The sequence below is a fragment of the Leucoraja erinacea genome, chromosome 24 (genome assembly GCF_028641065.1).
Source record: "Leucoraja erinacea ecotype New England chromosome 24, Leri_hhj_1, whole genome shotgun sequence".
Lineage (NCBI taxonomy): Eukaryota > Metazoa > Chordata > Chondrichthyes > Rajiformes > Rajidae > Leucoraja > Leucoraja erinaceus.
The window spans coordinates 24,383,050-24,526,352 of record NC_073400.1 but is presented as its reverse complement, the minus strand read 5'-3'; the positions used below and the strand labels follow the sequence as shown (position 1 = coordinate 24,526,352).

The 143,303-nt window shown below is 46.4% G+C and overlaps 2 protein-coding genes across 5 annotated transcripts; both read left to right on the top strand.

Moving 5' to 3' along the window:
• The first annotated feature begins 7,858 nt into the window (after positions 1-7,858).
• Positions 7,859-18,535, top strand: LOC129708823 (achaete-scute homolog 5-like). Of its 2 annotated transcripts, none has more exons than XM_055654830.1 (2): positions 7,859-8,000; positions 17,456-18,535. In XM_055654830.1, exon 2 carries the CDS (start codon positions 17,819-17,821, stop codon positions 18,419-18,421), a length of 603 nt encoding a protein of 200 aa, XP_055510805.1. In that variant the 5' UTR covers positions 7,859-8,000; positions 17,456-17,818; the 3' UTR covers positions 18,422-18,535. The 2 variants fall into 2 exon arrangements, with proteins under 2 accessions (XP_055510805.1, XP_055510804.1); XM_055654829.1 differs by lacking the exon at positions 7,859-8,000 and adding an exon at positions 8,057-8,263.
• A 14,442-nt stretch (positions 18,536-32,977) lies between these two features.
• On the top strand, positions 32,978-133,649 carry LOC129708822 (DENN domain-containing protein 2C-like). 3 transcript variants are annotated; one of them, XM_055654828.1, is made up of 21 exons: positions 33,524-33,967; positions 42,088-42,246; positions 75,558-75,650; positions 78,135-79,196; positions 89,527-89,675; positions 93,641-93,750; positions 96,840-97,031; positions 98,952-99,048; positions 101,438-101,482; positions 104,009-104,196; positions 107,036-107,145; positions 107,847-107,916; positions 108,811-108,888; positions 116,211-116,351; positions 117,978-118,126; positions 119,510-119,687; positions 121,559-121,600; positions 125,215-125,320; positions 127,279-127,518; positions 131,166-131,252; positions 132,265-133,649. In XM_055654828.1, the coding sequence occupies exons 3-21, from the start codon at positions 75,589-75,591 to the stop codon at positions 132,294-132,296; spliced, it is 3,138 nt and encodes a 1,045-aa protein (XP_055510803.1). In that variant the 5' UTR covers positions 33,524-33,967; positions 42,088-42,246; positions 75,558-75,588; the 3' UTR covers positions 132,297-133,649. The 3 variants fall into 3 exon arrangements, with proteins under 3 accessions (XP_055510800.1, XP_055510803.1, XP_055510801.1); XM_055654825.1 differs by lacking the exons at positions 33,524-33,967; positions 42,088-42,246 and adding an exon at positions 32,978-33,513; XM_055654826.1 differs by lacking the exon at positions 42,088-42,246.
• Positions 133,650-143,303: the final 9,654 nt, after the last annotated feature.

Sequence of the window (143,303 nt, the reverse complement as noted above, 5' to 3'; positions counted from 1 at the left end):
ATGGCAAGAATTGCTCCAACGTGTTCGTGTTGTATATATATTGAAGTATTGATCTACACATTGGTTTTTGCAGTGTTTGCTGAGAATAGGATCACTTGAAGTCGGAAACCTAGTTCACGTAGTTTGAAATGTCACTGGAGGATTACTGAATTCACCAATTTTAGTTAACCTCCAACAACCCCCCCCCCCCCCCAAACCTTCCCTCTCCCCTTTCTTCCCCTTCCCACTCCCCTGTGTCCCACCTGCACTAGCACCCATTTCTCCCCTCCACCACCTATATTCCTTCCTCTGGCTTCACAATTTGCAACTCGTCAATCTTGTTGTCCTTTTGTCAGACTTCTTTTATTTCATCTCCAGCCTTTGTCCAACCATCTCCCCATCAACTCCACCCCCCACCTCCCCCTCCCCCCCCCCATTACCTGCCCTGCATTGTCCTGTCCCTCCCAGCTTGGATAGTCCCTCTTCTTTCTCCCCCAGCCCCTCTTTGTTCTCGACGTCTCCCCCACCGACCGCCAGAACTCACGTGTGCAACAGCTCTCCGACAGCCCTCCCTTCACTCTCACCCACGGCCCTCCTGCTTCCAGTACCTCGAGCGCGTGAGGGCAGGTACAGGGAGATAGGGGATCTGAATGGATGGCTGAGGGGCTGGTGGCAGGGAGCAGGGATTTAGATTTATACACCACTGAGATCTCTTCTGTGGTGGGGGTGATCTGTACAAAAGGGATGGGTTGCACCTTAACTGGAGGGGGACCAACGTTCTGGCAGTCAGGTTTACTAGTGCGACACGGGTGGGTTTAAACTAAATAGTGGGGGGGAGGGGTCGACAAATTGGAAGTATAAAGATTGAGTTAAAGGGAAAGGGAGTACAGGAAAAGTTACGAAAGACACCCCAATTAATGGGACGGAAAGATCAAGAAGGGATAAGAGATCAGGTGAAATAGGAACCGGTGTGAGAGGGGAGGTGAGTATCGAATTAAAAGTGTTATATATGAATGCACAAAGAAATAAAGTGGATGAGCTTGGGGCTCAGTTATAGATTGGGATGTATGATGTTGTGGGAATTACAGAGACATGGCTGTAGGAAGATCGGAGCTGGGAACGGAATATTCAGGGGTATACTGTACGTCCAATCGAAACGACAAACTGGTGGGCACTGGGGTGGGGTAGCTCTGTCGCTAAGGAATGAAATTCAGTTCTTTGTGAAGGGTGACATAGAGGCAGAATTCATTGTAGATAGAACTGAGAAATTGTAAGGGTAAAAATAATCTAATGAGAGTTATCTACAGGCCGCCAAATAGTAGCCCGGATATAGGGTACAAGTTGCATAAGGAGTGAAAATTGGCATGTAATGAAGGTAATGCTATGGTGGTTATGGGAGATTTCAACATTGGTAGACTGGGGAAAACAGGTTGGCACTGGACCCCAAGAAAGAGAGTTTGTAGAATGCCTCCGAGGTGGATTATTAGAGCAGCTTGTACTGGAGCCTTCCTGGGAGAAGGCAATTCTGGATTTAGTGTTGTGTAATGAACTGGATTTGATAAGGGAACTTGAGGTAAAGGAACCATTAGGAGGTGGTGACCATAATATGATAAGTTTTAATCTGCAATTTGAGGGAGAATGTGGAGTATGGAGGCATTAGGGACTGGAAAGGGACCCAAGCAGGGATGACAGTGGAACAGCACTGGCAGGAATTTCTGGGAATGATCCAGAAGATGCAGGATCATTTCATTCCAAAGAGGAGGAAAGATGCTAAGGGGAGTAAGAGGCAACCGTGGCTGACAAGGACAGTATAAAACTAAAAGAGAAGACGCACAACATAGCAAAGATGAGCGGGAAGCCAGAGGATTAGGAAACTTATAAAGAACAACAGAATGTAACTAAAAAGGCAATACAGGGAGAAAGGATGAAGTATGAAGGTATGCTAGCCAAGAATATAAAGGAGGATAGTAAAAGATTCTTTAGTTATGTGAAAAGGAAAAGATTAGTTAAGACAAATGTGGGTCCCTTGAAAACAGAAACAGGTGAATTTATTATGGGGAACAAGGAAATGGCAGGCATGTTGAACAGGTACTTTGGTTCTGTCTTCACTAGGGAAGACACAAACAATCTCCCAGATGTACTAGGGGACAGAGGACCTAGGATGACGAAGGAACGGAAGGAAATTCACATTGGGCAGGAAATGGTGTTGGGTAGACGGATGGGACTGAAGGCTGATAAATCCCCAGGGTCCGGTGGTCTGCATCCTAGGGTACTCAAGGAGGTGGCTCTAGAAATCGTGGACGCATCGGTGATCATTTTCCAATGTTCTATAGATTCTGGATCAGTTCCTGCGGATTGGAGGGTATCCCACTTTTTAAGAAATGAGGGAGAGAGAAAGCAGGGAATTATAGACCAATTAGCCTGACATCGGTGGTGAGGGAGATGCAGGAGTCAATTATTAAAGATGTAATAGCGGCACATTTGGATAGCAGTAAAAGGAGTCAGCATGGATTTATGAAGAGGAAATCATGCTTGACTAATCTTCCGGAATTTTTTGAGGATGTAACAAGTAAAATGGATAATGGAGAGCCAGTGGATTTAGTGTATCTGGACTTTCGGAAAGCCTTTGATAAGGTCCCACACAGGAGTTTAGTGGATAACATTAGAGCACATGGTATTGGGGGTAGGGTCGGTGCTGGGACTGTAGCTTTCTACAACATATATTAATGATTTAGATGAAGGAATTAAAAGTAACATTTGCAAATGTGCAGATCGCACAAAGCTGGGTGGCAATGTGAACTGTGAAGAGGATGCTATGAGGCTGCAGGGTGACTTGGCTAGGTTGGGTAAGTGGGCAGATGCATGGCAGATGCAGTATAATGTTGATAAATGTAAGGTTACCCACTTTGGTGGCAAGAACAAGAAGACAGATTATTATCTGAATGGTGTTAGATTAGGAAAAGGGGTAGTGCAATGAGACCTGAATGTCCTTGTACATCAGTCACTGAAAGTAGGCATGCAGGTACAGCAGGCGGTGAGGAAAGCTAACTGGCTTTCTTAACAAGAGGATTTGAGTATAGGAACAAAGAGGACCTGCAGTTGTACAAGGCCCTGGAGAGACCACACCTGGAGTATTGTGTGGAGTTTTGGTCTCCTATTTTGAGGAAGGATATACTTGCTCTTGAGGGAGTGCAGCGTAGGTTCACGAGGTTAATTCCCGGGATGGCGGGACAGTCAGATGATGAAAGAATGGAACAACTAGGCTTGTATTCACTAGAATTCGGAAGGATGAGAGGAGGATCTTATAGAAACACGTACAATTATTAAGTGATTGGACACGTTAGATGCAGGAAACATGTTCCCGATGTTGGGGGAGTCCAGAATGAGGGGCCACAGTTTAAGAATAAGGGGTAAGCCATTTAGAACTGAGATGAGGAAAAGCTTTTTCACCCAGAGAGTTGTGAATTTGTGGAATTCTCTGCCTCAGAAGCCAGTGGAGGCCAATTCACTGGATGCATTCAAAAATGAGTTGGATAGAGTTCTTAGGGCTAGCGGAATCAAGGGATATGAGAAGGCAGGAACGAATACTGATTGTGGATGATCAGCCATGATCACATTGAATGGTGGTGCTGGCTCAAAGGGCCGAATGGCCTACTGCACCTATTTTCTCTGTATCTATGTATGTATCTACTCTCACCGACGCCCCTCCCCTCTCTCCGGCGTCCCCCCACTCTCTCCGACCGCCTTCTCGCTCGCCGACAGCCCTGCTTCCTCATTGGCATCTCTGGGGCAACCGGGGCATAGTGCAATGTACATACTGGGGTAAGAATCGGATACTCCAGACTCTCCGACTTACTATAGATCCGGCCTTTCCCATCTCCAGAAAAAATATTTTTATTCCCAGGACAATGGCAAAAATATCTCCAAAGTCTGCATTCAAAAATGTTTTGGTGTGTTATGGTCACACTAGTACTTCCTAACTTAACATCTCATTCTTTCCATGTGGTGAAATACTACTTTGGAATGGAAACTCTTGTGCTCCATTCAATGTTTCACTTCCTCTTCTACATTGTTTTCTTAACCATGTCAATACCTGCATAGCAAGGGAAGTCTAACACCAAAGTAAAAAGTACATCGATGCAGCAAGGGTTGAACAGATTTTTCAACCAAAAGTTGACAAGTTCCTGTTATCACCCCCCCCCCCCCCCCCCCCCCCCCCCCCCCCCCTTCACAGCCCTTCAGCAGTACTGCACAACAACTCCATTTAAAAAAAGTAAAATCCCTCTTCCAGCTTCTTCCAGCCTTCCCCCCCGCCTCACCCCCCTTCTCCAGCCCCCCCCCCCACCCCCCCCCCCCCTTCTCCAAACACCCCCCCCCCCCCCGCCCACAGCCTCCCTCCACAACACCTCCATTTAAAAAAAAGTAGAATCCCACCTCCTTCCAGCCTTCTCCCAGCCTTCTTTCCAACCCCCCCCCCCCCCCTGCTCCCCCCCCCCCGTTCTTTCTATATCCAACTGTTGGTGATCTGTGCAGAATTAGATAAATGGAACTGCAGATGCTGATTAACACACAAAAGGACACAAAAGTAACTCAGCAGGTCAGGCAGCATTTGTGGAGAACATGGATAGGGGGGCCTGAGGCGTCACCTATCCACGTTCTCCAGAGATGCTGCCTGACGCACTGTGTTACTCCAGCACTTGCCGTCTTTTTTTTAAATAAACCAACATCTGCACTTTGCCTACCTCTAACTATTAGTGATCCGTGCAGAAGTAGACACAAGGGACTGCAGATGCTGGTTAATACATAAAAGGATACAGAGTACTGGAGTAATGTCACCTGTCCATGTTCTCCAGAGATGCTGCATGACCTGTTGAGTTACTCCAGCACTTTGTGTTCGTTTGTGCAGAATTTGATGATGTTTCTCAGCGATGCATTTAGTTTAGTTTAATTTAGAGGTACAGCGAGGAAACAGACCATTCGGCCCACCGACTCCGTGCCGACCAGCGACCTCCGTACACTAACACTTAGTGACAATTTACAATGATAATAGCCAATTAACCTCCATACCTGTTCGACTTTGGAGTGTGAGGGGAAACCGGAGCACCCGGGAGAAAACCCATGCAGGTCACGGGGAGAACATGCAAACTCCGCACAGACAGCACCTGTAGTCAGGATTGAACCCTGATCGCTGGCATTGTGAGGCAGCGCTTTTACCTATGCGCCACCGTGCCGCCCTGTTTCTTAAGTGTTATTCTTCTTTTATGTAGTGTTTTTTGGCGGTTGGCAAACAACTTTTTTGGTGCATTACCGCCACCAACTGGCATGGAGTGTGGATCAAACAACACCATTACATATACTAATATCCTATATCCTTCCGAACAAATTGGTTACCCTAAGAAAAAGCAACAGGATTTGATAGCACTTATTTGAACTCCCTTGCAAAATATCTACCAAATCAAATTGTACTCCTTCTTTTCTGAACTGCTCACTCATCCGTTCTCTCTCCTCCTCATACCTCTCACAATGTACAATGACATGCTCTATTGTCTCTTCTTGCCCACAGTATTCACATCTGTCTGTATTATGCTTGCCTATTATAAAAAGTGTACTGTTCAGACCAGTGTGTCCAAATCTAATTCTTGAAATTAGTGTCTCCTCTTTTCTGTTTTTTCCTGCACATCTCATTTCTCCCTCTGTAGAACCACCGTCCTTTCCGCTCTTCCTCCCATTGCTTTTGCCATCTTTCCTTCAGACTTTGCTTAATAATGTCTTTGATTTCAGTTTTATCTATGTTAATACTTAAATCAATCTTACTTCTTTTTGTTACCTCTTTTGCTACCTTATCTGCCATTTCGTTTCCTCTAATGCCAATGTGTGCTGGTACCCATAAAAATATGACTGTAAGCCCCATCATTTGAATTCTGAATAGTGTTTGTTGTATTTCTATCAAAATGTCTGGTCTACTGTCTGAATGGCTGTGCTGTAAACTCTTTATTGCTAAACTTGAATCTGAACAAATAACTGTCCTTAAAGGCATGGTATCCTCAACACACTGTACCGCTAACAATATTGCAATCATTTCCCCTGTGTATACTGAGACCTCATTATTGATGTGAAAATTCTGGTACAATAAATGCTACTCCTACTTTATCTACTGAATCTTTTGATGCATCTGTATAATTAAGTGTTATTCATCAGCAAGAGGTACAGATAGTGAATGATACATGTAAATAGGGAGTACCCTGGTCGGGTCAGTATGTGAAGTGAGGAAGGAAGGGGCAACCTGGTTGCCAACCCAGTTTGTGAACTAAATCCTCATTTAACGGACTCGAAACGACACTTTCTTACGGTCTCTGGACTCAGACAATTGTAAGCAATGAATTATTGTCACACAGGTAAAATATAATTAACACGAACTAGTAATTATGACGTTTGTTATTATATCGCATTCATATAATTAACTTAATTGAAAAAAGAAAATTATTCTATAGGTAACCGCCCTGTGATGCTGAATTCAAGGCAAGCTTGGTAACACCTGATCTAACATCCTTAATATTAAAGCCTCGGAACTCAAATCAATGACAGCTCTGTGTGGGGACACAATGTGGTGTGTTTATGCTGCACCAATTTCCTGCCCTGATAAAATCAGTTATTATTTCTCTCACAGGAGAAATTTAAAACAATTCAGCACTAGAACAGGTCCTTCGGCCCACAATGTCTGTGCCGAACAGGACGACGCCAAGACCAGTTGTTATCTGCCTGCACAGAATCTGCTGCCCTCCATCCTCGCCATAACCAAATGCCCAATCAAAAGTTTCTGAAATGTCACTACTATACCTGAATCCACCACCACCACCACCCTGTAGATCTGTTGCTACCCTGCCCTGCGGTCTTGCGGTGTTATACAAAAGCCAGATAGTACCGTGAGATGAGAAAATAAGGGGAAAACGGCAGAAATAACAGCTTTGGCCTCTTGAGTCAAGTTTGTCATTAGGACAATAACATGTCCAACCCTGTCTGATCACCCACTTTCATTTTTCCCCCACAGTGCCCAAATATCTATTGGTGAACATCCCCAATCTTCTAAGGGCAAGAAATGCCTCCATCTCAAAGCCTCTGAGTAAAACAAACTTTGGATAAAGGGTTGACAAAAATGCTGGAGAAACTCAGCGGGTGAGGCAGCATCTATGGAGAAAAGGCGACGTTTCGGGTCGAGACCATTCTTCAGACTGATGATAAAGGGTTGGTCATTTAGTACAATAGTTTCTTTCGGGCCGAGACCCTTCTTCAGACACTTTGAGTCACCTGACAGTAATGTTCATTCCTTTGTTTTTCCGAACATGTTCATCCACCAATGGAGAAACAAAGAACTGCAGATGCTGGTTTATGCCGAAGAAAGACACAGAGTGCTGGAGTAACTCGGCGTGCCAGGCAGCTTCTCTGGAGGAAAAGGGCATGAAGAAGGGTCCCGACCCGAAACGTCACCTATTATTTTCCTCCAGAGATGCTGCCTGACCCGCTGAGTTACTCCAGCATTTTGCATCTATCTCCATCTCGCACCTTCCAACCCAACGATATAAACATAGATTTATCTAACTTCAAGTAACCCTTGCATCCCCTCTTTCTCCGTCCCGTCTCCCCACCCTAGTCACCATACTAGTTTAATTGTCTGTATAACTCGTTATCACCTAGCCCACAACCAACTATGGACCATTGTGGGCTCCACCTTTCCCTGGTCCTCGTTACCTTTTGCATATCTTTCATTCATTTTGTTCTCTATCTCTCGTTATCACCGCCTGTATCTCCCGTTTCCCTTGTCCCTGGCTCTCAGTCTGAACTGAAGAAGGGTCTCGACCCGAGACGTCACCCATTTATTTTACCCAGAGTTGCTGCCTGACCCGCTGAGTTACTCCAGCGCTTTGTGTCTCTCTCCAAGTTTGTGTTCTTCCTCCCCTCCTGTCTGACTCAGACGCGACCAAGCGAGTGCCCTGGGGCTGTGCGAATGTTTGAAGTGAGATCAGGTATGTGTGTGTTGGCCCCAAGTAACAGGATGTTAATGAGAATCACGGGTTAGACTTCTGCCAAAGTGCACTCTCTCTTTAACACACTCACACCCACACTTACAACTTGCGAAGCGGGATGTATATCGGCACCACCCGGGTCTGCTCGCTTTCGAACCGGTCCTTTGTCCGACCGCGACTGGGATTATAGAATTAACTGTGTTCACTGAAAACACAAGAGAATAACATAGATCTTTCACACTGGAAGAAAAAAAATCTTCGAGGTAAGTTAATGGCTTTTAAATAGAGAGAATAAGCTTGAAAATTAGAGCCTTATCTTCATCTGCAAAAGTCGAAAGAATATTTATTATTAGTCTTAATTTATTATTAGCCTTATTTGGACCAATTTGGGAGAGGGTCATTTGAAGAATGTCAAGGTGTGGAGATGTCGTTTTACTGGTGTAGGTGTATTATTGTCACGTGTAGCAACGTGCAATGGAAAAACGTTGTTTTGCGCGCTATCCGAGCAGATTCAATGAGGGAGCATCGGCCACAAAGTGCTGGAGTAATTGAGCGGGTCAGGCAGCATCCTTGGAGAACACGGGAGATGTTTCGCGTCGGGAGCCTTCTTCAAGAGTCACAACTCTGCGAGCGCATCGGGTTGGCCAAACGAGAATAAAACGGGAATAAATCAGAGTGTTACGATTACAGAAAAATACAGACAAAGGTCGCAACGAGTTAGACAGGGAGATCGGGGACAAAATCATTCTTAGTATTAGACTTTAGAGGTGCAGCGTGGAAACAGGCCCTTCGGCCCACCGAGTCCGTGCCGACCAGCGGTGCCCGTACACTAACACTATCCTATACACTAGGGATAATTTACCATGTTAGTTAATTAATTATCCAATTAACCTCTCAACCTGCACGCCTTTTGAATGTGGGGGGGAAACCGGAGCACCCGGAGAAAACCCACGCGGTCACCGGGAGAATGCACAAACTCCGTATAGACGAGCACCCGTAGTCGGGATCAAACCCGGGTTTCTGGCGCTGTGAGGCAGCAACTCTACCGCCGTGTGGACAAAAGTGCTGGAGAAACTCAGCGGGCGAGGCAGCATCTATGGAGCGAAGGAAATAGGCAACGTTTCGGGCCGAAACCCTTCTTCAGACTCTACCGCTGCGCCACTTAGTATACGAGAGCATTGTGCAGGGAGTCTGGTAACACCCGGGAAGACGCTGTTCCTGAATCTGGAGGACAAGGATAGGGGGTGAGCTCTGAGGCTTTTGTGTCTTCTGCACGACGGTTGAGAGGGGGAAACAGAGAATGGATTTTACTATCAATCTCCTTTATTGTGAATCTGGGCCCAGGATATGCACTTTGATGTCAACCCAGTGAATAAACACGAACTATTTGCAGGGATAGAGATCGGCGTATAAACATTTTACACTGGACTGAAGATAGACACAAAAAGCTGGAGTAACTGAGCGGGACAGGCAGCAACTCTGAAGAGATGCTGCCTGTCCCGCTGAGTTACTCCAGCTTTTTGTGTCTACGGTTTAAACCAGCAGTGCAATTTATTCAAAAATACGGCCAGGAATACCTCTGTTTATTTCTTATTCATTCCCATTATTTTTCACTTTCGTTAATAAAGATTGGGGTTTAAAGAGTAGCTAAAATGTTGCAGGTGAATTGAGCTAAAGAGCTAACTGAGCCGCGCAATCTAAGACAACACTCAATCTCAAATCAAGTATATTCTCTAAAATCAGGGACTTGTCAACCTGTGTACAGTGTGATGAGTCTGACTCCAACTCTTAGTTGGTCAGTTTAATCGTTTCTTCCATGTGGTCGGTTGTGTTGACTCGATGTGTTCAACCGCTCTGGACACTTCCAGTTTAGGAAGGAACTGCAGATGCTGGTTTACACCCGAAACGCCGCCTCTCCTTGTTCTCCAGAGATCGGGAGATGCTGCCTGATCCGCTGAGTACTCCAGCACTTTGTATCTTTTTTATTTAAATTTCTCATCTAATAGGCAGTTGATTAATCGTCTCGCTGGGCCATCTAAACCAAGACACCGTCTAGGTCTATTCTTGTGTTGGAAGGAACTGCAGATGCTGGTCTGTTCTTGCATCCATACCGGGATGTTCGCCGGCTGGAGCGGACGCAGCGAGTGGCCTCTGGAGAAGGAGGATGGGTGTCCAGGATTCACAGTGAAGTATTGTGCCGAGGAAGAACAGCCCTGTCACAGCTGCCTCCTCTAAAGCAGCAACTCAAATCCCCGAATATCGACGAAGAGTCTCGACCTGAAACGTCACCCCCATCCTTGTTCTCCAGAGATGCGGCGGTAGAGGTGTTGCTACAAAGGCTCGGGTTGGACCCTGACCACGGGTGCTGTCTGTACTGAGGTTATACGTTCTCCAAGTGGCCAGCGTGGGGTTTCCCCGGGATCTCCGGTTTCCTCCCACACTACAAAGACGTACAGATTTGTACGTTAAATAGCTTGGTATAATTGTAAATTGTCCCTAGTGTGTGTAGGATAGTGTTAGTGTGCGGGGATCGCTGGTCGGCGCGGACTCGCTGGGCCGAAGGGCCTGTTTCCGCGCTATATCTTTATACTAAAGTAAGTGAATATGCTGCCTAATCGGCTGAGTTGATCCAGTGGTTTGTGTCTATCTTCGCTATATACCAGCGTCTGTAGTTCCTTTCTACACAACTCAAGGTCCCGTCTGTTCTCGCAAGTGGGCATAGAGATCAAGGCACAAAAAAATGCAGGTACTAAAATCAGAAGCAAACCAAAAAGTGCCGGAGGATCTCAATCACACAGTGGCTCAGCTGGTAGAGCGCTGAATGTGTGCAGATTGCACGGTCTCCCAGTGACTATGGGTTTCCTTCGTGTGCTCCGGTTTCCGCCCACATCCCAATGACATGCGGGTGTGTAGGTTAATTGGCCTTGTAAATATTGTCCCCAATGCGTCGGGTGTGTATGAGAAATGTGCGATAATATAGAACTCGTGTGAACGGGTGGTCCATGGTCGGTATAGGCTTGGTGAGCCGAAGGGCCTGTTTCTATGCCGTATCTCGGATCTAAATTCAACTGGTCAAACGGCATCTGTGGACGGAAATACACCGACGGTGTTTCGGGTCGGGACCCTTCTTCAGACTGATTTCATACTAATTTCAATATTAATAGTTGTATCAATGTTATATAGGATATTATAATATATTATATAAGTATTGATCTTCAGTATTAATAATAATATTTCAGATTTGAAGAAGGATGCAGGCCATGACGTCGCCTGATCATTCCCGCCTGGCTCATTGGTCACATGAAACTCACAGAGTAAACGGCAGACACACTGTAATGTTAATATTGCAACAATCAGTGCAAAAAGGCAAATGGTCCGATGTAATACGATTTGAAGTAGTGCCAATGATGTATTAGTACAATAACGGAATAACCTGCTAGGTAAACAACCTACTGTGGTTATTAGGTTTGTAGACTTGGTAAAACATTATAAATTGCCCCTTAGTGTGTAGGATAGTGCTAGTGTGCGGTGATCGCTGAGGCGGCGCGGACTCCGTGGGCCGAAGGGCCTGTTTCCGCGCTGTATATCTAAACCATACTAATCCAAAGTCAAAGAGTATGCGAGGCAGCACCTCGGGCAAGAGGTGATTGTTTCAGGAGATTGATCGCAGTGGGGAATAAGCTGTTACATGTGGGCTTTAAGCTCCGGTTTCTTCTCCCGTGAGATAGAAGAGAGAAACGTGAATGGCCTGCGCTAGTGGTTCAGGAGTTGGGTGGCCGTGAGCAAGAAGATGTTCTGGGATCTGGACGTCCAAGCTTTCAAGTTTCTGTAACTTCTCCCGGGAGGTAAAGGAGAGAGGAGGGGAATGGCCAGGGTGGAAGGTATCCTTGGTGAAACCTCCAGCCTTCCTGATGTAAAGCACCGTGAAGATAGACTGGGTGGAAGGAAGTGCCGACCGAGGCGGTGATGGACCGGGTTGTGTTCACCGCTCTCTGCAGGTTCAGGCGGTCAGGAGCAGAGCAGTTGGCCTACCAGGCTGAGAATACCTTCCCTCGCCCATCTGCAGAAGGTCGACATGCCGTAAGCTCTCTGGTGCCCATTCTCTGATACATACATGTATGTACACTAGAGCGCTTTCCTGACATCCGCATCAATGTGTAGGAACCCAATTCAGTTGCCAGTGAAGATAGACACAAAGTGTTGGAGCAACTCCGCGGGTCAGGCAACATCTCTGGAGAAAAGGGTAGGTGACAATAGAGGGTAGGGGGAGGGAGTGTGTGTGTGTGAGAGAGAGAGAGAGAGATGGGGGTGGGGGGGGGGGGGGGGGGGGAGAAACAGAGAGAGACAGAGAGAGAGATGCCGGGGAGGTCTCCTGCCTGCAGAATAACTGGGTTGCTCTTCGAAACATCTTGTTCCGTGAGTCGGGAATGCGGAACTATAATTGATAGTGGTTATCATTTAGTTTAATTTAAAGATACGACGGAAACGGGCACTTCGGCCCACCGAGCGCATACCGACCATCGATCACTCGCCCCCACGGGTTCCCTGTTATCCCACATTCAGATCCACTTCCAAATACATTAGGGACAGTTTCACAGCGGTCATTTAACCTGCATTCGAAAATTAGAGATGGCGTCTGACCCGCTGGGTTACTGCAGCGTTTTGTGTCTATCTTCGCTTTAAACCGGCATCTGCAGTTCCTTCCTAAAACTAAGTTGCTGTGGATCTCACCTATTCTTGACATCCCTGGGTAGAGGAGCGGAATAGGGTTCTTCTGATCTCACAGATTCCACCAGCTGATACAACTATTGCCTCTATACAGCGCTGCCACAGGCCATTCGGCCCAACTCGTCCGTACAGACCAAGACGTTTATCTCAGCATTTCCCTGCGTTTGCCCCAATATTCCTCTAAACCGTTGCTATCCATGTACCTCTCTCAATGCATTTTAAACATTGCAACTCCACCCGCCTCTACAACTTCATTTGGCAGCTCGTCCCATGTTCCCATCACACCCTGTGTATTAAAAAAAAAACCCCTACCTCTCTTCCGCCTCTCTCCTTAAATCTGTGCACTCTAGTTTTAGACTCCTAAACCCTAGGGGAATAAATATGACCATTAATGTTATATTTTACGCGCACCCTCTGTAAGCTCGCCCCTCAGTCTCGTTGGCTCCAGGTAGGGAGTCTGAAGGGTCGCGACCCGAAACGTCGCCTGTCCAGTTCCTCCACAGATGTTTAAGAAGGAACTGCAGATGCTGGAAAATCGAAGGTAGACAAAAGTGCTGGAGAAACTCAGCAGGTGCAGCAGCATCTATGGAGCGAAGGAAATATTTCCTTCGCTCCATAGAGTTTCTCCAGCACTTTTGTCTACCTCCACAGATGTTGCTTGATCCGCTTTTGGATGCGTTGGTGATTCGACCAGAGTAAATTCTCTCGGTGTGTCGGTGAACGATAGACTTTGATGGGAATGACTCAGCGGGACAGGCAGCATCTCTGGATAAAAATAATACGTGACGTTTCTGGTCGACACCCTTCAGATGTGTCTTGATCCGAAACGTCACCTATTCGTTTTATCCAGAGATGCTGCCTGTCCCGCTGAGTTACTCCAGCAGTTTGTGTCTGTCTGTGTCTATTTGTGTTTAAATTATTATGTTCAATAATTTTTTTTTTTCAACGCAGAAATTTTCTAAAATATGTGAACAATATTCTTTCCATCAAATAGGAAACATGGAAACATGGAAAAATAGGTGCAGGAGTAGGCCATTCGGCCCTTCAAGCCTGCACCGCCATTCAATATGATCATGGCTGATCATCCAACTCGATGTCCCATACCTGCCTTCTCTCCATACCCCCTGATCCCTTTAGCCACAAGGGCCACATCTAACTCCCTCTTAAATATAGCAAATGAACTGGCCTCAACTACCTTCTGTGGCAGAGAGATTCACCACTCTCTGTGTGAAAAATGCTTTTCTCGTCTTGGTCCCAAAGGATTTTCCCTCTATCCTTAAACTGTGACCCCTTGTCCTGGACTTCCCCAACATCGGGAACAATCTTCCTGCGTCTAGCCTGTCCAACCCCTTAAGAATTTTGTAAGTTTCTATAGGAAACCATATATCAAAATGTAGAAAGCCATTCGATCCTTCTTGATTGAAAGATACAACATGGAATCGGGCCCTTCGGCCCAGCGAGTCCACGCCGACCACCGCTCACACGTTCATACTAGTTCAGTGTTATCTCACTTTTCTCATCCAGTCACTGCACGCGAAGGGGGAATTTTACTGAGGCCAATTTACCTCGAAACCCGCACGCCTTTGGGATGTGGGCAGTAACCCACTCATACATCGGGTGAACGTACAAACTCCGCAGTGTACAAACTCCGCACCTAAGGTCGAGATCGAACCCGGGTCTCTGGAGCAGTGAGGCAGCAACTCTACCAGCTCAGTCAGTCAAAGTATAAGAACTAGGCAATCTAATGTCACCCCCCAGTCCAGCCCGTGGCTGCAAGGTATTTATTTTACAAAGCATGATCTTACACAATCACGGGTTATCACAGGAGGACATTCAGCCCTTCCAGCCCATGCAAGCCCATCGGACTTTACCAACACTCAATATAAGGAAAGGCGCTGTGTCATCCTGTGCCAATATATCAAAGGTCTGCCACGGGCTTAGGGAGTATTCCTCCTCGGCAACTTTAGCGCAAGAGTTGACGTAGGAAGGTGCAACTCAAGGTGCAACATTGTGGCATCCCAAGGCGAGTGACAATGGCCGATACGTCTCGAATCTTGCACCCAACCCGCTGTGCGATACTAATCGTGTGCTTTTCGTTTTGCGTCTGGAAAGGGGTCTCGACCCGAAACGTAATTCCTTTTTCTCCGGAGATGCCGTCTGACCCGCTGAGATACCCCAGCTTTTTGTGTCTATCTCCGCGTTGTTTGGTTCTCCAGCCCTAGCGAGATCTGTCATCGGAGCGCCGATGCAGAGTTGCCTTCGCTACTGCAGGCCGTCCCCAGATCCGTTTCGGTAATTAAACTGTTCGTAACCGGAACAGTTCGCAAATCCGAATTGCGATCACCCCCCTCCCATTCCCACAACAACCTTTCTGTCCTGGGCCTCCTCCATTGTCAGAGTGAGACCCAGCGCAAATTGGAGGAACAGCGCCTCATATTTCACTTGGGCAGCTTACACCCCAGCCGTATCAACATTGACTTCTCTAACTTCAAACAATCCTTGCTTTCCCTCGCTCTCCATCCCTCCTCCTTCCCAGTTCTCCAACCAATCTTACTGTCTCTGACTACATTTTATCTGTTTGCGTTACCTTCTCCCAGCTAACAATGATATATTCTACATTTTGCTTGATCTCCATTCCCTTTGTCCTATTTTCACGCCTTACACTTCCTCTCCTCTGACATCAGTCTGAAGAAGGGTCTCGACCCGAAACGTCACCCATTTCTTCTCTTCAGAGATGCTGCCTGTCCCGCTGAGTTACTCCAGCATTTTGTGTCTATCTTCGGACGTTCTTAAGACGGCCGCGACCTGTATCCAGAACAATAGACATATTTTCAGTGCAGAAGACTGGTGCGTTCACGTCGGCCAGTGTGAAAGTGAAAGGCCACTGAAGATGACACTGAAGGGGCTACACAGCGAGATCCATAGGCAAGCCGAAAACCAACCTCGCAGGCAACCAGAGCTGGAAGAGACGCAAAGCACAGCGCCAGAGACGCGGGCTCCATTCTGAAATGGGAAGGAGTGAACATCAGGTTTAAAACGTTTCACTTGCGCTTGGAATTAGAAGAATGGCAAAGCAGGGTTGAAGCCAAACCAACAATGCTCCCTGCTCTTTCACACATTTGTCACTTTCCCAGAAGGAAATCCATACCTTCACTCTGGTATTTGTTTCCCAGTTTCAACTGTGGCTTAGTTGGATTATACTGATGCCTCTGGTCTTAAGGTTGTTAGTTCAAGTCTGCATTAAAGCACAAACATCCAAGCTCTCATTCCAGTGATGTCGAGAGGGTTAGCGATGTCGTTCAGTTGTAGGTTCATATTAGAGACCCTGGCTTGTCACATTGGTGTGTTAATGAATAATCCTTCTAACCCAGTCTGACCCAGTGTTTGAATATCAATTACAATCTTAATGATCCTTCAATATAGTATTAATATCCAATCTAGGCAGTTTTAGACAAAGAAACGTCGTTGTGGGAAATAACAATGATTGTTTCCGTTCTTCTTTTAATAGTTTTGCTTCTTATATTTAGTATATTTTTAATGGAACAATTGTTGGAAATGGTCATCAGATTCACACCCCAGCGGTATGAACTTTCTCTCCATTTCTCCACCTTTACCAGTTCTCCGACCAGTCGTACCGTCTCCGTTTTATCCATGTTTACTTTGTTGTCACCTTCTCTCAACTAACAATGATATTTTCATAGTTTTCCTTGAGCTTCATCCCCTTTTGTTCTCTTTTCACGCCTTGCATTTCCTTATCTATATATCTCACTCTCCCCTTACATCAGCCAGAAGAAGGGTCACAACCCGAAACGTCACCTCTCCAGAGATGCTGCTTGACCCGCTGAGTTACTCCAGCATTCTGTGTCTATCTTCAGGTTAAACCAGCACCTGCAGTTCATTCCTACATATCCCTTAATGTTTTGGGCGGTGATGTCTCATCAGACACAATGTTTTTTTAGATTAGCCCTGGATTTTCTATTTTTTTTATCTTGACTTGAAACACTTTCTAGTTAGTTATATCAGTTGTGGAATATTGGAAGTTGAGGTCGAGGAATTAGACGTTATGGAACTCTAAAATATTGGGACCGATATATGGATAGGGTGTGCAAGGATTAAATGCAGATGCTGCTTTAAACTGAAGACAGACACAAAAAAAGCTGGAGTAACTCAGCGGGTCAGACCACATCTCTGGAGAAAAGGAAGGGGATTGTTTTGAGAGATATGGGCCAAATGCAGACAAATGGGACTGGCCCAATTTACCAACTTGTTTAACAAGGACAATGTGGGCCAAAGTGCATGTTTTGTGCTGTATGGCTGTGTAACTCTGTAAGTAAAAGGGGTAAAGCGGGAAAGATGGGGGAATTGTGGGGGGGGGGGGGGGAGGGAGAGGTGGGGGAGGGGATTGGGGTAGGGGTGGAAGGGGGAAGGGGAGAGGATGGGAAGGGGGTGGGAAGAGGGTGGGACAAAAGGGGAAGTGGAGGGGGGAGGGAAAGGTGAAGAGGAGAGGGGAGGGGGAGAGGGGGGGAGGGAAAGAGAGAGAGAAAGAGGGGGAGGGGGAAGGTAGGAGGAAAGGGGGGGAAGTGCGGTGAAAGGGGATGGGAAAAGGGGAAGGGCGGAGCGGTAGAGCATCTTGTTTCTATGCTATGTATCCCTGTGAATTTATAAATGCGACTGACAGAAACTGTATAAATATCGAAGAGTTCCTAAATCGTTTCTTTTCATTCTAGGGCGCTGTAGTTCGACGCATCTGTGCCGTGGTACAGGTGATGTGGACGGGGTGAACATCCTCAATACTATCCCTCGGCGGCCGCTCCGTTCGGATAAATGCCCCTGGGTCCGGCACACACGCACCTTGCCTCCACTACTTCACAACCCACCCGACTCAGAGCCCAGTTAGACAGCAGCTCCCAGTCCGGGCTGCTCTAAAGGAGTCACTAAAGGGTGACTTCGGGCTGATGTTTCAGGAGCGGGAGGCGAATGAAGCCTCTCCGGTCTTCAGCCAGCGTTACCCGTCATTTCAGAAGTCACTTTAATGCTTCCATCACCAGTCGAGTCGCCTCTTCCTCTCCCAATTCTATTGAAGGCTCAGGATGAACAGTAATTACTCCAGGGCTCTGATAGACAGCAGGGCAGTGGGTGCTGCTAACTATATGCAGCTGGGCGTTCCCCTAGCGCCCGACCCGTCCACACACCTCAGTCAGCATCTCCCTCACGGCGACAGTTTGGGACACGTCCCGTTCCTGGTCTACCCGGCCAACTTGGAGGCCACCTACTATGACACTTACGGCGGCGTGTTCCCCTACGTGCCCTTCCACGGACACTTCGGTGTTTACGACTGCCCCTTCGAGCCAGCCTTCATCCAGAAGAGGAACGAGAGGGAGAGGCAGAGAGTGAAGTGCGTGAACGAGGGCTACGCCAGGCTCCGCGACCACCTGCCGGGCCCGTTGTCCGAGAAGCGACTCAGTAAAGTGGAGACGCTGCGAGCCGCCGTCAGATACATCAAGTACCTGCAGGACTTACTCAACCGCGACCAGGCCAGCCCCCCGCACCTCACACAGGACTCACAGAGGGACAGGAAGGCTCAGAGGTCTCCCGTCTCCAGCCACGACCCCCACAGCGATGGGGAATCCAAACACTCTCATCCCTACCGCGAGCCAGACGCCAGGGGCACTGACAGAGCAGATCACAGCTGATGTACAATCTACCACTGGACAAAGAACCTACGGCCAGAGCAATATCCCTGATCACAGCCCAGTGTTTTATTACGAAGGATCACCATTTTAATAAATAAAACGCATTCATATGGTGGTGGTGTTTAATTGTGCAACATTTGGGATTTTTTAATAACGTTTTCTACAGATAATGGCAAGTCCCTTAACAGCATTGATTGATGTGCAGAGATATCTTGGAGTCCAAGTTCACAGTTCACTGTGAAGGTGGCAGCACAAGTAGATAGCGTGGCAAAGAAGGCCTGTGGTTTATGTGTAGGAAGGAACTGCAGGAGCTGGCTAACACCGAAGATAGACACAAAGTGCTGGAGTTATTCAGCGGGTCGGGCAGCATCCCTGGAGAAAAATGAATGGATGATGTTTTGGGTTGGGGCCCTACTTCATTTCGGACCCGAAACATCACCAACTTTTTTCTCCAGAGATGCTGCCTGATCCGGTGAGTTGCTCCAGCATTTTGTGTCTATCTTCTGTATGGGATTTGCTTGCCTTCATTGCCAGGGGCATTGAATATTAGAGTCAGCAAGTCACGATAGGCAGCACTATAGGACTTTTTAGGCGGCATTTTGAGTCCTGCCTACAATTCTGGCCGCCCCATTCATTCATAAAGGTGTGGACGTTTTGGAGGTGGCGCGGAGGAGATTTACTAGAATGCTGCCTGGGTTGGAGGGTTTCAGCTACAGGGAGAGGGTTGGATAGTTTTCTCTGGAAATTCAGAGGTTGAGGGAGACTTGATGGCAGAATGTAAAATGATGAGAGGCACAGATAGGGTAGACAATCGGGACCTTTTCCCCAGGGTGAACATATCCAGCACTAGAGGGCAGAGCTACAAGGTGAAAGGGGAGAAAATATAACAGAGGTGTGCAAGGCAAGTTTTTGTTTACATACAGGCTGGAACGCATTGCTAGGGGTGGTGGTGGAGTTAGATACAATAATGGCGTTGAAGAAGCTTTTAGATAGGCACATGGATTTGCAGGGAATGGAGAGATATGGATCACTCGCAGGCAGACGTGATTAGTTCAGCCAGGCATCACGGTCGGCATAGGCATTGTGGGCCGAATGGCTTGTTCCTGTGCTGTAGTGTTCCATACGTTCTACGTTCATGCGCCACAGGGTGAACAGAATACAGACTGGGAAACAGGGATAAATGAGATACAAAGAACGGCGGGACAGTTACAATTCAGAACATGTACCAAGGTGCAGCGAATTGGGTTTTTTTTTTGCATCCTATCCAATACAATCAGATAATATTATACATAATCCAGCCAAATTCATTGCCACAATCGGCTGTGGATGCCAAGGCACAGGGTATTTTTAAGGTGGAGGTTGATGAGTTCATGATGGAAGGTTACAGGGAGAAGGCAGGAGCGTGGGGTTGAGAGGGAAAGGTAGATCTGCCATGGATCTTTGGATCTCCCTCTCTCTATCAGTGGTCAATTCTGTTCGCTACTCCTGATGAACATTGCACAAAATAAAGGGGGAGAGACCAAGCCAGTTTAAACGCAGTCTCACAAATAACATCAGCTTCAACCTGCTCAGTAAATGATACACTGGGGTCCACTAAGCCGCGCAAATGCTGGCTCCACTGCCCTCTGATGGGAGAGGTTAGTACTACAACTCTCCCTCACCTAACAAACTGTCCTTGAACTGAGCAAACTTGGAATTAGATGGAGTCGTAGATATAGAGTCATAGAGTATGGAAACACGCCCTTCAGCCCAACTTGCCCACACCGAGCAACATGTCCTGTCCACACTAGTCCCAAGAGACCCTGTGCGTCTACCTGATTTTTTTCCTCTCATTAATTTATACACCTCTATAAGATCACCTCTCATTCTCCTGTGTTCCAAGGAATAGACTCACAGCCTGCTCAATCTCTCCCTATATCTCAAGCCCTCGAGTCCTGGCAACATTCTCGTAAATCTTCTTTGTACCCTTTCGAACTTGACACCATTTTACCAGTAGCATGTTGCCCAGAACTGAGCTCAATACTCTAAATGTGGCCTCACCAAATTCTTATGTAACTGCAACATGGCCTCCCAACTTCTATACTCTATACTTTGACTGATGAAGGTCCTGGTGCCAAAAGTTTTTTAGAACACCTGTGATGCCACCTTCAAGGAGATATGTACCTGCACTCTTAGATCAGTCCACTCTACAACACTTCCAAGAGCCCGACCATTCACTGTGTAAACTGTCTGAAGAAAAGGGGCCTGACTCAAAACATCGCCTATCCATGTTCTCCAGAGATGTTGCCTGCGTTACTGCAGCACTTTGTCTCTCTGAGGCCAGTTCATTGGCTATATTTAAGAGGGAGTTAGATGTGGCCCTTGGGGCTAAAGGGATCAGGGGGTATGGAGAGAAGGCAGGAACAGGATACTGTTGGATGATCAGCCATGATCCTATTGAATGGCGGTGCAAGCTCGAAGGGCCGAATGGCCTACTCCTGCACCTATTTTCTATGTTTCTATGTTTTAGTAGACCAGCATCTGCAGTTCCTTGTGTCTCTGTTTCTGAGTTACTCCAGCACTTTACGTCCTTTTGGATTCATCCAGCACACTTCAGTTCATCAGGACTTTCCAAAGTTATTCATTCAACTATTTTTTTTTGTAGTCAAAAATATTTATTCAAATATAAAAATAATATATACAGAACAGTACAAAACAGAACCCAATCACAGTCAATTTGGTAGTTTTGGAGTGCAGAATATTTAACAAGCGGACACAGAGCAGTGTAACGGAACAGGGCAAGACCGCAAATAATAGCAATGAAATGCTGGAGTGATGTTTTAGGAAAAATGGTGAACTTTGCTCTCCTTTGAAATAGTGCTCATGGGATCATTTGTATCCAAGATTATGCCTCCGCTTATGGCTTGGTTTGAATTGGGTTGAAAAAGTCTGTAAATTAGTGCACCAGTATGTGTTTCAGATATTCTCTCCTTATAAAGAGCCCTGGTGCCAATGTACTTTGTTATTATAACAGCGTTGCAAGGTTTCCCTTACATATACTGAGAACATGTGAAGAAAATCCAAAGACATACTGGTTTGTAGGTTAATTGGCTTGGTATAACTCTCAATTGTCCCTAGTGTGTGTAGGGAAGTGTACGTGTGCTCAACAAAACTAAACTAAACTACAGCAGGGGGCTGCGTGCTTAGCCCCCTGCTGTACTAACTCCATACTCATGACTGCGTAGCCGGTCATAGTGTGAACTCCATCATCAAGTTTGCTGACTATACCACTGTTGTGGGACATATCACTGATGGGGATGAGTCAGAGTACAGAAGTGAGATCGACCCACTGACCAAATGGTGCCAGCTCAATAACCTGGCCCTCAACACCAGCAAAACCAAGGAACTGATTGTGGACTTTGGAAGGGATAGGATGGGGACCCACAGTCCCGTTTATATCAACGGGTCGGTGGTGGAAAGGGTCAAGAGCTTCAAATTCCTGGGTGTGCATATCTCTGGAGATCTTTCCTGTCCGAGAATACTGATGCAATCATAAAGAAAGCACATCAGCGCTTCTACTTCCTGAGAAGATTACGGAGAGTCGGTATGTCAAGGAGGACTCTCTCTAACTTCTACAGGTGCACAGTAGAGAGCATGCTGACCGGTTACATTGTGGCTTGGTTTGGAAACTTGAGCCTCCAGGAGCGGAAAAGATTACAAAAATTAGTAAACACTGCCCAGTCCATCATCGGCTCTGACCTCCCATCCATCGAGGGGATCTATCACAGTCGCTGCCTCAAAAAGTCTGGCAGTAACATCAAGGACCCACACCATCCGGGCCATACACTCATCTCCCCACTACCTTCAGGTAGAAGGTACAGGAGCCTGAAGACTGCAACGACCAGGTTCAGGAATAGATACATCCCCACAACCATCAGGCTATTAAACTCGGCTCAGACAAAACAGTGAACATTTATAGCCCATTATCTGTTTATTTGCACTTTATCAGTTTATTTAATCATGTGTGTATATATTTATACAATGGTATATGGACACACTGATCTGTTCTGTAGTCATGCCTTCTATATTCTGTTGTGCTGAAACAAAGCAAGAATTTCATTGTTCTATCAGGGTCACATGACAATAAACTCTCTTGAACCCTTAAACTAAACCAAAACTCTTCACCCCTGAAGCAAGACTGGATCAAGGATGAGACTGTTTTAGGCTTCAGACTTTAGAGATACATTGCGTTCACACCAACCAGCAATCACCCGTACACACTAGTACTATTCTACACATTAGGGACAATTTACAATTTTTATTGAAGCCCATTAACCGATAAACTTGCATGTCTTTGGAGTGTGGGAGGAAACCGGCTCACCCGGAGAAAACCAGTGCGGTCATCGGGAGAACGTACAAACTCCGTACAGAGAGCACCCATAGTCAGAATCGAACCTGGGTCTCTGGTGCTGTAAGGCAGCAACTCTTAGTAGTGTTCCTTAGTACTGTTATAGTGCGGGGATTGCTGGTCATAGAGGACTCGGTGGGCCGAAGGGTCTGTTTCCACCCTGTATCTTTAAACTAAACTAAAGTCATTTGATATACATTTACGATCGAAGTATCAAGATATTTGCAAGTGCCATTTATGCAAGGAAGTGCCCTGGAATTTGCATATAAATATTATCATGTTTCGTTCTGGGGAAAATCCATTTAATGCTGAGATTAACAGCAATTCGCAGTTGCATTCCCATGTCCGTATGTCATCTCGAAGGATACACTTCCTCTGCAAGACCTTAAACACCAGACCAGATTATGTACAGAAGATAGACACAAAATGCTGGAGTAACTCAGCGGGACAGGCAGCATCTCTGGAGACAAAGGATAAGTGACGTTTTGGTTCTGGACCCTTCTTCAGATGCTACTGACCCGCCTCGAAATGTCACCAATCCTTTTTCTCCAGAGATTTTGCCGGACCGGCTCCCTTCTGTGGAGCCCCCTGACCATGGAGCATCCTGGACAATACACCTCACCCCCTGGTCAACTCGAGGAGCACAGAACGCCACAGGAGATCCTTCTTCCCTGTGGCTATCACAATGTACAACCCTTTCCCCTTCTGTCATGGGGATGACTGACTGACCCCCTCCCAGGCCCCCCCCCTCTCCCCCCCCCCCCCCCCCCCCCCCCCCCCCCAATCTTTGCACATCCCCAATCCTTTCCACTCGTCACTTTGATTTCATGTCTCATGTATATTTGGGTTTTACGGCTGGGATTAATAAAGTTCTATTGTATTGTATCGTAAATCAGCCATGATTGAATGGTGGGGTAGACTTGATGGGCCGAATGGCCTAATTCTGCTCTTATAACGTATGAATGTATGAACAGCCCAGATGCTGTGGTGGGAATGGATGTCACAACCTGCTGACTCAACAAAAACATCACCAATGAGCCACAAATGAAAGGATCGCAAAACCATCTGCAGAACAATGGGAACAGTCGCTCACTTCCAGCCAGACCTGTTTATCAGCTCATTTATCTGAGTCTCCACTGCTATGACTCACAGGGTATTCCGAACATGTGATGCCTAGATATTTCCCGGGGTGTCTGACGTAAAATCACTTTCCACCAGTTCATACACACAAGTCTGATCCTATTAAAGTGAAGCAGTGGTGCAGCTGGTAGAACTGCTAACTCACAGCAGCGGAGAACCCGGGTTCGATCCTGACCTCGGGGACGTGGAGTTTGCACGTTCCCCCTGTGACCGCGCGGTCCTACTCCGAGTCCAGTTTCCTCTCACATCCCAAGCTCGTGCGGGTTTATAGGTTAAGTACCCTCTGTAAATCGCCCCCAGTGGATGAGAAAGTGGGATATATAGAACTGGTGTGAACGGGTGATTAATGGTCAGCGTTGGCTCGGTGGGCCGAAGGGCCTGTTTCCATGCTGTATCTCTGAACTAAACACCTCACAAAAAAGTGAACCAGTGATTTGAATTAAATTACTCAATAAATATGCAAAATATGGACATTTCCAGAAACATCCAGCAGATTACACACCTGAAAGTACGAATATCATTGTTCCGTTTGTAATACAGGTACATGTAACAATTAAACGATCTCCACATTTGTGGAATGTGTGACTGAACATTTCAGGTTGAAGATCCTTCATCCAGGAATGTTAATGCTTCACTTTCCACAGATACTGTCTAACCCACTGAGTGTTTCTGGCATTTTCTGTTTTGTTTTTTTAGATTTCAGACTTCCAGCATCTGCAGTTTCTTTTAATTTTCATGAACAAACTGCTAGAAAATCATGCGAACGATTAAACTGAGTGAAATCAAGTAACTTTGAAACGTAATATTGAAAATGAGAGGGAGAGAACATTTGATTTAAAGCGTTTCACTTGTGCTTGGAATTAGAAGAATGGTAAAACAGTTTCGAAGCCAAACCAATGATACTCCCTGCTCTTTCACACATTTAGTCACTTCCCCAGATGGAAGTATTTGGTTCCCAGGTTCAACTGTGGCTTAGTTGGATTATACTGATGCATCTGTGCTGAAGGTTGATAGTTCCAGTCTGGTTCCAGGCATTAAAGCACATAAAATCCGAGCTGTCATTCCAGTGGTATAGAGACGGGCAGCGGTAGAGTTGCTGCCTTTACAGCACCAGATACCCTGCTGACACTGGGAGCTGTCCATACGGAGTTTGTACATTCACCCTGTAACCCCATGGGTTTTCTCCGGATGCTCCGGTTTCCTCCCACACTCCAAAGACGCACAGGTTTGTAGGCTAATTGTAAAGTGTGTGTCGGATAGTGTCAGCGTGCGGGGATCGTTGGTCAGCGCAGTCTCGATGGGCTGAAGGGCCTGTTTTCACGCTGTATCTCTAAACTAAACAACACGGCACTAAACCAACAGAAAAATCTGTCTGAAAAAGATCCCGATCTGAAACATCACCTATCCAGAGATGCCTGCAAACCTACTCCAGCCCTTTGTTTCCCTTTGCTGGTTAAATATCTTATATACTGAAGACGGAGCAATGAAATTCTTATTTGCATCAGCATAACAAGTTTGTAATCCAGCATGTTTTACCTTTAATATATTTCTTGTGTTAATTAATATTGGATGCAACGAGGAGTTAATAATTATTTTGTATTAAGGATCAAGGAAACACAAAGCATAAACTTTGGCATGTCCTCTCTAATGTTGCTAAAGAAATGTAAGCCTTTTAAGGTTGTACTTGTGCAAGGTAACATCTTATCTGTGCAAGTGAAGTACTGATTCAATCATTCTGCAACATGAGGGGAACAAGTTAAAGGACTCGGTGTACTCAGGCAGTGGAAACCAACTGTAATATTCAGATAAGCAGGGAATAGCTACTTCCCCACAGCCATCAGGCTATTAAACCTGGCTCGGACAAAACTCTGAACATTAATAACCCATTATCTATTATTTGCACGTTATCAGTTTATTTATTCATGTGTGTATATATTTATATAATGGTTTATGGACACACTAGTCTGTTTTTTAGCCAATGCCTACTATGTTCTGTTGTGCTGAAGCAAAGCAAGAATGTCAGTGTCCTATCAGCGACACATGACAATAAACTCACTTGAACTTGAACTTGAATATAATTGGATGAGATCATAATACAGTTTCTGTTCTGGGTCCTCTATCATCCTTCTTATGTAATATTTCAGTTTAGTTTGGAGCTACAGCACGGAAACAGGCCCTTCGGCCCACCAAGTCCGTGCCGACCCTCGATCACCCACACACTAGTTCTATCCTACGCATTAGGGGCAATTTACGGAAGTCAATTCACCTACAAACCTGCACATCTTTGGAGTGTGGGAGGAAACCGGAGCACCGGGAAAAAACCCCACATGGTCACAGGGAGAAGATACACACTCCGTGCAGACAGGATTCGGCGCGGGATTTCTCTGATTTCATGCATCACAGGCTAAATCACAGGCCCCGACCACGGGTGAACATCGGAGGAAGATGACTGACTTTGGTGCCTTCCCTCACAGTGGGAAACTTTTGATTCTGCTGTGTGAGGATGTTTTATGTTGGACTCTATCGTGTGTTGTGTTCTTTATTTTATTGTATGGCTGTATGGTGATCACGTTTCAACTGTGCCAACTGGCATATGTGACAAATAAATGTATCTTGTATCTTGTAAATCTTTATGTCGGGACTTTGCCTCTCACTGCTCAACTAAATGAGCTCTCCCCTATCTGCACCCAATGATTTTTATTGTATGATATTGGTTATGATTAAAAATAAGACATGCATTGTAATAAAAACATAGACGCATAGAAAATAGGTGAAGGAGTAGGCCATTCGGCCCTCCGAGCCAGCACCACCATTCAATATGATCATGGCTGATCATCCATAATCAACATTCCATAACCTGGTTCCTGCTTTCTCCCCATATCCCTTGATTTTGTTAGTCCTAAGAGCTGTATCTAACTCTCTCTTGAAAACATCCAGTGAATTGGCCTCCACTGCCTACTGTGGCAGAGAATTTCACAGATTCACAACTTTCTGGGTGAAAAAGCTTTTCCTCATCTCAGTCCTAAATGACCTTATTCCTAAACTGTGACCCCTGGTTCTGGACTCCCCCAACATGGGGAACATTTATCCTGCATCGCGCCTCTCCAATCCCTTAGGAATTTTGTATGTTTCTATAAGATCCCCTCTCCTCCTTCTAAATGTCAGTGATTATAAGTCCAGTCGATCCATTCTTTCATCATATGTCAGTCCAGCCATCCCGGGAATTAACCTGACGAACCTACGTTGCACTCCCTCAATGGCAAGAATGTCCTTCCTCAAACAAGGAAACCAAAACTGCACACAATTATCCAGGTGTGGTCTCACCAGGGCCCTGTAGAACTGCAGTAGGAACACCTTACTCCTATACTCAACTCCTCTCGTTATGAAGGCCAGCATGCCATTTGCTTTCTTCACTGCCTGCTGTACCTGCATGCTTACTTTCAGTAATCAAGGCGTGGATTACATTGTTCCTTCGGGGTTCTCACAGTGTGTGGCCAAAACAGAAACAGGCACATTGTCCCACCGAATCCACACCGACCAGCGATCCATGTACACTACACTATCCTACACACACTAGGGACAATTTACAATGTTTACCGAAGCCAAATTAACCGACAAACCTGTACGTCTCTGGAGTGTGGGAGGAACCCGGAGCACCTGAGGAGAAAACGGTCATGGGAAGAACGTGCAAACGTCGTACAGACAGCACCCGTAGTCAGGATTGAACCCAGGTCCCTGGCTCTGTAAGGCAGCAACTTTACTGCAGCGCCCTCGTGCCGCCCTTGAGAACATTTTTATGACATAAATTCTAGTGTAGGAGCTGATCTCAGCCTAGAACAGTAGATGGCACACTTGCCATTCCCTGGGCAAACGTTCCATTCCTGTGGGATCAGATACAGCTGAAGGCGACTGAGATAACTTGCTGTGTCTCCGTGCTGCCTCGTCTCCTTGCTCTTCCCATCAGAATGTAACACTTGATTATTTTCTGCGTTAAATTACAATTGCCACTGGGACATTCATTCCATTAGAGTGTTCCAGGTGTTCCTGAAAATCTTTCTTTCAATGAGCGTGTACATGTGCTTGAATGTGTGTTACCTGCACCTTTTGAAATTGTCCCTGTAAATTATAGCCAACCATATCCAGGAAATGATAGTAAAGTATTTGCCCCAACACCGACCCCTGAGGCACGCTACTGTTCAAATACCATTCATCACTCTGTTTCTCATCATCAACATACAAGTTGTGATTTTTCCTTTATTCCATAGTATCAATCTTGCTAATAAGCCCGTTACATGGCACAGTCTCAAAAACCTTTCTGGAGTCTGTAGATACCACAAGTTTATTTTATGTGTAAGTGTGTATATATATATATTTAGTATATAAATAGTGATAAAAATAGAGAATATTTAGTCTGCAGAAGGGTCTTGACCCAAAACATCACCTAATTATTTTCTCCAGAGATGCTGACTGACCCGCTGAGTTACTCCAGTTTCTCATTTATGTTAGGTACACAAAAATGCTGGAGAAACTCAGCGGGTGCAGCAACATCTATGGGGCGAAGGAAAGGTTGCCTATTTCCTTCGCTCCATAGATGCCGCTGCACCCGCTGAGTTTCTCCAGCATTTTTGTGTACCTTCGATTTTCCAGCATCTGCAGTTCCTTCTTAAACATCTCATTCATGTTATATTGTTTGCAGAGTACTATGTTCTGTTGTGTTGCTTCAAGTAAGAATTTAATTGTTCTGTCTGGGACTATCACAATACACCACTCTTGTCTCTTGTCTCTTGACTGTACCATGTTCTTGTGTCTTCCGTGAATTCATTCAACATTCAATCAGATTTGCCAACCAAGACTTGCCTTTTACAAGTAAGAACTGTTTTTTTATAACAGTATCCATAAGAGTCCAACTGATTGCAATGTTAATTCTGGATTATTGTTTTTAAAAACTTCCACACGTCTGAGGTAAACTGACCAGCCTCTGAGATTTCATTTCCTTCATTTTTAGTAAGTAACATTTACAACTGGCTTCTATTCTGGCTCGTACCTTGTATCTAAGGCTAATTGGAAAGTTCTGGGCAATGCCGCTGCAATCTCAAGCCTTGCTCCTCTCAGCAACTTTGAATGCTTCCCATGTGGACTTGGTGAATTATCTACAATAAGGACAGTCGTACGAGTGCCTTGTCAGAGATTTTCAATCTGTGCACCATCTCAGCTACTTCTTTGTCCATGATTACGGCCATGAAAGATTTTCCTTTAGTACTTGTGAGACCACATCTGGAATATTGTGTACAGTTTTGGTCTCCTAATTTGAGGAAGGACATCCTTGTGATTGAGGCAGCGCAGCGTCGGTTCATGAGATTGATCCCTGGGATGGCGGGGCTGTCATTTGAGGAAAGATTGAAAATACTAGGCTTGTATTCACTGGAGTTTAGAAAGATGAGGTGATATCTTATAGAAACATATAAAATTATAAAAGGACTGGACAGGCTAGATGCAGGAAAAATGTTCCCAATGTTGGGCGAGTCCAGAACCAGGGGCCATAGAATAAAGGGGAGGTGAGAAAAAATGTTTTCACCCAGAGAGTTGTGAATTTATGGAATTCCCTGTCACAAAGGGCAGTGGAGGCCAAGATATGGGGAGAAGGCAGGCATGGGCTATTGATAGAGGACGATCAGCCATGATTACAATGAATGGCGGTGCTGGCTCAAAGGGCCGAATGGCCTCCTCCTGCACCTATTTTCTATGTTTCTATGTTTCTACCAAACCACGGGAGTTAATCTCTTTTGGTCCCATGTCTGTCTTGCACTTTCCCTTTTTATATTTTTTCCATTTAAAAATCTATCAAAGATTTCAGACTTTATTTGTGTTGGCTGTCATATCCTTTCTTTATTCACGGTTAGAAAGGAACTGCAGATGCTGGTTTATACAGAAGGTAGACACAAAATGTTGGAGTAACTCAGCGGGTCAGGCAGCATCTCTGGAGAAAGGGATGGGTGATATTTCAGGTCGGAACCCTTCTTCAGACTGTTCTTTTGAATATTCTTTCTTTCTCACTTTCTCCCTGTACTTTCTACATTCCGTCTGGTTCTCAGTTGATCACTCTAACATCAGCTATACCCTCCATTTCTCTGCACCATATTATTTTCCATCTCGCTTGCCTTTCCGAGGAGCTCTGGTTTTCATCACCTTACATTTCTGCCGGACCATCCGATCAATCGGAAAACCAGATGTTTTGGCATCTGGATCACTCGTTAAAGTGGGAGCCCGGAATCCGGACTGTGTGGTCAGAGACAGAGTTCCAGAGAGCAGCCAGGACTGGGAATCAGGTCTGGAGCCAGGTGGGTGGCCAGACCAGGAGTGAGATTAACCACCAAGGGTTAATTGAAACCTTCAAGCTGAAACTTGCAAGCTGAAATTCAACCGGTTCTGGTTCCCTTTCCCTTTAAATTCACAAGGTTCAATGGATATTTTTCTCTACCACTATGTATAGGCGGTTCTGCCGAACACCTGCTTCGAAAACATGAATTAGATATAAAGTGAGTGATGAATTAGGAAACACAACTTGTGTTATGTTGACCGAATTGGTTATAACATGTTTTTGATCAGGAACTAGAGAACTACTTAAAAATTACTATGGAAATTGGAACGCGGGAAAAAAAGCTGTCTTGGATTTAAACAGCACAGGGGATAAAACTTGCATCAGTGTAACTTCCCTACAGTAATCAGCCTTCATTGTCTCTTGAGAACACAGCTGCAACTTTAAAGATGAATTGACAAGCAATTGTGTCTATTGTACAAGAATACTCTATTAAACCATGCAACGTACAGCCTTTAGTACTTTTAGGTTGCAATGATAAAAACAAGCTTACTGCTTTTATATTTGAAAATTCTGCAGGAAAAATAACATTGTTATTGCGAGTCTGAAACTGTCTAACTTTTTTCCCCCATTGACATAATAGTTTTTATAACGTGTTTTTCTATAACACCTGATTTTGTACCGAGGCAACTATCGCGATTATTGTTATCATTACTGTACGTGCTTCTTTTGCAAACAGCTAACAATGGCCTGTTTCCTTTATCATTGTTACTTTTTTGCATATCTTTCATTCATTTGTTCAATATCTCTCCACATCACTGTCCATGCATCTCGTTTCCGTTTCCCCTGACTCTAGTCTAAAGAAGGATCTTGAACCAAAACATCATCCATCCCTTCTCTACTGAGATGCTGCATGCTTCTCTCCGGAGTTACCCCAGCATTTCGTTGTGTCTGCTCCATTTCTGCATTTAGAGCACCCACTGTCAAGTGCTGTTTGCCTATCCTTCTTTGATTCTAATCTACCCCAGACACATCTGTTCTAAACCCGACACAGCTGGACTTCCACTTTAGTCAAGTACCTTTATATTGTTCCGTCTCCTTATCTATTGCTAAAGTGTGAAAACACATACATCCAGATTCAGGCGAAAAGTGTAGGAAGGAACTGTAGATGTTAGTTTAAACCGAAAATAGATACAAAATGTTGGAGTAACTCAGTGGGACAGGCAGCATCTCTGGAGAGAAGGAATGGGTGACGTTTCAGGTCAAGACCCTTCTTCAGGGTCTCGACCCGAAATCTTCATCCAGATTCAGGGACAGTATCTTCACGGCTGTTATCAGGCAACTGAACCATCCTACCAACAACTAAAGAGCAGTCCATAGCTACTATCTACCTCATTGTGACCCTCAGACTATCTTTGATTGGATTTTACTGGTCTTTATCATGCACTAAATGTTATTCATGTTATTCACTTTATCATGTATTTGTACCTTGGTACCGGTGACAATAAACGAAACAAAACGAAACTCAACTGGAGGTGCCCCCTTATAAGAAGAGACTGGATAGACTGGGACTTTTTTTTTACCATTGAGTGCACAAGACTGAAGAGTAAGCTTATAGAAGTAGATAAAATCTTAAGGGGTAGAGGTAAGGTGGATGGTCATAGCCTTTTTCCGATGGTAGATGAGTCTAAAGCTAGAGGGCATAGATTTAAGGTGAGAGGGGAAAGATTTAAAAGAAACCCAAGGGAAAACAATTGGCACACAGAATGTGGTGGGAATGTGGAATGAGCTACGATAGAAGGGGGGATAGGCTGGTACAATTACAATGTTTCCATGCTGTGTAGTTCTCTGATTCTATGCTGAATGCTGCTCACTGCCCCTTGCTCCACCCAGCCAACCTCTACTAGAATCAAATCCCTGCTGTCCTTGAGCCTGGCCTGAGGGAGATAACTACATTTCAAGCTGCCATCTACACACTTCATGCTTCCATCTACACTTCACGCTGCCTCGGCAAGGCCACCAGCACAATCAAGGACGTCTCACCCTGGTCATTCCTTCTTCTCCCCATCTCCCATCAGGCAAAAGGTACAGAAGTGTGAAAACACACACCTCCGGATTCAGAGACAGTGTCAGGCAAGCTGTTATCAGGCAACTGAAACATCCTACCACCAGCTAGAGAGAGGCCCTTACCTCCCATCTACCTCATTGGAGACCCTCGGACTGTCTATAATCAGACCTTACTGGACTTTTATCTTGCACTAAATGTTATACTCTTTATCCTGTATCTGTACACTTGATTGTAATCATGTATAGTCTATTTCACTGATTGAACAACTAAAACGTATTTAGTTTAGTTTTACTATAGTTTAATAAATCTAAGTGTTGGTGAGGCTGCATTTGGAGCATTGTGTTCAGTTTAGGTCGCCCTACTATAGGAAAGATGTCATTGAGTTGGAAAGAGTGCAGAGATTTATGAGGACGTGGCTGGAACTTGAGGGCCTGAGCTACAGGGAGAGGTTTGGCAAACGGGGACCTTATTCCTTGGGGTGCAGGAGGCTGAGTGGTCTATATATAGAGAGAGGGGGGTGGATAAAATCGCCAGGGAAATAGAGCGAATGCATTGACTTTTTTTACGCAGAATAGGGGAATAGAGACAAGAATAGAAGAAGCCTGAAATGAAGTAAGAAGAAGGAATATAGGGGGTGACGGAAGGGAGAAATGGGTGCGCAACCAAGTAAAGCACAGGGGAGAGAGTGGGTTGTAGGTTAGTCACGTTAATGGGAAAATTCAATGTTCGTTAAGTCATCCTACATCCCTGTTCTCCAGATGCTGCCTGACCCGCTGAGTCACTCCAGCACTTTGTGTGTGTAAGCCGGCATCTGCAGTTCCTTGCGCCTGCACCCCGGCGGGTAACGTGACCGGGTGTTTGCGTTGGAGCGTTGGGCTGGAGTTCTCTCGCTCCTCTGTGTGGTGGCGACCAAATATCTTTGTTGGCGACTCTGCTGTCATTCACTGGAGTGCAGGGAGGGCAGGCACGCTACTTCCGCTTGCGAAATCCATCCACTCAGGATCTTACTCGACACACAGTCACAGCGAAAGTGGATAAGTTTGCAAACTGCACTTGAGTTCCGTGTAGACTCTGGGGGCGCCCGCCCGGTGTAACAATCCCAGTCCAATTGGATACATTGAGCAGCGCCCTGAAATTAACCGGCCGGCAGCATGGAAATTGACAGCAGCCGGGACGGGCTGGTAAGGGCACGCGTTGTCATGTTTTGTGTTATTAAGTTATGTTTTTTAATTAAAAAAAAAACTTATATCGTGACCCGGTCCTCTGCCTTCGTCCGCGGAGTAGGATTTTACGTAAATGTGTGAAAAAAAGTTGGCCCTTTGCACGGGAGAGGCGGCTACTTAGCCGGTCTTCCAATAAGGAACTCAGCAATCTTACACAAACTCCTCCTCGTCAAAAACCGGCCCGAAACCATTTCTTTGCGTTGCCCTGTGAAAAAAAGATTTAAACCACGCCACAATAGTGGCTGGATTTGTGTGTATGAAAAAGAAAGGGAGAAGCGGAAAATAAAGCGGCTGGTGGTCCCTCAATCTTTCTCATACTCGTGCGGGGAGTTTTTTCTCACTTGTTATTGGCAACGTGTTTGGTGAGACTGTGCAAGATTGGGAAGTGGACTGGAAGACTGTGGAATAGAAGGTGAGTGAATGAGTCCAGATCATCTCTCCGGCTCCGGACTGCAGTGTGTCAAAAAAAACCCCACAAATGTGTCGAGTTCTGGTTTGTCGCGAGGGCGGGGTCCCTCTTTTAGAGAGACTTTTGTTTCGTCCTTGTGATTAGACCCCCCCACTCTCCCACTCCCCGAGTTGTGTCTACTGTTAGCGGCGAGGAGTCCAGTGGTCTTTGGAGGGGAGGGGAGAGGGAAGGGAATTGGGGCAGGCAGACTGGGTATTGTTCCCTAAACCTCCCCGTAGCTCGGCCTGCCGATCGTTGGACTAACGCCGCCGAGCACAGTATGTCATGAAGATTTAGTGAAGATCAGTGTGAGCGTGTGCAGTATCGCCTCTGTATGAATCCCCGCTCTCCGGAGGGAATGTTTTGAGCGCAGGCCAGCGTCCTTGTGTGGGTGGGGGAGAGAAGCCGAGTAGGGGGAGAGGAATAAACACTGTCGTCGAGTCTCTATTAACCTGAAGGTTCATCTTTAGGTTGATATGCGTGAAGCATACCCGTACTTTCTGCTTTCCCTCAAAAACTTTTTTTCTGGTTATAATTAGAAAAATATTGAAGTGGGAGGAAACATTAATTTTCTGGCATGTGTGGATGCGAGATAATTTTGTGGCCGGGGCATCAGCGAAGGAGCAGATTGTGGGTTGAAATAACGCCCTGCTAGATAGAGCAGGCTGGACGATGCTTCCCTTAAATAAGCTGGACACAGCCAGCCTCTACAGACTTGCACCTTATATAATGCCATTCTTGACCACGGTTTGCCTCAAGATGACTTGAAGATGACATAAACTTTTATGAGGGTGAAGAAGGGTCTCGACCTGAAACGTCATAATTCCTTCTCTCCAGAGATGCTGCCTGTCCCACTGAGTTACTCCAGCATTTTGTGTCTATCTTCTGTGTAAACCAGCATCTGCAGTTCCTTCCTACACATGGCACTCTTATAACCTTGTAATCGTTGATGTAAACTGGGAATTGTGACATTGTTGAATCCTGAAAGCAATACCTAGAGTCGTGCAGCGTGGAAACGTGTCCTTTGGCCCATATCCCTCTAAACTTGTCCTGTCCATGTACCTGTTTAAGAAGGAACTTTTCCTTCGCTCCATAGATGATACCTCACCCGCTGAGTTTTTCCAGCATTTTTGTCTACTGTCCATGTACCATGCTGTTCATTAGTCGTTGTGATATTATCTGTTCATTAATCATTGTGATATTATCTGGCTGCTCGTTCCAGATACCTAGCACCCTTTGTGAATTAAAAGAAGTCGCCCCTCGGGTTCCTATTAAATCTTTTCTCCCTCACCTTAAACCCATGTCTTCTGGTTCTTGATTTCCCTACTCTGGGGGAAAAAGACTGCTTTTTACCTGATCTATTCCTTTCATATTCTTACACCTCTGTTGCCAGGAATGGAACATTTCAGTTATAAGGTGAGACTGGAGAGGCTAGGACTGTTTTCCCTGGAAGTAACGTTTAAGAGACATTTGGACGGGTACATGGATAGGATAGGTTTAGAGGGATATGGGCCAAGCGCAGACAGGTTGGACTAGTGTAGATAAGGCATGTTTGATCGGTGTGGGCAAGTTGGGCTGAAGGACCTGTTTCCACGCTCCATGATTCCAGGAAATTGAGGGGATCTAATTGAGACCTAAAATGATGAGTGAAGTAGAACGGGAACATTATAGGAATCTTTACCCCTTATCAGATGGAATAAGACTAGAGGATGTGGTTAGACCAAGGCACAGCTCTATAAAGTAAGAGGGAATTTGACCCAGGGAGTGGTGAGTATCTGGACTGCACTGCTGGAGATTCTGGTGGCAGCAGAGTCACTGACAACAGTAAAGTGTCTGGAAGAATGCTTGAATTGCCCTGGCATTGAAGTCAGGGGCCGAGTGGGTGGCGCAGCGGTAGAGTTGCTGTCTTACAGCGCCAGAGACCCAGGTTCGATCGTGACTATGGATGCTGTCTGTAAGAAGTTTGTACTTTCTCATGGTGATCGTGTGGGTTTTCTCAAGCTGCTCCCACAAATCTCCTTCAGTTTTGCCCCCGACTCCAAAGATGTACGGGTTTATAGGCTCATTGACTTTTGTAAAATTGTAAATTGTCCCTAGTGTGTAGGATAGTGCTAGCATACTGGTTAGTGTGGACTCGGTTGGCCGAAGGGCCTGTTTCCACATTGTATCTCTGAAGTACTAAAAAAAAGTGCTGGAAGAGAGGATTCCTGTGGAGGGTATCTTTGCTATTGAGGGAGTGCAGCGTAGGTTCATGAGGTTAATTCCCCGGATGGCAGGACTGTCATATGATGATAGAATGGAGTGGCTGGGATTGTATACTCTGGAGTTCAGAAGGATGAGAGGAATCAAATTCAAATTCAATTCAATTCAAATTCAAATTCAAAAAATTCAAATTCATTCAAATTCAAAATTCAATTCAAAATTCAAACTCACTTGGCAGCTTGATCAAATTCAAATTCAATTCAAATTCAAATTCAAAAAATTCAAATTCATTCAAATTCAAAATTCAATTCAAAATTCAAACTTACTTGGCAGCTTGATGTGAGTGTGCTTCCCAATGATGATCTCGGGTCATTCATTGAAAATAATGTGCTGATTCTCAAAATTCAAAAAAAAATTCAATTCGACGGACCTGGTGGTCTACTCTCGCACCTACTTTCTATGTTTCTATGTTTCTATGTTTCAAATTCAAATTCAAATTCAATTCAATTCAAATTCAAATTCAATTCAAAACTTATTGAAACATAGAAGTTTATTAAGGGTTTGGACGCGCTAGAGGCAGGAAACGTGTTCCCGATGTTGCGAGTCCAGAACCAGGTGCCACACTTTAAGAATAAGGGGTAAGCCATTTAGAACGGAGATGCGGAAAAACATTTTCACACAAAGGGTTGTGAATCTGTAGAATTATCTGCCTCAGAAGGCAGTGGAGGCCAATTCTCTGGATGCTTTCAAGAGAGAGTTAGATAGAGCTCTTAAAGATAGTGATGTGGGGAGAAGGCAGGAACAGGGTACTGATTGTGGATGATCAGCCATGATCACAGTGAACGGCGGTGATGGCTCGAAGGGCCGAATGGCCTTCTCGTGCATCTTTTGTCTATTGTCTATTGAATGGTGCCCACTGGTTGATGTGGACAAGATGGGTAAAATGGCCTAATTCTATGCAGTATGACACCATGACATGTAATTTGTGGGAGAGGTAATGAGAATGTGGGATAAGTGTACGTAGGTGCAGGGAATCAGTGGGCTGAATACATGATCTGTAATCTTGTCAGTTTGGAGACTTGTGCACGGTAACTCGTGAATTGGAGGGGAGAGTCCTGTAACTGAGCCACACAATGGCCATGGGACGGGATGGAGAGTGGTGGAATTAACAGACAAAGTTTGCTGCGTGAGATCATAAGATCATTAGTGATCTGAGCAGAATTAGGCCATTCGTCCCCATCAAATCTACTCTGCCATTCAATCGTGGCTGATCTATCTTTCCCTCCAGTTTTTCTCCTGCCTTCTCCCCATACACTCTCGCCAGAGACACGGATGCCAGAGGTATGGGGAGAAAGCCGACAATAGACAATAGGTGCAGGAGTAGGTCATTTGGCCCTTCGAGCCAGCACCGCCATTCAATGTGATCATGGCTGATCATCCCCAATCAGTATCCCGTTCCTGCCTTCTCCCCGTATCCCCTGACTCCGCTATTTTTAAGAGCCCTATCTAGCTCTCTCTTGAAAGCATCCCGAGAACCTGCCTCCACCACCCTCTGAGGCAGAGAATTCCACAGACTCTCCATTCTAAATGGCTTATTCTTAAACTGTGGCCCCTGGTTCTCGACTCCCGCAACATCGGGAACATGTTTCCTGCCTCTAGTGTGTCCAAACCCTTAACAAGCTTACATGTTTCAATGAGATTCTTCTAAACTCCAGAGTGTACAAGTCCAGCTGCTCCATTCTCTCAGCATATGACAGTCCCGCCATCCCGTGAATTAACCTTGTAAACCTACGCTGCACTCCCTCAATAGCAAGAATGTCCTTCCTCAAATTAGGGGTCCAAAACTGCACAGTATACTCCAGGTGTGGAGTATACTACTCGGAACAATATCAATATGTAAGAAGTTGTGATACCAACTGGAGTGAGTGAATGTCTCTTGGTTTCGTAGTACTTGATCTTTCTCTTTGATTGCCCAAAAACTAGTGACTTGTATACAGTTTCGATGCACTATTCCTGTACATTTGTATTAATCTAAGATTGTGCCTAAATATAGCCGATTTTCCAGCACCCTTGGTTCCGGAGCCATGCATTATTATCCATTTTGCCGGAACAACAGGGGTCATGAAATAATGGTACAGCAATACACCACTGACCCACTAATTACACCCTTCCCGTGTCTCGAAAGGACCATGGATTGCTAGAATCTTAAGTAAAAGAATTGTTAAAAGTAAATTAAATTGACAGCGAGACTTGCATTTCTCAGGCACTTGTTAACGAGTTGCCCTCGAACGTAGAAACTAGGTGCAGGAGTAGGCCATTCAGCCCTACGAGCCAGCACCGTCATTCAATATGATCCTGGCTGATCATCCAGAATCGGGTCCCTGTTCCTGCTTTTTCCCCTTGATTCTGTTAGCCCCAAGAGCTAAATGTAACTCTCTCTTGAATGCATCCAGTGAATTGGGCTCCACTGCCTTCAGTGGCAGAGAATTCCACAGATGAGTGTCGGAAGCGTGGCTGCCCGTGGGACCGAGGAGCAGTTTTCCGGGCAGGACTACCGACCAGGCCGACCCGAGATTTGCCAAATTGGCCAAAAATTGGCAAATCCGTCCCGCAGACGTCCCGACGAGGTCGAGATCGGCCTAGGCGCCACATTTTCAGGGGGACATCCAGGGGTAATTGTGTCGTAATTGTGTCCAGATTAAAGGAGGTGCAGGACCATCAGTTGCCAGAATATCGGTGGTGGACCTGTAATACTTTTACTGAACTGTATGCAAAGTAGAATTTCACTGTATCTTGGTACATGTGACAATAAAGTGCAATTGAGCCAGTTGACTGAATCACAGGAATACTAAATGTAGCGGAATGATATAGAGGCGCTCTAAATGGTATGAATTAATTATAAAGATGGTGTCAAAACAGGACGTGTTGGAAACGTTCAGTTGGTCAGGCAGCACTATTGGCGAGTGAAGCCGTTGAACCTTCAGGTCACAAAGTGCTGGAGTAACTCAGTGGGTCAGGTCGCATCTCTGGGGAAGATGGATCTGCGGCACATCAGACTGAAGAAGGGTCCTGACCCGAAACCTCACCTGTGCATGTTCTCCAGTGTTGCTGCCTGATCTGCTGAGTTACTCCGGCACCGTGTGTTCTTCTGTGTAAACTAGCATCTGCAGTTCCTTGTTTCAAAACTCTCAGAATCGGATGATGGGGGCTCGACCCAAAATGTCACCTATTACTTTTCTTCAGAGATGCTGTCTGACCCGCTGAGTTACTCCAGCATTTTGTGTCTATCTTTGTTGTAAACCAGCGTTTGCAGTTCCTTCTTGCACACTGAACAATCTCTGTGTTGTTTTGTCGCATTATAGCACTTCGGTTAATATGCTTTTGGAGTATTGATGGTGGCTGAAAGGATGTTTGACTTGTAGCCACTTCATTATCTAATTGGATGTCTTGTGTTCCAGCTGGTAAAAATAAAACTGACGCATTTTATTCCCTAAAATAACATTGATAAAAGAAACAATTGTAAAGAGGAAGAATTAAGGACATTGTTTCTCAAGGAGAAGGGTCTCTACCCGAAACGTTACCCATTCCTTCTCCCCAGAGATGCTGCTTGTCCCGCTGAGCTATTCCGGCATTTTGTGTGCATCTTCGGTTTAAACCAGCATCTGCAGTTCATTGGGTTGGGTTTTGCTATATTTGGCCTCCGCTGTGACTGATGGACATGTTGCATAGACAGCGAGGGGTTTAATTGGAGACTGTTTTGTTCCATTTAGCTGTAATGGGTTTGTCAGTCCAATGTGAAGAATGTCAAAGAATGTCTCATCTGGCCTTCAAGTGCCCAAATGAGGCCAGTTTACTCTGGGTGAATGGCTGGTATATTATTTTACATGCTCGCACTCTTGCACACTTGGTACCGACTGGATAAAGACTTCTCCTATTAACATCCCATCATCCAAGAATGCCAGAAATTGCTGAGAGTTGTGGACGTAGTCCTGACCACCGCGCAAACCAACCCAACGGTCATTGAATTCACCAACGTTGCCTTGACAAGGCCAGCAGCATAATCAAGGATGTGTCTTGCCTCAGTCGCTCCCTCTTCTCCACTCTCCCATAGAAACATAGAAAATAGGTGCAGGAGTAGGCCGTTCGGCCCTTTGAGCCTGCACCGCCATTCAATATGATCATGGCTGATCATCCAACTCAGTATCCTGTACCTGCCTTCTCTCCATACCCCCTGATCCCTTTAACCACAAGGGCCACATCTAACTCCCTCTTAAATATAGCCAATGAACTGGCCTCAACTACCTTCTGTGGCAGAGAATTCCAGAGATTCACCACTCTCTGTGTGAAAAATGTTTTTCTCATCTCGGTCCTAAAAGATTTCCCCCCTTATCCTTAAACTGTGCCCCTTGTTCTGGACTTCCCCAACATCGGGAACCATCTTCCTGCATCTAGCCCGTCCAACCCCTTAAGAATTTTGTAAGTTTCTATAAGATCCCCCCTCAATCTTCTAAATTCTAGCCAGTACAAACCGAGTCTATCCAGCCTTTCTTCATATGAAAGTCCTGACATTCCAGGAATCAGTCTGGTGAACCTTCTCTGTACTCCCTCTACGGCAAGAATGTCTTCCCTCGGATTAGGAGACCAAAACTGTACGTGATACTCCAGGTGTGGTCTCACCAAGACCCTGTTCAACAGGCATCAGGCAAGATGTACAGAAGTTTGAAAACGGATACCTCCATTCCATTCAGCCGTTGTCATTGACTGCACTGTCCTCTCATCAGCTAGAGAGTGGTCGTGATCTCACATCTATCTCATTGGAGACCACTAAACTATCTTTAATCTGACATTCCCGTACTAAATGTTGTATCCTTTATCTGTACATTGTGGATGGCTTGATTGTACAGTCGTTGCATTGCCTGGCTAGCACGCACGGGCGACACGGTGGCGCAGCAGTAGAGTTGCTGCCTTACGCCGCCCAGACCCGGGGTTTGATCCTGACCAAACCCCATGCAGTGGCTACTGAATCATTGAGAATGGGTGTGACCCACACACTGCTCAGTGTTGTCGTGTTTGCTGCTGTTTGTAGGGAGCTGAGAGAAGTCTTACAGCCATCATGCCTCCTTGAAAGAATTGGGTTAAATCGGGAGAAGGGTCTCGACCCGAAACGTGACCCGTTCCTTCTCTCCAGAGATGCTGCCTGTCCCGCTGAATTACTCCAGCCTTTTGTGTTTGTCTTTGGGTTAAATCTGAAATTAGGCTTGCTTCCTTGTTTCTTCCCAAACACTTGCAGCAGGTTTAAGAAGGAACTGCAGATGCAGGAAAATCGAAGGAACACAAAAATGCTGGTGAAACTCAGCGGGTGCAGCAGCATCTATGGAGCGAAGGAGATAGGCAACGTTTCGTCCCGAAACGTTGCCTATCTCCTTCGCTCCATAGATGCTGCTGCACCCGCTGAGTTTCTCCATCATATAGAAACATATAAATTAGGTGCAGGAGTAGGCCATTCGGCCCTTCGAGCCTGCACCGCCATTCAATATGATCATGGCTGATCATCCAACTCAGTATCCTGTACCTGCCTTCTCTCCATACCCTCTGATCCCTTTAGCCACAAGGGCCACATCTAACTCCCTCTTAAATATAGCCAATGAACTGGCCTCGACTACCCTCTGCGGCAGAGAGTTCCAGAGATTCACCACTCTCTGTGTGAAAAAAAGTTCTTCTCATCTCGATTTTAAAGGATTTCCCCCTTATCCTTAAGCTGTGACCCCTTGTCCTGGACTTCCCCAACATCGGGAGCAATCTTCCTGCATCTAGCCTGTCCAACCCCTTAAGAATTTTGTGAGTACTTGCGTACTTTTTGCGTACTTTTTGTGTACTTGCAGGAGGTTTATTTTCAAGTCCTTATTCAACTTTTGAAGATGACTACTGAATTTACCTGGAGCCCCTTCTCAGGCAGAATATTACCATGACTGATCCTCTCCCCTCCATCTCGTTTGCCGATGGTCTTTGACCTGTGCCCTCCAGCTATTGACACTGCCGGGGTAAGGGCTTCTTCTGATTGCACTGCGTAATTTTGTGTAACTGTTACATTCCTCCTGAAACATCCCGGGTGCACTTCAAAGGATCTGGCAGATTTGAGTCGTAGAAGAGAGTTTAAATTCATGGCATAGAAAAAGCCCATCGGCACACCAACACCAACCATCGAACACCCCTTCACACTAGTTCTATGAGTTGCGTTTAGGGTCGGGACCATTCTTCATACTCTTGAAGAAAGGTCCTGACACGAAACATCACCCATCCTTTTTCTCCAGAGATGCTGCCTGACCCGGTGAGTTACTCCAGCACTCTGTAGCTATCATTGGTATAAACCAGCATCCGTAATTCCTTGTTTCTACACGCCAATTCTTATTTCACTTTCTCAGCCACTCCCTACAGACGAAATGGCAATTTCTAAAGTTTATAAAATTATGAACAGATATGAGGTGAATAGCCACAGTAATTTCCCCCAGATTGTCGGGGAGACTAAAACTACAGGACATCGATTTAAGGTGTGGGGGGAAATATTTAAATGGGATGTGAGGGGCAATATTTGCCACACAGAAGGTGATGCGTATATGGGATGAGCTGCAGGAGAACTGGTATAGTTGGGCACAATTATAATATTTTAAAGGCATGCAGACAGCTAAACATAGAAAATAGGTGCAGCAGTAGGCCATTCGGCCCTTCGAGCCTGCACAGCCATTTAATATGATCATGGCTGATCATCCAACTCGGTATCCTGCACCTGCCTTCTCTCCATACCCCCTGACCCCTTTAGCCACAAGGGCCACATCTAACTCCCTCTTAAATAAAGCCAATGAACTGGCCTCAACTACCTTCTGTGGCAGAGAATTCCAGAGATTCACCACTCTCTATGGGGGAAAAATGTTTTTCTCATCTCGGTCCTAAAAGATTTCCCCCTTATCCTTAAACTATGACCCCTTGTTCTGGACTTCCCCAACATCGGGAACAATCTTCCTGCATCTAGCCTGTCCAAACCCTTAAGAATTTTGTAAGTTTCTATAAGATTCCCCCTCAATCTTCTAAATTCTAGCGAGTACAAGCCAAGTCTATCTTGGATAGGAAAGGTTTGGAGGTTATAGGCCAGGCTTGGGCAAGTGGGACTAGCTCGGTTAGGTATCTTTGTTGGCATGGGTGAGTTGGGCCAAAGGGCTTATTCCAGCGCTGTATTACTCTGTGTCCTCGACCTGGAGTTACACAATGGGTGGATGGTATAGAGTGGGTTAGACTAGAAGCACGCCCATTCACCGCGCTTTATGATGCAGGAGGAGGCTATTTGGCCCATCAAGTCTCTGCCCGCTCTCACAGCAACCCCATTCTTCCATTCCCTTTCCCTGTAACCTTTACTCTGCATATTCCCATCACCACTCGCCTACACACACACACACACACTGGGGACAATCTACAATGGCCTGTTAACCAACCAGTACAATGTGGGAGGAAACTGGAGCACCCAAAGGAAGTGGACACGATCGCAGGAAGAACAGGCAGACACCGCACAGATCAAGAGTCGAGAATTATTTATTGTCCTATGTCCCAGACAGAACAATGAAATTCTTACTTGCAGCAGCACAACAGAATAAGTAAGCACGCATACACACACACGCATGCGCGCACGCACACACACACGCGCACACATGCATGCACGCACACACACACATGCATGCACACACGCACACACACACACGCACACATGCATGCACACATGCGCGCGCGCGCACACACATATTTTTTCTTGTGTTTGTTTAGTTCAGTTTAATTTATTGTCATGTGTACCGAGGTCCAGGGAAGAACTTTTGTTGGGTGCTAACCTGTCAGTGGAAAGATAATGCATGATTACAATTGAGTCATTCACTGTGCACAGATACATGATAAGGGAATATCGTTTAATGCAAGGAAAAGCCAGCAAAGTCCGTTTAAAGGTGGTCCCAGGGTTTCCAATGAGGTAGGTAGTAGTTCAGGACTGCTCTCTAGTTGTGGTAGGATGGTTCAGTTGCCTGATAACAGCTGGGAAGAAACTGTCCCTGAATCTGGAGGTGTGCGTTTTCACACTTCTATACCATTTGCCCGATGGGAGAGGGGAGAAAAAGGAGTGGCTAGGGTGCGACTCGTCCTTGATTGTGCTGCTGGCCTTGCTGCGGCAGCACGAGGTGTAAATGGAGTCAATGGAAGTCAGGTTGGTTTGTGTGATGTTCTGCCATATGTATCTATGCTTGCATACAAATACATAAAAAGCACGCACAGTCAATAATAGATGGCACCCAATGGTCAGGATTGAACCTGGCGCAGTGAGAAATCTGTTTGAGCTGCTCCACCACTGTGCTCCCGTCCTCCTTTTAATGGCAAAAGTGAATGTTCTCTAGGCTAATGCACAGTGGGCACCAGTATCCTGACTATTGCTGAATCTCCTGGGCACACCTTGCCTCGGAATGAAGGTTGTATGGAACATGTCCCGGCCCTCCTTTCTCCAACCTGTCACAACTTGAGGATTGCAGGAATTAAGTATTCACCCTGCCACCACCCTTTCGCATATGAGCTTTTACATTGAATGTAATGAAATTGAACCAGTTTGCTTGGTTGTTGAAAGGAATTTTCCTTTCCCTTTCTTCCCCCCCCCCGCCCCCCCCCCCGCACTGTTATCGACGCAACTGCAATACAGGTTGGTTCAAAGCTGATGGAGGTCTGTTGTGTACCATCTGTGCAAGGATCTCAGATCTTTGTAGGAGTGCAGTGCTTCACTGGACAATTAGGGCGGTCACGGTGGCGCAGTGGTAGAGTTGCTGCCTTCCAGCGAATGCAGCGCCGGAGACCCGGGTTCGATCCCTACTACGGGTGCTGTCTGCACGGAGTTCTCCCCGTGACCTGCGAAGATTTCTCCGAGATCTTCGATTTCCTCCCACACTCCAAAGACGTACAGGTTTGTAGGTTAATTGACTTCTGTAAAATTGCCCCTGGGGCAAAACCTGGCAGGTCAGAGCTGGATATCGGTGAGGAGGGTTATTTAATAGGCAGATGGTTGGACAAAAGCCAGGAAAGTACCATGTGTAATGACACTAGTTTGCTGAGGTGGATGGAAAATTGCAAAGGACAACTTAGTATTAGGTTTGTTATCCTGTACAGCAATCAAAATCACCATAGAGTCTCACTGCATGGAAACAGGCCCTTCGGCCCAACGTGCCCACACCGGGCAACATGTCTCATCTACACTGGTCACACCTGCCTGCATTTGGCCCATATCCCTCTAAACCTGTCCTATCCATGTATCCAGCTTGAGATATAATCGTAGTTTAGGAATTTGATCGGCTTCATGTAGGAACATTCCCAACAGAATGGTTGGCTTGCAACCTTTGCGTAGTGTAATGCAGGTAAAGGGCCTGTCCCACTTGGCTGTCATTTACGTGACAGGCCGGTCGTGACTGATGCGCGACTTCGCGTGTCTTCATGCGTCAGCACAGCCGTCTTGAGCGCGTGACGTCATTTGAATACCCAGTTTATGATATTTACCCAGTTTATGATATTTATGGTGATTTTCTAAAATGTTCCAGTTTCTTTGAGTGGTGCTAGCAATTGGGAAAACTGCAGATGTAATGCCCCTATTCAATAAAAGAGGTGAATGAAAAGTAGCAAGCTGCAGACCAAATTCATCTGTAGGAAGGAACTGCAGATGCTGGTTTAAATTGAAGATAGACACAAAATGCAGGAGTAACTCGGCGGGACAGGCAGCATCTCTGGAGAGAAGGAATGGATGATGTTTCGGGTCGAGACTCTTCTTCAGACTTCTTCATGTCATTCGTTCATCCAGCTGTAGGAAATACAACATTTCTCTATTTAACCTCTTCCTCACCCACAATCCAGGGACCCAGGCAGTCATTGCAAGTGAAGCATAAATTCACTTTTACACTTTCCGGTTTAGTATATTTTGGTGTTCACCACGTAGTTTTCTCTACGAAACTGTGCAATTTTTAAAATCGCGCGCGCCTATATCCATGATGCGTAAAACGACTGCGTATGTGCGTGTGCAGCGGCGCATGGTTACGCACGGTGATGTAATGGTGCGTCGCCACGCACTAAATGCACGAGGTCAGGGCGCCTGCGTGCGACCGCAATACGCCCACGTGCGTAAGCGATGCGTCACGTTGGAGGCGTGGGAAGATTTTGTGCCCTACAAAATCCTGGAGAGCCGCACGATACCGCGCGCAACTCCACACTTCCTCCGCGCTTCTCCATGCGCCCGTCCCGCGCGGCCCACACGCTACCCGTGCGTCTCAACACGACGACGAGGTCGCGTAAATGGCGCGCAAATGACGGCCAAGTGGGACAGGCATTTAACTCTCTCCAACAGTGACTTTTGTTTGGTTCAGCTGAACAGGAGGTGAGTGAGTCATAAACTTGTGTACACATCCTGGCAACAAAATAAATACTTCTATGGAGTAGGTACGGTTAACTACATGTATTATGAGGCTGGTGTGCAGTGTTTCCACCTCTGGGATCTGGGTGCAAGTGCTGCTCAAGGCTGGTGACACACCAAGTTACTCTGCACCTAGAGTTTGAGGAAGGATCCCGACCCGAAACGTCACCCATCCATTTCCCCCAGAGATGTTGCCTGACCTGCTGAGTTGCTCCAGCACTTGGTGTCTATCTGCAGTGTAAACCAGCATCTGCAGTCCCTTCCTTCCTACACTGGTTCCTCTGCTTGCTGGCTGCAAGGGTGTGAAAAGAAATTAATCTGAGGAGACTTGAAACTGTTTGTTTTCAGGTAATTGGCTGCAGAGAAACTCCATCACAAATTGACTCACAAAGTCAGCAGCTGCCAAGAATGTCAGTGTTGGGACGATGGTGTAACAGTGAAACGCCAGGTTTGCTGGAGCTGAACGCTCGGGGGCAGAGAGGGAGCTTTGCTCAGACTTGGTGGTTTCAGTGAGTTTGCTGCTGGCCTTATCCAGAGATTGCAATTGCAACTTAATGTGCCACATGAATTAAAACTATTTAATAGGCAGATGGTTGGACAAAGGCCAGAAAATGACTATGTGTCAAGGCTCTAGTTTGCTGAGGTGTATGGAGAATTGCAAAGGACAACTTAGAATTAGGTTTGTTATCCTGTACAGCCATCAAAATCGCCATAGTCTTACGGAGTGGAAACAGGCCCTTCAGCCTAATGCCCACACTGGCCAACATATTCCATCAACACTAGTATCACCTGCCTGCATTTGGTCCATATCCCTCTAAACCTGCCCTACCCATGTACCTATCTAATTGTTTCTTAAACGTTGCGATAGTCCCTGCCTCATCTACATCCTCTGGCAGCTCGTTCCATATACGCACCACTCTTTGTGTGGAAAAAATTGCCCCTTAGATTCCTACTAAATAATTCCCCCTTCACCTTAAACCTATAATCCTCTGGTCCTCGACCCCCACTACTCTGGGCAAGAGACTCTGCCTCTACACAATTTATTTCTCTCCTGATTTTAAATACCTCGACAAGATGAATCAATAAGCTGAATCAATTCAGTAATGTCCTTTAATGAGAATTACATTGAAGTAACAACCAAAGAAAGGTACCACAAAGCCATGATTTCTTCAGGAGACCAAAAACTTGAGCTCGTCTCCAAGGACTCTTACAAATACCTACAGAAAGGGTTAGCAGCTTGATGTGGCACTGTGTAGAAATGAACTGCAGTTGGTGGTTTACACCGAAGATAGACACAAAGTGCTGGAGTAACTCAGCGGGTCAGGCAGTTTCTCTGGAAAAATAGGATGGGTGACGTTTTGGGTCGGGACCGTTCTTTAGACGCCATACAGACAGCACCCATAGTCAGGATCCCGAAGAAGTTCCCGAATCGAAACATCCCCCGTCCTTTTTCTCCAGAGATGTTGTCTGACCCACTGTGTTACTCTTTGTGTCTGTCTTTGGTTCAGAACTGATCTGACCAAGTCTGCAAGAAATTGCACGGAGTTCTGGATGAAATCCAGTCCAACCTACCGACCATACCCCACACCATTCACTCCATCTACACTTAACGTTGGCTTGGGAAAGCATCCAACATTATCAAAGACCGTTTCCCACCCCAGTCATTCTTCCTTCTTTTCCCCCTCCCCACCTCCCGTTGGGCAGAAGACGCGGAGGCTTGTAGCTTCATGCCTTCTGTGATCAGGCTTCCGAATAACCCTTCTCTAAGTGAGGGTACTGTCCGAATCATCTTAATTTAGTGTAGCAATGCAGCGTTGAAGTGGGCCCTTCGGCCCACCGTGTCGCTCACCTAATCCTTTTATCTGGAGATGCTGGCTGGCCCGCTGAGTTACTCCAGCATTTGAGTCTATCCCTCAGTAGAAGTATTGGTTTCTAGTGGAGAAATAACTAAAGATCCCGAAGCTGAGACAAAGGGCTGCTGAATTGGGTATCCAAAGTAATTCTTTTCCGATGCGAATAATTCTGATAAACTATTTCACTTGAGATTTTACAAGTCAGTTACGTATCCTCTTTGTGACTGACTGCCTGTAGCTACACACAGCTTTTCAGATGGCAGTCTCTGAAAGACTGGGTGGCACAGTAGCGCAGTGGTTGAGTTGCTATCTTACAGCGCCAGAGATCTGGGTTTGATCCTGACTTTGGGTGCCGTCTGTACGGAGTTTGTACCATCTCCATGTGACAGCATGGGTTTTCTCCGGGTGCTCGGGTTACCTCCCACATTCCAAAGACATACAGATTTGTAGGTTAATTCGATTTGGCAAATTGTCCCCAGTGTGTAGGATAGTGCGGGTGTGCAGGTGATCGTTGATCAGCATGGAGCGATGTGCCTGTTCCAACTCTGTATCTCTAAACTAAATCCAGTCTCAATTCGTTACACAGGCTTGCACGACATTCCGTTTCAAACTTGCTTTTATTTTTAATGTAACCTGAAGAAGTCCCATAGCTTATGGGTAAACATCTGAGTTAAAGGCGCAGGAAAGGACAAATGTACAGCAGACCTTTTATAAGTATTTTGTTGTTGCCGCTGTGTAAGGGAGGATTGTTGGTCTGGACTCCTGTAGAATTCACTGAGCAATTCCACTGAGTACAGTCATTGTTCTCTTCCCACATTAAACTATTTTATTCACAAAATGCTGGGGTAACTCAGCTGGACAGGCAGCATCTCTGGATAGAAGGAATGGGGGACGTTTTGGGTCGAGACCCTTTTTCAGACTCGACCCGAAATGTCTCACATTCCTTCGCTCCAGAGGTGCTGGATGGATTTAAGAGAGAGTTAGATAGAGCTCTAGGGGATAGTGGAGTCGAGGGATATGGGGAGAAGGCAGGCACGGGTTATTGATAGGGGACGATCAGCCATGATCACAATGAATGGCGGTGCTGGGTCGAAGGGCCAAATGGCCTCCTCCTGCACCAATTTTCTATGTATCTATGTATCTATGCTGCCTGTCCTGCTGAGTTGCTCCAGCATTTTGTGTCTATCTTCGGTGTAAACCAGCATCTGCAGTTCCTTCCTACACTGTTTTACTCACAAATCATTTTCTCCAATGTATCTGGGTGGATTCCTCCTGATCACTGTGCAAAACTGCAAGGTGTATTCATCTGGTGTTTGTGTGATACCAACTGTTGGCCTCCTAGCAACTAGTTAATCCGGGAGTATTGTGTTTATAGGCCTGTGATGCTGCTTTTGTGACATATTACAATTCAACACATTGACTCTTGATCAAACCGGAGGTAGTTTTGCCATTGTGACCATCAATTATAGTCAGGCATTGCGTTAAGTAGAATTATCCTAAACCCCAACCTACAGACCATGTAATATCTAACCCAGGCTGTCCTTGTATTCGCAGTGCAGCCATTGTGTGCTTGGTGTCCAGCAGAGCTATGGGTTATAATAAGAAGGAACTGCAGATGTGGGTTTATACCAAAGATAGACAAAAAAAGTGCTGGAGTAACTCAGCGAGTCAGGCAGCATCATGGAGGAAAAAGGTTAGGTGATGTTTCGGGTCAGGACCATTTCACAGGCTTGACCCGAGATGTTGCCCATCCTTTATCTCCAGAGATGCTGCCTGCCCCGCTGAGTTACTCCAGCATTTGTGTCTATATTAGCTACAGATTGTGTTCTTTAGGTACTTGTCCCTCGCTGAGCTATGCAACATCAGAGAGAGGTTGCCAGAGCAGCAACCAGTTTATATCTGTGTGCAAGGGTGTGAGTTAATATTGGGCAGCAATGTGTGGTGGGCTGATATGTGATGCATGGCAGCCAAGTGCAATGACGAGAGGCAGCGTGGAGCAAAACTCCACAATCTCTTGCAGCAAAACAGGAAATGCAGTCGGTTCCTGAGAAGGGCAAAAACTGGGTTTAAAGTTTTCAGTTTCCTCACCAGGAATGTTTGGACAGTAGGCGTTGAATGCGCCCCTCTTTCTCTGCCCCCCCCCCCCCTCTCTGGGCGCCCTCCCCCCCCCCCCTCTCTGGGCGCCCCCCCCCCCCTTCTCTGGGCGCCCCCCCCCTCTCTCTGGGCGCCCCCCCCCCCCCCCTCTCTGGGGCGCCCCCCCCTCTCTGGGCGCCCCCCCCCCCCCCTCCCCCCCCCCCTGGGCGGGCCCCCCCCCCCCTCTGGGCCCCCCCCCCCCCCCCTCTCTCTGGGCGCCCCCCCCCCCCCCCTCTCTCCCTGCCCCCCCCCCTCTCTCTCCCTGCGCCCCCCTCTCTGGGCGCCCCCCCCCCCCTCTCTCTCTGCGCCCTCTCTCTCTAGAAGCAGCTGGAATAGAGTATGAGTATCTTTTTATTCCACATTCCAAATGGAATGATGAGCAGCCAACTCTAAACCCAGGTACAGGCATGTGGGTCAAAGGTAACGTGACCTAGTGAAGTCAGTTCCTCTGTCCTGTTTACCATGAAGGATATGACCTTTGGTTAAAAAGACAAAAAACTGGACTTTCTTTGTATTTCTCTTACTTTGGCAAATCAGTCATGATAATTGCATTGTAGACTCTCTGGCCTGATTCCAATTAAAATAAATGTCCTGATGCTGAGTGCAACAAAATAGAGTCTGAAGAAGGGTTCAGACCCGAAACGTCACCTATTCCTTCCCTCCAGAGATGCTGCCGTAAGGGCCTGTCCCATTTGGCGATTTTCTCCACGACTGTCGGCATCATTGATAGACGCATCAGGTCACCAAAAGAAGTCGTGCCGGAGACGCGGCGTGACCACGTATTGACGCGCGGTGTCTCCTCGAGTGTCGCAACTTTTTTTGATGAGTTGAGTTAATCTACCCTATGATGGAAGGTGGAAGGGTTGTACAGTTTGATAGCCACAGGGACAAAGGATCTCCTGTGGCGTTCTGTGTTGTATCTTGATCTTAGTGGAACCAGTCTGCTGCTGCAGCTACTCCTGGGGTTGGCCAGTGTGTGATGGAGAGGGTGAGCTGCATTGTCCAGGTATTGCCCTGCAAGACTTGCACCATTGAGAGCAGCTGCTTTTTTTTTAAAGAATAAAATATGTTGACTATGATTCACGGGGGTGTGCCAAAAACTATGAAGATATTCCTTGATTGATGTTTTTAAGTTATAAAACGCTTGATTTGTTTAGAAGAGTGAAGGAGTTTTCACATCTGGGGAGTTCAAGCAGATAAAAGACCTCACAAATAAAACCAACACATCAGTTCAAGATTTTTTGAATAAAACGAGTTTTGTGCAGAATGGTTACAGTGTTCTGTTAGCCAGGACAGTTTCTACCCAGCTGTTATCAGGCAACGACACCATTCTACCACAACTAGAGAGCAGTCCTGAACTACGATCTACCTCATTGGTGACCCTCGGATTTTACTGGCTTTATCTTGCAGTAAACATTATTCCCTTATGTATCCATACACTGTAAATGACTCTATTATAAATCATGTATTGTCTTTCCGCTAGCTGGTTAGCACACAACAAAAGCTTTTCTGAAGCTTTAAACTGAACTGAGGGGTAACCATAGCGAATGGTGCAGTGTGTTTTGGGGGAATCTGCAAGAATGTAGCACCTCATATTTCTCTTTGGGTATAAATATTAATTTCTCTATCATCCTTGCATCACCTCTCTCACTGTCCCCCTCGCCCGCCCTAGTATTCCTTCCAGTGTCCTTGCTGTTGTGCTAAGTTTCACTGTTTGTATCACTCATTATAACCTTCCCCACAGCCAGCAATGGACCATTGTGGGCTCCACTTTTCCTTGATCATCTTGCCAGCTTTGATCTGTCTTTCTTTCATTCGCATCTTTCATTCATTTGTTTCCTGTGCCTTTCCCCATACCTCTCGGTTCCCTCTCCCCGACTCGCAGCCTGAAGAATGATCACAACCCGAAATGTCACCTATTCCTTTTCTCCAGGCCCACCGAGTCTGTACCGACCAGCGATCCCTGCACATTAACACTATCCCACACACACACACACACACACACACACACACACACACACACACACACACCTACACACACACACACACACACACACACACACACACACACACACACGGGACAATTTACACTTATACCAAGCCAATTAACCAACAAACCTGTACGCCTTTGGAGTGAGGGAGGAAACTGAAGATCTTGGAGAAAACCCCCACAGGTCACGGGGAAAATGTACAAACTCTGTACAGACAGCACCCGTATTCAGGATCGAACCTGGGTCTCTGGCACTGTAAGGCAGTGGCTCCCCTCCTGCACCAACGTTTTGTTTGATTGCTTTTTTCCTTTCCCATTTAGTTTGGTTTATTGAGTTTATTTTATTGTCACGTGTATCGAGGTACAGTGAAAAGCCTGGGCCTCAACATAGTCGTAACTAAACTGAACCAGAAGGTCGTGATCAGAAGAATAAGTTCCCGATTATTTTTGCACCACAATGGTACTGAGCTGGACAGAGCCCGAAGGTTTGCAAGTTCAGTTGTTGCCTCGTGCTGAATAAGCTCACTGCCCGCTAATCATTTCTAAGTCACAGCATCCGGGAGGTGTTAGAAGATGAACTATGAATGACACTGACCTGTGATCTTTGCTGATGAGATCTTCCTCAAATTTCTATTGTTCCTGGCATTGTGTGTGGCAAACCATTCTGTAACCGTTCCCATTATAGACCGTAGCACAAAAACAAGGAAGGTTTAAACTGGCGTTGACTTTGGAGGTACTGAGTGGAAACGGGCCCTTTGGCCCACTGAGTCCTTGCCGACGAGCGATCACCTGTACACTAGCACTACCCTACACACCGGGGGCAATTTACTATTTTACAGAAGCCAATGAACCTACAAACCTCTGTGTGGGAGGCACCCGGAGAAAACCCACTCTGTCCCAGGGAGAACGTACAAACTCCGTACATACATCAGTCAAAGTCAGGATCAAACCCGGATCTCTGGCACTGTAAGGCAGCAGCTCTATTACTGTGCCACTGTCCTGTCCCAAGACATAAGAACGTGGAGTGCCTGCTTTGTAGGCTGTGTTTCAGTGTTCTGCTGTTTGCTGCCATTGTTAATGGAGCCAGCAGTGATAGCTGTTTGTGTGAATGACTATTGATGCCTTGTGAAGTGGGGGTTAGAAGGATTGGCTGTGAACTGCCACAACCAGAGAGTAGTGCTGAACTACTATCTACCTCCTTGGTGACCATTGGACTATCCTTGATCTGACTTTGCTGGCTTTACCTTGCACTAAACATTATTCCCTTATGTATCTATACACTGTATATGGCTCTATTTTAATCAATGTATTATCTCTCTGTTGACTGGATAGCATGCAACAAGCTTTTCACTGTACCTCGGTACTCGTGACAATAAACTAAACTGATGTACAAAGTGAACTGATATTACTGCATGAAGAGCAAATATCCTGAAGAAGAGTCCCAACCCCAAACATCACCTATCCATGTTCTCCAGAGATACTGCTTGACCTGCTGCGTTACTCCAGCACTTTGTGTCTTTTCTTTGTAAACCAGCATCTGTTGTTCCTCGTTTCTACTCCATTCTGAGATTGTTAGATTTTTTTTCCCCAGTAAATATGTGCAGTAGGGGAAGGTATAATGCTCTTAATATATTGCTGTTAATTAAAGAGACATGAAGCTGGAGTAACTCAGCGGGTCAGGCAGCATCACTGCAGAAAACAAATGTGATGTATGGGGTCGAGACCCGTCTTTAGACTGAGAGTAAGGGGAAAAGGAAAGGAGAGATAGAGGCGGTGAGATGGAACAAATGAATGAAAGATGCAAAAAAAAAAACAATGATAAAGGAAATGGGCCATTTTTAGCTGTGGACTAAGTGAAAACGAGTTACAGCCAATGAAACTAGTACAACAACTAGGGTGAGGGGGGGAGGGGGGGGGGGGGGGAGAGAGAGAGGGGGGGGAGGAGAGGGGGGGGGAGAGAGATGGGGAGAGGAGGGGGGGGGAGGAGAGGGAGGGGGGGGGGGGAGGAGAGATGGGGAGGGGGGGGGGGGAGAGGGAGAGAGGGGGGGGGGGGGGGGGGGGGGGGGGGGGGAAGGGAGAGAGGGGAAGGGAGGGGGCTTACTTGGAGTTGGAGAAATCAAGATTCGCACCACTCTGTTGCAAGCAGAATATGAGGTGCTGTTCCTCCAATTTGCTTTGGGCCTCACTCTGAGAAATGGAGGAGGCCCAGGACGGAAAGGTCATTATGGGAATAGGAAGGGGAATTAAAGTGTTTAACAATTAATTAACTTCTCCGGAAACTGATGAAATATCAGCTGCTCTAGGTTATTTGGAAAGAAGAAGTTAGACTGGCATTTTAAAGGTCGTGTTGGTTCCTCCATTTCCCAGCTTCACTCGGCCTTTTGCTCGGTCTTCAGAAAGAGAAGTAGATTCTGTGAGGAAAATAAGAAAAGGTTTTGAAGTTTGCTGCAGTAAATATCAGCAGGAAGTTTAGACAAATCAAATGAGGGGCACTCTGCACATCTGCAGACTCAACCCATCGGTTGAGGTTTAGCGATAAGCAGTATTGTAGAGAAGACAGATGAACATAGACGCTGGATTGATGCTTGGGACATTGATGTTGTGGCCATTGTGGAAATGTGGTTGCACCTCAGTGTGGCACCTCAGTGCTGCTGGTTTCATTGTTTCGGAAACAAAAAGAGGTAGAGGGATTGTGTTCTGTGGCTCAGATCGACAGCTAACTCTATTGAACCATGCAATGGACAGCCTTTAGTAATTTATTTGCTTGCAGAAACAAAAATATATTTTTTGCTGCATAAAATGAACTTTGTACACTTTGTACAAAGTCTTTGGAAGGAGAAACAGAGTTAATGTTTAGGGTTTGTAAGAAAGAACTGCAGATGCTGGTTTCTTTCGAAGAGAGGCACAAAATGCTGGAGTAACTCGGCGGGTCAGGCAGCATCTCTGGAGAGAAGGAATGAGTGATGCTTCGGGTCGAGACCCTTCTTCAGACAAAGGTTGATGTCCTTTCACCCTGTGGTCCGGGCGGGAGACGGGGTTTCCTTACCCCGCTACAACAACGGCCCAGGCCTCCCGTTTTGCACTCAAACACTGAGTGCGGTAAACAGCAGCAGGGGCAGTGGTTATTGCCATTCCCTGGGTGCGCTGGACAAAGTGATGCCGTGGGGGCCCTTCTTGGGCCACAGCGCATGGTGAGGGCGGTCCCACTGGGCTCGCAGTCACGGGGCTCTAGCATTCTGACCCGGTGCCCGGGGGAAGAAAACCCCTTACTCTGTTATAGTGGACAATCTGCAATAACGGATACAATCTCCCCCCCAGCCTCTATAGGGTCCGTTATTATGAGTTATCAGTAGTTGTAAAATCATCCGTGGCACTAATTTGAAACCATGTTGTCGAGGGATACTGTATGTCGCAGTAGATGAGAAAATGTTCACCTGAATGAAATTTGCCATTGCATAAACTTAATTGAGATGGTAGCAAACCTACAAACAACAACCGTTTTTCTCATAGCTTCCCTGTGCCCCATCAGAATTTGTACCCACTTTTCCCCACCTTGCCCCGTTTCCTTCCCGCTGAGGTACTCCAGCACTTTTTGTCTTTTTTTTTTTGGAGTAAATCAGCCTCTGCATTCCTTGTTTCCCCATCCATATTCCCTCCTCTGGCTTCACAATTCACTCTATCCTGTCTCGTACTTATTGGTTCTTTCCCATCTGTGGCCTTTGTCCAACCATAGGCCCATCAACCCCCTCCACATACCCATCTATCATTTGCCAGGCTTTGTCCTTTGTCCTGCCCCAAATTCTCTTCCAGTTTTCTTCCCCATCTGCACTCCTTCCACACTACAATCAGTCTGAAACATTGCCCATCAAACGGGTGTCGGAGGTTATGGGGAGAAGGCAGGAGAATGGGGTTAGGAGGGAGAGATAGATCTGCCATGATTGAATGGCAGAGTAGACTTGATGGGCCGAATAGCCTAATTCTACTCCTATTCCTTATGACCTATCCATGCTCTACAGCGATGCTACCAAACCTACTGAGTTTCTCCAGCACTGTCTTTTTTTTTTTTTGCAACTGAGACAATCTCGACTTCCTTAGAGCCGAGCTGTAAACCGGGTCACAAATTTGCATTTTCAAGATAGACGATAGGTGCAGGAGTGGGCCATTCGGCCCTTCGAGCCAGCACCGCCATTCACTGTGATCATGGCTGATTATCCACAATCAGTACGCCGTTCCTGCCTTCTCCCCATATCCCCTATTAATATTAATACTTTTCTGAAAGTGCAGCTAACTATCGTCAGTTTTCATCCACCTCTACAATGCCCAGCCTGAGCAGTGAATTCATTCGTGATGTTTCCACTCTGAGGCGAAGCATTGATTGAAGTGTATATGTAGCTATTCTTTGTCCCACTGCAATGTTGAATCACCAGCAGGAATAAAGCGTCCAGACTTTGCCAAGAAAGCTTCCTTTTAACTTGCAAATTATGGTTGAGTGCAGCGTTATCCTGAAAGCAAGACTGTAAAGGGACCGTAAATGCTTCACTGTGTGATATGTAGAGGAGTCGGGGCCAAAAGAGGCCTCGTGATGTAAGCTTTTAACTTTTATTCTGTGGTAACCCTTTCATGGTACACTGCTCGTGGAGATTTCCCTTCATACACGCTTCACTTTTTATCATCTTTGTTAATTGGCCCGTGCTTTCTCGGTACATGAGGTTATGAAAAACAAACATTAAAGGGGCTGTCCCACTTGGGCGACCTAATTGGCGAGTTTAGAAGAGTGAGAAAAAATGACATGTTGAAGACCTCGTTCGACTATGTTGAAGACTAGCTACGACTATCTTTGGGAAAATCTGACTCTGAATAGTGGAGAGTGAAGATTACCTCCTTGACCTCCCTTCGACTGTGATGAAGACTATCTACGACTACCTACGACTAACATGACAACCTACTACGACTAAACCTATCAATTTTTTTTTTTTTTCCTAATTTTTTTTATCCCCCATGGCGACCTTTTTTTACCCTCGGGCATTTTTTAACATATTGAAAAAAACGGCGCGACCAAGCTGAGACCTCGAGTACGCGGAGACCACTCTCGAGCATGAAGGAGAGTTACGAAGACCTCCTACGACTTTGTGTCGACCATGCTGCGAGTGCGAGTCGAGGGCAAACTCGCCAGAACTCATGGATTAGGTCGCCCAAGTGGGACAGGCCCTTAAGCTGACTAGCAGCAACCTTAAACCACCTGGATTTCTCCGTCCCTCCCCCACCCTAGTTGTGTTGAGTTTCACTGTCTGCATCATTCGTTATCTACTAGCCTACACCCAACAATGGACCATTGTGGCCTCTACCTTTCCTTAATCATCCTTACTTTTTTACATTCCTTTCATTCATTTGTTCTATATCTCTCTATATCCCTCCTTTCCCTCTCCCCGCTGAAGAAGGGTCTCGACCCCAAAACGTTTTCTCCAGAGATGTTGCCTGACCAGCTGAGTTACTCCAGCTTTGTGTGTGTGTTGGTTAAAGCCGCTTCAAATTTATTTCTGCTGGTAAATCGTGTATGTGTGATGTGAAGAAATCTACACGTTGTGCTAAAAGGGACGAGAGGTAAATATTAGACCAAGATCTGTAGCAATTCCTGTAGAAGTGATACTGAAATTCTTTCATCGCAAACATTCTCAAATTCTCTTACCGGATAGGAGGCTGTTCAGCCCTTCAACTTTATGCCAGTTCTCAGAACAGTCCCGTCAATCCCATTTCCCCACTTATTTGTCTGTAATCTCTTCACAGAACTAACAGCCATTTGCAACAGCTATTTAACTCATCGCCCTGCACGTCTATGGAATGGGAAAGGGAACCAAAGGACTTGGGTTGGAAATCATATGGCGGGGCGGGGGCGGGGGGGGGGGGGGGCATGTATCCTTTGAAGGAAGCATAATTGGACTTTACTGGCCTTTGTCTTGCACTATATGTTATTCCCTTTAACCTGTGTCTCTGTACACTATGGACGGCTCTATTGTAATCATTTATAGTCTTGACGCTGACTGGATAGCACTCAAGCTTTTCGCTGTAACACGGTACATGTGGCAATAAACCTAAACTAAATAAGCATGATCAACACATCCATTGAAGGGAAATAGTGTTTGAGGTAGGACTACCCCAGGAGTCAATAGTTGAGTTTAGTCTATTGTCACATGTACCGAGGTACAGTGAAAAGCGTTTGTTGTGTGCTAACCAGTCAGTGGAAAGACAATGCATGATTACAATTGAGCCATACACTGTGTACAGATACGTGATGAAGGGAATAACGTTTAGTGCAGTGAATTCTGATCAAAGACAGTCCGAGAATCTCCTATGAGATTGGATTGTGACGCCAATAATGGAAGCAAGCCGTTGCATAACGACATTTAAAATAATTTGGACAGGCACATGGATAGGAAAGGTTTAGATGGATATGGGTCAAACGTGGGCAGGCGGGACTTGCGTAGATGGACCATCTTGGACTTCATGGGCAAGTTGGGCTGAAGGGCCTGTTTCATCGGCTGCATGAAATCTCATATGACTGCAGCACCAGGAGGCAAAACTATAACTTGCTGGAGATCTGGGTCAACTGCATAAAATTCCATGGAAATGTTCAAAGAAAGGACGTACCGGTTTCCCGGCCATATTTCAACCTGTCTCTCACGGTGTAGTTGGTTTTTACAGCAGTTTTCATTGCAAACCATCAAAGTCGAAAAATGTTTAAAGCGTGCCGGCATTTCACTCCAGGCTGTCAGATTACAGAGATTACAGCATCTGCAGTCTCTGGTGTTCCTGGGGGCTGAGAGATTTGTCGGTAGAGTTAAAATGGAAAGAGTAAATGATGTCACCAGCCCAGCAGAAGCATTTGGCAAAGCAGTCACTTTAGTTTAGAGATACAGCACGGAAACAGGCCCTTCGGCCCGCCGAGTCCATGCCGACCAGCGATCCCCGCACATTAACACTACCCTTCACACACTAGGGACAATTTTTACACTTACCGAGCCAATTTACCAACAAACCTGCATATCTTTGGAGTGGGGGAGGAAACCGAAGATCTCGGAGAAAACCCACATGGTCACGGGGAGAATGTACAAACTCTGTACAGACAGCACCCGTAGTCGGGATCAAACCCGGGTCTGTGGTGCTGCAAGCGCAGTAAGGCAGCATCTCTACCGCTGCACTGCATTGCTGCCACTTGATACGGGTCCCCTCACTCCTCCCTCCTCCCACCCATCCCCAAAACAGACCAGGGGCCGTGCAATAAACACGGCATTCAAAGCTCTGTATGTGTCACATAGTCATTCAGCATGGAAACAGGCCCTTCAGCCCAACTTGGCCCTGCCAACCATCTACACTAGTCCCACTGACCTGCATTTGGACCATATCCCTCTAAACCTCTGAAGTGCAGGGAATGTAATGTAAATTGCATTTGAGATAAAATGTAAATTGCTGCCCCGCTTGCAAACGTGTTGTGACCCTGGGGTCTAGAGGCAACAAACAGGTACGGAAGAGAGACAAATTGCTGGAGTAACTCAGCGGGGCAGGCAGCATCTCGGGAAAGGGTGACATTTCAGGTCAAGACCCTTGCTGATCTTTGGCAGTGGGTTAAGTTCATGTTTAGCAGAGAGACAGAGAATCGCTCACTCAGATCGGAACAGGAGCCTGGGCAGAGAATGGGAAGTTAGTCTGAGCACGTCTTGCCGTCTGCCTGCCTCGTTGCCGGATGTTGTCTCTGTCTGTCATTGTCGTGAGCGTTTGAGTTGCTTCCTTCCACGCTCGACAGGACAATGTGCTGTTATTTACTATTGTGTTGAAGAGCTCTGCATAGCCAATGCTCCAGAGTGGCCTGGCTTCCATCCAACCCCGCACTATGCATGTCACTGTACTTTCCACTGTAATTGGACACTGCTCAGAAAGAAGCTTGGAATCTGCCTGTTTGTGATTTTATGTCGAGCTCGGCAGTTATCCGATTCATTACTGATGCTGCCCAGGCATTCCATAGATTTAAAACCTAATTTTCTTGCTACATTTCATACTAATTTTCTTTCTACATTTCTTGCTAATTTTACAAACTGCACATCATGTTGTGTATGAAGGAACTGCAAATACTGGTTTACACTGAGGGTAGATGCAAAAAACATTGCAGTAGATGGCAAACGTACACATACTGAAGGTAGACAAATGCTGGAGAATCGCAGCGGGTGCGGCAGCATCTATGGGGCGTAGGAAATAGGCAATGTTTCGAGTCGAAACCCTTCTTCAGACTCCCGGTGATCTCCCGGTGGCTCAGCACTTCAACTCCCCCTCCCATTCCAAATCTGACCTTTCTGTCATGGGTCTCCTTCATGGCCAGAGTGAGGACCACCTTAAATTGGAGGAGCAGCACCTCATATTTCACTTGGGCAGTTTGCACCCCAGGGGTATGAACATTGACTTCACTAATTTCAGGTAGTCCTTATTTTCTCCTCCCCCTCTCAGCTCTCCCTCAGTCCTCTGGCCCCATCTCTTCCTTTCTTCCTCCCACCACTCCGCCCCACCCTCACATCAGTCTGAAGAAGGGTTTTGACCCGAAACGTTGCCTATTTCCTTCGCTCCATAGATGCTGCCTCACCCGCTGAGTTTCTCCAGCATTTTTGTCTACCTTCGATTTTCCAGCATCTGCAGTTCCTGGTTAAACATATAATTCCTCACTTGTTTGCCAGTAAGATCCACTCCCGACACCAGGGGTTCCGAACCTTTTTCGTCCTGTTCACCCCTGGCAACTTTAATAGCACATGACAATGTTATTTCACTTATTTATGAACAACTAATGATGAACAGATACCGGTGTACCAGAACCAAACACAGTCAGTCAATGAGAAACAATATGTACAAATCCAGAATCGGCAGATTTACCCCCTGGGTTGGCAAAATTGACCCCAGGTTGGGTAACCTTGCCCGACGCAATCTGGGCAGACGGACAGCCAACCTGAAGTTTAGAAATCAAGGCTTCACCTCTGTTGGGTTGCCAGTTAAAATAACCAGGGCAGTTTTCATCCTATCAACAACTGGTGTGCTGTCCCGAGCCATTATCTACCTCAATTTGGAGAACCTCGCACTATCTTTAAATCGGACTTGACTGGACTTTATCTTGCTCTGGTCTGAAGAGGGCCACTACCCGAAATGTCACCATTCCTTCTCTCCAGAGATGCCGCTTGTCCCGCTGAGTTACTCCAGCTTTTTGTGTGTATGCTCGATTGCATCATTTACTCTTTCCATGTGCTGTCCTTTCACTGACTAATTAGCAAGCAACAAAAGCTTTTCATTGTACCTCGGTACACGTGACAATAAACTAGATGGTTAAAATAAACAGTCAAGCTAATCTAACTCGATTCTGCTGATACAAGTCATCTTTGTATTGAATGTTAGACGTCCATCGAGTGATAGAATACCGTGAATGTACCTTAATTAAAACCCAGGAAATGGAAAGGAGAAAGGCCAATTCCCTTCCTGAAAACACATCTCCAGAGTTGGGCTGTTTCCAATTCCCCTTGCATCTATTTTCTTAGCTGTCAGCAGAAATGAAGAGCAAACCATTAGTGCGTTGCAGCTACTTGCCTGTTGTGAATGAATGGTGGCCGACAAAGGGTTTCTGTCCATATACTTGGTACCGGTTTCAGCAGGTTGTGAGGCAGGCAGTGGCTGCCCTACAGCTGATGCGGTGAGAGGAATGTTGGCACCAGTTGAATTGACTGGGATTGCAATGCAATTGTTACACTGGGAAGCCTTGATGCTCTCATCCCTATTCATGAACCAACAATCAGACTGGGCGTCTGACCAAAGTCACAAGTCACGTTGGTTTGGATTCAAAGCTGATGCTTGAATTTTTTTTAAACCCAGCACAGTTTTGTTCTGACCATAATGTAATAAAAAGGAACTGCGGATGCTGGTTTATACCAAAGATAGGCACAAAATATTGGCAGGTCAGACCAAAGGTCAGACAGCATCTCTGGGGGAAAAAGGATAGGTGGTGTTTTGGGGGGGGGGGGGGGGGAAGGGAGAGAGAGAGAGAGGAGACTGGAACCAAGAAAATATTTATTCATGTGTGTGTGTATATATTTATATTATGGTATATGGACACACTGATCTGTTTTGTAGTAAATGCCTACTATGTTCTGTGTGCTGAAGCAAAGCAAGAATTTCATTGTCCTATCAGGGACACATGACAATAGACTCACTTGAACTTGAACTTGAGATCAGGGCCGGCATGTAGGGCGGTTCCCAGATAAGTTGATAGTTGTCTAGGGACGGTGTGATCCCATGAGGGATCATTGTTGTAAACTGGGGAACTGGTTACCTGACTTTTAGTGGGGGGGGGGGGGGGGGGGGAGAAGGGAGGAATGGGAGGGGGGAGAGGGTGACGGCAGAAGGAGAAGGGAGTGTTTATACCAAGGATAACTAGGGCTGGGGGGGGGGGGGAGGAAGGAAATAAATAAATCAGGAGTAACTTGATCCGCACCCTCCGCTCGGTCCGCATTAACCAACCTGATCTCCCGGTGGCTCAGCACTTCAACTCCCCCTCCCATTCCGAATCCGATCTTTCTGTCCTGGGCCTCCTCCATGGCCAGAGTGAGTGCCACTGCAAATTGGAGGAGGAGCACCTCATATTTCGCTTGGGCAGTTTTCACCCTAGCGGTATGAACATTGACTTCTCCAATTTCAGGTCGTCTTTGGTTTCTCCCTCCTTCCCCTCCCCTTCCCAGCTCTCCCACAGCCTACTGTCTCCGCCTCTTCCTTTCTTCTTCCCGCCAACCCCCCACCCCCACATCATTCTGAAGAAGGGTGTTGACCTGAAATGTCACCCATTGCTTTGTTCCATAAACTCACCTGCGGAGTTTCTCCAGCATTTTTGTGTACCCAGGAGTTACTTGAAATTAGAGAAATCAATGTTTATACTGCTGGGTTGTAACCTACTCGAGCAAAATATGGATAGCCTAAATGTTCCTCCAATTTGTGTGTGGTCTCACTCTGGCGATGGAGGAGGCCCAGGACGGGAAGGTCAGTATGGGAATGGGATGAGGAGGTTAAGTGGTTCGCAACATGGAAGAACTGTTCTAACAGTTCAGTTTATTTTAAATAGGGAACTGTAGTAAAACTCCAGTGGGAATCTGTTCCAGATGAATGTGTGTGGAATAAAGTTAATGTGCAAGTCAGCAGTCCTGCTTTCTATCAGTGCGCCGTGTGGTTTGTATTGAGAGTTTGCTTCCATTCTCTCTCTCTCTCTCTGTGGTGAAAGTTGCATTTGTGTCGGGTGATTCTGGCAAAGTAAATGTGAAGTGAAAGATCATTATATGTGCATTGACCGGAATGGTGTAAATGAAACAAGCGGTCTAGCACACAGGGAGACACGGGCTTTAGGGAAATCTGGGTGCTCTAAGCTCCATCTGAACAATGGTCCAAAACCTCACTGATAGCAACCGTAGGAGCGGCTGAATCCTTAAACCTGTTAATGTGATACTGCAATGTGTAGAGAGAGAGAGTACCAGCTGTAATAAGAGACGGACATACGTGGAAGGATGCAAAGTGCTGAAGTAACTCAGCGGGTCAGGCAGCATCTTTGGAGAATATGAATAGGTCTGAACAAGGACCTCGACCCGAAATGTCACCTACTCCCTTTTCTCCAGAGATACTACATGTCCTGCCGAGTTACTCCAGCGTTTTGTGGCTATTTTCGGCTTAAAGCAGCATCTGCAGCTCCTTCCCATATGATGCTTTGGGTCGAGACCCTCCTTCAGTCCGGCGGGGGGGGGGGAGGGAAGAAAGCTGGAAGAGAGGAAAGCCAGAACAAAGCTTGGCAGGTCATAGCTGGTCACAGGTGAGTGATTATTTTTTTTTTCTTTTTTATGATAGACAGATGGTTGGAACGAAAAGCCAGAGATAAAAGCAGGAATGTGAGGCAGATGGATTGAAGATTTGCAAATTGTGAAGCCAGAGGAAGGAGTGTAGGAGGGGAGGGATAGAAATGGGTGTCAGTACAGCTTGGGGGAGGGAATAAAAATGTGGGCGGGGGAAGGTGCGGTGAAGGGGGTTATCTAAAACTGGCAAATTCAATGTTCGTGCTGCTGGGTTGCAAGTGGAATATGTGGCCTCACTCTGGCAATGGAGGAGGCCCCGGACAGAAAGGTCAGTATGAGAATGGGGAAGGGGAATTAAAAGGTTTGCAACCTCAGCGGGCTGAGTGTAAGTGTTCGGTTCCTGAGCCTACTCATCGATTTGTCTTGCCAATATAAATCAGCATCTGCAGTTCCTTGTTTCTACCTTTTGGAGAAACTTGGGTTGTTTTCCCTGGAGCGTCGGAGGCTGCGGGGTGTCCTGATAGATATATGTATCTGATCAAGCGAAGCATGGACAAGGTAGATGGTACGAACCGATTTCCCAGCATGGAAATGTCATGGACCAGAGGCCACGGCTTTAAGATGAGAGGGGCAAAGTGCAAAGGAGATGTACAGGCAGGCACACACACAGAGTGCATGGAATACATTGCCTGGGGGTGGTGGTGGAGGCAGATACGATAATAACAGTTCAGAGGCTTTTGAGTAAGCAGATGAACGTTTAGGGAAATGGATTATCTGCAGACAGAGGAGATTAGTTTAACACAGCAGTATGTACTGCACAGAGATTGTGGAACAAACATCCTGTTCCTACGCTGTACTGTTCGATCTGTAAGAAAGAACTGCAGATGCTGGTTTAAATCCAAGGTAGACACAAAATGCTGGAGTAACTCAGTAACGACTCGCCCATTCCTTCTCTCTGGAGATGCTGCCTCACCCGCTGAGTTTCTCCAGCATTTTGTGTCCACCTATACTATTCTATGCTCAATAACCACAATCATAATAACTGTGAAGGCGTATTGCAATTGATAATATAAAGTTCTTATAATACAAGCTGTGCAATATTAGTCTGCGCAGATGTATGCAATATGGTAATAGAATAGAATATGCACAATTATTCTGCAGTACAGATTGTGTTAGAATGCATCTCTCATGTAAACTGCAGTGTATTTTGAGCAACTGTCTATGAGATTGGATGGTGACACCGATAATAGAGGCTGTACAGTGATCCACGTTGTGCCATATCATTGTACATTGTACCATGCATCAACAATGTGTGTGATGTGTGGAATTTGCACAGCATTGTGCTGAACTATGGTAAAGCCCATGTGGTTATTGAACAATAGTGCATGTTTGATGAAGTTGCCCGGGTATAATAGTAACTGTGTGCGTGGTTTAACATTTTAATGACTGCCAAGAAAGACTCTTTTGTCAGTACACCCAGGACAACTATTTTTGAAAAACAAAATAATGTTACAAAATGCAGGATGACACACAGCCTCCTGGTTACGTATGATTCTGCAATTGTCTTCACATGGATCTGTAATCTCTCGTTTTAATCTTCTTCTTCTTGCGTGTGGCGTGCACAGCCTAAAGGTGTAAACACCAAAACGCTGCATCTGTTTGTTTGTGCACGTCGGGTTGATTGCTTTAGTCGAAACAGGGTGGACCACGTAAAGGTTGCAATCTCCTACCTGTCTCGTGTTAGCAATGTGTGTTATTCACTAGTCAATATCACTGCTTCAACTTAGAAGTTTAGTTTAGAAGGATGAGAGGGCATCTTATTGAAACATATAAGATTATTAAGGGTTTGGGCACCCTAGAGGCAGGAAACATGTTCCCTATGTTGGGGGAGTCCAGAACCAGGGGCCACTGTTTAAGAACAAGGGGTAAGCCATTTAGAACGGAGATGAGATGAAACGCTATTTCACACAGAGAGTTGTGAGTCTGTGGAATTCTCTGCCTCAGAGGGCGGTGGAGGCCGGTTCTCTGGATACTTTCTAGAGAGAGCTAGATAGGGCTCTTAAAGATGGCAGAGTCAGGGGATATGGGGAGAAGGCAGGAACGGGGTACTGATTGGGGATGATCAGCCATGATCACATTGAATGGCTGTGCTGGCTCGAATGGCCTACTCCTGCGTCTATTGTCTATTGTCCAACTTTTAACTGCTGTGGCAACATAATGCGGTGCTTTGCCTCTTTATTAATTGTAATAATCATTAAGTTAATGACTGAATAATCACTGTTTTGTTCCCCACCCCCCTCCTGCACAGATGCTGCTTCACTTACTGATCTTTCTACTTTGACATTTTCTGTTAATTTCAGATACAGTTTGGTCCTAATCCTTTCAATTCCAATTCAGCTACCGCTGTTGGAATACTGCTCCCAACATCCCAGAGCCAAAATAAATGGTTGGCTCATTGCTTGACCATCTGTGATAATGTGTTGAGCAGTATTTATCAACTTACCAGTAGTACATCAAACATCCTACAGAGTGACCATGCAATAATATCAGCCAATATAATGATGAATTGTCCACCAGGATCTTTATTCTCCAAGAGAAGCTACTGACGCCATGTGACAAGTGTATTGATTTTAGAGTTAGAGATACAGCATGGAAATAGGCTACTCGGCCCATCGGCTCTATTCTGACCATCGATCACCGTTCTAACTACTTTCATGTTATCCCACTTTTAAGGAGTAGGCCATCCCGCTCCCCACTCACCACGGATACTTTACACAGGCCGATTAGTCTACAAACCCGCACGTCTTTCGGATGTGGAATGAAACCGGAGCACCCGGACGAAACCCACGTGTTCACAGGGAGAACTTGCAAACCCCGCACAGGCAGCTACCCGAGGCCAGGATCGAACCTGAGGTCACTGGCACTGTGAGGCGGCGGCTCTACCAGCTGCGCCACTGTGCCCGTTTGGTCAATACTGATGTTCTTTTCTGTATTGTGGAGAATTTAAACACTCGTTCTCAATTGGAGATGGTTATCACAGGAATAAAAGAGAAGTTTCTAAACTAAAGTCGTGTAGGCCTAAGGAGCGGAACCGTAGAGTTGCTGCTTTACAGCATCAGAGGCCTGGGTTTGATCCTGACTATGGGTGCTGTCTGTATGGAGCTTGTACATTCTCCCTGTGACAGCGTGGGTTTTCTCCGGATGCTCCCGTTTCATCTCGCACTCCAAAGACGTGCAGGTTTGTAGGTTAATTGGCTTTGTTGAGATTTGTAAATGATCCCTATTGTGAATGATAATGCTAGTGCTGGTCGGCACAGACTCGGTGGGCCGAAGGCCCTGTTTCCACTCTGTATCTTTAAGCTAAGCTTCTGGATACAGACGTGATCAACAAGAGAGGTTGTGGAAACATTTGAAGGGTTTCAACAAGGAACAGGACAGTAAATAGGGTGAGGATTGATGTTTGACTTTCGGCATTCAGATACTCATTCTCGATCTACTGGGCTGTCAGTAAAGCTTCTGAAGCATCTAAAGAAAGATCTCAACCCTGAAACATCGGCAATTCCTTCTCTCCACTGCTGCTGCCTCACCCGCTGAGTTACTCCAGCATTTTGTGCCTACCTTCCATTTACCAGTATCTGCAGTTCTTTCTTAAACAAAGTAAAGGTTCTGTGTTCGGTTTGATTGCACCAAGAAAAGTTGAGGCCACCTCAGTCACGGCTCCAGTATGGTGACACTTGAGAAACCATCAGGATTGAAGGCATGACTTTGAGATTATTCTTGGCACTGCGGCCTTTCAATACCAGTCAGGATTATATCGAGGTAGTGGCTCCACAAGCTGCACCACTGTGTCATTTAGAGAAAAGTGATGTTTATTTAAAGGAAAAATAGGAACTCTTACCTCCTTCAGGAGTCCAGAACAAGGAGGCTTATCAATTGAATTAATATTGGCCAGTGAAGGAAGCATTTCATACAATGTGTCATGAAAGTGTTAGACCATCACCCAGCCAGGAATAGGTGGGTTGGAAGGGGTAATGAGGAGCTTTTAAAGCCAACATGTTTTTTGATGGGGGAAGGACAGGATCTTGATGCACATTTGTTCAATCACGGGTATAGACCTCCCCTCTAACAAAGGGATCTATAGGAGGCACGGCCTCAAAAAGGCAGAGACGCACACCACCCTGCCACTGCTCTCATTTCACTCCTGCCATTGGGGGAAAAAGGTTCAGGAGTTTGAGAACTGCAACATTTAGGTTCAGGAACCGCTTCTTCCCAACAAATAGTGAGGGGAGCAGAGAGGATCATTGGCGTCTCCCTGCCCTCGGTAAAAGAACTGTTCCAGAGCCGCTGCCTGAAGAAAGCACTGAGCATAGCAAAGGACACACTGTGCACCCCCTCCACACACATCTGGATCTCCTGCCATCAGGAAAGAGATACCGTAGCATCAAAGCCCGGACAACCAGACTGCTACACAGCTTCCTCCCGCAGGCTGTGAGGCTGCTAAACAGTCACTCCACCTGATTCTGCTGCTTTTTGCACTGACAATTTAATAACGACTCAAGCACTGGCCACTTTTATCAGCCGCCCTGGACAATTTATGACTGTTTTTACTTGTATTTTTAATGTTGCTGTTTTTTACCTGCACTTTTTAACTATTCATATTGTTTTTATCAGGGACTGGAGTGTTTTTATTTGCATTAGGAACTTTGGGCTTTGTTTTGTTCTTTTTTGCACAATATTGAGTACTTTTTTTTAAATTATGCTTCTTATTTTGTTTGGTTTATTATATATTTAGTACAATGTTTACAAATCTGTCCCGCTGCTGCTGCTGCTGCAAGTAAGAATTTCATTGGATGGGCTGAATGGCCAGCTTCTTTTCTCAGAGTTCTGCGTTTGCAGAGAAGCTGTGGAGGCTCGTTGACTTAACTCTCCGGTTAAACATAGAGAGAAGGGCGAGGCCAGTGAATCACCACCCTAACTACACTCAACTCTATAAAAGATGACGTCTAAGGATTAGATCTGCTGTAATTTGCTTTTCCACTTGCCTTAATGTACCTGCAGTCATGTGCTTTCCTGAGGTCATTTCCATGGAAACGCTAAATCGAAATGAGCTCCATTCTGATTTGCTTGAGTTATTACTGACCTTGCCAGTTACTTAATGAAATTCAATGTGATTTAGAGGGCTTGGTACTTTCTTTCCTCATCTCTCTGGATTCATAGAGGCAAACAGTGTGGAAACGGGCCCTTCAGCCCAACTTGCCCACACCGACCGACATGTCCCATCTACACTAGTCCCACCTGCCTGCGTTTGGCCCATATCCCTCTAAACCTGTCCTTTCCATGTACCTATCTAATTGCTTCTTAAACATTGTGGTAATACCTGCCTCAACTACCTCCTCCAGCAGTTCGTTCCATAAACGTACCACCCTTTTGCATGAGAAAGTTACCCCTCTGATTCCTATTAAATCTTTTCCCCTCACCTTAAACCTATGCCCTCTGGTTATCAATTCCCCTACTCTGGGCAAGAAACTCTGTGTGTCTATTCAATCTATTCCTCTCGTGATTTTGTACACCACTATTAGATCACCCCGCATTCTCCTGCGCTCCAAGGAACAGGGTCCCAGCCTGCTCAACCTCTCCCTATAACTCAGGCCCTCGAGTCCTGGCAACGTCCTTGTAAATCTTCTCTGCACCCTTTCCATTTGTTATTTGCTTTTCGTCTGTAGAAGCACTCACCAGTTATATTGGACCAGCTTGAGGGCAAGAATGTGTAAAATGATACGATCTTCCAATGCCCATATCATATGTTGACGCTGGTAAGATAAGGCACGTTGTCAGAATGTGGTTTAATTTTCTCCCAAACTACCACCTACCTCGTCGGAGACCTTCAGACTGTCTTTGATTGGACTTTACTGGCTTTACCCTACACTAAACCTTGTTCCCTTATCATGCATTACTGTAAATGGCTCGATTGTAATCGCGTATTGTCTTTCCGCTGACTGGTTAGCACGCAACAAAAGCTTTTCACTGCACCTCGGTACACGTGACAAATTAAACTAAACTAATCCCGGGCAGTCATTAGGCAATGTACAGTACAATCTTTTTTTTACGGACCTCGGCTTCCTCGGCTGTGTCTGCTGCTACCCCCTGTATCGCTCTATTGAGAATACACACAAAGTGCTGGAGTAACTCAGCGGGTCAGGCAGCATCTCTGGAGAAAAAGGATGGGTGACGTTTTGGGTTGGATCCCTTCTTCAGACCCGACCCGACCTGAAACGTCACTCATTCTTTTTCTCTGGAAGTGCTGCCTGACCCACTGTGTAACACCAGCACTTTGTGTCTATCTTTGGTATAAATCAGCTTCAGCAGTTTATTCCAATACACTTTCTGTATTGCGATCTTGGAGCTTTATAGCTTAGAGTGGGTAAGGGTTTGTTTTAATAATCCGGCTGAAAAAAAGGCACCTCTGTCAGTGCATTTCTTTATTAGCCTAAATGTTATTGTTTGGCGGCACGGTGGCACAGCGGTAGAGTTGCTGCCTTAAAGCGCCAGACACCCGGGTTCAATCCAGACTGCCGTTGCTTGTCTGTACGGAGTTTGTACGTTCTCCCTGTGACCAGCGTGGGTTTTCTCCGGGATCTCCGATTTCCTCCCACACCAAAGACGTACAGGTTTGTGGGTTAATTGGCTTGGTATAATTGTAAATTGTCCCTAGTGTGTGTAGGATGGTAGGTGTGTTAGTGTGCAGGGTATCACTGCTCAGCATGGACTCGGTGGGCCGAAGGGCCTGTTTCCATGCTGTATCTCTAAAGTCTAAAGATCAGGGTTCAATGGCAGGGCTCCATTTGTGAGTCCCTGCACTTTACTCAACATGTAAATAAACTGACTGTGAAGGAAGGTGGATTGGTTTTGAAAAGTAGTGGGAGTTTTTATGCATTCCTCCGAGTGGTTCTTGAACAAGTGAATGTCTGTAGAACTTGTTATCCTTGACCCGGTAAAGACGCTTGCGGTAATGTGGAATCGCATGGAATTTTGCTTTACGGGATATTCAACTGGTGTTTGTGCCTCTTCCCATCTTGCGAGCTACCTCCCTGACAACATCTTGCCATCCCTGATCTCAGCACTGCACGTGTCCCATGTAGGTCCGTTGAAATGCTTTTGAATCTCAGTTTATAGCTTGATGCCCATCTCCAAACTGTATAAACAGCAGCTTGCAAAATCAACACTGCTGTGGTACCACCAATAAATATTAGAACTAAGAACTGTAGATGCTGGTTTATACCAGAGATAGATGCAAAGTGTCATAGAGTCATACAGTGTGGAAGCAGGCCCTTCTGTCCAACTTTCCCACACTGACCAACATGTCCCATCTACACTAGTCCCACCTGCCTGCCTTTCGCCCATATCCCTCTAAACCTGTTCTATCCATGTACCTGTCTAATTGTTTCCTGAGCATTGCGATGGTCCCTACCTCCTCTGGCAGCTCGTTCCATACACCTGCCACCCTTTGTGTGAAAATGTTACCCCTCGGTTTCCTTTCCCCCTTCACCTTAAACCAACGTCTGATTCTCGATTCCCGCCACTCTGGGCAAGCGCTAGAGTTATTCAACGGGCCGGGCAGCAGGATGCCTGGGGTTTGGAACGCAGGTTGGGTGACGTTTCATTTTCTCCAGAGATGCTTCTTGACCAGCTGAGTTACTCCAGCAATGTGTGTCGCCCATCTTTAGCACCAATGAGTGTTGTCCTACCCTGCTCAGCGTGCAGGGTCAGTCTGTATGAGTCACGCAAAGTGGAGGCTTGCAGGAAGACGGGCAATGCCTGAAGGTTATTGCTACGACGTGGATATTCTGTTCAAATAGATATGGACGGATATACATTCTGTGCTGGTAGATGAGATTAGATTATCCTGGCATCACGTTTGGCACAGACATTGTGGGCTGATGGGCATAGTCCAGTGACATTAGAGATACTGTGTGGAAACAGGGGCCTTCGGCCCATCGAGTCCATGCCGACCACCATCACCCCATGTCTAGTATTATCCTACACACACTAGGGACAATATACACTTTACACAAGCCAATTAGCCTACAAACCTGTACGTCTTTGGAGTGTGGTAGGAAACCGGAGCACCTGTAGAAAACCCACATGGTCAGAGGGAGAACGTATAAGCTCCATACGGACGGTACCCATAGTCAGGATCGAGCCCAGATCTCTGGCATTGTAAGGCACCAACTCTACCACTGTGCTGCCCTCTGCTGTATTGTACGATGCTCTGTTCTTTGATATCAGAACCATGATGGATAGTTTGTTTTACCACACGTACCTGGAATGATCGAACTTGAAGCCAGGATAATTAAAAACATTGTCCAGTATTTTTGTTAAAAAGTACCTACAGTTGTTGCATAATTGGAGATGGATTTGTGTTATTGCGCACAGTTTCCTCTTTGCTCCTGCTCTCTGAATGTCCATCTGCCCTCCAATGCTCCCATGTAAGTTAACCCGCCTTGTGTATATCTGGATGTTGAGCGTTGCAGAACCATGGTTGTGACCGGATTGTCTCTATTTACACAACCTATGTGGAAGGGAGGTGAGCGACAACAGGACACAAGATCTTGCACCTATGTTGAACTCAGAAGGTCGCAGCAAGTTGTGGACCTGGTGGCCTGCAGTTGAAAGAACAGTACCACGCAGAAACAAGCCCTTCAGCCCACAATGTTCGCCCCAAACATGATGCCAAGTTAATTATCTCATCTGCCTGCACGTGATCCATATCCCTCTTCTTTCCACTTCCCTATGGCTATCTAAATCCTCTTAAACACCACTAAATGTACCTGCCTCCATCCACCCCTGCCAATGCATTCTAGCACCGACTCTGTGTAAGCAAATATGCTCCCCCCCACATCTCCATTAAACTTTCCCCCCTCTCGCCTTACAGCTGTGCCCTCTACTGTTGGACATCTCCACCCTGGAGGAAAAAGGTTCTGACTGTCTACCCTGTCAATGTCTCGTCATTTTATATTCTCCCCTCAAGCCTCCCCTCAACTTCCGACGTTCCAGAGAAAATAATCCAATTAAGTTATGATCCAACCTCTCTTTGTAGCCGAGACCCTCTCATACAGGCAGCATCTGGTAAACCTCCTGTGCACCCTCTCCAAAGCCTCCACATCCATCCTATAGTGTGGTGACCAGAACTGTACATGACATATACACTGCACACACATGAGAACTTCCCACCCCCCTCCCCTTCGATCCGGCTTCTATCTTATCTGTTATGTCAGGGGGAAAGGCCACTGACTTCTGAAAACTCTAAGGGACTGATACAGTAATAGTTTAACGGAAGAGTGTTCTTTGGCTGATGGGATTGATGCCATGTCCTGTTTAGTAAGGGGATGGGTTTCATCAGCGCCGTTGGTTACGACTGAGGATCACATCACAGTCAAGTCAGTCGATCCATGAGCATCTCCCAGTGGAGCCTCGGGACTGTTGAGTTTGTGCCAAACGATGACTTGCAACTTCGTCACTGTGACTTAATCGTTGTTGGGTCAAAGTCCTGAAACTTCTTTCGCACTCACACTGTGGGAGCTCTGTCTACAGACGGGCTGCAGTGGCCTCAGGAGGCTGTTCAGCAGCAACTTCTCAGGGGGGAAAAAGCCGGAACAGGGTACAGATTTCGGATGATCAGCCAGGATCATATTGAATGGCGGTGCTGGCTCAAAGGGCCGAATGTCTTACTCCTGCACCTATTCTCTATGTTTCTATTCACAAGAACAGCTAACGATGGGCTGCAATACAATCCTGCTGCCACCCCACTGATATTTTAGTTATAAAAGTATTAGTAATGAATGAAACAATTGATTATTGGCTGGATATCCTTGGGATCCACCTGTCCACCTATACCACCAGTGTCCAGATCTCGATCATAGTAAGTAACTTGAGTTTGGGAAATTAGATCTTTCTCCTCTTCTCCGTGCAATAGTTCATAAATTAGTTCTGGTGTTGCATATTAGCTGTGTGCCGAAGAAACCTTGAGTTACAGAAAATCGTGTTCTAAAGATGACTGTGTCAATGGGGAAAGGGGGTTCAAGAATGTTTCAGACTCACAATCTCAATGTTATTTTTTCCCCACTAGATATTCAGAAATAAAGGTCATTTCAATAGCAATGTTTACTTTTGTTACTGCAAGCTAAAAATATTAAAGGTTGTGCGTTATATTGCTTAATAAGGTATTGTGGTATATGTGACTATAGACATAATGGCTTTAGTTTCAATGGTGAAACTGACAAATTATTTTCTTATGAGCCAATGGTGCCCGAATACTGTCAGGAGATTACATAGACACATTTTTTTTTGTCCCCAATACTGTTTAACTTCAAGACAGCTTTTTTTTTCTGCTTGACAATTTCTCAACTAACCGTTAAATGGTTGTCGCATTCCCTATTGAAATCATGCTATTGCTTCCATGCACCTATCTTGCCGTTCTTGGGGGTCACGATCATGGATATGAGAGATGCTGCCAGGGTTTAGTACGCAGCTGCAGTGCATTTTGACAGGGATGCGCACTGTAATCACCCTGCACGGGTGGTAGAGAGATTGAATGGTTATAGTTCAGGCCACACAGTGACTCGGCTGTAGGGTTGCTGCCTTACAGCGCCAGAGACCCAGGTTTGATCCTGACCTCGGATGCTGTCCGTGTGTAGTTTGCATGTTCTCTCTGTGACCACGTGGGTTTCCTCTGGGTGGTCCGGTTTCCTCCCACATTTCAGTCTTGTGCGGAGTTGTAGGTAGGTTAATTGGCCTCCTTGCAATTGCCCCAAATGTGTTGTGGGATAACTGGCGAGAACAGGTTGGCATGGACTCGATGGGCCAAAGGGCCAGTTTCCGTGCTGTATCTCTAAACTAAACTAAACTTGCCACCATTGTACGTAAACTCCTGCTTCCAAGAATCCAGCTACCCTGTTATAATTGCTTGTTCAGCCAATCTCTCTTCATTGTAATATTCGTGATAGCTTTTTGATTTAAACTCTTTCACGTTTATATACCACTCTGTCTCTTTCCATTCTAGGCAAGAGTGAGATTTGTCGGGGGATGGAGTAATGAGTGAGACCAGGCTTGGAATAACTTCGATCAGCCCCTGCAATCCCCTGGGTTCCAGCAGGTGAGTGGATCTGAGCTATTGTGCTACCCATGTACCGTTTTAATTTAACTTGTCACAGGTTGCAGAAGTGACCGAGGTTGGCAGCGTTTATTGACCATCCCCAATTACCCTAGACCTGGTAAAGCTGCTGCCTCACAGCGCCAGAGACCCGGGTTCCATCCTGACCTTGGTTATTGTCTGTGTGGAGTTTTCACCTTCTCTCTGTGACCATGTGAGTTTCCTTCGGATTCCTCCTGCATCCCAAAGACATGCGGATTTGTTGGTTACCTGCCGGTAGTGTGTAGGAGGTGGGTGGGAGAATGGGATAACAAAGAACGAGTGTGAATAGGTGATCTATGAGTGGCATAGGTCAGTTTCCGTGCTGTATCTCTAAACTGAAGTTAGTAAAGTTAGGAATGTAAAGTTAGCGATCAACAGCAATGGTGCATTGGTGGGGGGGGGGGGGGAAGGTATGGCAGATTTCCTCTCCCGCTGGCAGTCAGTGATGAGTCTTTAGTTGGTGGGTTGTGCCATCGCATTTGAAATGCCAAGATTATTAAGACACAAACTTGTGCGGCACGGTGGCGCAGCGGTAGAGTTGCTGCCTTGCAGTGCCAGAGACCAAGGTTCGACCCTGACTACAGTTACTGTCTGTACGGAGTTTGCACGCTCTCCGTGTGACTGCGTGGGGTTTCTTCGAGTGTTCCGGTTTCCTCCCACATCCCAAAGACACGCAGGTGTGTAAGTTAATTGGCCTCAGTAAAATAAAATAGTAAATTATGCCCAGTGTGTAGGAGAGGGTAGATATACGGGATGGTCGCTGGTCGGCGCTGACTTGTTAGGCCGAAAAGCCTGTTTTCACCCTGTATCTCTAAAGTTTAAAATCTCAAAGGCTGCAGATGCTAGAATCTGGAGCGACATAGTATTTGCCCATTCATACTAGTAGAGCCATACAGTGTGGAATCTGGCCCTTTGGCCCAACTTGTCTGTGCTGTTGTTATAGTACGATGTTGTCCAGCTTTTTTGCATTCTCTCCCTGCACACCAGGGGCAATTGTGAGAGGTCAATTAACCTATAAACCCGCATGTCTTTAGCACAGGCGGGAGGACACCAGAGGAAGCCCACACAGGCAAAGGGAAAACGTGCAAGCTCCACAGAGACAGCACCGAAGGTCAGGATCGAACTGGGAAACTTGGGCTCTGAGGCCGCAGCTGTGCTATCCGTTGCCTTGTGCAACGAGGCACGAGAGAGTTGACAAATGGTCACCTGACCCAATGCATGTGCAGCCAGAGTTCTCGAGAGGATGCGCTACGCTTAATGAGACGGCATTGTTCCTCCACTCCCCCTCTCACCCCATTTAGGTGGCTACACAACATGGGGACTGTGCCTGCCTATCACCCCGACAGCACACACCGTCTGATTTCCTCTCTGCCAGTATCAGTGGCTCTTTGCCATTCCGAGGATCTAAACCTGAATTCCTACTCCTGGAATCCTGCCACTAACTAATTGGGGCAAATATGGATTTTTCTAAAGATAGACACAAAGTGCTGGAGTACCTCAGCAGGTCAGGTGAGAAAGCAATGGGTGATGTTTCGGGACGGAACCCCTCTTCAGAGTCTGACAGTCTGAAGAAGGGTCACAACCCTAAATGCCACGCATGCTTTTTCTCCAAAATTGCCGCCTGACTCGCTGTGTTACTCAAGCACTTTGTGTCTATCTTCAGTATTAGTTAGTTCGTTTAGTTTATTGTCACGGGTACAGTGAAAAGCTTTTGTTCCATGCTAACCAGTCAAGGAAAGACAATAGGTGCAGGAGTAGGCCATTCGGCCCTTTAAGCCTGCACCGCCATTCAATATGATCATGGCAGATCATCCAACTCGGTATCCTGTACCTGCTTTCTCTCCATACCCCCTGATCCCTTTAGCCACAAGGGCCACATCTAACTCCTCCTTAAATATAGCCAATGAACTGGCCTCAACTACATTCTGTCGGAACTAGCATCTGCAGTTCCTTTCTACACGTATATTTTTTTGTTGCTGAAATGTAGGATATTTTCTTATGATGCTGCAGTGAGAGGGGTTTCTGTTTGTTTAAAAAAAAAACAAGACAAAAAACTGAGTTGACTTTAAAAGTGTTTCAATATTAATTGCACATGTTTTTTTCTTTAATGGCGCCTACTAATGGCATTCCTTAAAAGCTTCTCAATCTTATCTCATGAGCTGTCTCTTTTTTTTTTAATCAGTGGTCACTAATGTTCTGGTGAAACTATTTTTCTTTCTGCGTTACACATGAGCGGGACGTTACCCATCCGAACTGCCAGCTCCGATGCGGTTGATCGTCAAGTGAACAGTTATTATTCCTTGGCTTCATTTTCCCACTTCCTTGCCAAGTAGTAGTCCCTTTTGACACTTGGCTGCCAAGTTTCCCCCCTCTTGCTGTTACGCCTCCCAGTCAACAGAGTGACTAATCAGGTTTTAACACAGTCATATGTTTTTGTCTTGACAGCGTCAGGAACATAGTGAAAAGAATCGAAGATTCCCTGAGCCAAACCTCCTGTACTGCAACGTGCGACGTTCTCCGGAAATACAGCTGCCCTCCGACCAGGAATTTGGACCCCAACACTGGAGCCCGGAAGGTCGCACCTTCGGGAAAGTCTGTGATCTCTGTGGACCTTGGTTCAGTCAGAACCAGGCCAAATGAGACTCCATCGCCCAGACACAGAGCTTTGGGGTTGGGGGGTGGTGTTCAAGATGGGCGGGTTGTGAAGAGCTTACTGGAGAAGATGCACTCATCGGGCAGTGCGCCCAATCTCGGTGATCACTTCATCCCCCGCCACCGTGCCGTCAACATTAAGCAAAAGATTCAGCAATGGGAGGGGAAATCGAACGTTGTCTCCAGCACTGGCCAGCCCACGGAGGGCACGGTATCCCCAGAGTGCGACAGTCCGCTTGCTTCTGAGGCAAAAACTGAGTGCCTGGCCGATAGCAACAAGCGAGGCCTAGTGAAAACGAAAAGCCTGGGCCTAGATTTCAGGGAAGAATGGAATGCAAGTGACCAAAAGGTGAACAGTACTGTAGAGAAAAATGGGGGCGAAGCTAACTCAAGAGTATTGTCTCCTGTCTGCCCTCAAGCAAAGAAAGTGGATAGTTTGGCCAAGAACACTGCGGATTCTGCAAAGCTGCTACCTCCAGGGAATTTTTACACATCCCAGAAATTTTGGAAGAAGATGCAAGGCATTCCACAGGATGAAAATGCAATATCTGCCTTGGAGCTGAAAAGGAAACGGGAAAGCTCCAGCTCAACTGAAAAAGACTTGGATTTGACGAATTTTAAGAACAGAGAGATTGCCAGTAGGAATACAGAGAACGTGTACAACACCGATTCTGAGGAAACTGGAGAATCGCGTGCAATTAATCCCGTTCCTAAACCTCGACGGACCTTTAAGTATGCTGTAGATAAAACTCCTGGTGCAAAAGGAAATGGCCAGTCCACTCCCCCTCTGCCAACCCAACCCCCTCCTTCAACCAAGACACCTGGGACAGAAGCCCTACTAATAAAGGCAAAAAGGTAGGCCAACCTCCATTCATTTTGGAACCAATTACTTTTGGAGGATTGACTGTTTGGAGACCAAATTATCACACATCATTATGGCTGAAGGGTATCAGTGAATGCCAGGCTATGACACTGGGGTCTACATTGTGGCTTCCATCTGATTTACATGGGTTGACAATGTGAAAGCTAGCACTGAAATATCACATTAACCAGTGCGGTTCATTTACTGCAGTATGTAGAAAGGAACTGCAGGTGCTGGTATATACTGAAGATAGACACAAAGTGCTGGAGTAACTGTGGGTCAGGCAGCATCTCTGGAGAAAAAAGGATGGGTGGTGTCTGAAGAAGAGTCCCGACCCGAAATGTCACCCATCCTTTTTCTTTAGAAATGCTGCCTGACCCGCTGAGTTACTCAAGCACTTTGTGTCTATCTTTGTGATTTACTGCAATATTTGATTATAGGTGGTGTATAATCCAGGTGTTTTGCATGTTGTAATGGTTGCGTATCAAGATACTTCTGTCACCCTGTGACCACTCTGTCTCATTATGTTGTGTTTTATTGATAGGACCAATTCAGAGCATTTCGACAGTCCTGTAATCCATTCACATGTTTTTGCTGATCTAACTTTTTTATTTTCCTAGCTTCCCTTCCCTTTCGCCCTACTTCCTCCCTTGTCAACCAGAATGTAGACAGTTCCGTAGTAGATTGCTTACTATATATCATTCTTCACCTTAAATCCTCGTTTGAAAACAGAGTTTTAAAGGGTCAGCATTTTCGACCGCACAAGATAAAAATAATGCCATATAATCAGGAAGATCTTCAACCAGGATGATTCCTCTTCGTCTGTGCAAATTGAGTGAAAAAAATATTATACGATCACAGGAAGAATGTGCACACTCCGTACAGACAGCAGCCATGGTCGGGATCGAACCCGGGTCTCTGGCACTGTGAGGCAGCAACTCTACTGTTGCGTCACTGTGCCACTCTCGTTGCTCTTTCTGCGATGATTAGTACAGGTAGCCACAGTGTTCTCATTCAACTCCACTCCTGTCCGGTCCAGCTGAAGAATGCTGTCCTTGTGTGGTTTCACACTTCCACCCTGAGATTCTTGTCATGCTCCAAGAGTCTATTCTAGTTCACCTCCTATTTCAATCTATGTACACTTGACAACCTCAACCACATTTCCCGTGACTATATCCTCTCCTGCCTCACAACAGTGGAATTCATTGTCACATGTGGCTGTGGAGGCCGTCAATGGATATTTTTAAGGCAGAGTGTGACCGAGTCTTGATTAGTAATGGCCCTGTCCCACTGTACGTGTTCATTCAAGAGCTCTCCCGAGTTAAAAAAAAAAAAAAAAAAAAATCAAACTCGTGGTGGAATGTACGTAGCAGGAACGTCGGAGCTCGGGGACGTCTCTTGGCGGCTCGTAACGCTAACAGCAGGTACTCGGGAAACGCGATAAGCTCGGGAAAACTCGTGAAGATTTTTCAACATGTTGTGGATGAGGCATCTTGGTCGGCATGGACAAAGATGGCTGAAGGGCCTATTTCTGTGCGCTGACTCTGTGACTGATTCTCAGCCTCCCACGTTCAAGGGAAAGACCCAACCTGTCCAAGTCTCGTACTCAAAAACTCTATCATTATTATTTTGCCCTCGATTTACTAGTAAAAGCTCTTTTGAATCCCCTTTACTTTTTATCAATTTACCACCGTCAATTTTCCTTTCCTTTCCTGTCCAATGCTTGCCTTAAATATTTTGCTGCCGAAACCCATCTTGCATCCTTCATGAACCTAAGTTGATGCAAAATGGTCTTCCAGTATCGAAGATAGCAAAACAATCTGAGGAAGGACATTATTGCCATAGAGGGAGTGCAGAGACGGTTCACCAGACTGATTCCTGGGATGTCAGGACTGTCTTCTGAAGAAAGACTGGATAGACTTGGTTTATACTCTCTAGAATTTAGGAGATTGAGAGGGGATATTATAGAAACTTACAAAATTCTTAAGGGGTTGGACAGGCTAGATGCAGGAAGATTGCTCCCGATGTTGGGGAAGTCCAGGACAAGGGGTCACAGCTTAAGGATAAGGGGGAAATCCTTTAAAACCGAGATGAGAAGAACTTTTTTTTCACACAGAGAGTGGTGAATCTCTGGAACTCTCTGCCACAGAGGGTAGTTGCGGCCAGTTCATTGGCTATATTTAAGAGGGAGTTAGATGTAGCCCTTGTGGCTAAGGGGATCAGGGGGTATGGAGAGAAGGCAGGTACGGGATACAGAGTTGGATGATCAGCCATGATCATATTGAATGGCGGTGCAGGCTTGAAGGGCCGAATGGCCTACTCCTGCACCTAATTTCTATGTTTCTATGTTTCTATAGACACAAAAAGCTGGAGTAACTCAGCGGGACAGGCAGAATCTCTGGAGAGAAGGAATGGGTGACATTTCTGGTCAAGACCCTTCTTCTGACTGGTTAGGGATAAGGGAAACGAGAGATAATGTTTTGGAGAGATAAAGAACAATGAATAAAAGAGATGCAAAAAAGTAATGATGATAAAGGAAACAGGCTATTGTTAGGTGAAAATGAGAAGCTTGTGCAACTTGGGTGGGGGAGGGATAGAGAGAGAGAGGGAATGCCGGGACTACCTGAAGTGAGAGAAATCAATATTCATACCACTGGGCTGTAAGCTGCCCAAGCGAAATATGAAATGCTGTTCCTCCAATTTGCGTTTCGCCTCACTCTCTGACAATGGAGGAGGCCCAGGACAGAAAGGTCTGTGTAGGAATGGGAAGGAGAATTAAAGTGTCCAGCAACTGGGAGATCAGGTAGGTTCACGCGGGCTGATTGAGGGAGTTCCGCAAAACGATCGCCAAGTCTGCGTTTGGTCTCGCCGATGTATAAACGTCCACATCTTGAACAATGAATACAGTGGATAAGGTTGGAGGAGGTGCAAGTGAACCTCTGCCTAATCTGAAAGAACTGTCTGGGTCACTGGACAGAGTCCAGGTTTATAGCCTGCCCTATGTTCAAGTTTTAATCTGTTCTTGAAATGGGTTCACGCTTCCCAATCACCGCAGGCTCCTCCAGCTCCATGATGCCCTCAAAATCTTTCCACTCTTCCAATCTTGGTCTTGTATCTCGCACAACCCATCCTTTGATCACCAATAGTTGAGTAGTCGTCATCCAACTAGGACCTGTGTTCGGGGCTTTCTAAATCTCTCTGGCTCCTTCTCCTACAATAAACTTGGCTCTTGGACACCTTGAGTGCAGTAAAGACAGAACGGATGACTCGATGTGTTTAGTTTTTTAATTTTAGAGATACAGCACGGAAACAGGCCCTTTGTCTTGCCAAGTCCGTGCCGACCAGCTATCTCCACACATTAACATTATCCGACACACACCAGGGACAATTTACATTTTTACCAACCCAATTAACCTACAAACCTGTACATCTTTGGAGTGTGGGAGGAAACCGGAGCTTCCGGGGGAAACCCGCGCAGGTCACGGGGAGAACGTACAAACTCCGTACAGGCAGCACCCATAGTCGGGATCGAAACCTGGGTTTCTGGCGCTACAAGGCAACAACTCAACCATTGTGCCACCGTGCTGCCCTGCATGTGGAATGGTGTGAAACTTTGTATGATAACTAAACATCAAAAAGTTCTACAGAGCCTTAATTCCATTAAAAGTGCTACATCAATCTGGTTGGTGGTTTTCCTAATGCTAGTTTAGCTGAGATTAGTTTATTGTCGCGTGTGTCGAGGTACAGTGAGTGGGCAGCAGAGTTGGAAGGTCCTGATGCATGCGAGTAACCCAGTCCCAGTTAACAGTACCACTGCATTGGGATGAAATCTTGGTGTTTTGCTTCCATTCTGGTTGTGTGATCTAATGATCCCTGTTGAGATGCAGACAGACTATGTCTCAGTGAGTCACTGTTGTGGTGCTAATCTTGGCTGAGACACTGATGAGCAAACCGTGACTCCATCCAAAACCGGGAAGCTTCAAAATTTGTGAGTCTGTTTCCTGAGGTTGCCAATTGGTGACCATCTCCCCCGTGTTTTCAGCGTGAAAACGGGCCCTTCGACCCACCGAGTTCACATCCATCACGTAGCGATCCCCGTACGCTAGCGCTATCCTACACATCAGGGACAATTTACAGTCTGTCGCGAGATGTATTTCAGAAGAAAAAGGGTCTCGACCCGAAACGTCAGACTTTCCTTCACTCCAGAGATGCTGCCTGTGTTACTGCAGTTTTTTTTTGCGTCTATCTTCGGTTTAAACCAGCATCTGCAATTCCTTCCTACACTTTACAATTAGCGTACAAATCTGTACGTCATTGGAATGTGGGAGGAAACCGGAGATCCCGGAGAAAATCCAGGCAGGTCACAGGGAGAAGGTACAAGCTCCGTATAGACAGCACCCGTCGTGAGGATCGGATCCGGTTTTCTTGGCGCTGTAAGGCAGCAACTCTACCACTGCGCCATCATGCCTCTCCCATAAATTGACTTTTGTATGTTGTCACCAGATCCAGATGGGAGGATCCTAAACAGTGTGATGGAATGGTAGAGAATCCATCATAGTCTCCCACATTATTGTTTTAAGAGTGGCAGAGGAGACTTGTCCATACCATGTTTAGTTCTCTAATTTCAAGTATCTCTCTGTCCTGGGTCTCCTCCACTGTTGGAGTGAGGCCACATGTAAATTGAAGGAACGGCACCTCATATTTCACTTGGGCAGTTTATACCCCAGTATCTGCTGTGGTTCCTTCCTACACTAGTCCTGTCTAACATCCATGAAAACATGGTCAGGAGGGAACTGCAGATGCTGGTTTACACTGAAGATAAACACAAAATCTTGGAGTAACTCAGCGGGACAGGTAGCATCTCTGGATTGAAGGAATGGGTGACGTTTCGGGTCGAGGCCCTTCTTCAGACTGAGTCGGGGGAGAGGGAGACATGGAAGGGTAAAGTGTGAAAATGAGAGGTATAAAAACCACGAGAACATCATGGGCCAGGCCAATATCGGGTGGATTATTGGATAATTGTTCAACTCCATGCACTAGGGAGGTGTGTGTGTGTCTGTCTTAGGGGTTGGGGGGAGACTACATGTGCTCCCCCTGCTGGCTGGATGTCTGCACCAGGAGTTCAGGATCTGGATTCATCAATCTGTCTTGCACTGATTCTCACAATGAACAATGCCAGTCGAGGGAAGTGGCAGAGGGCACTGGGATCCCGGGAGCACCATTCCAGCAGGCAGCAAGAGAGAGAGAAGAATTTTGTTTCGGGAGAAAATGGCATAACAAGGGGTCTATTTTCCTTGCGCTCTGTGAGCAGTTGATGCGGGGGTTGCTTTTACCCTCTGTAACTGACCTCGCATTCCAAGCACTGCGGAGTTGGCACTTCTGTGACTAGGTCCTGTGATGTGCTTCACACACCATCTCTTCAATGACCATCTCTTCAATGGGGCACTTTGACAGCTGGAGAGGAGAATGAATGGGGCAAGTCTGCCCACGCTGTCCATTGGTATTTCAACCGACCTTTAACCAGTTTAGAACATGTAACCAGAAGTGCAGAAACTCTGCAATTAAGCAGATCGGGTCCAGGGAGGCATCAAATGGCATACGCTCTTGTACTTGGGTACAAATGTGTCTAATGTACAGTTAGATTGTTGCTGAACTGTGTGCGAAAAAGCATTTCACTGTACTTTGGTACATGCCAAGTGTGTTTTATAGCCACATGTCCCAGGCAGCACAATTAAATTCTTACTTGTAGCAGCACAACAGAGTATGTAAACATAGTACTGTACTCTGTAAACAATATAATAAACAAAAAAATGCATGCAAGGCGCACACAAGTCTATTTCGGAGCTTATTTGGAGGTTTAATAGCTGTTTAGTTGTTTAATAGCCTGATGGCTGTTCCTGAACCTGGACATTAGAGTTTGTAGACTCGTATATCATCTTCCCAATGACAGGAGTGAAATTAGTGTGTGGCCAGGATGCTGTTGGTCTCTGATGATGCTTGATGGTGGCGGGTTTAGTACCCGTGATGGACTAGGTGGTGTCAATAAAGTACCAGTTCACTAAATATAACTTCATTCTTGGCAAAGAAAGAAAGACCCTGTATTCTACCTCCTCAGCTAATCTTTGATGAAAGTGTGTGAAAAGTGACACCTACTCTGGGAATGGGATTAGCTACTGTAGGAGAAATCCCGGCTTGATTGCTTCCCCTCCACTTGAGTATTCAGATCTGGATTGTGCCTGTTGGCTTTATTGAGCTGTTGAACGGACCCAGTTTATCTGTTGGTTTGTGATGAGCGTTCAGTGCTCTGATGTGGAAAGAGTTTACAAAGGGAAAGATCCAAGGATGTTCTTCAAGCATCATTAGGGTAGGGGCGGTGGGAACCTCTGACCCGTAGCTGCTCGACGTGGGGAAGGAGCATTCAAGAAGCTATTGAGAACCTCACGTCCGTGTGTCAGAAGGTCTCACTGGTCAGGGCATTGAGTCCAATGGTCGGGAAGCCACCTAGCTCTTGGGGACTTTTGTTTGGCTGCATTTGCAGTTCTGGTCGCCCCTTACAGGAAAGATGTAGGGGCTTTGAAGAGAGTACAGAAGAGGTTTACCAGATACTGCCTGGATTAGATGGTATTACTTACAAGGAGAGGTTGGACCTATGTAGATCTATCTTGCCTAGAATGTCGGAGGCTGAGGGGAGACCTGATAGAAGGATATAATATGAGGAGAGGCATAGATAGTAGACAGTCAGAAACATTTTCTCATGATGATAATGTCAAAGACTTGAGGGCATATTCTCTGGAGCGCAGAAGGTTAAGGGGGGACTTGATCGAGGTCTTTAAAATGATGAGAGGGATAGACAGAGTTGATGTGGACAAGCTTTTCCCTTTGAGAATAGGGAAGATTCAAACAAGAGGACATGACTTCAGAATTAAGGGACAAAAGTTTAGGGGTAATATGAGGGGGAACTTCTTTACTCAGAGAGTGGTAGCGGTGTGGAATGAGCTTCCAGTGGAAGTGGTGGAGGCAGGTTCATTGGTATCATTTAAAAATAAATTGGATAGGCATATGGATGAGAAGGGAATGGAGGGTTATGGTATGAGTGCAGGCAGGTGGGACTAAGGGAAAAAAAGTTGTTTGGCACAGACTTGTAGGGCCGAGATGGCCTGTTTCCGTGCTGTAATTGTTATATGGCTATATGGCATAGCTTTAAGGGGGAAAGTTTAAAGGAGATATATGGGGCAAGTAATTTTACACAGGGTGGAGGGTGGCTGGAATGTGATGCCAGGGGTGGTGGTGGTGGAAGCAGATATGATGACTAAATGTTACTTTTAGATAGGCACTTGTATGTACAGGAAATGGAGGGATGTGGATCATGTGCTGGCAGATGAGATTAGTATATTGCAGTTACACAAAGAAGCTGGAGAAACTCAGCGGGTGCAGCAGCATCTATGGAGCGAAGGAAATAGGCAACGTTTCGGCCCGAAACGTTGCCTATTTCCTTCGCTCCATAGATGCTGCTGCACCCGCTGAGTTTCTCCAGCTTTTTTGTGTACCTTCGATTCTCCAGCATCTGCAGTTCCTTCTTAAACACTTGGTATATTGCAGTATTTGGTTCAGCACGGACATTGTGGGCTGAAGGGTCTGATCCTGTACTGTTCTGTCAGGAGGAGCAGACCACCCACCCTGTGGTCTGCATGTTTCGCCTGACCTCGGCACCCGCTGAACGAGTGGAAGTGAGTGATCGGTATGAAAAAGGAATGGGGTTGTTACCACAGGGAGGGGAGTGCCAAAGCTGGAGTGGTAACTTGGGCAGCTTCGCACTCAATTCTCATTCCTTCCCTCAGGCAGTGGTGTTAGATTCAACAGCCGAGAAGGGTCGGCTGAGAGAAACGAGAGGTGGTCCCAGCAAAGGGTTGTCAACTTTCTCACTCCCAAATAAGGGACAAATTCCTAAATTTTGACCGACTCGGCCGTGGCTGGGTGAATGATGAGTTGTCCTGGATGCTAGACTGCATACAAAGCCCAGCCGGCGGGCCAGCTGAGGAGTTTTGTTCTGGCATCCCGGGCCAAAACTCCTCAGCCGGCCCAACGGCTGGACTTTGTGTTCTGCTGGACGTTAAGTCCGGCACCCCATCCAACTCGCGAACCGATGATCGGCCATGAGAAGGAGGGGTGGTGGTGTCGGTGGTATGCAAAGGTCCGAAGCTGGCGGGGCTGCCGACCGACGGGGCCACGGGCGAGGTGCTGCTGCTGCACTCCATGGGCTGCACTACGTCGGGACGGCTGAGGCGGGGGCTGGACGCGGCGCTCCGACACAACAGTCCCCTCGACCCGAATAACAGCAGTCAAATACGGGACAAAGGCGGTCCAGTATGTGTAGATGACATGTGCATGTACCTTTAATATAGTTACCTCACCACTACTAACCACTACCCATATCACAAGTATAATTACAACCTCCCCACCCACTGTCCTCTCTCTAGTCAGCGTGACAGACCACTTACAGCTAGTGCTCTCTGTAATGTAACAGTATGAATAAAAGAAGTAAATCTACAGTGTGTTGAAACCACTTCTTTACAGTATGGGACAAACCAATTTATCCCAATATACGGGATGTCCTGGCTAATACGGGACAGTTGGCAACCCTAGCCCAGCACATTACTCCATTTGTCACACACTATTAAAACCGCAAGCCACACGACAATGTAAAGGAGGTGCAGTTACGAATGGAAGATGTTGGTTCACCACAGAATTAACTAGCAATTGCATTGTAACTGACCTCAGGATTTGTCTTCGAACTGTTATCAAGATGGCCTTTACTGGACAATAGATGTTGGAAAACCCGGTGATGATCACATCTCTGTTGAAGTAATCGTGAAGTCCCATCGCTCCCTGATAAAGTGACATCTTTATGGATGTCTTCAAGCAATGGCAAACGCACACATTTTTTCTTTATTCCACTGTCCCTCCTCAAGCCTTTTATACCTGTGCTGTTATTCTCTTGCTTCTCTGGCCTGCGTCATCCCTTTCCTCCTCTTCATTCCCCCATTACATGTTTTGTTCCACACCACTTTATCCTCTGTCTTCCACCATCTCCCTTTGCATCCCACTCCATCTTGTACTTCTCTCATTGGCCCTCCTCTGCCCGCTCCCCAAAATGCCTCGCACCTCAACGTCCCACACCGAATTGGCCATTAATCCGTATTGACAAAAACACAAAAGCGCTGGAGTAACTCCACGGGTCGGGCAGCGTCTCAGGGGGACGTGGAATCGGTGACGTTGCAGGTCGGGACCCTTCTTCAGACTGATCACCATCAGGGGAGTTGGAAGCTGAAAAAGGGGATGGGGTGGGATAAAACATGGCGTGGACACACATGAAGGATGTTTTGCTTGGCAGATGGGTGGACAGACGCAGGAAATGAGGAGGAGGCAAAGTGTGTTGCATAAAGAGAGATGGGTGAAAGGTAAAGCCAAAGGGTGGGGTACATGTGGGAGTGGAAGGGGGGTGGGGCAGGTAGCGGGGGGTGGGGCGGGTAGTTTAATGGGGAAGGTGCATTATAGTGGGAGAAATGGGTGTGTATCTGGTTTGAACAAAGAGGTGATGTGTGTGTGGGGGGGGGGGGGGTTTGTTACTTGAAACTGTAGAATTCATTGTTGCTCCGTTCTGACGGCTTTGCTTGTGTCCTCCAAGGCTCCCTTCCCCAAATCTCTGTTTCTGCATCTTTTTTCTCCTCACATTAAACCTATTCATTTTTTCTAGGTTTCTTGTGTATTCCAACAGGAATCTTGGTATTAACTGGTGTTTGACACCAGTCTTGCGTAGAGCGTTTGGCTGTGATGCTGTGTTCTAGATGCTTGGTGTTATTGTCAGTGCGTTCCACTGCTGCTCCTGGCTTCCCTCCGCTCCTCGCCATCCCTCTCCTTTTGTTTATCCCTCCTCACACTTCTCCCCCCCCCCCCCCCACCCCCCATTTCCTACTGTTCCTTCCTACTCCCCTACTTCTTCCTTTCTCCCTCTCCCCAACTCAAGTAGCTTTGACACCATGAAAGCATGCCGCCATGTATTACTAATACATGTCGGACATGGCGGCTGTCACTCTACTCAACAACGTACCTCGGTGACTGCCAATCACCACCCCCCCCCCTCTGGACACTTATTATTTTTTTATTCAAATCGTTTGCTATGTCGCTCTTCAAGGGAGATGCTAAATGCATTTCGTTGTGTCTGTACTGTACACTGACAATGACAATTAAAATTGAATCTGAATCCGAATCTAATCTCTCTCTCTCTCTCTCTCTCTCTCTCTCTCTCTCTCGCGCTCTCTGCAGGAAATCCTACGAGTTTGAGGACGCAGATGGTCTTAAGCTCCTCCTGACTCCCGCGGGGCGTGTGAAAAAACACGAACAAGGTGGCAAGGGTACCGAGAAGACACTTCCCCACACTCTATCCGAAGAGAACATCTACGAGGACATTATAAGTAAGGAGTCTAATTTGACTGGAGGTCAGTGGATTATTTCCACTCACTGCTCCTTTATGTATGAACCCCTTCATACAATTCCTTTTTTATTTTATTAAAAGATCAGTGGGAATGGTAATTCCAGAGGTCAAAGAGGGAATAAGTGGCTCCCTCACTTAAATCATAGCTGTACAACATAGAAATGGGCTGTTCGGCCGATTGGGTCCATGCTGATCTTTTTCTTATCTGTACTGTTCCCTTTTTGCTTGGCACCTCCTGTCTCTCTCACTCTCCCTCGTCCCCTCACCCCTCCAGCACTGGTAGCCTTGGGGCTCCTACTTTATCGTTCTCCATCATCTATCTCCCAACTCCACCCTTCAGCCCCTGTCCCACTTAGGAGACCTAAACAGCAACCTCTGGTGACCTTGCCCGCCACCCAAGGTTTCCATGAGGTCACCGGAGGTTTTGGGTCACTCTCCCTAATGGTCGAAAGTGGTTTCCGCGTGGTCGAGGCTTCATCTAGGTTGCTGCTATTTTTTCATCATGATTAAAACCGGCCTCGACCAAAAATAGGTTGCCGTTTTAAAAATCGATAATTTTTTTAGTCGCAGGTCTAGTCGAAGCCGGTTTTCTTCATAGTCGAGGAAGGTTTTCAACATATGCGTGGGAGGTGGTAGGAGGTTGCAGGTCATCTCGACCTTGATTTTTTTTTTTTTTGGGTGGTGGGCAAGGTCACCAGAGGTTGCTGTTTAGGTCTCCTAAGTGGGACAGGGGCTGGACCCCTTCTTCCACATGGCTTTTCTGCCCGTCACCCATCACCTCTCCTCGGTCCAGTGCCGACCCCCACCTCGCGCTGTCCCCCTTCGCCTCTTTGCAGCAGCTGTTTTGCCTTTCTCTCCTCTCACACCTGACGTTTTTTAAAGTGTTTTTTTTTCGTTTTTGAGATACAGCGCGGAAACAAGCCCTTCAGCCCAACCGCCCGCACCGACCAGCGATCCCCGCACATTAACGCTATCGTACAAACACTGGGGACAATTTGTTTGCATTTATACAAAGCCAATTAACCTACAAAACTCTGTGTCTTTGGAGTGTGTGAGCAAACCGAAGATGTCGGAGACAAACTCTGTACAGACAAGCAGCCGTGGTCGGGTTGGGAGCCGGATCTCTGGTGCTGTGAGGCAGCAACTCTACCGCTGCGCCACCGCGCCATCCATCAGTGAAGCACCAAAGACATCGACAATACCCTCACCCTACCCCCACGGATGTTGCCCGACTCACTGAGATCTTCCAGCAACTTCCTATTGCGTCAGACTCCAGCATCTGCGGTCTCTTGAAAAACAAGTTCTCCCCAAAGATAGGATTTGTTTCAGATTTATTTCCACCCCCAAGCATGAAGGAAAGAAATCTAAACCTAGAGCAGGGTATTAGTCCCCTCATGCCTGCAGCATTATTCAGTAAATCAACACTGATCCCTTTCCTCAATGCCCCTCAACTGCGCTGACCTCACAATCTTTGATTTCCTTGCAATTCTAAAATGTCTCTCTCTCTATATCCGAGTCTCCAGAGCCCTCTCCGCTATAATCCCAGCCATTTGGTTTCATCTCAATGAAGGCATTTCTGCTCCCTGCTCTCCATGAATGTTGACCCTTAGTTTGAGACTGACCTCCTGATATTGGATACCGGGGCTAAACTATCGAGCCCTGCCAGCATTTGATACACTTCAATAAAACCTGATCTCCACAGGATGTGGTACTAGATTGTTTAATCTGGCCTCATGGGTCAAACGACACTCCATTCCCAAGCACCTGTATTACATTTCTCGTTGTGGCCTACAGCTTGTAAATCGCTCTTTGGCCCCTTAAGTCCACAGTGAGCATTCGACACCTGTTTGCACTAATTTTATTTTTTTTCTCTCTCCCCACATTCCCATCGACTCCCTCTATATTCCATCATCCATGTACACACTAGGGTCATTTACACTGTACCACCCCTCTCATCACAGGGAATAATTGCGGACAGCTCCGAAGGACACACTAGAGGCCAATTATCCTACAAACAAGCATCCTACCACAACCAGAGAGCAATGCTGAACTACTTACTAGCTACCTCTGATGCCCCTTGGACTGTTCTTGATTGGATTTTGCTGGCTTTACCTTGCACTAGACATCATTCCCTTATCATGTATCTATGCACTGTAAATAGATCGATTCGAATCACATATTGTCTTTCTGCTGACTGGCTGACACGCAACAAGAAGCTTTTCACTGTACCTCGGTACGAGTGACAATAAACTAAACTAAAATGAAACTTGGGATGTGGGGAAACCGGAGGTTACCAACGTGGTCACAGGAAGAACATGCAAACTCCACACAGGTAGCACCCGAGTTCAGGATCGAACCTGCGTCTCTGGCGCCCTGAGGCAACAGCTGGGCAGGGTGAGACGGGTGAAGCGCACGTCCTCTATGCTCAAGCACAATGGGACTGCAAGGGGAACTGGGCAAATGGCCAGCATGGGATTCATCCACTCATTGTACAGAGCGGCCTCCACACAAACTCCTTCCGCCTGGTTGGAAGAGCTCCAGCAGTCCTCTCGAGCGCCGCTACAATACTTTATATCCCCCGTCACAAATTGCCTGACAAATTCCTGGAATGTGCAAGAGATTGTCAGTAAGTGTTTTCCTGGAACGGTAGCAGGCTGCTGTGAGAAGCCCGGGATCTCCGCTTCCCGATGCCTTTCATCCTCCCAGTTACGTTCAGCCTCGCAGCTGTCCGGCGGGACTCTACATTATGGAGCCCCACAGTTAGAGCAGTTCTTTACTCCAGTTTCAACACGACTTGTGTGTTAGTCAACAGCCCCCACCTGGAGCAGGAAAATGGGCACCCAAGACCAACTTTGCAGGCTGCACAGTGAGTTGGTGCCTTTCAGCGCCAGAGACCCGGGTTCGATCCTGACCACGGGTGCTGCCTGTACGGAGTTTGTACGTTCCCCCTGTGACTGCATGTGTTTTCTCAGGATGCTCCGGTTTCCTCCCACACGCCAAAGACAAGCAGGTTTGTAGCAGTCTAAAGAAAAGTCTCGACCCGAAACGTCACCCATTCCTTCTCTCCAGAGATGCTGCCTGTCCCGCTGAGTTGCTCCAGCATTATGTGTCTATCTTGGGTTTGTAGGTTAATTGGCTTTAAATTGTCCCTAGTGTGTGGAGTAATACTAGTGCATGGCTGATTGTTTGGCAGTGTGGACTCGATGGGCTGAAGGGCTTGTTTCCATGCTGTATCTCTACACTAAACTAAAACTTGTACCATGTTTGGTGAGAGGAGGTGGTGGTATCTGAGGTACGAACAGCTGGAACCTTTTGGTCCATAGAAGGAAGCTGCTTTATTTTTTTTTAAAAACTCTTTGTTCAATAAATTATTGCTAACTTCTATTTCAAAATTCAGACATGTTTATTTATCATATTTACTGTAATGAACTGGAAGAGTGAAATTCTTACAAGCTGCAACTTTACAAACGGATTGGATGCAACACAAAAAATAAATATGCATTAAATTACATAGAAGAAAAATTAAGGAGTGTGTACGTTCTTGCTGTAACCCCGTGGGTCTTCTTGGAGTGCTCTGGTTTCCTCCCACGCTCCAAAGATGTGCAGGTTTGTAGATTAATTGGCTTTGTTTAAAACTTGTAAATTGTCCCTTGTGTACAAGGTGATCGTTGGCCAGCACGGACTCTGTGGGGTGAAGGGCCTTTTTCCGCGCTGTATCTCTGAAGTGTAAAGTTAAGGAAGGAGATAAATGTTTGAAAGACTGGAGGCTGAGGGCTTTTGGGATCTGGTACTGCCACTGATAGCAGCCGAGGCCTGGAGTGGGTGAGCCATGATAGTATTGAATAGAAAAGCCGAGTGGCCTTTTCCTGCTTCTATTTCCAAATGTCCTTGTATTCAGAGGTGAGGCATCCTGATTGATATGTTCCTCCTCCACTTTGTCTTCAGGTCCTTCTAAGGAAAATCCATATGAAGACGTCAAATTCACCCCGTCACTCCTGTCCAGGGGAAGGCGAGTTTGGGGATCGCCCACAAATCGACCCAGGCGGCCCCCAGAGGTATGGATCTCAAACCGTCTAGATGAAGAAAAACGCTTTCACCCAGAGGGTTGTGAAGCCGTGGAATTCTCTGCCACAGAAGACAGTGGAGGCCAATTGACTGGATGAATTCAAGAGAGAGTTGGATGTAGCTCTTGGGGCTAACGGAATCGAGGGATATGGGGAGAAAGCAGGAACGGGGTACTGATTGTGGATGATCAGCCATGATCATATTGAATGGTGGTGCTGGCTCGAAGGGCCGAATGGCCTACTCCTGCACCTGTTTTTTTTCTGTTTCTAAACGGTGTGTCCTTTACACTTCCAGGTCTTGGAATCTTGAACCTTGTCCCCCCCTGCTCACTCCTCCTCCCTGTTCCAGTCGGGCTGAAGGTACAAAATCCAGAAAGTGGCAGTACCAGACTCGGGAACAGCTTCCTCCCCCCCCCCCCCCCTTCCTCTGTTATCATTCTTCTGAACAGTCCACACATAAGTTAGGCCACTCTCTGATTCACCTCCATCTCATTGCAGACATTGGACTCTGTTTATGGAACTGTTGCGCTATAATGTTGAGAAGTTTATTCTGCACTCTGTATCTTCCCCTTCACTCAACTTACTGTAGTTGAGCTTGACTTGATTGTCATTTACGTGTAGTATTATCTGATCTGTTTGGAGAGCATGCGAAACAAAGCTATTTACTGTACCTCGGTACACACGATGACCTACACCTGCCAGAGGAGGGTATTAACGCAACTACTATCACAACATTTAAAAGATGAATGTATAGAAAAGGTTTACAGAGCTATGGGCTAAACACAGGCAGGTGGGACAAGTGTAGATGGGGCATCTTGGTCAGCATAGGCAAGTTGGGCTGAAGGGTTGTATGAATGTATGATTCCACAATCTGGGTTATATCACGGAATATTTAACTCAAAAGTTAGCAGAAAGTTAAGTTATTCATTCAAAATTCCAAAATTAAGATTGCTGTTTTTTTTGGCGAAGTACAGAGGTGTTAATGGAAGTGTGTGTATGTGTGTGTGTGAATATATGTGTACACATACATGTATGCATATATAAACACACACATATATATATACACGTGTGTGTGTATATACACACACTATATATTAAGATTTGGATCAATTACTATCTAATTGAATATTTGGAAGGGCCACCACATAATTACCATTGACTGCATTGAACAAACTGAGCCGCCACCAGCCCCAGATTAGTATTGCAAAAGTAATTGAGTGCCTACAGTCAAGATTGAAGTGAGTGGGAGGAAGCCTCTAATTCGCGACATGGTTTTCTAGCGGCAATCAAAGTCTACAACTCCCCTGAAGTTGAGAACCAACCAATTCATCAGTAAGGTGACTGTAAAGGTTACTGTTTGTAGTGATTCGGATCCAGAGGCATTAGCGATGAGTGGGTTGTCCAGGGCTTTGCTTCGTTGTACGAGCCTCTATACAAGGGTGGGGGAACCTGCGGCCTTCTAGGCTATTAAGTGCGGCCTTTTGAATGAATCCAAATTTTGTAGAACAAATCCTTTTAATTTTTATTAATATGTTTTTGTTTGTCATTATGTTTATTTTAATCTTAAAATGAACGTATTTAAGATACTAAAGAGTAAAAGAAGATTCAACAAAATAATCCTCCCCAGACTGACGGCCACAATTAAAACATTAGTAAGTCATGAAGGCTATTTTAACAAAATAATGGACATTTTGAAGTATATCTAATTGAAGTTTCTTCGATGTGGCCTTATTAGATTACAGCTAACTTAATGTGGCCCTCCAACATGAAAAGGTTCCCCACCCCTGCTTTATACCAAACGACTGATCATTAGGCTGATTTTTTTTTTGCGTACTTGGTCCATTACAATGTTTGAAGGCCATCGCACGGTGTGTAAAAAAAATTCCAAGGTAACTTTATAAATGGCCAGCAAAGACATGGAAGGCCGAAGGGCTTGCTTCTGTTCTGTCTGGCTCTGATCTGCGCGGACTGTTGTGTAAGCAGTGCAGTTTTCTAGAGTGCTATAAGTTGACTCGCTGAATTCGAGTTGGAACCTACTCCTGTGTTCCTGAATCACGAGAGGAATAGATAGGGAAAAATGCACAGGGTCTTTTACCCAGAGCAGGGGAATCGAGGAGCAGAGGTTCAAGGTGAGAGGGGGAGAAAGCTGGAAAGGGTACAGAGAAAATTTACGAGGATGTTGTCAGGACTCGAGGGCCTGAGCTCCAGGGGGAGGTTGAGCAGTCTATCACTATTTCTAGGAGTGCAAAAGGTTACTACATTTCATTGTCTCTGTACTGTACACTGCACAATGACAATAGAGTTTGAATCTGAATCTGAGGGGTGATCTTATAGAGGTGGAAAAAATCATGAGAGGAATAGATTGGGTAGATGCACAGAGTCTCTTGCCCAGAGCTGGGGATTCGATAACAAGAGAACACAGGTTTAAGGTGAGGGAGCATGGGGGTGTGGGGGGAGAAGATTTAATAGGAACCCGAGGGGTAATTTTTTCACATAAAAGGTAGTGGGTGTATGGAATGAGCTGCCGGTGGCGGTAGATGAGGCAGGTGCTATTGCAATGTTTAAGAAACATTTAGACAGGTACATGGATAGAAACATAGAAATTAGGTGCATGAGTAGGCCATTCGGCCCTTCGAGCCTGCACTGCCATTCAATATGATCTGATCATCCAACTCGGTATCCCGTACCTGCCTTCTCTCCATACCCCCCTGATCCCCTTAGCCACAAGGGCCACATCTAACTCCCTCTTAATTATAGCCAATGAACTGGCCTCAACTACCTTCTGTGGCAGAGAATTCCAGAGATTCTGTGTGAAAAATGTTTGGTTTAAATGGGATAGGTTTGGAGGGATATGAGCTATACGCAGGCAGGTGGGACGAGTGATAATGGGCCATGCCGGTCGGTATGGGCAAGTTGGGCCGAACGGCCTGTTTCTACATTGTATAACTCTGTAACTCTACTGGCAGATATTGTGGAGAAAAGACAGGGCTATTATCCAACTCTTAATGGCCAAGAGCTGGTGATTTAACCCCCCCGCCCCCCCCAATCTAATGCATGTATGTTTGTTCCACTTTTGTCAGCTTCCACCAAAACCCCCCATTCTGATGGGACAAGCTCAGGAAAGTAAAACTCTGAAAGTGGCAGACCAGAGGAAGGTTGGTAAAGACGGCACAGTCCCTTTGCTCCGCTCCACTCCGTTGTCCATATCGGGCAACCCTGAAGACTCTGTCGCTGGAGAAATACTGGTGAAGAAAAGAAAGAAGATCCCCCTGGTGAGTTAAGATGATGTAGTTTGTCCAACAACACCAATGATCCACTGCGCAACTTGCGGGCGGCACAGTGCCGTGGCTGGTGGAGCTGCTGCCTCGCAGCGCCAGAGACCCGTCTACCATCCTGACCTCGGGTGCTGTCTGTGTGGAGCTTGTACGTTCATCCTGTGACCACGTGAGTTTCCTCCGGGTGCTCCAGTTTCCTCCCACATCCCAAAGACGTGAGGGTTTGTAGGTTAAGTGCTGGAAAGAACTGCAGATGCTGGTTTTAAACCAAAGACACAAAAAGATGGAGTAACGGTGGGTTAGGCAGCATCTCTGGAGAAAAGGAATAGGTTGTGTCTGAAGAAGGGTCTCAACCCGAAACATCACCTATTCCCTTTTCTCCAGAGATGCTGTCTGACCCGATGATGTTACTCCGGCTTTTTGTGTCTATATCTTGGGTTTGGCCTCTGAAATTGCCCCCAGTGTGAAGGGAGTGGATGAGAATGTAGGATAACATGTTCTGCTGTAAACTGGTGATAGATGGTCTGTGTGGACTTGAAGGGCCGAAGGGCCTGTTTCCACGCTGTATCTCTAAACTAAATGAAATGTCTCTTCTCCCCTTATATGAAGCACATGTGTCTCCTTTTCACTTCTAACATTTGTTACATACTCCACCCATCTATCAATCAAATTGCCTTCACCTGTATCCACCTATCACTTGCCAGGGGATTAAAAACCCACCAAGTGCTGGAGTAACTCAGCAGTGAAGCAGTATCTCTGGAAGATGTTGATGGGTGACTTTTTGAGTCTGGATTCTTCATCACACTTGGGACCTGAAGGGTTTAGACTTGAAACGTCACCTACCTATGTTTTCCAGAGGTGCTGATCCACTAAGTCCAAGCCGACCATCGATTACCCATTCACGCTAATTCAATGTTATCCCACTTTTGCAGGTGTAGTTTCACAGTAATGCATTAGGTTAGAAGTTGCCTGCGTAAGTATGAAGTGTGTCGGCTTGTAGCAACAAGGAACTGCAGATGCAGGTTACACAAAAGAACACATTGCAGGAGTAACTAAGCGGGTCAAGCAGCATCTCTGGAGAGCATGGATAGGTGATGTTTTGGGTCGGGACCCTGTTTCAGATCTGAAGAAGGGTCCCAACCTGAAAAGTTACCTATCCATGTTCTCCAGAGATGCTGCCTGACCCGCTGTGTTACTCCAGCACCTGTGTCAGCTTGTGTTTTACCCCACTATAATCAGTCTTTACTGGTAAGGTTCTAGGTTCTAGGAGCAGAATTAGGTCATTCGGCCCATCAAGTCTACTCCGCCCTTCAATCATGGCTGATCTATCACTCCCTCCTAACCCCATTCTACTGCCGTGTCCCCACAACCACAGACACCTAATAGGCACCTTGCGTTTTATGCAGTGGTCATGTGCTTGAAAATCAGCGCGTAATTTAAAAACTTTTTTTTGTTTAGTTTAGAGATGCAGCGTGGAAACGGGCCTTTCGGTCCACTGAGTCCGCGCCGACCAGCGTTCCCCGCATGGTATAACTATATGAACACTAGGGACCAAGCCAATTAACGAACAAACCTGCACGTCTTTGGAGTGTGGGAGGAAACTGTTGATCCTGGGGAAACCCCACACTGGTCACAGGGAGAACGTACAAACCGTAGACAGCACCCATAGTCAGGATCGAACCCGGGTTTCTGGCACTGTAAGGCAGCAGCTCTACCACTGTGCCACCCATTCTATAAGAAGCAGTCCCCAGTATTTTGAGCTTGGGCTTATACCTAACTTATAAACTGTAGAAAGCATCTTCAGTATTTGCTTAGCGGTGTATCATCATATGTTACTAGTACCCCTGTGTTAACAGACTCTGGCAGGTAGGCCGCACAGCGTTGCCATGGTGATTAACTGCAGCCATTTTGTTCCAGCTGGTTTTGAAGATCCAGGCAGCGTACGACGCTAAAAGAGGAAAGAAAAAAGTGAAGGCTTTCACATCATCAGGACCAGAGTCCACGCCACAGAAAGGTACAAATTTACATCCGTATGTTTACATTCAAAGTTTCCAATTAAATGTATGTTGTACAATGCAGAGATGGTATGCATTAGAATTTTTGGAAAGTCTGTACAAACAATGTCTTAATGGCATTCTGGTTCTGGCACAACTGAGTTTAGATGATAGTCAGTTTTACAGTAGATATTTTTAGTTCCCCTTTTACTCTTCGGAGTATGTTCCACTCACTGTGGCGACCACTGGTGTTACTACTTATTCAGCAGGATATAGGTTATTACGAGGCAGACAATGACAGATTGTCACTTCAGATAACTCCTCTCTGAGAGTGGTGCTTTGTGTTTGGTGTGTTGGCAGGAAACTGTCTGAAAGGCTCAGGCTGAGAAAGTTGGTGATTGCAACAATACGGAATCACAGGGCTCTCAGCGATGTCCTTGACATCCCAAGAGTGCATGTTAGTTTAATCAAATCAAATCAACCTTTATTGTCATCTTGCAAAGCAACAATTGTACAGTGCAAAATGAGAAGACGTTTCCCACCCCCCCCTTTACTCCCTTCCGCCCCACCTGGATTCCCACTTAAAGACCCACTTATATCTCCCTCCAACCGCTCCCCTCCCCACAACCTTCCTCCCTCTAGCTTCACAATCCACAACTGGTCAAACCTGTTTCACACCTTCTGCTCTTATCGTTGGCGTTTATTCCAACCTGTCAAAATCTGGCCTCGCCTATGTCCACCTATTGCCTGCCACACTTTGCCTTGCCTCTAGCCTCTTCCAATTAAAAAAAAAAAAAAAAAAAAAAAAAAAAATCTCTTTTCTCCTCCCCCACCCCCTCCTTACAATCAGTTTGAAAAAGGGTCTCAACCCGAAATGTCTCCACTCTGTTCTCCTGAGATGCTGGCTAACCTGCTGAGTTACTCCAGCGTTTTGTGTCCTTTTGTGCATTAACCAGGATCCGCAGTTCTCTGTTTCCACAAATAATCCAAACGAATGGTTAAAGCAGTGAGTGGAGATTATACTGTGGCTCGACTTGTGGTATGCACTGCCAAAGGTCAAACCGACCCACTGTGCAGTTTGTGGGCGCTTTGATAGTGAGTGATGGGGAGTTGGAGAGCTCGTGAGTGCTTTGATAGGGAGCCTAGTTAAAGAGGTGATGTGACCAAAAGCAGCACGGTGGCGCAGCGGTAGAGCTGCTGCCTCACAGCACCAAAGACCCGGGTTCGATCCTGACTGCGGGTGCTGTCTGTATGGTGTTTGCACGTTCTCCCTGTGACCGTGTGGGTTTTCTCCGGGTGCTCCAGCTTCCCCCCCCCCACACTACAGACGTGCAGGTTTGTAGGTTAACTAACTTCGGTAAAATTATTAATTGTCTCTAGTGTGTAGGATAGTGCTAGTGTACAGGGTGATCGCTGGTCAGCATGGATTCATTGGGCCGAAGGGTCTTTATCCGTGCTGTGCCTCTAAAGCTGAAGTAAAGGCTGCAGGTTTTATTCAGGAGACGGCTTTGAACTACTCCTGTGAACTATTCTTGCTGGGGAAGCTGAGGTTGCCCTATGCATGTCTGATGAACACTTCCTGACAGGTCAGTTTAGTGTGTCTACTGGGGTATTCCTGAGCCATTGCATGGTGTGGTTCTTAATCATGTACAGTAAAGGCCCACAATCTGCTGTCAGTAGTAAGCATGAAGATAGACACAAAATAACTCGGGAACAACTTGCGTGGTCACGGAGGAGAACGTACAAACTCCGCACAGACAGCACCCGTAGTCAGGATCGAACCCGGGCCGTGGCCTGCAGGGGGGAAGCCGCCATGCCAGCCCCTGCTCCGAACCAGAGACCAGCTGTAAGCCAGACCACGGTCCCTTCTGCCAGAGAGGAGAAGGAACCATGTAGGATGGTAGGAGAAGGAACTGTGGTCTGGCCGACCGTGCCCTCGAGGTCACCTCTAGGTGGCGCCCCAGGGCAACAAAGGTGGACGGGTGAGGAGAGGGACGTCGACTCATAGATCGATCCACACGGCCAATGAAGTCAACCTTGTCTGAAGCATCTCAGCAGCACAGGGTTTGCCTGGAGTGGGAGCCACTCAATAGAACTAGAGGTCAGACTGGACTGTAAAAATGGTGCCAAGACCTGCCTTCTTTGGCATGTGGGCTCAGAGGACTATTTCTGTACACTGTGCTAATCGGAGATTGTTCTTGGGTATAGCAATACTTTACTGAACTGGATGTAAGAAAAGCATTTCACTGTGTGTTTGCACGTGTGACAATAAAGCACCCTTGTCAAACATGATGCCAAGTTAAACAAATCCCCCACGGCTGCATGTGATCCACACCCCTCCCTCCATCCCCTGCAGTTCCATGTGCCATTTTAATATTTAAAATCCATCTGTATTCTTGTATCTTTCAGATGAGAATAGTGAGACGGAGAGTGATACGGAGGAGCAGCAGAAAGGTAATGGAGTGTTTCATGGATGTGTGCATTTTGATAGAACGTTGACAATGGTCTTCACTCTGAGACAGTCTGTTGGGACCTACGGTTATGGGGTAGCACAGCGGCAGAGTTGCTGCCTTACAGCGCTGGAGACACGAGTTTGATCCTGACTACGGGTGCTGTCTGTATGGAGTTTGTACGCTATCCCTGTGACCGCATGGGTTTTCTCCGGGTGCTCTGGTTTCCTCCCACATTCCAAAGACGTACAGGTGTGTAGGTTAATTGGCTTGGTATAAATGTAAATTGTCCCTAGGGTGTAGGATAGTGTCAGTGTACGGGGTGATTGCAGGACGGCACGGACTAGATGGGCTGAAGAGCCTGTTTCTGCGCCGTGTCAAAACCTGTTTCTGCAGCAGGTTAATGTGGGAACTGCAGACCCTGCAAAATGGGGCAGGAGTTGCTTTTGTGAGTGGGCTGGCAGTCACCTTTGTAAGTGTTGTGAGCATCCGTAGAGCTTGAGACCATTCTGAATGCTTCTTCCTCAATCTGAGTGGCTGTGGACTAGAGATTCACTGAAGGCACCGGGGATGTTGAGAGCATCCCTTCCATTGACTCCATCTACACTTCACGCTGCCTCGGCAAGTCCAGCAACATAATCAAGGACAGGTCTCGCCCGGTCTCTCCCTCGTCTCCCCTCTCCCATTAAGCAAGAGATATAGAAGTGTGAAAATGTATACCTCAAGATTCAGGATTCAAGATTCAACCAGGTTCAGGAATAGCTACTTCCCCACAGCCATCAGGCTATTAAACCTGGCTCGGACAAAACTCTGATTATTAATAACCCATTATCTGTCATTTGCACTTTATCAGTTTATTTATTCATGTGTGTATATATTTATATTATGGTATATGGACACACTTATCTGTTTTGCAGTAAATGCCTACTATGTTCTGTGTGCTGAAGCAAAGCAAGAATTTCATTATCCTATACAGGGACACATGACAATAAACTGACTTGAACTTGAAGATTCAGGGTCAGTTTCTTCACAGCATGGTATCAGCCAACTGAACCATCCTGTCACCAACTAGACAGCGGTCCTGTCCTTCCATCTCCTTCATGGCAGATCCTTGACTATCTTTAATTGGACTTTATCGTGCACTAAACGTTATTCCCTTTATCCTGTAACGGTACACTGTGGATGGCTTGATTGTAACCATGCAGTCTTTTTACAACAAAATGCTTTTCACTGAACCTCGGTACACATGACAATAATAAACCAGACTAAACATCCTTGAGTCTTTTCCTTTGTCTGACAGGTGGTCCTTTCCTGTGACACAGCTTAGAATGGAGCATCTGTTTTGGGAGTCTGGGGTCATCAATGCCAACAGTGTGGTCAGTCCAATGTAACTAACGGTGTGTAGCAAGGTTATGAATGCTGGTATTTTGGCCACAAGGACACAGGCATCCCTTGGGTTTAATGAGGCCAGCTGCTGAGGACACATGACTGGTGACGTTATGAAGTTGCTATACAACATCACATACAGGTTCACCAATGGTGGTCCAGCACATCCTTTAAACTGGGTAAAATTACGAGAGGGCACTTGGAATCCTTCCCCCCCCCCCCCCCCGTTCCCATGGCCGACTTCCACGGCCGATTGGCGGGACAAATTTGCCGTCTGTGGTGAGGGCTCCGGCGAGGACCCGGCCGGAGCCGGCAGATCCGTTCCCACTTCCGCGGCCCCCAATGCCGTGATGGCAAGTGTCTGGGATCAAGGGTGCCGAATGTGAACGAGCTGTCAGAGGAGGTAGTTGAGGCGGGCACTATTGAAACGTTTGAGAAGCATCTAGACAGGTACATGGATAGGAAGGGTTTTGAGGGATATGGGCCAAAGGTGGCAGTAGTGTAGGTGGGGCACGTTGGTCGGTGTGGGTAAGCTGGGCCGAAGGGCTTGTTTCCATGCTGTATCACTCTATCTAACAACTTTAAACAATCTCATGAACACAATCATGTTGGGATTCTTGCATTGGCAACCAAATTGCATAACCCGTATGCTAGAACTGCCTGTTTATTCCATCCGCCGTTCTTGTCACGCACGTGTATCCCTCCTGCTGACCCTGTTGCTCCATACGGGCACGTCACCATCCCGGGAGTTCACCACCACTGTGTCTTCTGATAATAATTCTGTTCCAATTTGCTTCTTGGCTGTAATTTCTTCCGTCAGAGGTGGCGAATCTGTGGAATTCATCGCCACAGACGGCTGTGGAGGCCACACTTACTGGATATTTTTAAGGGGTGGATTAACAGATTCTTGATTGCTGGGGGTTTTGGAGATTATGGGCCAAAGGCAGGAGAATGAGGTTGAGAGGGAAAGATTGATCAGCCATGATTGAATGGCGGAGTAGACTTGATGGGCCGAATGGCCTGATTCGGCTCCTGGAATTTATGAACTCCTTGGGGCTTGCCCGGAAGTAGGTTTCTGTTTTATATTGCTGCAGTCTTTGTATGCGTGTGATTTTAATGTTTGAAATGGCTTCAATGCTTGCAGCACACAGTCAGCGCTTGGTGTATGTGCACTCCACGTTGAAGAGGAACGCACGCTACCAAACCCTGGAGCGAGATTTAATCGAGTTGCAGGAACAGCAGCTTTTTGAGTACTTTGTGGTGGTATCTCTTCGTAAGAAGGTCCCAGCTAATAACTATGAGCCGCAGGTCACACAGCAGTTTCCGAGTAAGGTAAGACTGATTTTACCCTGTGTGTGTGTACATTTAGTGGCCTGACCACTTGTCCAAGTTCCTGTGAATATTGACCAAGAATTCCTGGTTGAACACTGGCGGCACTGTGGCACAGCAGTAGTGTTGCTGCCTTCTAGCCCTGTCCCACGGTGCGAATTCATTCCAAGAGCTCTCCCAAGTTCAAAAAAATCAAACTCGTGGTAAGCACGGAGAATGAACATAGCGGGTACGTCTGAGCTCGGGGACGTCTCTTAGCGCTAACGGCAGGTACTCGGGAAGACTCGCTGACGGCAGGTAAGCACGGGAAGACTCGTGAAGATTTTTCAACATGATGAAAAATATCCACGAGAGCCCAGAGCACCGACGAGTGGCCATTACCATAAATCTCCCAGTTCGAATCAGGGCAAACTCGGGAGGGCTCTTGGAATGAACTTGTACCGTGGGACAGGGCTTTTACAGCGCTAGAGACCCAGGTTCAATCCTGACTACGGGTGCTGTCTGTACAGAGTTTGTACCTTCTCCGCGTGAGTTTTCTAAAGGTGTTCCATTTTCCTCCCGCACTCTAAAGACGTGCAGGTTTGTTGGTTAATTGCCTTCTCTAAATTTTCTCTAGAGTGTAGGATAGAACTAGTGTGGGGTGATCGCGGTGTGAACTCAGTGGGTCAAAGAGCCTGTTTCCACGCTGTGTCTCTAAACTAAGCATAGAGAGACATCTCGAACAGGTTCCTAAATTTAGATGTTTCACAATGAACGGCAGAACAGACTTGAAGGGCTAAATGGCCTACTTGTCCCATTTGCTTTGTAAGCCATGCTACTGGTGAACAAGGGTCATTGGTGTGTGTGAATTGGGCTTGACCAGTGGCTTGTGTATAAGATGATGAGGGGAATAGATAGGGTCGTTTACCCAGAGTAGAGGTATCAAGAACCAAAGGAAATACAGTAGATTTAAGGTGAGGAGGGAAAGGTTTACTAGGAACCTGAGGGGCAACTTTTTTTTATTGGTGGGTATATGGAATGAGCTGCTGGAGGAGGTAGTTGAGGCAGGTTCTATCATAACATTTGAAAGACCGGTGCCCACTTGATACCCTCAATGATATACTGGCATCTCCGCACCTAGTTTTTGTTGTCCAATAGTTGAACTGTGTAAATGCATTTGTGATTTTCTTGTGGCATTGGGTTTCTTGGTTAAACATTTTGCTTGTGTGTTTGTTAACATGTAGATAGCTCATTACTGAATATGAAGTTAGTATTGTCTTAGTTTAATTTTGAGATACAGTGCAGAAATCGACCCTTAGGCCCACCACCAAGTCTGCGCTGGCCAGCGATCCCTGCACACTAACACTATCCTACACACATATACACACCTTAGGGAAAAATATACATTTATACCAAGCCAATTAGTCTACAAACCTGTACGTCTTTAGAGAAGGAAACTGGAGCTTCCTGGAGAAGACTCGCGCAAGTCATGGCAGGAACATACTAACTCCATGCAGACGGCACCCGTAGTCAGGATCAAAACCCGGGTCTCTGGCGCTGTAAAGGGGCTGTCCCACTGCAGCCACCTAAGTGGCGAGTATAGGAGAGTTTGGAAAAAGTGTCATGTTGAAGACCTCCTTTGACCTCCTCCGACTATGTTGGACTAGCTTCGACTAACTACGGGAAAATTGGACACCGAATAGTGGAGAGTGAAGACGACCTCCTTCAATCTCCTTCGACCTCCCTTCGACTATGTTGAAGACTATCTACGACTACCTTTGACTACCCTCGATTACCTATGACTAACATGCCGACCTACTTCGACTAAACCTACTAGTAAAAAAAATATCGATTTTTTTTTTTCCATGGCGACCTTTTTGTATTCGCGGGCATTTTTCAACATGTTGAAAAATACGCCGCGACCTAGCTGGGGCCTCGAGTACGCGGGGACTACTCCCGAGCATGAAGGAGAGTTACAAAGACCTCCTAGGACCTCGTGTCGACCATGCTGCAAATGTGAGTCGAGGGGAAACTCTTCTAAACTCGCCAATTAGGTCGCTGCAGTGGGACAGCCCATTAAGACAGCAACTCTATCTCTGCGCCACCATGACCCCTTGTTGACCAAGAGCATAAGTGTGTATTGGTAGTTTAGATACTACTTTTGCATTGGGCTTGATTTTGTTGTTTGAATTATGTGTTTTAACAGTAATTCATTTGGTCAGTTACAGGGATAGGAAAGGTTTGGAGGGATATGGGCCAAACGCAGGCAGGTGGGACTAGTGTAGCTGGGACATGTTGGCAGGCAAGGGCTAGTTGGGCCGGTTTTCACACTGTATCACTCTTTGACCAAACTAACCCATACCGGCCAACGTAAATTATCCCAATGTTTGTAGGATAGTGTTAATGTGCGGGGATCGCTGGTCGGCATGGACTCGGTGGGCCGAAGGGCCTGTTTCTGCACTGTATCTCTTATCTAAGCTAAACTGAACATTGGGTGCAGAAAAGAACTGCAGATGCTGGTTTAAATCGAAGATAGACATAAAATGCTGGAGTAACTCAGCGGGACAGGCACGTCTCTGGAGAAGAGGAGTGGGTGACCTTTCAGGTACAGACAAGTCTGAAGAAGGGTTTTGACCTGAAATGTCATCCGTTTTCTCGGGGTGCTCCGGTTTCCTCCCACACTCCAAAGGCAAGCAGGTTAGTAGGTTTATAGCAGTCTGAAGAAGGGTCTTGGCCTGAAACGTCACCCATTCCTTCTTTGCAGAGATGCTGCCTGTCCCGCAGAGTTACTCCAGCATTTTGTGTCTAAACCAAACATTCACTGGTTGCTTGACGGGAGGCTTCTTCACCTCTTATGTTGCAGCTGGAGAAGTCGACGAGGCAGGCCCGTGATGCCGAGGAACGACTAAAGGCCATCCCGCAGTTCTGCTTTCCAGACGTCAATGAATGGACTCCAGTTTCCCAGCTGATCAGGTAGGGCACCTCATGACCCGGTGGTTTCAGTCAATGAGACCTCGCTCCCCTGTCAACCCCATGGAACGTTGCTACCACCCTGCGGCAGATTAAACCGATATCAGTTTCCGTTTATTATTGTCGCACGTCCTGAGATACAGAGGAAACCGTTGTTTTGTTCGCTATCCTGGAAAATCTTCCATGTATGTTTCCAATCAAACCATACACAAGTACAACTGGTAGTGCAAAAAGAGAAAAGAATCAGAATGCAGAATGCAGTGTTACCTCATCAAAGAAAGCGCAGATTAAATAAAAACTGCAAGTGCTGCAACGGGGTAGTTTGGAAATAAGTCCTTATGAGAGGAACGTTCAGATGTCTGAAACAACAAGGAAGAAGCTGTTCAAGCTGGTGTATCTTTTCAATTGTATGCAAAAAAAATAATAATTTCATTGTGCGATAATTAAGAACCATTGTACCAGTTTTAAAGCTGGTGAAGTAATGAACAATTGCTACATGTTCTGTCATCAATGATACATCTCAACAATAGCAGAGCTTGCTATTGATGACCAGTCTGAAGTAGGATCCCGACTCGAAACGTCGCCTGTCCATTCCTTCCGCAGATGCGGTCTGACCCACTTAGTTCCTCCAGCGTTTGCCTTTTGCTGTTCATGTTCTCTGATTAATGGTGGCTGTTACCAGTTTGTCATCCTTGTGTCTACAGTGAGACCTTCTCCTTTGTTCTGACCGGTGAGGATGGAAGCAGGAGGTTCGGGTACTGCAGGAAGCTATTGGTAAGTCCTTCACTCATCCCCACCCAGCACCTACACAGTAGGAATAACCGAGTCCCACACATTGTATGCTGGCCAATTTACAATTGTTACTTAAAAAGTAGCGGGGTGCTGTGTTCGAGACCCAGTGGTTATCATAGTGATTAGAGTCTTACAGCGTAGAAACTGGCCCTTCAGCCCAACTTGCCCACAGTGGCCAACATGTCCCATCATACGTGACAGGAGCAGAATTAGGCCATTCGGCCCATCAAGTCTACTCCACCATTCAATCTTGACTAATCTACCTGTCCCTCCTAATCCCATTCTCCTGCCTTCTCTCCATAACCCCTGACACCTGTACTATTCAAAACGGGTTAATCATACTAGTCCCACCTGCCTGCGTTTGGCCCATATCTCTCTAAACCTTCTACCTGTTGAAATGTTTCTTAAATATTGCAAAAGTACCTACCTCAACTACATCCTCCGGCAGCTCGTTTCATACACCCACCATCCTTTGGGTGAAAGGGTTACCCTTCAGGTTCCTATTGAATCTTTTACCCCTCATCTTAAACCTATGTCGCCTGGTTCTCGATTCCCCTACTCTGGACTGACGGAGTACACAGACCACCTTAATGCAATTTACATCAACCATTCCCAAAGTGAAGGGTGCCGTTCTGGAGGGGCAGGGGGATTACCTAGAGGGGTGCGAAGAGGCAAGGGGGTGGCAGGGGAGCATCAGAGATGGATGGGGCTTAGGGGAAGATTAATGTCCCTACACACTTGACATACCTAGATGACGGTTGTTGTACTGTGTCGGTTTAAGGCTCTGAATGCCAAAGAGTCATGGAGGTGTGATGTTACCTTTCAACTATTTTGAGTTGGTTATTTCATCTGCTTCATTCCATGTGCTTTGTCTAGCCGAATGGGAAAGGTAAAAGACTGCCGGAGGTTTATTGTATCGTCAGTCGTCTAGGCTGCTTCAATCTCTTCTCAAAGGTAAAAGCAAATCAAAAAGTGTCTGTGTCTGCGTGTGTATCTGTCTGGGTGTGCGTCTCTGTCTGCGTGTGCGTCTCTGTCTGCGTGTGCCTGTCTGCGTGTGCATCTCTGTCTGCCTGTGTGTCTGTCTGCGCTTGTCTGTCCACGTGTGTCTGTCTGTCTCCGCGTGCATGTGTGTGTGTGTCTCTTTGTGTACCATCTTGTTACCGGGCACAGTGCCCACCCTGCCCCCATTACAGGATCTTTAACCTTTGACACACACTGAGGGTGTCCGCAAACTTGGAACAGCTGCTTTTCAATGAGGAAGCACCGACCGGGCTTTTAAACATCACGTTGTTTCCAGTCTGGGAAAGGGGGTGAGAAACCATGCCACTAAATGTAGTCACAAGAAACTCTGTAAATTAATCCATGGTTAGATACAGAAACCGTCTCTGATCCATCAAAGTTGGTCCCATTGCCCCTTTGTACAAACGTATCTGTAAAGACTGCTACCTCTGTTTCTACATATTTCTGTAATCAATAACTTTGGTGTCAATCAAATCTAAACCTAATTTATTGCTTTTCTACCATGAGCACCGAACCTTGGAAGTAATTTCAATTACCTCTCAACTTGGTGTAAAGAGTTTCTCGAAACTGTGTTAAATCTCTTATAGTTCATCATTCATCAATGGCTCCTCAATTTTTGATCCATTAGCTATTAGAAAATGTCCACTTCTATCTACTTTGTGCCATGATCTCATTGCCCTATTGTTCCTCTAGCTGGTCGCAGGTTGAGGGGAGACCTGATAGAGGCAGAGATAGGACAGAATTTCTGTCCCTTGGTGGAAATTCCAAAGACCAGAGGGGGATAGATTAAAGGAGATGTGCAGGTCGAGTTTGTTTTACAGGGAAGAAGGTTGGTGCCTGGAACGCACTGCCAGGGGTTGTACCGAAAGTAGAAATGGACACAAAGTGCTGGAGTAACTCAGCGGGACGAACAGCATCTCTGGAGAACATTGGATAGGTGACGTTTTGGGTCGGGACCCTTCTCCAGTCTGAAGAACTTTGTTCTGACCCTAAATATTACCTGTCCTGCTTGACCCGCTGAGTGTAGTTTAGTTTAGAGATACAGCGCAGATACAGGTCCTTCAGCCAACTGAGTCTGCGCCAACCCAGCTTTCTCCGCACACTAACACTATCCGACACACACATTAGGCTCAATTTTTACAATGATATTAAGCCAATTAACCTACAAACCTGTACGTCTTTGGAGCGTGGGAGGAAACCGGACATTGCGGAGAAAACCCACGCTGATCACAGGGAGAACGTACAAACTCGGTGCCTACAACACCCGTAGTCAGGATCGAACATGTGTCTCTGACGCTGTGAGGCAGCAACTCTACTCCTTGCGCCACCGTGTTGCCATGTTCTCCAGAGATGCTGCATAATCCGCTGAGTTACTCCAGCACTTTGTGTCCTTTTGTGTAAACCAGCATCTGCAGTTCCTTGTTTCAACGTGGATGTTGATAGGTTGGTGCTTGTTTTGGTTGCATTTAGGTAGACACATGGATATGCATGGAATAGAGGGATACGGCTCGCATGCAGGCAAATGGGATTAGCTTGGCAGCATATTCGGCACAGACATTGTGGGCCGATGGGCCTGTTCCTTTGCTGTGATGCTTTGTGTTGTAACCGGCTTGGTTTCCATCATCTGCCCCCCTGCTTTAGGTTAAAATATTATTCATCTGCTGCCGTCAATATGTTGCCCACCCACATATTCCTGACACTGGGATGTACGGAGAACTGACCCGGTCCAGTGGGAAGGATGGGGGGAGGGGGGGAGAAGGTGCGTGTGTGCAGAAAGCAAGGCCAAGCCTTTAAATAGCTTCTCCTCCACTTCCTGACAACCTCTTTCACTTGAGAGAAAATCTCAGCGGTTCTCTCAGGTTCCTGGATGTGCAGCTTTTGTGTGCAATCCGCCAGATAAAAGCCCGCGACTAGTTCCTGGCTAAACAAACCTCGGAAGTGCTTAAATAGGAAATGCAGGAAGCAGCAGTAAGACTGATTGTTGCTTCAGATTGTTACCTGCTGTTCCTGCTCTGGCCTCTGGTGTATTTTAAGGGGATCCCATGTATTTCCTGTTGCAGCATCGCTTGTGTTATTGGAGACAGGCCAGGTTGACAATCAGCACAGTCATTTCGTTTTTTAGTTTGGTTTAGTTCAGGGATGCAGCGTGGAAACAGGCCCTTCGGCCCACCAAGTCCGTGCCAACCAGCGATCCCCGCGCATTAACACTATCCTACACACACTCGGGACAATTTTACACTTATACCAAGCCAATTCACCCACAAACCTGTACATCTTAAGGATAGTGTTAAGGATAAAGGGGAAATCTTTTAGGGCCGAGATGAGAAAAAAAAATTTCACACAGAGAGTGGTGAATCTCTGGAACTCTCTGCCACAGAAGGTAGTTGAGGCCAGTTCATTGGCTATATTTAAGAGGGAGTTAGATGTGGCCCTTGTGGCTAAAGGGATCAGGGGGTATGGAGAGAAGGCAGGTACAGGATACTGAGTTGGATGATCATATTGAATGGCGGTGCAGACTCGAAGGGCCGAATGGCCTACTCCTGCACCTATTTTCTATGTTTCTATGTCTTTGGAGTGAGGGAGGAAACCGAAGATCTCGGAGAAAACCCACACAGGTCACGGGGAGAACGTACAAACTCCGTACAGACAGCACCCGTAGTCGGGATTGAACCCGGGTCTCCGGCACTGCAAGGCAGCAACTCTACCGCTGCGCCACCGTGCCATTTAAGTATTCAAACAAATCATTTTGCTCTTCCACTCAGAAACAGCTGCAAGTGTTGTTGCATCGTAAAATCTGATCCCCCTCACATCCGCTGTCTGCAATAAAATATCACCCAGTGTGTAGAATAACAATGAAAATGCTCGTGGTTCTCAGCAGCGATGCTAGTTAGAGTGTGGTTGTACTAAAATTATAAGAGATGGCCATTTTAAGTCAGAATCTGTCTCCAATTTTCTCGATTGCCACACAGGCTGATATCCGCCAACTTGGCGCAAATAGTACATTAATCTCGCGGCAAATTAGGTGGCGCAGCGGTAGAGTTGCTGCCTCACAGCACCAGAGACCCGGGTTCGATCCTGACCACGGGTGCTGTATGTGCAAAGTTTGTACGTCCTCCCTGTGACCGCGTGGGTTTTCTCCAGGTGCTCCGGTTTCCTCCCGCACTCCAAAGACGTTCAGGTTTGTAGGTTAATTGGCTTCGGTAAAAATTGTAAATTGTCCCTAGTGTGTGTGTAGGATAGTGTTAATGTGCGGAGGTCGCTGGCCACGAGGACTCAGTGGGCCAAAGGGACCTTTTTCCGCCCTGTATCTCTAAACTAAACTAGTGTGAACGTGATTGATGGTCGCCCTGGACATGGTGGGCCGAAGGGCCTGTTTCTGTGCCATATCTTTCAACTATTCACTCTTCTACCACTCTTTCAAAAATTAAATAAATCAATATTCATACCACTGGGTTGTATGCGAGATTGTATCCTTTCTACTCAGTATAAACATTTTTTTGTTCGTTACACAAAAGAGAACTTTTTTGGCCTTTTCATCCCATAAATCAAAGTACGATACAGATCCTTGACAATTGAATTTAAAAGTTTTTAATTAATTTTAACAATTCTGCACCTTTTTTACCTCCCACTGATCTACCTTGGGTTGTGCTGGTTTGAATCCTCACTATCAATGCTTTGTTATTTTCTGTGTGTCTCAGCAACCTGCCCATATGTTTGCTTTTTAATCTCTGTGTGTGTGTTTGAGGCCTCGAGTGTGCTGCAATAGTTTTATCCTTTGTTCGTTTCCTTGGTTCAACTCGAATGGCCCCGTTTGTTGATTTTTCTAGAATATTATCCCTTCTCGCAGCTGTATTTGTTTCCTTCACCAGTCATGTTATATCCCTTTTCAATTCTCGATCCCATCTGAAAGCTCTGGGTCACTGTGCTGTTACTGCTGCCCTCCTTTAAGACTAGGCTCTGTGATGATCAAATGTCATAGAACGTAGAACAGGACAGGAACAGGCCCTTCGGCCCACAATGTGCATGCCCGACATGCTGCCAAGATAAACTCTCATCTGCCTGCACCTGATCCACATCCTTTTGTTCCCCGCATTTACACATCTAAAACCTTCTTGCATGTTATTATCGGATATGCCTCTGCCACCACATTCCAGGCACCCACCTCAATCTGCAAAAAAAAAAAAAACGTGCGCCAGACATTTTAGATTTTGCTCCTCTCACCTTAAAGCTCTGCCCACACCAGCCAACATGCCCGGTCTACACCAGTTCCTCCTGTGTATGACCCCTATCCTTGTACTTGTCCAAATGTCTTTTAAAGGTTGTGTTAGTACCTGCCTCAACTACCTCCTCTGGCAGCTCGTTCCATATGCCCACCACTCATTGTGTATAAAAACGTTGCCCCTCGGGTGCCTATTAAATTTCTTCCCTGACCTTAAATCGATGTCCTCTGGTTCTTAATTCCCTACTCTGGGTAAAAGACTATGTGTGTGTGTGTGTGTGTGTACCTATCTATAGATCCACCTATCTATTCCCTTCATGACCTCATACACCTCTATGAAATCATCCTTCATCCTCCTGTGCTCCAAGGAATAAAGTCCTAGCCGGCTCCACCACTCCCTATAGCTCAGGTCCTCGAGTTCTGGCAACATTGCCATAAATCTTCTCGGCACTCTGTCAAGTTTAACATCTTATAACAGGATACTGAACAAAATACTCCAAATGTGGCCTCACCAATGTCTTGTACAACTGTAACATAAGCTCCCAATGTCTATAATCAATACTCTGACTGATTGAGGTCAAAGCGCTGAAAGCCTTCGTGGCCACCCTATCTGGTCAAGATAGATCTATCACTTTCAAGGAACTATGTACCTGCACGTCTAGATCTCTCTGCTCTACAACACTCCCCAGAATCCTGCCATTTACTGTGAAGGACCCATCTTGGTTTGATTTATCTAAATGCAACACCCCACACTTATTTGTGTTAAACTCCAATAACCATTCCTCAGCCCAACTGATCTGCTGCAATTTTTGATAACCTTCACTATCTACAATCTCAGTATCTTCTGCACACATGCTAATCATGCCTTGTACATTTGCATCCAAATTGTTGAAATAAACTACAAATAAGGGGCCCCAGCACGGGTCCCCGATGCACACCACTAGTCACAGGGGGCCTCCAGTCTGAAAAACAACCTTCCACCATCATCTTCTGCTTCCTTCCGTGAAGCTAATTCTCCATCCAGTCTGCTAGTTCTTTCTGGATCCCATGCTATCTAACCTTTCAGACCGGTCTACCATGCAGAACCTAATCAAATTCCATACGGACACCATCTATGTCTCTGCCCTCATCAACCCTTTTAGTTACCTCCTCAATAAACTTAAAATTGATGCATGTGACACGATCTCCCACGTACAAAACTGTGCTGACTCTCCCTAATCAGCCCCTGTATATCCAAATTCTTATATTTCTTATCCCTCAGTATACTCTCCAGTAACTTACCTACCACAGATGTTAGGCTCACGGGTCTACAGTTCCCAGGCTTTTCCTTGCAGCCCTTCTTAAATAGGGGCACAACATTAGCCACCCTCCAGTCTTCCAGCAACTTGACACCTCCGTCTAGACTTTGACATTTCCTCCCATATTCCTATGCGCCTGATATTTGTCCACATTGCTTTGCCTTTACTGGCCAGTTTATGTATTACTGAATAAAAACTGTATGTTACCAAACAGCTTCCACTGCATTCCAGTCTCATTACTAAAACCCTATCTGCTTCCAATTCTATTTTTCAATTCTGGAACTGCTGATGAGGCTCATTCCCCAGCAAGGTAGTTTACGTATATCATACTTCCCTGCAAGAATAATGCTATTCATCCTGTTGAGGTGTTACTCACCTGCTTGTAGAATCCCACCTCCTTTAGCTTAGTTTTAGTTTAGAGCTACAACACGGGAACAAGTCCTTCAGCCCACAGAATCCGCACCCACCAGTGATAACCACACATTAATATTATTCTACACACACTAGGGACAATTTACATTTATATCAAGCCAATGAACCTACAAACTGTACGTCTTTGGGGTGTGGGAGGAAACTGAAGATCTCGGAGAAAACTCACACGGTCATGGGAAGAACGTACAAACTCCGCACACAGCACCCGTAGTCTGGATCGAACCTGGGTCTCTGGCGCTGTAAGGCAGCAACTCTACTGCTGGACTCTGTGCCTCCTCTACAAGGTCTTCCTAAATGGTCAGACCAATGCACTAGCAGCCATACCTTTTGAGATCCGACTTCCTGATCATATTCTAGCTTCTTGAACTCTTCTCGGAGAACCTCATCCTTCTTTCCATTTCTCGTTGGTACTGAAATGGACCGCAATCTCCTTCTGCACACCCTCTGGCACGGAATACCCATGTTGATTCCATCTACACTTTGCGCTGCCTCGGCAAGGCCACCAGCATAATCAAGGACGAGTCTCACCCCAGACGTTCCCTTTTCTCCCCTCTTCCATCAGGCAAGAGGTACAGAAGTGTGAAAACACCGATAGGCACAAAAAGCGGGCGTATCTCAGCAGGTCAGGCATCATCTCTGGAGGAAAGGAATAGTTGACGTTCATCTCTGGAGAAAACATTCGGGGATGGCTTGATTGTAATCATGCACTGACTGGATAGCACGCAGCAAAAATGCTTTTCGCTGTACCTTGGGACACGTGACAATAACAAACTCAAGTAAAGCAAACCACTGTGCACTCACTCAGTTTCATCTCTAAAGTTGCTGAGGCAATGCACCACTCTGGAGTCAAGGAGACATCCCTATTGACTTGGTGCTGCCTTTGCTCCCAAGGTTTTTGGGCTGAAGGAAGAATCACTGTTTTAATGAGGCAGGCAGAAGAGTGTAATTGAAACCTGGAATATATTGCCCATCATTTTTATTGGACGTAGCCAATTTTTGCTTTTATTTCTTACATTATATTAAATTATTAGCCCTGGCCTCCCTCAGCCAATGAAAATAGTATGCACTCGGGGTGAGTATGCACTCGGGGTGAGTATGGAAGAGAAAATACTATGAAGTACATTCTGGCAACGTCTGAAGAAGGGTCTTGACACAAAACGTCACCTATTCCTTTTCTCCAGAGATGCTGTCAGACCTGCTGAGTTACTCCAGCCTTTTGTGTTTAAAGTAGTATGCACTCTGCATTTCAGCAGACACTTCATCTCTGCTCACCATCTTGTGTCTATCTTTCTGCATCCCTGCCCCAGATATTAGATGAAGTGGAGAAGAGAAGGGAGCTCTCGCCTGCCCTGGTCCATCCTTTCATGAGGAGCGTCATGGAGGCCCCTTTCCCTGCTCCAGGCCGCGTCATCACTGTGAAGAACTTCCTCCCGGGCTCAGGAAATGAGGTAATGATTGGTGCGTTTCCTCGGCAACAAATGGGACTTGAGTCATACAGTCAAACAGCAATCAAAACAGGCCCTTTGGCCCAACATGTCCAGGCCTATCAAGGTGCTGCATCTAAGCTGGTCCCACTTGGGTCACATACAAGCCAATGGTAGGAATATTGAGTAGAAACAAAGAACTGCAGATGCTGGTTTATAGCAAAGATAGTTACAAAGTGCTTGAATAACTCAGCGGGTCTGGTAGCATCCCTGGAGATAAAGGATAGAAGATGTTTCTTCATGCTGAAAATAAGGGGGGTGGGGAAGAACTGAAGGTGAGAAGAGACCATGCAAAATCAGGGCCAGCAACAGTTGACTTCCAGCAGGGTGGTTGGCAAGGGAAGGTGTTCTCCGACAATTGTCAATGCTGGATACCAGCTGCCTTGTCAATTGGCTTCTGTAAATTGTCCCTCGTGCGTAGGATAGAGCTAGTGTGTGGGTGATCACTGCACTGCACTGGTAGTGTGGGTCCAAACTACCTGTTCCTGTACTGTATAGTTCCATGTACTGGCGTTTTCCATTCTTCCTGTGGGTTTCCTCACACATTCAAAAGATGTGCAGGTTCGTAGGCCAATTGGCTTCTGTAAATTGTCCTGAGTGTAGGATAGATCGCTGGGTGGTGTGGACCCGGTGGGCTGAAGACCCTGTTTCCATGCTGTTATCTCTAACCTAAACTGGGAAAATGACAACCCCAGGATTAGTAACTAGAAAATGGTGAGTGGGAGTACAGCAATACTGACAAACCTCATCCAAACAGCTGTTTAGTGTACAGTATATTATAGAGATGCAGCACGGAAATGTGCCCTTTTGCCCACCTAGTCTACTGCGACCAGCAACCCCCGTACACTAGCACTATCCTACACACTAGGGACAATTTACAATTTTTTTTAACCAAAGCCAATTAATCTACAAACCTGTATGTCTTCGGAGTGTGGGAGGAAACTGAAGCACCCGGAGAAAACGCACGCAGATCGCTTGGAGAACGTACAAGCCCCGTACAGACAAGCACACGTGGTCATGATTGAACCCAGGTCTCTGGAGCTGTAATAACCCTGTCCCACTGTACGAGTTCATTCCAAGAGCTCTCCCGAGTTTAAAAAAAATAAAACTCGTGGCAAGCACGGAGAATGAATGTAGCGCGTACGTCGGAGCTCGGGGACGTCTATTAGCGCTAACAGCAGGTACTCAGGAAGACTCGCTAACGGCAGGTAAGCACGGGAAGACGCGTGAAGATTTTTCAACGTGATGAAAAATGTCCACGAGAGCCCCGAGTACCGACGAGTGGCCATTACCGTAAATCACCGAGCTCGAATCAAGGCAAACTCGGGAGAACTCTTGGAATGAACTCGTACTATGGGACAGAGCTTTAAGGCAGCAGCTCTACCGATGCCCCTAACCAAACCGAACGATGCAATTTTCTCTAACTTCATTTGTAATTATCTTTGGGATCATTGTAATCTTCTCCCCTGCTCCATCTTTGGGACTGTTGTCAGTTATCATTACTTGTGCCTGTTATTGCTCGTCATTTCGAGTTGCTGCTGCTAGTTAAGCTGTGATGACCTTCACTGACACCAGGCTGACGTCCTACAGGTTATTGAGCTGTGTCGGCCCGCTGACTCGAGACTGGAACACGTAGACTTTGAATGCCTCTTTGGCTGTTTGAAAGTCCGGCATGTGATCCACGTCTTTGCCTCTCTCCTCCTGGAGAGGAGAGTGATCTTCATCGCGGATAAACTCAGGTAAGACGATGCAATCGGGTTGTACGCATAAGGTGCTTGAGCCAGGAGTTAGGGTCCATCCACGGATGGCCCCCTAGACTTGGTCATTGGTTAGAAGCTGGAACACACAGCTACAATTGAGAGGAATTTCAGAGGGGCGTTGTTGAGGAAGCCAGATAAATGCACGTAAAAGATAAGAATAAAAAGGTACGCTGATAAAAATCCAGGGTGGAAAAAGGCTGGCGTTGAGCATAAACTCGCTCCATTTTAATTATTCCGTTCAATGGCCGTTGAATGTTGGTTTGCTTTTGAGAATGTCGTATCCAAACATGAGATAATAATCTGGGGCTCTTGTCTTTCCACTGCTTCCTAATTGGATTTAAATACCACTGTTACTTCTCTACTCTTACTCTACCCTCGAGCTTCTAACCTTTACCTACCCTCGCCTGAGTTAACCTCTCCACGTCTTATAGCGCTTGGAGCAACCAATTTTCTGTTCTTGCCCTGAGGTGGTTGAGAGAACACAACATTTGAAGAAGGGCCTCGACCCGAAACGTCACCTGTTCCTTTTCTCTGGAGATGCTGCCTGACCCGCTGAGTTACTCCAGCATTTTGCATCTATCCTCGGTGTAAACCAGCATCTGCAGTTCCTTCCCACACATTCTGCTCTTTTACACGAGTTTTGATATTCATCCACTGGCTTACTCATTCATCCACTGAAATTCATCCTCTCATTCTCGTCAGGAATGCAAGCACGATAAAAAAAATATGTGGATTTCAAACCTGTTTGAAACATTACACCTGGAAAATATGAGACTCCTCCTTGCAGGCAAATCAGACCACTTCCAAAAGACGTGGTCTGCATTTATCGACTTGCTACAAGTATAAGGTGCAACAGTACTTTAAAAAAGAAATGGTGTCAGGAGCTGGTAAGGGGGGGGGGATGAAAAATACAAAGTTGGTATATCCCTTTTGCGCGGTTTTCATAATAGAGCTTTTGTTTCTTTTTCTTTCTTTTCTATGTTCTATTTCTTAACTTTTTGTCCTAACATTTTGTCTAATGGGTTTTTCTTTTTGATCGTTCTTTTACACTAACACGACTCTCTCACTTTCTTTTCTTTCTTTCTTGCTATCTTTCCTTAAAGCTTAAAAAATGAAGGGGTACAATAAATGTAATAAGATAAATGTGGCTTGTACTGCTGTAACTTACTGTACTTCTAATAAATAAAAATATTAAAGAAAAAGAAAAGGAATGCGTGCCCACAATATGTACGCGTGTCGGCCATCATTTCCTGCAGCCAGCTTTCTATCCCAATCTTCCTGCCGCCTCTGTCCACTGTCTACTGGTGATCTGCTTCCCCGGTTAGTGAAGGTGAGGTTCACCTGCTGCCTCTTGTTTTCCAGCACCCTGTCCAAGTGCGGGCACGCAGCTGTTGCCATGCTCTACCCATTCACCTGGCAACACACCTACATCCCCGTGCTCCCCGCGGTCATGATCGACATCGCCTGTTCTCCCACGCCCTTCCTCATCGGAATCCTGTCCAACTCGCTGCCGCTGCTGAGCGACCTGCCGATCGAGGAGGTGAGACTTGGGGAAAACCGTTGGGAATCGCCTGTTTGGTCCTGGAAGTGTCTTTCCAAAGATAGAATTTCAGACTAACCTTGGTGCGAGTTCAATGATTGTGGGTCAGTAATTATTACTGAAGGACAGAAAGTGCTGGAGTAACTCAGCAGGTCAGGCAGCACCTGCGGAGAACATGGATAGGTTACGTTTTGCGTCGTGATACTTCGGGGGCGGCACAGTGGCGCAGCGGCAGAGTTGCTGCCTATCAGCGCCAGAGGCCCAGGTTCGATCCTGACAATGGGTGCTGTCTGTATGTTTTGTATGTTTTCCCTGTGAACCTGTGGGATTTCTCCGGGTACTCTGGTTTTCTCCCTCACTCCAAAGACGTGTTAATTGGCTTTGGTAAAATTGTCCATAGTGTGCAGGATAGTGTTAGTGTCGGGGTGATCGCTGGTCAGTGCAGACTCAGTGGGCCGAAGGGCCTGTTTCTGCACTGTATCTCTAAAAGTCTTCAGGGGTCTTAAGAACGGTCTCGATTGGAAAATGTCACATATCCATGTTCTCCAGGGATGTTGCCTGACTTGCTTAGTTACTCCAGCACTTTGTGTCCTTTTGTGTATTAACCAGCATATGCAGTTATTTGTTATCACTAAATGATCACTAAATTGCCTAATATTTCTGGGGGGGTCGTGTTATGTTTAGAACAAACAATTGGTGGAATTCAACAGGTCAGCGGTAATTCCCATATGTACCAGAACCTCAACAATGGAATTGTTACTGGTTGCAGCTTTGCAGACACATTAGATGCAACACAACAAATAAGCATACAATGAATTTGAAGAGAAGGAATGGGTAACGTTTTGGGTCGGACCTGAAGAAGGGTCAACCCTAAATGGAGTCTGAAGAAGGGTCTCGACCCAAAACATCACCCATCTCTTCCCTCATAGAAACATAGAAAATAGGTGCAGGAGTAGGCCATTCGGCCCTTCGAGCCAGCATCGCCTTTCATAGTGATCATGGCTGATCGTCCCCTATCAATAACCCGTGCCTGCCTTCTCCCCATATTCCTTGACTCCACTAGCCCCTAGAGCTCTATCTAACTCTCTCATAAATCCATCCAGTGATTTGGCCTCCACTGCCCTCTGTGGCAGGGAATTCCATTAATTCACAACTCTCTGGGTGAAAATGTTTTTTCTCACCTCAGTCTTAAATGACCTCCCCTTTATTCTAAGACTGGCCCCTGGTTCTGGACTCGCCCAACATTGGGAACATTTTTCCTGCATCTAGCTTGTCCAGTCCTTTTATAATTTTATATGTTTCTATAAAATCCCCCCCTCATCCTTCTAAACTCTCGAGGTGCTGCCTGGCCCGCTGAGTTACTCCAGCTTTTTGAGTCTATCTTTGGTTCAAACCAGCATCTGCAATTCCTTCCTACAACATACAATAAATGTCACTCTTCTTGTATACAAGGCGCAAACCAAAGTGTGTAGAGTTACCTTGGGAGTGTAAAGTCCATAGTCAGTTTAGTTTAGAGTCTGTCGCGTCCACTCTGACCAATGATCACCCCGTACACGAGCACTATTCTATACACCTGGGATAATTTACAAACTTTCCCGAAGCCAATTGACCTACAAACCTGTACAACTTTGGAGTGTGGGAGGAAACTGGAGCATCCAAGTGGCTGGGTGGGTGGACTTTACAGTCTCGGGAGCACATGACCCATCTCTGGTCTGAAACCTCTGTGCCTACAGTTTTTCTAGCACATTCCACTTGATGGTTTAACAGTTTGTCTGAGTTCTTCAGACCATAGTGGGTCGGGTTTGACTGAGCTGTATGAAGTGACGGAACATCTGGGAACAATGTTAACTCACTGCTTGTCTGTTCTCCAGGTGCTGGTGGTGGACTTATGTGGCAACAAGTTCTTGAGAAAGGTAAGAAGATAGAACAGTGCGCAGCCCAGGAACTGGCCCTTTGGCCTACAACGCCTGCACCAAACATGATGCCATGTTAAACTAAACCCCTCTGTCTGCATGTCCACGTATCTATCTAAAAGCCTCTTAAATGCCACTATCGTATCTGCTTCCACCACCAGCTCTGGCAGTGCGTTCCAGGCACCCATCACTCTCTGTGTAAAAAGAAAAGCTTGCCCACATCTCATTTAAACCTTCCCCTGGTGATCTTAAATCCATGCCTTCTAGGTGGGACTAGTGTAGCTCGGACATGTTGGCCAGTGTGGGCAAGTTGGGCCGAAGGGCCTGTTTCCACGCTGTATAACTCTCTCGTCCTTGACATTTCCATCCTGGGAAAGGTTTCCACCCTCTCTATGCCATCCATAATTTTATAAACTTCTGTAAAGTCTCTCCTTGATCTCCGATGCACCAGAGAGAACTATTAAACTTTGTCCAAACACTCGTTATAGCTTGTACCCTCTAATCTAGACAGCAACCGGATGAACCTCTTCTGCATCTTCCCAAAGCCTCCACATCCTTCCTGTGAATACAAATACAAGTTCTCACTATCTACAAGTTTGCAGATGACAGTGGTGTAATGGGCCGGATCTAGACAGAGAGCTGAGTAACTCTGTTAATACAGTCCTTCAGTGCTAACAAAGTGGTAATGGTTCAGAGTTTCAGGTTTCATGACCAATGGAAGCTATGGACAGAAAAGCACACCTAAGCCTCCACTTTCTCAAGAGACTAAGGAAGTTCGGCATGACTCTAACCAACTTCTACAGATGCACCAAAGAAAGCGTCACAGACTGTTTGGGAACAGCTCTGGACATAAGAACTTGTAGAGAGTTCTGGATATAGCCCAGTCCATCAAACAGACCAGCCACCCCACCATTGACTTCATTTACAATTCATGCTCAGATTCAGATTCAGATTCAAGGGGGAATGGGAAAAGGTCCTTGATTATATTGGCTGCTTTCCCCGAGGCAGATGCTGCCTCGGGGAAAGCAGCCAATATAATCAAGGACCTTTTCCTATTCCCCCTTGTCCCGCCCCTGTTGGGTAGAAGATACAAATGTTGAAAGTGTGTACCACCAGACTCTGGAACAGCTTCTTCCCCTGTGTCAGACTTCTGAACTGTCCATCCCATGAGCTAGAGTCCCAACCTTCCAATCTACCTCATTGCAAACATTGCACTTTTTCTCTGGAATCGTAACACTAAAATGCTGCAAAATAATATATATTCTGCACTCTGGTATTTTTTTCTCTTTGCTCGACCTGCTGTACTTGTGTATCGCTTGATGTCTTATGTATTCACGTATGGCATCATCTGAGTTAATTGGACACCGCCCAACAAAAGCTTTTCACTGTAATTCTGTACGCGTGACAATCATAAATCAAAGCAATATTAATGGTAATGGGGCGTCTGGGACTGCATATAATACTCTAAACACAGCCAAGCTTTTCTAAAGCTGCAGCATGACTTTCTGACTCTTATTATACTCAATGAGCTGACCAATGAAGGCAAGCATACCTATCTACTTGTGTGCCACTTTCAGAGATTTAGACTCCAAGATCCCTCTGTACATCGATGCTGTAAGTCCAATCCCATCTTCATGAGTGAAGATGGCTAGGCGATGTCACGGAGTCATACAGCATGGAAACAGGCCCTTCGGCTCAACTTGTCCATGCCAACCAACATGCCCCATCTAAGCTAGTCCCACTTGCCTGCTTTTGGCCCCCATCCCTCTAAACCAACCCTGTCCATGAACCTGTCTAAATGTTTCTTAAACGTTGCGATGGTACCTGCCTTCGTTATCTCCTCCGGCAGCTTGCAGCTTGTTCCACCCTTTGTGTGGAAAAGTTACCCCAAAGATTCCTATTAAATCGTTCCTGCCACACTTTAAAACTATGTCCTCTGGTTCCCGATTCACCTGCTCTGGGCAAAAGAAACTACCCAATCTATTCTTCTCATGATTCTGTACACCTCTATAAGATCAGCCCTCCTCGTCCTGTGCTCCAAGGAATAGAGTCCCAGCCTGCTCAACCTCTCCCTATAACTCAGTCCCTCGAGTCCTGGCAACATCCAGGTAAATCCTGGTGAACCGTTTCAAGCTTGACAACATCTTTCCCATAACATGGTGACCAAAACTAAACACAATACTCTAAATGTGGCCTCACCAACACCTTGTATAACTGTAACGTGACCTCCCGACTTCTATACTCAGACTGGAGACGTCCTTCTGTGCCACACTGGTGTTTTCTCAACTTTATGTCCTTTGCCCGATTAAGATACAGAAAACCCCTCCACCATTAACAGGCAGCCTTTCCTGAAACACCCTCATCTTGAAAGTAAATCATCTTTTAAAAATAAACCTCTCCGCCATCTTTATTTGGGAGTTTAGCTTTATGGTTCTTTAATGTTTAGGTGACGAAGGCCAATTGATGGAGTCATTTTGGAAGTGGCTTGTTTAATGCAGAGCTGTTGTTGTACAGTACAATTCATTCCCTCCGCACCAGACCACAGAAGGAAGCAACCACTGTAAACACATTCCTGCTTAAATAGACTCCATGCCGTGAGCATCGAGCCCAGATGATTCAGGATTTTCAATGGATGTGACTGGGAATGGGATGGAAATGCGTGTGTGCGCGTGCGCTGAGAAAGTGGGATAGCATGGAACTATTGTGATCGGCTGTGGGCCGAAGGGCCTGTTTCCACGCGGTATCTCTAAAACTAAAAGTAAAACATATGTGCCCGCTCCACACAGACTGGGCAAGACGCAGTCTTTATTAGGGGGTTCCTGCTTCCTACAGCCCTTTTTGGTTTTTTTTGCCTGTTTTCTTTGAGATTTCCTGACTATTTGATGCCCTCCTTGGGGACAGAAGTAATCTCGTCTCATCCACGTCAATGTTATCAATGTCTTTGCACTGATGTGTTTCAGAGCATTTCGTGGTGTGGTTTGTGTGTATTTGCCAAACGACAGTCTAAAGAGTTTACCAATTACTAATGGCATCCTTGAAATACCATTACATTAATCTGTTCCCATGTGAAGCTGGCTGTCTGATTGTGGAGCATGGGCCTCTGTATTGGCATGAATTATATATTGCTGCACAGCCACAGAGCAGCACAGTGGCGCAGTAGTAGAGTTTCCGCCTTACAGCTCCAGAGACCCAGTTTCAATCCTGACTACGGGTGCTGTCTGTACTGAGTTTGTGCGTTCTCCCCGTGACTTGCGTGGGTTTTCTCCGCTTTCCTCCCACAATCCAAAGACGTACAGGTTTGTCGGTTAATTGGCTCGGGTTAAATTGTAAATTGTCCCTAGTGTGTGTAGGACAGTGTTAGTGTGCGGGGATCGCTGGTCGGTGCAGACTCGGTGGGCCGAAGGGGCTGTTTCTGCGCTGTATCTCTAAACTAAAAACTAAATTAAGCCACCTTCAGGAACAAGCTGACCTGAAACATCACATCCACATTCACCTGAGATGCTGCCTGACCCGGCGAGTTACTACTCCAGCACTCTGTGTCTCCCCATAAACATGAGCCGCAGTCTTGGGGGTAAAGTTTACATGGCTAACTCTCCTGATCTTTGTCTCCACAGATGGATGACGAAGATTCCATCATTCCGCACAAACTACAAGCAGCGCTGGAGCTGATCTTGGAGCAGAGAAGGGAAATGCTTGCTACAGAGGAGGGAGAGGGTGGTGGTGAGTACAATGAGTAGACTCCGTCATATGTTGCTTGCTTTGCCGATGGCTGATGAAAATCAGGGGCTTAATGATCACGTTGAGTTTATCATCATATCCACACGGTACGGTGGGGTTACAGGCACACGGAAAATCTGGCACGATTCAATTTAACAGGCAATCAAACCACACAAACACATGGGTGGCACGGTGGCGCAGCGGTAGAGTTGCTGCTTTACAGACACAGAGACCCGGTTTCAATCATAACCACCGGTGCTGTCTGTATGGAGTTTGTACGTTCTCCCTGTGACCCTGTGGGATTTCTCTGGGTTCTCCCACACTCTAAAAGATGTACAGATTTGTAGGTTAATTGGCTTCTGTGAATTGTAAATGGTCTCTAGTGTGTAGGATGGTGCTAGAGTACAGGGTGTAGGATGGTGCTAGAGTACAGGGTGTAGGATAGTGCTGTGTACAGGGTGTAGGATGGTGCTAGAGTACAGGGTGTAGGGTGGTGCTAGAGTACAAGTGTATGATGGTGCTAGAGTACAAGGTGTAGGATGGTGCTAGAGTACAGGGTGTAGGATGGTGCTTGTGTACAGGGTGTAGGATAGTGCTAGTGTACAGGGTGTAGGATGGTGCTAGAGTACAGGGTGTAGGATGGTGCTAGAGTACAGGGTGTAGGATGGTGCTAGAGTACAGGGTGTAGGATGGTGCTAGAGTACAGGGTGTAGGATGGTGCTAGAGTACAGGGTGTAGGATGGTGCTAGAGTACAGGGTGTAGGATGGTGCTAGAGTACCGGGTGTAGGATGGTACTAGAGTACCGGGTGTAGGATGGTGCTAGAGTACAGGGTGTAGGATGGTGCTAGAGTACCGGGTGTAGGATGGTACTAGAGTACAGGGTGTAGGATGGTGCTAGAGTGTGTAGGATGGTACTAGAGTACCGGGTGTAGGATGGTACTAGAGTACAGGGTGTAGGATGGTGCTAGAGTACAGGGTGTAGGATGGTGCTAGAGTACAGGGTGTAGGATGGTGCTAGAGTACAGGGTGTAGGATGGTGCTAGTGTACAGGGTGTAGGATGGTGCTAGAGTACAGGGTGTAGGATGGTGCTAGAGTACAGGGTGTAGGATGGTGCTAGAGTACAGGGTGTAGGATAGTGCTAGAGTACAGGGTGTAAGATGGTGCTAGAGTACAGGGTGTAGGGTGGTGCTAGTGTACAGGGTGATCGCTGGTCAACGCAGACTCGGGAAGCCGTAGGGCCTGTAAGTCTGAAGTCTAAAGACACTGTCGAATCCCTGGAGAAGCGAAATACTCGGGAACTCCAAAATAAAATTCTTGCAGGCATCCTGGGTGACCAAAACCCATTTGGGAAATTGTGTAAAATATATGTAAATATCAATATGTGTACATTGTTGTACTTTCTTCAGTAGTGCATACTCATCCTGTCTCTTCCCAGCTGAACTATCCTACCAACAACTAGAGAACAGTCCTGAGCCACTATCTACCTCATTGGAGACCCTTGGACTATCTTTGATCACGCATTACTAGATTTTATCTTGTACTAAACGTTATTCCCTTTATCCTGTATCTGTGCACTTTTTGTATCAAAAAATAATGTATTTAAATACCAACACGATACAAAAACCAAAAAAAAACAAAACCATGGTGACATACCCACCACCATATTACAAAATCAACAAACCATTCAGATATTAAATTACAATCAACTATGTTACAAATAATACCACCCTCTCTGACACCACCTGGGTGCAGGGGCAAGCATCTGGCTCGGGCAAAGCCCTCTTCCGCCTGGCGCTGTGACTCGCGGATGGCCAGCTTGGCCAGGCCTCTCTGTACACTGTGGATGGCTCGATTGTAATCATGTATAGTCTTTCCGCTGCCTGGATAGCAACAAAATCTTTTTTTCACCGTACCTCGGGACGCGGGACATTGAACTAAACTCAATCTGTCTTTCCCCAGCCCAGTACACTCTCAGCACACTGGTATCGGAAGCGTGTGTCAGGTTCTTTGTGGAGATCGCAGGTCACTACTCCCTCCACATGTCGGTCAACGAGAAAGGCGAGCGGTGCTTCCAGAGGGAGGCCTTTCGCAAGTCCCACACCTCCAAGAGCATCCGACAGTTCTTGGAGCTCTTCATGGAGACACAGATGTTCGCTGGCTTTGTGCAGGACCGAGAACTACGGAAAAGCGGCGTGAAAGGTTAGTGCTGCTGTCCCCGCTTACCCGAGACACAGGGCAGCACGGTGGCGCAGCGGTAGAGTTGCCACCTCACCGCGCCAGAAACTGAACTACAGGTGCTGTCTGTATGGAGTTTGTCCTGAATGGGTGATGTTTTGGGTCGAGACCCTTCAGATTGAGAATCGGGGGAGAGAGAAACTAGAGATATGGAAGAGTACAATGTTACTGCAGCTTCTTGAAGGCTGAGCAAAATCAACGGTTCCATAATCATGGTAATCCACCCCAATGTGTTTGTTGATTTGACCAACCATTGTTCGCTGAGCACTTTCTGGGGTTTGCCATTGGGCTGGCGGCTTTTAGAATGTTTTTTTTCTCTGCGGTTTTGTGCCTCTATTTTGTTCACACAGAGAGTGGTGAATCTCTGGAACTCTCTGCCACAGAGGGTAGTTGAGGCCAGTTCATTGGCTATATTTAAGCGGGAGTTAGATGTGGTCTTGTGGCTAAGGGGAGGGGTAAGAAGGCAGGGATGGGATACTGAGTTGGATGATTGATCATATTGAATGGCGGTGCTGAAGGGCGGCACCTTTTTCTGCCTCTATTCTTAAATCTTGTTTTCAGAAATTATTTCTCTTTTCACTTCTTCCAAATAAAATTGTGTCCGGAAGTCCTGCCCTTGGGAAAGGCCAATTTCTGTCCATTTACACCACCACAGACAATAAACGGACATTGGGTGCCATCTATGTGGAGTTTGCACGTTCTCTCTGTGATCGCTTGGGTTTCCTCTGGGTGTTCCGGTTTCCTCCCACATCCCAAAGACGTGCAGGTTTGTAGGCTAATTGGTTTCTGTAAATTGCCCCAAATGTGTAGGGAGCGGCTGGGAAAACGGGATAACATAGAAATAGTGTGAACGGGTGATCGATGGTGGCCGTAGACTCGGCGGGCCATGCTATATCTCTAAACGAAACTGAACATACTATAGTGTGTTGGAAGGAGATGCAGGTGCTGGTTTATACCAGAGATAGACACAAAGTGCTGGAATAACTCAGTGGGTCAGGCAGCATCTCTGGAGAAAAGGAATAGGGAACGTTTCGGGTTGGAACCCTTGGAACCATTCTTCAGTCTTGACGTTTTGTGTCAGAAACGTTGTGTGTTCCGACCCAAAACATCACCTATTCTTTTTTCTCCATCGATGTTGCCTGACTCGCTGAGTTACTCCAGCACTTTGTCTAAACCAAACATAGCCCCTAGTAAGGTCTACACTGGCGTTTGTTCCAGTGTTTCATAACATAATCCACTACTTCCTCTTAAGGTCTGCAGTTGACGACATTTGTACCCCTTGCCTGGTCAATTTTTCTAATCCTAACCCATGCTTAATGCCATTTTTAATAGCCCCATCCCAAATTATGAGTTTGTGTAAAACAAATAGCTGCAATTTTGTATAATTTCTGTACAATGTTATCAGTAACGATAGCATCTTCCCTCAAGCACAATTACACATGCTATCATGGTGACACTGTTTATGTAGTTCATTTCCTTTGGCTTGATCTTGTGGTTTTTGACCAATTTATTCCTTCTGTGAGAAGACATCAGCTGGTGTAATGTTGGTCGCTCCATTAATCTATATAGCAGCAGATGTTGAGGGGGTGTAATCGATGCTCTTCGCATTGAAGATGTTTAGTTTAGCTTGGTTTAGAGATACAGCATGGAAACAAGCCCTTCAGCCCACATAGTCCACGCCGGCCATTGATCATTTATATACTCGTTTTAATGTTAGATCACTTTTGCATCCTACACACTAGGGGCAAATTACAGAAGCCAATTAACCTACAAACATGCATGTGTTTGTAAAGTGGAAGGGAAATGGGAAACTTGAAGTAGACCTACGTGGGGTGTCACAGGGAGAGCACACAAACTCCGCACAGACAGCAGCCGAGGGGAGGATCGAGTCCGGGTCTGTGGCGCTGTGAGACAGCAGCTCTACCCACTGTGCCACCGTGCCGCCCAACAAGTTGATGTGGGGCTGCTACTGACTGTGGCCCTTGGGTATATTTGGTCTGGCTGGTTGAAGCCAGGCTCTCTTGTGACTTGTTACATGAGCAAGAGTGGTCACACGTAGACGGGAAGAGACCAAATCATCGATCAAATCAGCCCCACAATCATCAGCAGCAACAACAATTGCATGTCGCATGTTCCAGCCCCATGTACAACTTTCATTTTGTGCGACCCATTTTAAGATGGGGTGAAAATAAGTTCCATTACAACCGGGCTTCTCATTAGATTGTCAGTTATCTGAACATTTGGAGTTTCATTGGTCTGAAGAAGGGTCTTGACCCGAAACATCACCCATTCCTTCTTTCCAGCGATGCTGCCTGCCTCGCTGAGTTACTCCAGCTTTTCGTGTCTTATCACATCATAGATGGGACCGGCGATCCCCGCACACTAACACTATCCTACACACAATGGGGACAATTTACTATTTTACTAAAACCAATTTACTAAAAATACACCTGTATGTCTTTGGAGTGTGGGAAGAATCTGGAGGATTCGGGGAAAACATACGAACTCCGTACAGACAGCACCCGATGTCAGGATCGAACCCGGGTCTCTGGCGCTGTAAGACTGCAACTCTACCGCTCGTCCACCGTGCTGCCCTGCTGCAAGGCCAGCTCCATGTCACCGATGCTGAAAGTTGATGCTGTATTCCCAATGCCTGTTTTATATTTATTCCATTATGCCGCTTCTCAAATGTTATGTTTAGTTCATAATGCCTGGTATTGGAAAGTGCTGATTTGCCTTTTATTATAAAATGGAACAGCTACCTTGGTAAGGCCACCAACATAATCAACGACCAGCATCGTCCCTCCTTGTCCACCTGTTTTATCTCCCACTCCACCACCCCAGTCATTGTCTCTTCTCCTCTCTCCCAACAGGCAAGAGGTTCAGAAGGTGAGAAAACACACACCTCCAGATTCAGGGACAGTTTATTCCCGGCTGTTATCAGCCATCTGACAAACTAGAGTGCAATCCTGACCTCCCATCCACCTCATTGGAGACCTTCGAACTCTCGTTAATCAGATCTTATCTTGCGCTAAATGTTGTACCCATGATCCTTTATCTGTGCTGCACGGTAGATGAATTGATGTGTTCATGTATAGTATTTGACTGGATACAAAAGCTTTTTACTGTAACTTGTGACAATGATAAACTAAACCAAACTAAAGAGATTAACGGTGCACAAAATGGTGATGGGGAGAGATTCATGGATTCATTTTATAAGAGCAGAATTTGGACCATTCTGCCCATCCAGCCTATCCACCATTCATCACGCCTGATCTATCTATCCCCCTCAACCCCATTCTCCTCCCTTCTCCCCATAATCCCTGACACCCTTACTAATTAAGAATCTGTCAATCTCCGCCTTAAAAATATCCATTGACTTGGCCTCCACGTCAATAAATTTGACAGATTCGTCACCCTCTGACTAAAGAAGTTCCTCCTCATCCCAGTAAAGACCCACACCGCCATCGAACCAACTCCAAGAGTCTGCCCTTCTCCTCATACGGAGGTGTAATTAACAATGCCCTCCCCCGCATCACATCCCAAATGTTTGTAGATGGATGAAGCCGAGATATTTATTGACCAGTGATATCCAACTGTTCCCAATGTAGGTCTCTTTGAGGTCCGAGCTGCGGAATATCTGGAGACCATCCCCGAAACTGGACCAAGCAGCGTGAACAAGTTCCTCAAAGGCCTTGGTGAGTATTGATGAGTCTAAAGTCTTCCTTCCACCAGCGTCCGTGGTCAGTTGCTCTGCCCGGCAACCGACTCCTCTTCCTTGTGGAGACGCGAGAAGCCGCAGATGCTGGAATCTCGAGCTAAAATCAAAGTGCCCGGGGAACTCAGCAGGTCGGGCAGCATCTGTGGAGGAAATGGACGGGCGACGTTTTGGGTCGGGAATCTTCTGCAGATCTATAGATGTGTTCTGAACTGAAACATCTGCTCATTCCCTCTACTGATGTTGCCCGACCTGCAGAGATCCTCCAGAATTGTGTGCTCTGCTCTTTCTTTTCATGGTTTTAAATATAGGTTACCGTATATAGTAACAACCCTCTTTCAATACCCTGAGAATTATTACCCTGTGATAATCATCTCGCGTGGTGGCTCCTGCATTACACCAGCCACCTCATAGAGTTATAGCATCATACAGTGTGGAAACAGGCCCTTCACCCCAACTTGCCCACACCGACCATCTACTCTTGTCCCGCCTGCCTGCATTTGGCCCATATCCTCTTAACCTGACCTATCCACTTATTTCCAGACGTCATGGATCTTTATGCTAGAAAATGGGCTAGACTTTGGTGTTATTATGTTTGGTTTAATTTGGAGATACAAGCATGGAAACGGGCCCTTCAGCCCACTGAGTCCATGCCCACCATTCACCACGAGTTCAATGTTTGCATCCACTCCCTACACACAGATGCCAATTAACCTACAAGCCGTTACCACGTCTTTGGGGTGTGGGAGGAAACCAGAGCAACCGGAGGGAACCCACATGATCACAGGCAGAACGTGCAAACTCCACACAGACAGTATCGGTGGTCAGGATGTATGGCTGTTAGTTGAAATGAATGTATAATGCCACAGCTCTGCTGGGTTCTATTGGGGTGGGGTGGGGGGGTTGGGAGGAGGAAGTGTACCATGCATGTATAACTTGTGACTTCATTACCCTTCTGAGTATTGAACCTATTTTTTCCCTCTCACCAACAGGGAATAAGATGAAATTTCTTTCCAAGAAATGACGACCAGATTTGGCGATGCCAAGACTTTGTCACGGGAGTCCATAATGAAGCATCTTCTAACCAGGCAGTATAAATGCCCCGGAAACATTCCCTCCAGAATTTGCCTTTGCTGGTCATCGGACAGGCTGGAGTGACCTTGGCTCGTGTAGTTTGCCCCAATGCCCGTGTCTGTGTGCATGTTTTGCTGCACTCGCTTTGGAAGAATTATCCTGGCAAGTCACTGGATTTTCCTTACGATGAGGAATGGCCGCCCGCCTTAAAACAGCACGCCCGTTTTCGGGCCCAGAACACAATGGAAGGAATCGGAAGAGGTTCCGATCGGATGCAAGATAGATGTGAATGGAAGAGATCGCTGGATCATGCTCGGTGATCTACGCACAAAGAGATGTCCCTGCTAAACAAATGTCAAATTCAGATTGCTCTGCCGTTCTATCTAACTCCACACCACACGCAAAAGAGCTGTTCTTAATGTGACTTTCACTATTTGAATGTGTTCTCAGGATGTGGTTACCCCCCCCCTTGAAGTAATTGGTATCTTAAACTTACTTGCACAGATTTGACACAAAATGGCACATCAAAGTGCCCATATTTTAGATGAGAGTATTGGGGAAAGTATGTGGCACTCTTACCCCCACACCACCCCTCCCCTCTGCCATCAATGTCCGAGTGTGGATTCACTCATACTGGTGCACTCACAGTGTCCCACACTCTGGAAGCTGGTGGTTCATTTTATCACTGGGATCAGAACTCGAATCGGGCTCGAATTTGGTGGTGGACGGGTAGACGAGGGGGGGGTTGGTGATTGTTAGCAGCCAGCCGAGGGCCAAATCAGGACCCCTGCATCTCATATTGGCTCCAGAGTCAACCAAGACAAAAAAATGGGATAGATATTTGTGAGTCGCTGTGGGTGTCATGATGGGGGAGGGGAGGGATTAAAAGGAATGTTCCCTTTAAATATCCAGATTGTTTCGAGCGGAATATCTTGGATTTGGAAAATGTTAATGTATGTAAAGGAAAGTTATGGTTGGATGACAGGCTGGAGTTCTCATTCACGTCGGTGTACTACACAACATTCTATTGTGTTATATCATCTCAAACCTGTATGGAGCATCACCCTCTCCTGAACAGGCACAAGTATGTCCTACTGCTACTTGCCCACAGCCGCACCAACCCTCTCAATTTGTCAGGTTACCCTTCTGGGAGGACACAAAGTGCTGGGGTCCCTCGGCAGCTCGGGTAGCATCGCTGTGGAACACGGACAGGTGACGTTTCAAGTCTGGATCCTTCTTTGTTAAAGAAGGAACTGCAGATGCTGGAAAATCGAAGGTACACAAAAATGCTGGAGAAACTCAGCGGGTGCAGCAGCATCTATGGAGCGAAGGAGCATCTCCTTCGCTCCATAGATGCTGCTGCACCCGCTGAGTTTTTCCAGCATTTTTGTGTACCCTGGATCCTTCTTCAGCCCCCGATAGGTCACCTATCCATGTCCTCCAGAGATGCTGCCTGAACCACTGAGGGACTCCAGCACATTGTGTCTCTTATTGTAAATCAGCACCAATAGTCACCTTTGTGGAACCCTGGATTTAATTAAGACACAAGAGACTGCCTGTGTAGGAAGGAACTGCAGATGCTGCATTATACCAAAGATAGACACAAAATGCTGGAATAACTCAGCAGGTCAGGCAGCATCGCTGGAGAAAAAAGGTGATGTGTGGTTCTGACTCGAAACGTCACCTCTTTTTCTCCAGAGATGCTGCCTGACCCGCTGAGTTACTCCAGCGTTTTGTGTCTATCACAAGAAAATGTAGTCCAATCTAACCAGGCTGTCTTGTATTCCTGCACTCGCCCAGGCTCTCCCTCAGCCACATCTTCCTTGCCTTTCCTCCCCTCGTTAGAATGTGATCCAAAATGCGAGATCTCACAGTGGGGAAGTGACTGAAGCCACTTGGACAAATGTCAAACTGAGAAGCAAGGGCTGGGTGAAGTTCAGGCTCAAAGCAAGCAAACTTCCACTGGGATATCAGCATAATAGAGGCTTCCTGCGTTCATGCAGTTTGTGGAGTGCCAGAGTTGTTAAGGTGGGAACTTCCTGTATCCAGTGGATGTGAGGATTCTGTGAACACTTCACAATGTAATTCATCTCATCGGCTGTGATTCCAGCAATGCTCAGTGTGAACGTGGCCTGTGGTCTCTCAGCCCTGGTACACTCAGTAAGATTCATCTTCAGCAGAATGTCGATGGGTTTTATTAATGTTTCTGTGCTGGCAATGTTCACTCTCCTGGTAATGCACACATCCATACTAATCGGACTGAAACACTCATACCGTTTACCTGACACAGTCCGTGAGTGATTAATTCATCCATGGGAACCAGGATAGAGAATTACTAAATGGCAAAAGATCTTGCTCAGCAGTAGGAGAAAGACCTTTGAGCTTACAAGCATCCAACAGTCCTGGTCCCATACTTCCTCGAAACATCGAGTGTTACAGCCACACAGGGCCTGGCCAAAGGCAGATGTTGCATTACTGAGCTCTGGGCCCAGACAATGGCTCTTGTCTTCTCGGTTCCGAAACCGTTCAATGTCCACTTCTCTGCCCTCGTTCAGTCGGAATAGGCATGTGCCATTCCCCAAAGGTCTGGGTGCACTCAGCGGTTCTGGCAACAGCTGTGGAAAGAGAAGGTTAACTTTTGAGGTCAAACTGTTCTGGAAAGGAAAACACAAATGGTTTCAGTCTTGAGACAGCAACTCTCTCTCCACAGATGCTGCCAGGTCTCCTGAGTGTTTCCTGCATTTAGTGTTTTCAGTCCAGGTCCGCATTCGTTGGAATAGCCAAACAATGTACATCAAAAACACTACAGTAAACGGGGAGAGAATTCTCGTTCCTCACTGGTACGGCATGCTATCTTTCTGTTTGTACCTGCATAAGGCTTGGTCTATTTTAGCCAGTTGTCCCGGGTCAGACCTGTACCTGCGGGCAGGTGTGTCTATCTCCCTGGGACCTGATTTGCACAAACCGTTCTCCTGACTTTCCCCGTCGTCTGCCAATGAATTGGACATAACGTACGGGGAAAGATTTCACAGACTTTCATTGGACGTAAAGCGCTTTGGGTATTCTGAGGTGGCGTTGTACAGATTATTTTGTAAAAACCTTTGTACAAATCTTTTGTTACACAGAGGGTTGATTGGACACTTTGCCCACTCCCTCCCTCCCTCCTTCCCCCCTCCCTCCCTCCCTCCCTCCCTCCCTCCCTCTCTCTCTCTCTCAATCCATGTTCTGAGCCTTTTATAGAGCTCTCGGGACCAAGCCAGGAGCAACAAGGTCCTGAACTATTGTCACTCCAAACTACACCGGAGGATGGTGTGTATCTTCGGAGAACTGCAGTGAGAATTTGTTGTAGTAAACCCAATTGTCGGAAGACAGTGACACCAGTAAGGTCTGGTGCGGTACCACGTAAGAATGGTGTGTCGTAGCATTCAACCCTTGCAATGTGATCCATTGGCGCTGCAGGGCTATCCGTGTATCTAGGAGACATAACTGCAACAGATATTTGTTTACATGTGAATTGTAAAATAAACATTTTGAACCAACTTTCTGTCACATCTCCTCTTCTATTAGTATTGTCCATGCACATGGGTGTGCAGGGGATGGAGGGATATGTTTTGTTGTTATTGTCAAGTGTATCGAGGTACAGTGAAAAGCTTTTTGTTGCGTACTATCCAGATCCATATGGGCCGCCTCACCTGGCCTAGGCACCACATTTTTGGGGGAACTTCCAAGGTCAACCTCATCATTTTGTCCGGATTAAAGGGGACCACCAGTCACTGAACAATCAGTGGTGGACTGTACATGCATATAAAACGTTTAGAGGGATATGGGCCAAACATAGGAAGGTGGGACTAGTGTAGATGGTGCATTTTGGTTGGAAGGGCCTGTATGACTCTATAAATATGTATTTCATTGTCCCGCTGTGGTACTTATGACAATTAAACACTCTTGACTATTAAGTAGGGAAGTCTGCAACGTGCCCAGATCATCGGCAAGATGCTGGACCTGAGACTTAGGTTGGTTGTTTTTGGAAGTAGAGGTCAGAGTGGGTCTGAGGGTCACATGATGGGTGACTGAAAGACCACTGTGACTGAGCGGAGGTGCTTGCCAATCAGCGTTAGACATCGATGGACGAGACCGAGTGGTTGCGAGATGTGGAGGTGAAGTTCCACGGCATCCTGAAGGAATGTTTGTCCCTGGATAACAGGAAGGGGGGAAAAGAGGTACAAGGACAGGTACCTCCCACACTCCAAATATACACTGGCTTGTATTTCCTCAATGCTGGTTAATTGGCTTTGGTAAAATTGTAAATTGTGCCTAGTGTGTGTAGGATAACATTAGTGGGCGGGGATTGCTGATCGGCGTGGACTTGATGGGCCGAAGGGCCTGTTTCCACACTATCTCTAAACTAAACGTTGATTCTATCTTGTCTCCGCTGTACAATTTCTTCTAACTTGTATCCACTGACTGGTTGGCATGTGTTGGTACACATGGCAATAAACTCAACTCAACTCAAAGCTGGAAGAGAGGAGGGTGTGGACAAAGCCTGGCAGGTAATATGCCGACACAGGTGAGGAGAGTCGTTTGAGAAGCAGATGGATGGACACAGGTCGGAGATGAAACGACTGAAGGTGTGTGATAAAAGGATGGAAGAGTTGTGAATTGTGAAGCTGGATGAAGGATGTCAGGCGGTTATCTCCCAATCTCCAGATTCATCAAAAGCAGGCGCTAGATTCAATTGCTTGTTTGTAACTAACATTTTATTTTGTTGAGATAATTCCAAGTTAATCAGTTTTCAAAGACTGGTGGTCTTTAAGAAGTTTTGCGTTGTACATATGTTCTGGATTACACATGCAAACACTGGAGGCAGACAGAGTCTGCGATGTTCCTTGGATTCAATCAACCGTGTCCTGTGGCACACACTAACCTCGCCTGACAAAGGAAGTTTTGCTGAAAGTCAGAGGAAGACAGTCGCGGTGTATTTCCCCGGTTCTCTGTGAAAATATGCCTCACAGAAACAGTCAGGGTCCATTTGGGAATACTGCCTTTAGGAAAACTCGGGAAGTTCCCAATGGTCCGTGTGAGCGGGTCGGGTGCACAACATTGTGGTCCTGGCTCTTCACCAAACCCTTTCATCCACGTGATGCCCCAGGAACTGTGCCCCCTTGTGGACGGGCAGAGTGGAAACGGGCCCATTGGCCTACCGAGTCTGTGCCGACCAGCGATCCCTGTGCACTAATTCCATCTTACATACTAAGGGCAATTTACAGAAGGCAATTAACCTACAAACCTGCACGTTTTGGGGATGTGGGGAGAAACCGGAGCACCCGGAGGAAACCCACGCAGCCACAGGGAGAAACGTACAAACTACGCACACACCAGCACCTGTAGTCGGGATCAATCCCGGGTCTCTGGTGCTGTGAGGCAGCAACTCTACTGCTACGCCACCGTGAGAAGCATTTGCAGAATTCTGGCCGGTGAATTATAAAATGGTTTTCAGAGTCTGTAGTAGAGAAGAAAAAAAAATTCAAATGTTACAGAACATAGAACAGTTCAGCCCACAATGTTTGTGTCGATCATGATGCCAAGTGAAACTGATCTGATTTGCCTGTGCAAGAGATTCAGACCCCTTTATTTCCTACACTTCAATGTGTTTATCTAAATGCTTCTTCAACCCTACTGTTGTATTTGCCTCCTTCACCATCCCCTCACCATTCTCGTTCTCCATTAAACATTCCCACAGCTACGCCCTCTAGTGTTGGGCATTTCCACCTGGGGGGGGGTGGAAGGTTCTGACTGTCTGCCCATCAACACCCCTCATCATTTTATATACTTCTATCATGTCTCCCTTCGATCACCAATGATCCATAGAAAACAATCCAAGTTTGTCCATCCTCTCCCTGTAGTTGAAATCTTCTAATGTATGAGGTGTGAACCTCCTCTACACACTCTCCTCTACATGTTCCCTGTTATGGGGTGACCAGGGCTGCCTGCAATACTCCAAATAGGGGCAGCACAGTGGCGCAGAGGTAGAGTTGCTGCCCGACAGCATCAGAGACCACAGATGTTGTCTGTACAGAGTTTGTTCGTTCTCCATGTGACCACGGGGGTTTTCTCCGGGTGCTCTGGTTTCCTCCCACATTCCAAATGCATTGGATAGAACTAGTGTATGGGTGATCTCTGATCAGTACAGACTCAGTGGGCCAAAAGGCCTGTTTTCACGCTGTATCTCTAAACAAAATTAATACAATACAATACAATACAATTTAATTTATTTGTGTCATTTGAACCTCATTGAGGTTCAAACGAAATTTGGTTTCTGCAGTCACACACACAAGAAAAAGAACCAAGACACAACACAATTTACACAAATATCCATCACAGTGAATCTCCTCCTCACTGTGATGGAAGGCAAAGTCTTATCTCTCCCCCACTCTCCTCATTCACCTCCCGATGTCAGAGTCAAAGCCGGAATGTCAATCAGGAATGATTGAACAAGTTGGGGCTACATTGGAAAATCTTATTCATGAACTGATTGAGGTGTTCAAAGGTGGTTATTGGGGCAGATGGAGAGCTATTTTGCACAGAAGAAATGAGAACTAAGGACATGAACAGAACGTATTCGCCAGGGAGATTCTGAAGAAAATCCTCTGGCAGAGGGAGTGGTACGTATATTGGGTTCTGCCATCATGTGGAATAGTTCAGCATTAACTTATGCAACAGGAAGCCAGATTAGGGAGGAAACTGTCCAAGGAAATGCTGACCGTGTTCGTTTCCTTCCAATATTGAGTGTTCCTTTCAATATTTCCAGCAGTTTGTCAACAGGCTGTTGTCAGGCTGGAAAGGGTGCACAGTCTGACGGACATCTCGTCTGCTGGGAGATCAACAAGACCAAAGAGAGTCTTTCACTGAGTTCTTGAACGTCCAGCGGCACCTGATGCCCGTCTCCAAATGTGTCCCTGTGCCCCGGTCCATAAATCAGAGAGTCCCCTGCTCCGGAGCTGATCGGGATAAACTGTGACAAGGACACTTGCTTCATTCTCCAGTCTCTCTTCGCAAATCCACACTCTGCGATGGGCAACAATCTCCTCTCCATAGCTGCTGTCTCCAAGGCAGCGTGCGCTGGCAGTAAGATTCCGACACTCCATGTGAGTTTACATCACGGATTGCCAAACAGGAAACAGTAGATAGTTGCAGGAATATGCCATTCGAGCTAGCACCGCCATTCAATATGATCATGGCTGATCATCCTAAATCATTACCCCGTTCCTGATTTCTCCCCATATCCCTTGATTCCGTCAGCCCTAAGAGCTGTATCTAAGAGGACCCTAATGCACCTGTCCCTCTTAGGAAACCTGAACAGAAATCTCTGGAGACTTTGCGCCCCACCCAAGGTTTCCGTGTGGTTCCTGGAGGTTTTTGTCAGTCTCCCTACCTGCTTCCACTACCTGCAACCTCCGGCAACCACCTGCAACCTCCGGGAACCACACGGAAACCTTGGGTGGGGCGCAAAGTCTCCAGAGGTTTCCGTTCAGGTTTCCTAAGTGGGACAGGGGCATAACTTACCACACTGGAAGATGACAGGGGATACCCCCACTTTAACGGTTATGTACTACCAAGCTGAGACTCTTTGCCTGCAGTCAAACTCCTCAACACTGAAGCAAGAAATACATAAGGTCAATGATGAGATGGCAGCAGTGTCTGAGTTACGGTTTATTATGGTCATGTGTATCAAGGTACAATGAAAGGATTTGTTTTGCACGCTATCAGATCAGATAAAACTATACATATATCCAATCAGGTCAAACTCCAGTCAACAGGCAGAGCGAATGGAAAGATACAGAGCGCAGGATATGTTTCTCAGCATTGTAACGCAACCGCACCAGATGCAAAGTCCAATGTCCCACTGGGATAGTGGAGAATTGGACTGTACCCCAGCTTATGGAAGACCCTTCAGTAGCCTGATACCTGTGGGGATGAAGCTGTTCCTGAGCCTGCAGGTGCACTCATTCAAGATTCTGTACCACGCAGTTTATTAGGAAATCTGGTACATGCAATAGAATGCAAGATCCATTTGGTATGTACTCGGAGCAAGTGTGTAAGAAAACTGCAGATGCCGGTTTACCCCAATTTTCTACATGTACCTAGTGTGGGATAGTGTTAATGTGCGGGGATCGCTGGTCGGTGCGGACTCGATGGCCGAAGGGACTGTTTCCGTGTTGTTTCCCTAAACTAAACTATGATAGACCGGCTGGATGCATTGTTCAAGGCAAACAATCTCGTAGAAGGTGTAACTGTAAACAGCGAAGAATAAATTGCAGCGATTCTTGAGCGACAGGAATCCATACCTTGGGTGGAAGTGAGTAGAGACACTTTGTGACAGATGTCAACCTGTCAGATGCAGTGGCAAGGAAACTGAAGTCACATTTCACCCCAGCACTTCATCAGAATCCTCCAGTCTGGTTCACAAAATCAATTGCAATCAGTGACCATGCAGTGAAACAGAGAGAGACTGTACGAGAGATGGCCATGTTTGAACATAAAGCGCTGGAGGACGTATATGCAATGGATGGAGGAAAAGCACCCAGACAGTTGCATGATTGGGATGGAGTGGTATTGTGGGAACAGGGTGAGGAAAGAGCTCAGCTGCTGCTTAATATGGATGTACGTCACACCTAGATATGATGCTCACAAAGATCTTATCTTCACGTAGACAGGATGGATCTGCTGTGTCCCAGGTAGGGGAGCTTTGAACAAGAACTGACTATAATATGTAGGAAGGAACTGCAGATGCTGGTTTACACCGAAGATAGACGGAAAATGCTGGAGTAACTCAGTGGGTCAGGCAGCTTCTCTGGGGAACATGGATAGGTGACATTTCGGATTGGGACCCTTCCTCAGCCACTTGAGTCGTCATAAGCCTGAAGAAGGGTCCCAACCCGGAATGCCACCCATGTTCTCTAGAGATGATGCCTGTCCTGCTGAGTTACTCCAGCACTTTGTGTCCTTTTTTGTAAACCAGCATCTGCAGTTCTTGTTCCTCCGTGTCACAACATTCCTGGTCTGAGCTCTGGGGGACAGGTTAGTGTATGTGTTGGCTGAAGAGAGATAACAGGCTCAGCAGTTGGTGCCAGTTACAGCACCAGAGAACTGGGTTCAACCCTGACTACAGCAGCTGTCAGTGTGGAGTTTGTACGTTCTCCCCGTGATCTGCGTGGGTTTTCAGATTGATAAATTGGCCTCTGTAAATTGTCCCTAGTGTGTATGAAAGAGCTAATGTATGGGTGGCTGGTGGGGGCCGTTTCCACACTGTATCCCTAAACTAAACTCTTCAGTGCAAGAAGAGACTGCAGATGCTGTTTTACACTGAAGATGGACGCTAAATGTTGGAGTAACTCAGCGGGTCGGGCAGCTTCTCTGGAGAAAACAAATAGGTGACGTTTTGAGTTGAGACCCTTCACCATACTGAACTCTTTCGTCTCCAGACCTGGGCACGTATGTTTGCTGCTGTATGGAAAGGCCAGTGAATAATGTGAGTGCTGTGGTCCTGTTATGGCATGGGTGTGATGTTACTTGAGCAGCAGGAGCAGTGCTGACTGAGTGTGCAGGAAGGCAGGGAGAGGCAGAATCTGTGACAAGTGGCCAGGCGGCAACAAACACTCAGGCCGCAGGTGAGAGCTCCTGACATCGGTTCCAGGGAAGTCTTGGTGTGTCCACACACAGCAATCTGCAGCTAAAGCTGCAGCTCGACAGAAAAGCTTGCATCATTTCCAAATACAGCAAATAACAACAGTGAAAGGTTGCAGTTGCTTGCAGGGGAAGAAACACTGGAAATCTCAGGGGAATGCCACAAGTGTGAATGGTAAATAGTATTTACCTCAGAGATTTACGTCAGGGGCGGCACAGTGGCGCATAGGTAGAGTTGCTGCCTTACCGCGCCAGAGATTCAAGTACAATCCTGACTATGGGTGCTGTCTGAATGGAGTTTGTGTGTTCCCCCTAGGACCGCGTGGGTTTTATCCGGGTGCACTGGTTTCCTCACATTCCAAAGACGTGCAGGGTTGTAGGTTACTTGGCTCTGGTAAGTTGTAAAATTGTCCCCAGAGTGTGTAGGCCAGTGTACAGGGTGATTGTTGGTCGGCGCGGACTCGGTGGGTCGAAGGGCGTGTTTCTGCACTGCATCGCTAAAGTCTAAAGAACTGCAGATGCTGAAAACCTGAGCACAAGACAAAGTGCTGGAGTAACTCAGTGGATCAGGCAGCAATCTGTGCAAGGAATGGATAGACAACGTTTCTGGTCCTGACCCCTTGGAATTGATGGCGCCATTGCACGGTCCCAAGAGAAGATGGAGTTGTCCAAGCGATGAGTCTCCAGAATGCGGTCAGCCGCTGTCACACGCACAGTGAGATGAGAAACACAGTATGCGCGAGACAGAGACTGACTTGGATCCTGGACTATCTCAGCCCTCGGCTGTTCGCCAGTCTGACGGGAAGACAGAGTTTCCTGTGTGGAGCCAGTATTCCTTCCAACCTGCACTTACAGAACGTATTGTTATCCACACGGCATGCAAACGGTTACAGTGGCGCTCATCCCCATCAATCCCTTTGCCAGAAGACAGGTCAACCGATCTTGCCATACTCTGGCTGTTGAAATGTCACGACGAGCCACCTTAAATACACATGTTTAAGAAGGAACCGCAGATGCTGGAAAATCAAATGTAGACAAAAATGCTGGAGAAACTCAGCGGGTGAGGCAGCATCTATGGAGCGAAGGAAATAGGCAACATTTCGGGCCAAAACCCTTCTTCAGACTGCAATACAGCACCTTACTAAATGACTTTTGGAAATCCAAATTAACTGCTGTCATTGCTCTCCTTCACTCAAAAGCTTTTTACTGTATCTTGGTACACGTGACAATAAACTAAACTAAACCCATCCTGAAGTTCCATCTCAAAGAACTT

Coding starts and splice junctions, on each gene's coding strand:
- LOC129708823 (XM_055654830.1), top strand. CDS start 17,819: ATGAACAGTAATTACTCCAGGGCTCTGATAGACAGCAGGGCAGTGGGT.
- LOC129708822 (XM_055654825.1), top strand. CDS start 75,589: ATGAGTGAGACCAGGCTTGGAATAACTTCGATCAGCCCCTGCAATCCC. Junction 93,751..96,839: donor GACCCAGGCGGCCCCCAGAG/GTATGGATCTCA, acceptor CACTTTTGTCAG/CTTCCACCAAAACCCCCCAT. Junction 119,688..121,558: donor GCGACCTGCCGATCGAGGAG/GTGAGACTTGGG, acceptor TCTGTTCTCCAG/GTGCTGGTGGTGGACTTATG.